General features: G+C 40.3%; 2 protein-coding genes and 1 pseudogene across 11 annotated transcripts; 1 reads left to right on the forward strand and 2 right to left on the reverse strand.

The window, feature by feature from the left end:
* Nucleotides 1-58,327: 58,327 nt before the first annotated feature.
* On the reverse strand, nucleotides 58,328-63,689 carry PHLDA1 (pleckstrin homology like domain family A member 1). Its single transcript, XM_031000936.3, has 2 exons — nucleotides 60,304-63,689; nucleotides 58,328-59,892 (listed from the first exon to the last, which is right to left on the reverse strand). Exon 1 carries the CDS (start codon nucleotides 61,518-61,520, stop codon nucleotides 60,330-60,332), a length of 1,191 nt encoding a protein of 396 aa, XP_030856796.1. The 5' UTR covers nucleotides 61,521-63,689; the 3' UTR covers nucleotides 58,328-59,892; nucleotides 60,304-60,329.
* Nucleotides 63,690-76,003: 12,314 nt separating this feature from the next.
* NAP1L1 (nucleosome assembly protein 1 like 1) lies at nucleotides 76,004-114,436 on the reverse strand. 10 transcript variants are annotated; one of them, XM_031001034.3, is made up of 17 exons: nucleotides 114,328-114,436; nucleotides 104,017-104,053; nucleotides 98,715-98,800; nucleotides 97,138-97,240; nucleotides 89,904-90,045; nucleotides 89,561-89,641; nucleotides 87,531-87,563; nucleotides 85,823-85,951; nucleotides 84,813-84,884; nucleotides 83,564-83,703; nucleotides 82,999-83,144; nucleotides 82,885-82,904; nucleotides 80,351-80,473; nucleotides 79,576-79,605; nucleotides 79,020-79,070; nucleotides 78,242-78,285; nucleotides 76,004-77,545 (listed from the first exon to the last, which is right to left on the reverse strand). In XM_031001034.3, exons 2-16 carry the CDS (start codon nucleotides 104,031-104,033, stop codon nucleotides 78,250-78,252), a joined length of 1,209 nt encoding a protein of 402 aa, XP_030856894.1. In that variant the 5' UTR covers nucleotides 104,034-104,053; nucleotides 114,328-114,436; the 3' UTR covers nucleotides 76,004-77,545; nucleotides 78,242-78,249. The 10 variants fall into 10 exon arrangements, with proteins under 10 accessions (XP_030856894.1, XP_063550237.1, XP_030856897.1 ...); XM_063694167.1 differs by having other exon boundaries at nucleotides 78,214-78,285; XM_031001037.3 differs by lacking the exon at nucleotides 87,531-87,563.
* LOC101124904 (density-regulated protein-like) lies at nucleotides 87,298-88,385 on the forward strand (annotated as a pseudogene).
* Nucleotides 114,437-144,179: the final 29,743 nt, after the last annotated feature.

Below are 144,179 nucleotides of genomic sequence, written 5' to 3' on the forward strand. Positions count from 1 at the left end.
CTTTTAAGGTTCTCCTTTCTCTGAAGAATTTGGGGAAACGCGGAGGAGATTGCCTGCTTTGAGTCAGCACAGGCTGCACCCAGCTTCCACACCGCTCTACTCATTCCCAGTTGCCTTTGAGATGCCAGGTGACAGTCCTCAATTCCTGCTGCTTTGTTATGCAAAGCCAAAAGCTTTCTCTGAATCTCCTTCTCTCCTTCCAGACCACAGGCCCAGCCACAGAGGAGGAGAGGCCGACTACTCAAAAAGAAGTAGTTCAAGTTTACTTTTTAAGTCAAAGAGCCATCACACCTGGGTAACTCATGTCAGTCTCCTAGTATGTGAAATGGTGAGAATCAGTTTTTGTTCCAATAGCAATTTTCCCTTCTTTTTGCCCTTACTTGTCCAATCCCCAGCTCTGAACCATCCATAGTTCTCTCACCCAAACTAAGCCAGGAGTGATTTGAAGGCAGGGATTGTGCCATATTCATCTCTACATCTCTAGGCACTAATAGGGTGCCTGGCACCAAAGTTAGTGAGAAGGAAGAAGCCTTGGGCACAGAGCCCTTTTCATCACCCTCCTAGCCACACCTCTTTGGCAACCTATCTCCCCAAGTGTGGGTAATTCCAGCCTGCTCAGAACTTCTACTTGCCAGGGTCTGAGGCCATCTGGGAGATGAACTGGGCCAAATGAGAGAGAAAACAGATTAAACAGGCCTTGATTTTTTAACCACGCTTGGATAATTATCTTTAGAATTTGATTTTGCCCTTTTTACTTAGTCCAAAATGCATATGTCATTAAATTCTTATGATTTGACCATACTTTACAACAGTGACATTTGCAATTATAGTTTTGAGTTCCTCTCTACCAACAATGGAGCAAGTTTTGGTACTATAACTCAGAAATAGCCTATTTGGTTGAGATAATTACGCTGCCTATTTAAAATAAATGAAGATGACTTGGGAATTAGGATCAGGAAGAAGGATTTAGTCTTTAGTTCAATTTAATCACCAAACATCATCTCTGTATATTTAAAAGAACAAGATATAAAAATACAATAATTTTCACTGAGTGTTTTTATCTCAAACATTGTTGATATTTTTAATCTGGATTTGCACTTAACTTCAAGTATCTATTAGGCAGCCTGCTCTGGCGAAGAGCTTTGCAATCAGGCAGACCTAGGTTCAAATCCTGGTCCTACCACTTCCTCCATATGCAAACTCAGACACAGGGGTCACCCAGGACAGTACAGAGTTCTGGATCATACGAACTGGCAAAATTCTGATTTAGTAAGTCTTAAATGGGGCCTGGTTCAATTTTGAAATATGTTTACACTTAAAGAAAAGTTGCACATGACAAGACCCCATCTGATATCATTTGGTTGGGTCCCCACCCAAATCTCATCTTGAATCGTAGCTACCATAATCCCCATGCATCATGGAAGGGACCAGGAGGAGATAATTGTATCATGGGGGGTGGGGGTTACCACATGATTCTTATGATAATGAGTTAGCTCTCATGATAGCTCATGGTTTTGTAAGGGGTTTCCCCCTTTGCTGAGCACTCATTCTCTCTCCTGCCACCCTGTGAAGAGGTACCTTCTGCCATGATTGTAAATTTCCTGAGGCCTCCCCGACCATGTGGAATTTGAGTCAATTAAACTTCTTTCCTTTATAAGTTACCCAGTCTCAGGTATGTCTTTATTAGCAGCATGAGAATGGACTAATACACCATCTCTACAAAAATTTTTAAAATTAGCTGAGCCTGGTGGTATGCACCTGTTCCAGCTACCCAGCTACCCAGGAGGCTGAAACAGAAGGATCACTTGAGCCCAGGAGTTTAAGGCTACAGTGAGTTATGTCACTTTACTCCAGCCTGGGTGACAGAGCAAGACCTTGTCTCAAAAACAAAACAAAACAAAACAAAAAAAAGGGAGGAAAAAAAGAAAAGAAAAATTTGTTGCAAAAACAGTACAGACAGTTTCCATATGTCCTTTACCTAGCTTCTTTTAATGTTAGCAACTTGCATAGCCATAACACAATTAGCAAAGATAAGAAATTAACATTGACACAATGCTATACCTACATGGAGTGATACTTATTCAATTTTCACCAGTTTTTCCACCAAAATCTTTTTCTCTTACAGGATTCCACATTACATTTTGTCGTCATGTCCCCTTAGTCTCCACCACACTATGACAGTTCCTTAGTCTTTCCTTGACTTTCATGACCTAGACACTTTTGAAGATGAGTGGTAAATATTTTATAGGATGTTGCTCAATTTGTGTTTGTCTGATGTTTTCTCAAGATGAGATTGATGTTTTACATTTTTAGCAAGAATGCCACCAAAGTGAAGTGCCCTTCTCAGTGTATCGTTTTGGGTTAGGAGATATCATTATACCTCACTACTGGTGAGGTTAACCTGGATCACTCAATTAAGGTGGTGTCTGCTGGAGTTTTCTGCTGTCAAGTTAGTATGTCTCCATTTGTGATTAATAATCTTGAGGGAGATACTCTGAGAGAGTAAATATTGTGTTTCTCCTCAAACTTCCACACATTGATGTCTGCAACAATTATTAATGGGGTATTCTAATGGTGAGTTTCTATTTCCTTCCTTCTACCTTTATTAGTTAGAATTTTCAAGGAAGAGTTCTGTAAGGAAAAGTTGTGCCTTCTCTTCATTTTTTCAATTACTTATCAATATCAGTATGGACTCATGGATATTTATTTTATTCTGAGTTTTAATTCAATGCTATCATTATTTTGTTCTTCAAGATAATCTAATTTTTTAAGAGATAAGGTCTTGTTCTACCACCCAGGCTGGAGTACAGTGGCACCATTGTGACTCACTGCAGGCTTGAACTCCTGAACTCAAATGATCCTCCCGTCTCAGCCTCCTGAGTAGCTGGGACCACAGGTGTGCACCCCTATGCTTGGCTAATATGGTTTTTTTGGTAGAAATGGGTCTCACTTTGTTGTCTGGGCTGGTCTTGAACTCCTGGTTTCAAGTGATCCTCCCACCTTGGCCTCCCAGTGTTTGGATTACAGGCATGAGCCACTGCACCTGGCCTTGAATAATCTGATTTTTTAAAGCTAGTTAAGGAATCGTTGACTTAGTCTCTCTGTTTTCTCATCTATAAAATGAAAACAATAACAACATTCCTCTTAAAGTGTTAGGGTGAAGATTAATAACGTCATGTGTGTAAAGCCCTCAGCTCATCACTTACTTACAGTAGACTTTCAATATATATTACTATATTGTCACGATAGGCATTATGTAAATATATGTGTTAGATACAGAGAGGAGCTGGCAGCATAGTGTAGTCTGGTCAATCATGGAATAGATCTTAGGAAAACAAATAACTCAGGAATTCCATTTTGGAGGAAGAAGAGCAGAACTAGCTCTGCTACTAACTAGCCACTAATGTTAGACAAATCACCTCTCCATCTGAAACTCAATTTCCTCATAGATAAACATTGGAGGGCCTTTCCAGTTCTAACACTGTGTGATACTATTTCAGATATATGGAAAAATTTGGTAACTTACACAAAGTGAAAAAACAGATCAATGATGCTTCTAGAATGACTTGGAGAAGAGATTAATATCCATGAAAACATAACCCAAGTTTTTGCTGCCATTGTAGAAACAGCAATGACAAGAGCAGGGAAAATGACACATGTGGTTTTATTCTTGTCAGGTTCCTGCTCCATCTCCTAGTAAAATCCACATTATTTCCCTACCATTGAGTTTTACATATGACTTTTTTTTTTAATTATTCCTATCAATGACAAACAAGCAACTTCTTTTTATAGCACTTGCAATTACATAATTGTGTTTTTAAAATTCATGCCAAAAAATGAAAATTGTTTAAAATAAAACAAACTATGATGTTCGTCTGTGTTGTTATGTACCACCAGGGTCTAAGACACTGCCTAGCATTTACTATGAGATCAAATTTTTTTTTTTTTTTTTTGAGACGGAGTCTCGCTCTGTCGCCCAGGCTGGAGTGCAGTGGTGCGATCTCTGCTCACTGCAAGCTCCGCCTCCCGGGTTCACGCCATTCTCCTGCCTCAGCCTCCCGCGTAGCTGGGACTACAGGCGCCCGCCACCACGCCTGGCTAATTTTTTGTATTTTTAGTAGAGACAGGGTTTCACCGCGTTAGCCAGGATGGTCTCGATCTCCTGACCTCGTGATCCACCCGCCTCGGCCTCCCAAAGTCCTGGGATTACAGGCATGAGCCACCGCACCCGGCCCAAAAAATATTTTTTGATTAAACAAATGAATCAAGAATGAACAAATGAATGGCCATAGATATTACAAAAGAGAGAAGTATATCATAAGAGGATAACAACAATATGATCACTGCAGTGGAGTTGTGGAGTAGTGCCGGCGTTGGGGAGAAGATGAAAAATTGTTCCTCATGTCTCACAGATTAAAAGGGCATAATCCTGGAGATGGTTGAAGTAGGAGCTGCTACCCACTACTCCCTCTCCAACTTCCCGTCTGAAAAAATGCCCTTTAACACTGACACTCAACCTCACATGGTGAGCAAAAACTGCTGGCCCAAGGTCCTGGCCTCTGCCACAGGCTATGAGCCTCATTCAGGTTCCACATTTAGTGTGACACAGATGTTACTTCCTCCTAAAGTTAAGGACATGGACTTAAACAATTCATAAGCACCTCCAAAAATAACTTCTATGCGCTCTGTAAATACCACCTCCAGACATACTCCAAAATTAAATTCCTGCCTCATTTGTTTTCCCGACACCTGCTCCTCAACTGACCAAACTGTTTCCCGTAAGCATTTAACATGCTCTCTTCTGGGGAAACACTGGCTACAGGAACCACACTGGAGAGCTGCCTTACACAAAAGACCAACACAAAACAAAGTACTTGTGCTGCTTTAGTAACATTCCCTGGATAAGGTGCAAGAGGGGTGGGCATTTCACCAAATTGTACTCCACAGTGAATAGCATTATAGCACAAGGAATGTTTCCAGGGTAATCCCCTCCATGCTGTCTTTGTTTTCTAATTAGGCTTTCTTACAGTAAGCTTATAATGTCTCCTACAGACTATGGGCACCAGATCACAGAGGCAGCCAGACCTGTGATGTAAGGAAACACAGAAAGTGGCCTTGGATCAAACATGAGCTTCAAAGATTGACGGTCCTCCTCCATCCCTTATGAAACTACCATAACCTGAAGCCTTTCATCCTGGTGGCTCCGAAGCCTAAGCCAGTGCTTTCCCTCCCCCCCCCCCCCTCCGTTGCCCAGGCTGAAGTGCAGTGGCATGATCTTGGCTCACTGCAACCTCCACCTTCCAGGTTCAAGTGATTCTACTGTCTCAACCAACCGAGTAGCTGGGATTACAGGTGTGCAACACCAGGCCCAGCTGATTTTTGTATTTTTAGTAGAGACAGGGTTTCACCATGTTGGCCAGGCTGGACTTGAACTCCTGACCTCAAATGATCCACCTGCCTTGGCCTCCCAAAGCGTTGGGATTAAAGGTGTGAGCCACCACACCCCACACCCAGCCCTAAGCCAGTGCTCTTAAGAAGAAAACTGAGGCCAGCATGGTGGTTCATACCTGTAATCTCAGCACTTTGGGAGACTGAGGTGGGACAATTGCTTCAGGCCAGCTTGGGCACATAGCAAGACCTCGTCACTACTAAAAATTATAAAAACATTAGCTGGGCGTGATCCCAGTTACTCAGGAGGCTGAAGCAGGAGGATCACTTGAGCCGAGAGGTTGGAGCTATAGTAAGCAGTGATTGCGCTACTGCACTCCAACCTGGGTGACACAACAAGACCCTGTCTCAAAAAAAAAAAAGAAAACTCTGAGACCTTGAACCCATTACTGCTAATAAACCCAATAACTTTTCATTCTGCCTCACAAAAATAGACCCTCCTTTAAAAAGTGGTTGCCAAGGGCACTCCAAGTTCATCAGGCAAGTGAAATAAGAGACAGCTTGATAGAGAAGAAAGAGAACTTGGCTTTGGAGTTAGACCGTTTAGTTCCTCATTATGGCCATTTCTAACTACATGATGATGTTTAGTTACTTAAGTGCTCTGAAATGCAGTGGCCTCCATTACAAAATGGAGCCAACAAAAAAAATAAGTATCTCCTGGTGTTGTATTTAATAAGATAATGGACTCAAAAGTGCCTGGCACAAAATAGGGGTGTAATAAACGTTAATTTCCTTTCCTTCCTCTACAAACCTGCCTGAGCCAATCAAGGAAGAGAAGGAAGGCGAGGAAGTAAAAATGGTTAAGAATTACATTTTAAGTCCCATTTCCACTCAGCTGCTTTTCCTAGCTCAGCAGAGAACATGTCAGACTAAAGAAGATCAAATAATCTTTGGGGTGAGTTGCCCTGATAAAGAAATATGCTGAAACAGCCTGTATGTTCTCAAAGTAAGAAACCAAAAGGGGAAAGTTCAGGACCTGTAAATAGATCCTTTTCATGCCCAAGTTCTGCAGATTTTACAACTTGCTGGGATATTTCCCAGGGAAATCAGAGAGAGGGGATAGTAAGAGGTGGCAGGGGGTTGGCGGGGAGGATTCCTATATTCCCATCACAGATGATTTAACTCTATTTGCAGCTCAGGAACCCCAGAGCACAGGAGACAGACCACTGAAAGTTTCATGCTTATTTTACCTCTTCACTGTCATTACTTTAAACATGTGTCTTAGCAGGAGTATTATTAGTTCATGACACAGTAGACATGGATAAGCATTTTTATGGAATTTTAGGGTGGGGAGAGAATAGATATATACCACTCTAGCCCAAAGTCATCCTGTGGTCGCTACTTAATACAAGTGAATTACATAGTGCCACCGGCAGAAGATGGAATTGATACTGCTTTACAAAATAACAACCTTGCATACATAGGTGGTAAGAAAAGCAAGGAAATGACTACCACAAAAATCAGGGTAGTGGATACCTCAAGACAGGAGAAGGGAGGTACGTCTAGAAGGTAAACAAAGGAGGGACGTCTGGGCTGGCCATGTTCCATTTCTTGATGGAGGGTATTCACTTTGTAATTATTCATTGTACTATACACTTATGCCTTCTGTTTGTATATTTTATTTCATAATTTTTAAAGGTTTAAAAAAAGAAAATAATAACCTCTCTTCATTGAGAAAATAATACTTTGCTGTAGATTTCAGCCCCAGGTATTGCAACATTATCATCATCCTCAGTTGATGTTCTTGTTCCTCCCATAGATTTTTATTCTGGAAGAAGAAGAGGAGGGTAGTATTTTTTTTTTTTTTTAAGACAGAGTCTCACTCTGTCACCCAGGCTGGAGGCCAGGGGCACGATGTTGACTCACTGCAACCTCTGCCTCCCGGGTTCAAGAGAATCTCTGCCTCAGCCTCCCGAATAGCTGGGATTACAAGTGCCCGCCACCACTCCTGGCTAATTTTTGTATTTCTAGTAGAGATGGGGTTTCACCACTCTGGCCATGCTGGTCTTGAACTCCTAACCTCAAGTGATCTGCCCACCTCGGCTTCATAAAGTGCTGGGATTTCAGGCATGAGCCACTGTGCCTGGCTAGGAGGGTGGATTTTTGAAGAGCCACAAGTAGGCTGCTGTTGATACTCCTGTATAGATAACATACCAGGGAATGTTTTAATACAGGAATATGCTTGAGATATATACACACAAACATACACACACACACACACGTAATTTTTTTTTTTTTTTTAGAGAGAGAGACAGGGTCTTACTATGTTGCCCAGGCTGGTCTCAAACTCCTGGCCTCAAGCAATCCCCCCGCCTGGCCTCCCAAAACGCTGGGATTATAGGTGTGAGCTACTGCATCCAGGCTTTTGGGGTATATTTCAAAGAGTCCAATTACTCTTGAGTCAGAACTCAGTGAAGCTCTACAAGATACCAAAATGTTCTCCAAGGGGTAGGCAGCATTCGCAAATCAGAGTCATCAGATGCAAAGAAAGGGAGTACAAATGGGCTTATGAAATCATTGGAAAAAATACACAATTTTTCAGGAAATATTAAGAACTCAGTTCCTCCTCCAATTCAGGGCATAAGCAGAGCCTCAGGGCCTCTATGTGAAGAAAATCCCTCCTGTGTTTGGCATCTGAGTGACTCACCCAGAAAACCATCCACTGCGTGCAGCAAAGAGGAAATGAATCATGGAAGCTTCTGACCTTTGCACTTGTCATCCCTGCACAGGGAAACCACCCACAGACAGTCTCAGCAGAACTGGAGTCAGGGCAGTCAAACAAGGCACACACAGAAATGATGCAAATTCACTGGCAGGGAAGAGCAAGAGAATCAGGGCAAGAGAACGCAGCTCAGGGGTTGCAAATACAGGATAAACATTGGTTTTGTGATACAGAAAACTTAGCAGTTGAAACGGCATTGAGGATGATTTGGCAGTGCCCACTGACCTGTTGTTTTAAGCAGGAATCTGAACCCTTACCCCGCTGGCTGGGGGTGGGAGTGAAGTGGAACGGCATGGAAGAGAACAATGACCTTTGAATCTCCATCTTATATTTGGTATTTGGAGAATTTGCTTGGCTTGCGTTAGAGGAAGTAGGCCAAACTAATGCCAGTATAAGAGTTGGAATGGATTTGATAGAGTCACATTTAAGAAGACGAAAGCCAATGACTGCATTTTGAAAAGGCCATGAGTTCACAATAACTGGTCCAGGAGTACTAACACAATCTGAAGAATTATCTACAGCCATAGTCCAATACTTCACGTTGTGATTTGTTTTAAACAAAATCAGAATGCCTTTAAAATGCTAATTTGGAAGATAACTATAGTTCATCCTAAAACATGTACAGAGTAGAAAGCAAACACCTAGCGAGGACAGAAGGGCAAACCTCAAACTGCCTACATTACTGAATACAAGTGCATCGGGACTGTACGCTGAGATGCGATTGCTCTCAGCTTGTCTGCTCACCCATCAATGATAAGGGGAATAGGTGACTACCTACTGAGTTGCAGAGTTCAAAGGCATTTCCCTTCACCCCAAGGTGAGTTTTAAATGCAATTTCCCTTCTCACATGGGTCTACAAAGTACAGCTTCCTAAATACCTTTTTAAAAAAAGAATATACCATCCCTCAAGAAACATCACCCAGGCCTTTGCCCTCAGGATAAACTTGGCAAGGAAACCTTGTCCTTACTAGTTAGAAGACTGGGAATTAGGCGCTTGTATGCCACACAGTGTAATACGGAGCTCTCTCCTGTGCTTGATAACTCAGGCTGATAGAAGACATTGGATATTGGATGGTGTTCTGGTCACAGCTCAAGAAGGAAGACTTGGGGCTGATCTTAGAAACTTCCCTGTCCCTTCCATCCCACTTCTCACTCTGGCTACCTTCATCTTCTCTCTTCTTACCCACTTCAACATCACTTTACTTTAGAGAAAGGAGATTAGTCATTTCCAAGTAGAGAGGCAGCATTTATTGCCCTGCACCCTGTAGTTGCCCTTAGCATTTACCAATGGAAATGGAAGTGATTCAGTCTTCTCTCACATCACAGAACTACAGTGTGATTCTTTGCACACCGTTAAGTGATTTACATACAAGTGGTACCAGGGAGTGCTAGTATTCTTTCCACTCCCTTATGAAGTTCCATCCCCACTTCTATCAGTATATGCAACTAATGAACTAGTATCTTTCTGCAATAATAATAATTTTTAAAACAGCTATCATCAATTTGATATTTACCATATGCCAGGTACACTGCTAATTTTTTTTTTTTTACAAACATTAATCCTTTTAATCTTCATAGTAACCATATTAGATTGGTGCTATTTTCATCCCCACTTCAGACGGGAAATGGTAAGTTTAGGGAGATTGTGTAACTTGCCCAAAATCAAGCCAAAAGTTAAAGGAGCCAGGATTTAAGCCCAGAGCTGTTCACCTCCAGAATCTGAGCTCTCAGCCACCACACTATAGGCCCTAGGAGGGTGAGGGCAGGAAAAGAAGCAACTGAATTCTATTTGCTGCTACAGTGATTCTGGTCACCTTTTCTTTATGTAATCATAGCAGGCAGTAGAGGGGAAACATAACGAAGTCTTATTTCCAAGAGGACATCTCAGCTGTCATCTATGAATTTTCGATATTTCTTTCTTATGTATAAGAAATGAGAAAGGAAGAAAGACAGCAGCAGAAGCCCTAGCAGTTTGTAGCCTTATTTCCCTATTCCTGGATAATGGGGAATTTGACCTTTCTGAAAAGATGGTCTTTCAAGCTTGACCAATAAAAGCCCCATCAGAAACACCTCATCAAGCACACATAGAAAGGGGCCAATTGGGTTCAACTTCTCATTGGGAATTCATTGTCTGACCTTCTGTTGGGAACAACATTTACGATAAGATAAATCACACTCTCATCTTCTCCCACCATTTTGAACCGGAACTAACCTATCAACAATTTAGTGAGCATCTGTCATGTGCATTGAGACTATCACAATTACTTTGTAGCAATCACAGAAAAATTAGACAGTCTGTCTTTAATTAGTGCATGTTCCCCATAGCTTGGCATTTAGTAGCTAGTTTACTGCAGATGTACAGTACAATTGGTTTCTGGTTCAGGACCTCATTATGTTCAAGACAATACATACATATATATACATATCTATTTTTTAAATCAGCAGCTTAGAGATTCAAGATTTCTTTACGTTAATCAAAGTTCTGACTCTGGGAATAGAAAAAGGATACTGCAGACAACCCAACTTTTAGATTTCAAATGAGTGTCACGGTTGTTAGAAATTTTCTAGGAAAACTAAAATCTTTAGGAAAAGAGAAATGAATTGTATTGATTCTCTTTTGCTGATTTAGTGGGTTTTTGTTTGTTTGTTTGTTTGTTTTTGACGGAGTCTCGCTCTGTCGCCCAGGCTGGAGTGCAGTGGCTCAATCTCTGCTCACTGCAACCTTCATCTCCTGGGTTCAAGTGATTTTCCTGCCTCAGCCTCCAGAGTAGCTGGGACTACAGGAATGTGCCACCACGCTCAGCTAATTTTTTGTATTTTTAGTAGAGACAGGGTTTCACCATGTTAGCCAGGATGGTCTTGATCTCCCGACCTCATGATCCACCCGTCTAGGCCTCCCAAAGTGCTGGGATTACAGGCATGAGCCACCACTCCTGGCCTCGCTGATTTAGTTTTAAACCCCATAGTGTAACAGGAAGAACTATCTTCAAGGATTCAGGTTTTGAAACTAGCTCTAGTTCATATCCTGGTTCCTACACTTACTAGCTAGCTATAAGTTGAGCAAGTTATTTAAGCCCTCTAAGCATCCATCTCCATCTATAAAATGGGTTGTATGAACCGAATGAATCTTCTGTCTAAAGCACTATCACAGTGCCTGGCATAGAGTAAGAGTTCCATACACGCAGCTTACAAACAACAAAAAAAAAGAGGGAAGGAAGGGAGGGAGGGAGGGAGGGAGGGATGGAGGGAAAAATCCTCATTGTATTCTTCCAGTTACCAATTTGCAAACTACAGATGCCAAAGACAGGCTGGCCTACATGAGATAAGGCCTGGCAGCACAATAAAGACTCGCCACAAAAATACTGGCTACAAAGCGGATTTTGCTATAAGGAAGGTCTATTTAGGGCCCAACCAAGGGAGCTTAGTGATTACTAAGGCACTCCTTTCCAAGGAAGTTTACCCATATCACATTCCCCATGGAAAACCTGTTGAGACACCAGTGGAAAAAGATTGAGAACCCGCCCTTAACTGAGGATTAGGTGGGAATTTGCCAAGATAATCAACGATAATTGGCATAAAAGAAAAAGGCTTTTGAAATCAGACCCAGCTAATTGGCAGAAAGAGAGGGTCAGACAAAGGGAGCACAAGAACCATGTGAACTGTAGTCTGAGTTCGAGTTAACCCAGAGTCATTAAAAAACATAAACCAAGTAGCTCTCCCACATCCCAATCTCTGCATTAAATAACTTCTTTCCAAAATAAAGCTAGCGGGAAACTTGCAGGTGGAGTTTGATCATCTTGAAACAAAATATTAAACATAATTGTTATATATCCTATCCCAGCTGTTAATCATGAACTTGGCATAGAGACTGTCGGCAAAACTTCCCCAAATTAAGTTTCATTATTAGGTATGTATAACTGATTTCTGAATGAAACTGAGAAACTCACAAGTAATATAATGAAGGCTTAAAGAAATTCTCCATTCTGAGCCTTATGGAGTAGAGGAGGGTAGAAGATAAATGCAAAACCTCAGTATATAACAAGCCGTAAAAAATAAAACGGGGGAGGGGGAGGGGGAGAATAAATGGCAAAAAAAAAAAGCCTAAGAGAAAAATTGCCAAGTTCTCACAGAATCTACAGAGAATGAGAGAAGAGAACATAGAAGCTGACAGGAAGAGTCAAGAAGAAAACCGTGGGAAAATGCGAAAGCGCCTTGAGGAGGAGCCAAATTTTAGTGGGTGGGAGAGATGAAATGATAACATCCGCAGGGACAGCTGAGAGGAAAGAGTCAGGAGTCGCCTTGGAGAAAAGAAAGGCTCCTGGAGACGTGGGAGGAGGCTGTGCTTAGTAGGAGCAGGTTCCTAGACATCACGGAGATGAACATGACTGTGGTTGTGGACAAGAGCAACAACACACATCATATAAAGGGCTTTATTGGCCAGGTGCGGTGGCTCATGCCTGTAATCCCAGCACTTTAGGAGATGAGGCAGATGGATTGCTTGAGCCCAGGAATTTGAGACTAGCCTGAGCTACGTAATGAGACCCCATCTCTATTAAATAAAATAAAAATTAAAAAGAGTTTTACCACTCCTCCAAGAAAAGATTTTATTTTTTTCCTCCTGAGGTAATTTGTACAAGAGTAATGCCTATATATGTTTTTCTTTTTCTTTGCTTTTATTTTTTGCTTTGTTTTGAGACAAGGTTTCACTCTGCTGGAGTGCAGTGGCACGAGAACCGCTCACTGAAACCTCTGCCTCCCAGGCTCAAGCGATCCTCCCAACTCAGCAAAGGTGAAGGTGAAAGGATCCTTGGCCACAGGTGCCTACCACCACATCTGGCTAATTTTTTTTTTTATTTTTGTAGAGACCAGGTCTCCCTGTGTTGCCCAGGCTGGTTCCAAACTCCTGGACTCAAGGATCCTCCTACTTTACCTCCCAAAGTGCTGAGATTACAGATGTGAGCCATGCCCAGCCATATATATTTTCTTACAGCTCCTCTGTTATGAGGGGAAGTGGCGAGAATGGGTTAACCTGGGCACACTACGAAAGGCTGTGGGAGGATAACTGGGAGGTGGTGGCATTAAGTGACTCCACCACGCCTTGGCAGCTGGAAGCATGGAGACGTGACCTTCAGCTCAGCTCTTCTACATGCCATCGGAGAGCTCTGACAGGCTGTCTTCCCTGGGATTTGAGAGATCACCAAGCATTGGCAGCTTCCCCTAGTTATCAGTTCCCAAAGACTGTCACAGTCCTCAATCAAGTCCCCCATAGCAGGGTGAAGAACACCTCTTTCTTCCAAATATTCCTCTTTCTCACCCATTCCTCACCCTTACTTTCATTTTCCTTTTCCACTTGAGTGAAACGATGCAATTCCAGATTTTGCTATTTGAAAAGACATATGGAATGCCAATTTGTTTCCACTTGGACATGATGTCAGATAGACATCTAACACTTAACACCTCACATATGAACTTATGATCTTTCCCTATCCCCACCCCTCAAAAAAACCTTGCTGCACTTAAAGTTTCCCCCTTTCACTTAATGCCAACTTCATCCCTCCTTTGACTCTTCTATTTTGCTTATGCCCCATGTCCAGTCCATCCACAAATGCTATTGGCTTACCGTCAGAATACACCAGGCCTCCAGCACTCCTCACCAGCTCCATCGCCTCTCACCTGGACTTTTGCAGTCACCTCCCAGCTGGTCTCCCTGCTTCTGCTCCTGTTCTCTGACACACAGCAAAGCCAGCCACCTGGTCCTCTTAAACTTCAAGAGCAGTCATAGCACTTCACTGCTCTGAAACTCTCCTGCGACGTCCAGTCTCAGTAGGAGTAAAAGCTAAAGGCCTCACAGTGGCCTAAAGGACCCTCCCCATTCATTCTGGTGCCCAGGAGCTCTCCCTCTTCCTCACTTCCACTCCAGCCGCTGGAGTCCTTTCACACTTTCAAACCTGCTAGGCAGGCCAGGCATGGTGGCTTACGCCTGTAATCCCAGCATTTTGGGAGGCCGAGGCAGGCAGATCACCTGAGGTCAGGAGTTTGGGACCAGCCTGGCCAACATAGCAAATCCCCGTCTCTACTAAAAATACAAAAATTAGCCAGGCATGGTGGTGGGTGCTGGTAATCCCAGCTACTGGGAGGCTGAGGCAGGAGAATCACTTTTACCCAGAAGGTGGAAGTTGCAGTGAGCCAAGATAGAGCCATTGCACTGCAGCCTGGTGGACGGAACGAGACTCCATATCAAAAAAAAAAAAAAAAACCTGGTAGGTATACCCAGTGTTACCAGATTTGGGCAATAAAAATACAAGGCACTCTGTAAGTTTTTAACATAAGTATGCCCCAAATATGGCATGGCACATATTTATATTAAAAAATAGGCTCATGCCTCTAACCCCAGCACTTTTGAAGGCCAAAGGAGGAGGATCACTTGAGGCCAGGAGTTCAAATCAGCCTGGGCAACAAAGCAAGACTCCATCTCTACAAAAAAATAATAATAAATTAGCCCAGCACAACAGCGCATGCCTATAGTCTCAACTACCTGGGAGGCTGAGGCAGGAGGATTGCTTGAGTCCAGGAGTTTGAGGCTGTGGTAAGCCATAATCGCATCACTGCACTCTAGCCTGGGTGACAGAGTGTAACTCCATCTCTAAATATATGTGTGTGTGTGTGTGTGTGCGCGCGCATGTGCACATGTGCGTGTATGTCTCTGTGTGTGTGCATGCACGTGTGTGTGCATGCATGGGTGTGTGTATGTGCAACCTGAAATGCATATTTAACTGGGCATCCTGCATTTCATCCAACCAGCTCCGGTTTCCCGCTGACCTCAGGCCTTTTGTACTGCTTGTTCCTGCTGTCTGAAACACCCTTCCTCTGATACTTGTGTGGTTTGCTCTCTTACCTACTTCAGTCCTTTGCTGAAATGTCACCTTCTGGGTGAGGCTGGCTGTAGTCACATGAACAATTATAATCTTGTGCTTCCTATCCCCTTTCTCTGCTTTATTTTTCACTCATAATTTACTAACATATTGTTGGTCTTCACCAACCACAGGTTAACTCCTGGAGAACAGGATTGGTTTTGTTGTTCTACTTTGCTCACTGCTGTATCCCCAGCACCCAGAGCAATACTGACACCTGGAAGGTGTCAATGAGTGTTTGTTGAATGAATGAATGAGCGACTGAACATCACAAAGCTCTTAATAATACGTGGCCAACAACAAATTGCTACTGATTCAAAGATTTTTATACTCTACTCGCCATCCATTTTGTGACAACCAAATAATCCCAACCCCTCCCAAAAGAGCAACCCCAGAATAAATCACCTTTCTTGGCTACCCACAAAAGAGATTTTCTCATTTGATATTGATTTTAAACAAAACCACCAACTTCACAAAATGCATATAATGAATTGGCTTACTTTACTTAGTGCTTTATAGTTTACAAAATATTTTTACCACATGAACCCCTGTCAAAGGCCTTAGATACAACAGAACTAGATTCAAGAGGAACAGTTTCACAATGGAAAAATCTGGATTCCATGATAACAACTGCATTTGCAAAAATGGTAATACCTAACCCAGAATAATTCAGTACAATGCCTACTATACTCACCCTGCCGAAAATGTCCTCTAGAATCCAGCTGAAATTGCTGATGTAATAACTTGTGAAAACATATTGGCAGAATATACTTCGATTCTGTATGTGTATATGTGTGTTTATTGTGTGTGTGGCTTTAAAAGACAAACAGCCTAGCTCACATATCCTGAATAAAATGAGCTCAAGTAATTATTGAACTTGTGTCAGTTTTATAATCATCAAAGTCTCTTCGGTGTTTATATTAGAGCGTGAGAAAAGTATACATTGTTATGTGTTTCAGAGTGAACCAATGTACTGCCCCTCTAATTTTCCATCAGAGGGAGGAAAAAAGTCGTCTAGAAACTTAACTCTTGTGCATACTGCAAGCCGGGTTCCTTGAGTGCTTCTGGGAAAAACTGGTGGACACAGGTGTTCCTTAGACTGTTAATGCAGAAGTGGTTCTCAGCCTCAGCAACTCACTGGAATCACCTGGGGGTGGTTAACAATTACTGATCCCTAGCCCTACCCCAGCGTTTCTAACATAATTGACTGGCGTGCACCCTGGACCCTGGAAGTTTTCAAACCTTCTCACCTGAGTCTAATAAACAGATGAGGTTGAGATTACTGTTTTAAAGTCTTCAAAAAAATGCACAGTGAAATAAATAAATCTTTTTTAGTTTCCTACAATAAGCCACGTTTCCAGGTCTTAAAACTCCTCTCCAGAATACAGCACAGCAGATGAGTTTGAAAGGAAAAGAAAAAAACTCTCAGATTTTATTGAAAAAATCGATCTGTACTGTTTGAGGTGGGGGGAAAATTCAGGCTTTAATATAAACAAAGGCAGTCTCAGTACAGCAGCCCTGGGAAACTCCCCAATTTAACTTAGCCTTTCAACGATTCTCATCTGCCATAACTGTGGCAGCAGGAATAATAACTGACAATGTACTCTTTATTCACACCAAACACGCCAGTGGACTTCAAAAGGAAATCAACATTTACAGTTTAATTACTGTTTATTCCCTGTATTCAAATCAGCTTTCTTTGGCTACCCCCTTCTAAATGCTCAGAAGGGGATTTAATCATCTGATCTAATTTTTCCAAAGAATAGAAAGTTATCATTACGACAGCACGCTGAAAAAATAATTAAACAAATGCAAAAGAAAGTGTAAAAAAGATAACTGCATTGGGTATTTCTGAAGACCTCTGTAAGATAAAGCAGTTCATTTTTAAGGCAATAATTTAGGGGTTAAAAAGACTGATTCCTACTTTTAACAGAGTTTAGACTTCTGTCTGTGCTAGCAGGATGAAGTGCATTAGTGAAAAATATTATTGTGCTTAAAGTCAATGTGGCACCACCTACATCAGTGCTGCCTAATAGAAAATTAGGCCAGCTGCTTATATAATTTAAATTTTCTACTAGACACATTAAATTATAAACAGAAACAGGTGAAATTAATTTTAGTTATTTAGTTTTAACCCAATATACCCAAAACATCATTTAAATATGAAATCAATATTAAAAATCATTTATAAGTTATTCTACATTCCTTTTTCTTTTTTGTACTAAGTTTTTGAAATCTGGTATGTACTTTATACTCATAGAGCATCTCAGTGCAGATTTAGTGTCATTTCAATTGCTTATTAGCCACAAATGGGTGGTAGCTACCATATTGGATAGTAGGGGTCTACACAGCAACAATAGTCTGAGAAGTAAAGAAAATATTTTCCCTTCTGGTTCTTTACTTTTTGGCAAAGCACTTTTAGCTGGGCTACACAGAAAGCTGGGCTTCCTACCCTTTGACATTTTCTGTGGCTTTGCTGGAAATGGAAACTATAGTTTGGCCCTTTTCTGCACTATCATAATTCATGTAGCTTTACATATATATATATTTTTTTAAGTTCTGGGATACATGTGCAGAACATGCAGGTTTGTTTCCTAGGTATACACGTGCCATGGTGTTTTGCTGCACCCATCAACTCATCATCTACATTAGGTATTTCTCCTAAAGCTATCCCTCCCCTAGCCTCCCACCCCATGACAGGCCCCAGTGTGTGATGTTCCCCTCCCTGTGTATCATTGTTCAACTCCCACTTATGAGTGAGAACATGCTGTGTTTGGTTTTCTGTTCCTATATTAGTTTGCTATGAATGATGGTTTCCATCTTCAGCCATGTCCCGGCAAAGGACACAAACTCATCCTTTTTTATGGCTGCATACTATTCCATGGTGTATATGTGTCACATTTTCTTTATCCAGTCTATCATTGATGGGCATTTGGGTTGGTTGCAAGTCTTTGCTATTGTGAACAGTGCTGCAATAAACATACGTATGCATGTGTCTTTATAGCAGAATGATTTATAATCCTTTGGGTATATACCCAGTAATGGGATTGCTGGGCCAAATGGTATTTCTGGTTCTAGATCCTTGAGGAATCGCCATGCTGTCTCTTCCACAATGGTTGAACTAATTTACACTCCCACAAACAGTGTTAAAGTGTTCCTGTTTCTCCACATCCTCGCCAGCATCTGTTGTTTCCTGACTTTTTAATGATCGCCATTCTAACTGGTGTGAGATGGTATCTCATTGTGGTTTTGATTTGCATTTCTCTAATGACCAGTGATGATGAGCTTTTTTCATGTGTTTGTTGCCCACATAAATTTCTTCTTTCGAGAAGTGTCTGTTCATATCCTTCGCCCACTTTTTGATGGGGTTGTTTTTTTCTTGTAAATTTGTTTAAGTTCCTTGTAGATTCTAGATATTAGCCCTTTGTCAGATGGATACATTGCAAAAATTTTCTCCCATTCTGTAGGTTGCCTGTTCATTCTGATGATAGTTTCCTTTGCTGTGCAGAAGCTCTTTAGTTTAATTAGATCCCACTTGGCAATGTTAGCTTTTGTTGCCATTGCTTTTGGTGTTTTAGTCATGAAGTCTTTGGCCATGCCTATGTCCTGAATGGTATTGCCTAGGTTTTCCTCTAGGGTTTTTATGGTTTTAGGTTTTACATTTAAGTCTTTAATCCATCTTGAGTTAATTTTTGTATAAAGTGTAAGGAAGGGCTCCAGTTTCTGTTTTCCGCATATGGCTAACCAGTTTACCCAGCACCATTTATTAAATAGGGAATCCTTTTCCCATTTCTTGTTTTTGTCAGGTTTGTCGAAGATCAGATGGTTGTAGATGTGTGGTGTTATCTCTGAGGCCAAGCAAACCTAATAGACATCTACAGAACTCTCCACCCCAAATCAACAGAATATACATTCTTCTCAGCATCACATCGCACTTATTCTAAAATTGACCACATAATTGGAAGTAAAACACTCCTCAGCAAATGCAAAAGAAAGGAAATCATAACAAACAGTCTCTCAGACCACAGTGCAATCAAATTAGAACTCAGGATTAAGAAATTCACTCAAAACCACACAACTACATGGAAACTGAACAACCTGTTCCTGAATGACTACTGGGTAAATAATGAAATTAAGGCAGAAATAAATAAGTTCTTTGAAACCAGTGAGAACAAAAACACAATGTACCAGAATCTCTGGGACACAGCTAAAGCAGTGTTTAGAGGGAAACTTATAACACTAAATGGCTATAGGAGAAAGTGGGAAAGATCTAAAATCGACACCCTAACATCACAATTAAAAGAACTAGAGAAGCAAGAGTAAATCAAAAGCTAGCAGAAGACAAAAAATAACTAAGATCAGAGCAGAACTGAAGGAGAGAGAGACACGAAAACCCTTCAAAAAATCAATAAATCTCCAGGCACAGTGGCTCACGCCTGTAATCCCAGCACTTTGGGAGGCTGAGGCAGGCAGATCACCTGAGGTTGGGAGTTCAAGATCAGCCTGACCAACATGAATAAACCCCATTTCTACTAAAAATACAAAATTAGCTGGGCATAGTGGCACATACCTGTAATCCCAGCTACTTGGGAGTCTGAGGCAGGAGAATCGCTTGAACCCAGGAGGCAGAGGATGCAGTGAGCCAAGATCGCGCCATTGCAGTCTAGCCTGGGCAATAAGAGCAAAACTCTATCTCAAAAAACAAACAAACAAACAAACAAAAACACAATGAATCCAGGAGCTGGTTTTTTGAAAAAATTAACAAAATAGACCGCTAGCCAGACTAATAAAGAAGAAAAGAAAGAAGAATCAAATAGACACAATAAAAAATGATAAAGGGGATATCACCACTGATCCCACAGAAACTACCACCAGAGAATACTATAAACACCTCTACACAAATAAACTAGAAAATCTAGAAGAAATGGATAAATTCCTGGACACATACACCCTCCCAAGACTAAATCACGTAGCTTTTTATCAGCCAAAAAGAAAGAATCTGATTGAGCCTGGTTTCAGGAATCCCTGAAAATTAATGATAATTTTATCCAACATATAACCTATCCATGTAGAACCAGTGTCTTTGACACCTTCTTTCCCTTTGTTAATAATATTTGTTGATCACACTTGAATGGATCACTCTATCTTTAATAACTGCAGTATATGAAAAATGTTTGCTCCTACTTCACAGGCATTTGAAAGAAGCTTAAGACCTTTTCATGATCCCAGGCAGCACATTCACAATATTATACAAGATCCTGACAATAGACTCAAGCCTCTTAAGCAATGCAAGGGACTACCATTGTAGACAATGTTTTTATAACACCAGAGACACTTGAGCCTATTCTTAACTTTCAATGACCTTTCCAACAGGACTTGTTCAAATTTAACCTAAGTCAACTTTCCATAGTATCTAGAAGAGATCCATGCAATCTTTATCTAGGCCTCTCTCCACACACTCTTTGAAGTTACATTATTTCTTAATCACTCTTCAGCCATTGGTAAATACACTGCCTTCTCCAAATCAAACAAAAAGTCTCCATGTTCTCCAACTAGTGGATGATGTCAGAAGAAAAATTGAAGGAAACGTTTATATTTATGCCACAAGTCAATACATTGTGACCTTCACTTTAGCTTTCAAGAAAAGCAAATCAGATAACCAGAAAAGGCGTAGTTTGTCAGAAGAATGTATTTCAAGAACTCAGTTATCAGTTTTGTCATTTTCTAATATCACAGGAGTGTAGTCATTATGTGCTCTGCAAATATAATTTGCCTTCTTTGCAATTGTTTCATTTTTCCATGCACAAAGCTTTGCATTTGAAAGTATCTTTGCACGATGTAGCAGACCCCTGTTAAAAAAGATTAGAAATTCTAAAGGCTAAAGGACATATCTTTTCCTCTTCTCTGAAAAATGCAGACTCAACATTAGAGAAGGGCCAGATGCGGTGGCTCACTTCTGTAATCCCAGCACTTTGGGAGGTTGAGGCGGGTGGATCACCTGAGGTCAAGAGTTCAAGACCAGCCTGGTCAACATGGCAAAACCTCATCTCTACTAAAAATACAAAAATTAGCCAGGTGTGGTGGCACACACCCGTAATTCCAGCTACTTGGGAGGCTGAGGCAGGAGAATTGCTTGAACCTTGGGGACAGAGGTTGCAGTGAGCCAAGATTATGTCACTTCACTTCAGCCTGGGTGACAAAGCAAAACTCCTTCCCAAAAAAAAAAAAAAAAAAAAAAATTAGAAAGGATTTGTATTTTGACATATGCAGTGCACATAAAACCAGAATAAGAACCTACCATGGATTCCTAGTACATAGTGTACCAAACCTGAACTCCCCCTGTAGTTTCACCTCACACAATCCATGATTTTATCTCACTACTTGCTGTCATGTAACCTCCCCTTTGAATGGGATGGCTTTTTCACTGTCCCTTACCCCACCTCCCTCCCTCAACTCCCTACCCTTCCCACCATATACTTATTCCTGCATGCATGCCTTTGCCCATTGTTTTCCACTCACCTAAAATACCCTCAACCCACAAGTAAATCCATAAATATATTAAATATAGGTGAAGATGCTGCACTTTCTACCTTATCTCTTCTAGATTTAGGCTTGCAAGGCTAAATTCCCCAGGCTTCTTTATCCTGAATGATAGCAACCACTGCTTTACTTGGCACTGTAATCAAATTAGCTAGGATTCGCAAATGAATGCTTGATTGAATTGGAAGAAACACTTTTTCTTCTCAGTCATGCTTTATATTGAGCTCTTTATTCAAGGGAAAAAAAATTAATTGCATAAGCATAGGTATCTTTTATGTGAAATGTCTGGGGTTTTTTATTGCAGTAAAATATATGTAATATCAAACTTACCATTTTAACCATGTCTAAGTGTCCCGTTCAGTGGCATTAAACACAATCAGGTTGTTGTGCAACCATCACCACCATCCATCTCTAGAACTTTGTCATCTTCCCAAACTGAAATTCTATACATTGAAAAGCAACTCCCCACTCTCCCCTGCCACCACGATTCTATTTCTGTCTCTAGGAATTTGACTACCGTAGGAACCTCACATAAGTGGAATCATACAATATTTGTCCTTTTGTGTCCGGCTTATTTCACTTGGCATAATGTCTTCAAGGTTCATCCCTGTTGTAGCATATGTCAGAACTTCATTTCTTCTTAAGGCTACATAATATTGTATTGTACGTATATATCACATTGTGTTCATCCATTCATCTGCTGATGGACATCTGGGTTGTTTCCACCTTTGAGCTATTGCAAATAATGCTGCTGTGAACATTGGCGTACAAATATCGATTCAAGTCCTTGCTTTCAATTCTTTTGTGTATATACCCAGAAATGGAATTGCTGGTTCATATGGTAATTTTTTTTTTTTTTTCGAGACAGAGTCTCACTCTGTCTCCCAGGCTGGAGCGCAGTGGCATGATCTTGGCTCACTACAACCTCCGCCTCCCGGGTTCGAACGATTCTCCTGCCTCAGCCTCCTTACTCACTGGGATTACAGGCGCACTCCACCACACCCAGCTAATTTTTTGTAGTTTTAGTAGAGAAGGGGTTTTTACCATGTTGGCCAGGCTGGTCTCGATCTCCTGACCTCAGGTGATCCACCCGCCTCAGCCTCCCAAAGTGCTGGCATTACAGGCATGACCCACCGCACCCAGCCTCATATGGTAATTCTATGTTTAATTTTTTGATGAACCATCATACGGTTTTTCACAGTGCTGCACTCTTACGTTCCTTCCATCGTGTGCATATAATTTTAAATTATAGCAAAAGATAAATATAAATGTAGATCCTCACTCATTGACACTTTACTGTTTTTAATCACTATTTAGGGCAGGTACAGTGGCTCACACCTGTAACCTCAGCACTTTGGGAGGCTGAGGCGGGTGGATCACCTGAGGTCAGGAGCTCGAGAGCAGCGTGGCCAATATGGTGAAACCCTGCCTCTACTAAAAGTAGAAAAATTAGCTGGGCATGGTAGCAGGCACCTGTAATCCCAGCTACTCGGGAGGGTGAGGCAGGAGAATCACTTGAACCCAGGAGGCAGAGGTTGCACTGAGCCAAGACCATGCCACTACACTCCAGCCTGGGCAACAAGAGCAGAACTCTGTGTTAAAAAAAAAAAAAAAAATTACTGTTTAGTTTCACTAGAATAGTACCAAGAGATGGTAAAAATACCACTCATCCTGAGCCTTTCCCAGAACTTTGGCGTTAAAGGGGCTCAGAGCACGTTAGCATCAAACACTTTTCTTGCATGCAGTCTTCTTTGAAGCAACTTTATCTGAGACAAAATTATCAAAGAAAAGGCTCATTTGCCCTTTGAAGATTCCTCTGAACAACTTTTGCTTCCCATCTCCCTCACAGCAAAGTAGAATTCCCATAATTTATTAAAACAAACAAAAAAATTTTCAGAAGTTTCCATAGCAGCTTGCTATTAAATGTTCATGAATAGGCTTTTTTTAAATCTGAAAGGTATTCTATTTCCCGCCTCCCACTATCTCCCACTCCAATCAATCTTGCATCTGCTAACAATTAATTGAATTTAGTTTTAAATACTAACCACATTAACTGCTTCTTATTCAGCTTTGGCACAGAAGTAGGATGTTACCAAAATCCCAGCTGGTAATCAGAAATTAACTTCTTAAACCACATGCAGCAAGACACTAAAATCATATAAAGGGAGTTTTCAAATATCTGCCTTGAGCACTTCCCATTTGTATTTCTCTCTCCTTTCACTCATATCTTGTATTATTTTAGGGCTATACCACAACATGTAGCACTTAATTCTATTCCATATTATTATTCCCTTGATTTGTGTATTGTCATTTGTCTTCCCAGCTATGGTGTAAACACTTTCAAAGCAGGTTCTGGATGTTATGTTTCTTTTTATTTCCTATCTGCATCATAACACAGCACTCACTTGTTGGTCCAAAGAACATACTTGTCTGGCTGATTGCTTGAGGTTCACAGTGGCTCACATTGTGAGTGCTCAATAAAACATTAAGCAAAATCATTCACTAACATGGCAGGAAAAAATTAAAAATTAAGAAAACGTTAAGCAACAATCTTTTTGTCCATAGGTTCAACTAAATCATCCTTGAGTTTCACACTTTATTCAAGTATCCTGACTCTCTAACTCCAGTATCTACGTGAGTGATCTAACCACACTCACAGTGACAAGGCAAGGACACAGGTGAAGCATGCTTCTTGCTCTTACACCTTAGGTGTGCTACATTTCTGAAATTATTTAAATACATTTCACCCTGTCTTGAAATCACCAGACAACAAGAAATCAACCAGCACATGGACAGCCAGGGAGATGGGAGACACTTAACAATGCAACCAGTAATTCTACAGAGGAGGCCCGGTTTTAGGTGAGGAATAAGCCATCAGCAAGTCCACTTTATAAGCAAGAAAAGCAGCGGCAAATGCCAATACACATATGACTTCAAGATCACAAAAGTGAATGGAAACTGTGTATACATTTCATGCACAATCTTTTTGCCCTCAATGTGGTGAAGCAGCTCATCATAAATGGAAAAAGAGTTCATCTTACAGCAAATAATGACAATGATAGTGACAACAGTGATCATAGCAACTACTGAACACTGAATTTGTACCAAGCAATTTGCTAAGTCACTTTCTTGCAACACCTATTTTATTGGCAGGGTTACTTAGATTAAATATCATGGCCGCTTACTTAGGAGTAGTCCTGGTATTAAATCCTAAATGTACTGGACTCCAAAGTCTGTGTCACATGTTTTATCCATTAAACTAAGCCAGAGGGTCACTGAGGATGTCCCCCAACTTTCCCTTTTCCCCCCAAAAAAGACTAGCACTTGTCTAATGCCCTTAAAAAATCTGGTTAGTGGCCTGGTATCTCGAGAATTTGTCCAAAGTACTATGAGAACATCGCCTACCCCCAAACCCCTCTTTTTTTAAAAATTTTGTTTAGATACAGGGTCTCACTCTATCACCCAGGCTGGAGGGCAGTGGTGTGATAATAGCTCACTGCAGCCTTCACCTCCTGGGCTCAAGCAATCCTCCCATATCAGCCTCCTGAGTAGCTGGGACCACAGGAGAGCACCACTGAGCCAGGCTAATTTTTAAATTTTTAGTAGAGACAAGGTCTCGCTATGTTTCCCAGACTGTCCTAATCCTACCATAACTATATAATTTACCATCTAAACTAGGTCTCTATTATGCAGGACAAATGTTAAACCAACTGAGTCAAGAGAAAAACAGGCATTAGCCACATTGTCCGAAGCAAAGTAAAATCTACCTACGTATTAGGTTTTTCCTCCTTAATCCAGCTATTTCTGATAGCAACACCATAAATTAAGTGGCCAATTATATTTGAAGTCTAAATAGCTAATGTAGTTCTTTAAAGCAAGGTCAATTGAACTATAATTTACACAATAAAAATTAACTTTATTTAAGTATACAGTTTATTAATTTGAACCATCATAAAGAGTTGTGTAACCACAACAATCAAGATATAGGATATCTCACCATAAAAGTGCCCTATATAGTTCACCCTCTCCCCACCCCATCTGTCCCTATAGTTTTGCGTTCCCCAAATGTTATATCAAAGTAATCAAATCATGTAGCTTTTGAGTTTGGTTTCTGTCAGTTAGCATAATGTGTCTGAGATGTATCCATGTGGTTGTAGTATCAGTAGTCCATTCCTTTCTATTGAGAAGTAGTGTGAATATACTACAAGTTGTTCATCTATTTCATTCACCAGTGGATAGACATTGGGCTGTCTTCCAATTTTCAGGGATTATGAATAAAGCTGATGTAAACATTCACACACAGGTTTCAGTGTGGGTATATGTCATTATTTCTCTTGTGTAAATATCTAGAAGTGGGAATTATGGGTTATATGGTAAGTGTACATTTAACGTATAAGAAACTGCCAACTATTTTTTCAAAGTGCCCTTCCTTTTTTGCATTCCACCACCAAAGTATGAGAATATCAGTAACTCCACATCCTTGCCAGCACTCCATGTTCTCAGTTTTTTTAAGCCATTCTAATAGGTATCACATCATGGTTTTAACTTTCCTTTTTTTTTTTTTTTTGAGACATAGTCTCTCTCTGTCACCCAGGTTGGAGTGCAGTGGTGCAATCTCGGCTCACTGCAACTTCCGCCTCCCAGGTTTAAGCAATTCTCCTGCCTCAGCCTCCCGAGTAGCTGGGATTACAGGCACATGCCACTGTGCCCAGCTAATTTTTTGTATTTTTAGTGGAGACAGGGTTTCACCATGCTGGCCAGGCTGGTCTCGAACTCCTGACCTCATGATCTGCCCACCTCATCCTCCCAAAGTGCTGGGATTACAGGAGTGAGCCACCATGCCCGGCCTAACTTTCTTTTTTTTAATGACTAATGATGTTGAATATCTTTTCACATGTTTGTTGGTCATCTGTGTATCTTTATTGATGAAATGTCCATTTAAATCTTTAGCCCATGTTTGGATGTTATTATTGCTTGTTCTATTTTTATTAAGTGGTTAGAGTCTGTCATATATTCTGGATAGCTAACATATTTTTTGAAGTTAAAAAATGTATGATTGCTATCTGTTTCACAATGGAAATATACTTAACACTAATGAACTTTACACTTAAAAATGGTTAAGATGGTAAATTTTATGTTATGTGTTTTTTACCCCAATTTTTTTTAAAGTGTATGATTGCTGAATTTTACTCTAGAAATCAGATTGCAACGTGTGCTTTTCCAGGAAATCATCCAAGAAGCCAACTGCTAATATTGCCTCGTACACCAGAATCCAATGTCTACAACTCTAGAAAGGCCAGAGAACCGGTCCCAGGCCCAGCCAAGATGAGTTATTCTTGGAGATCCAAGGATGATGAAGCACATGGGAAATTCTTGGTGAAAGGCATGGTGGGATATCCAAGATTATTACTGAAAGGCACTATGGGATATCCAAGATTGTTAGTGCAAGCTTGAGTGATATCCAAGATTCTTGGTGCCAGATACTGGGAGATATCCAAACATCTGTGAAATCCAGTCCTCTGCTTTCAAGAAGTTGCCTTCTAGCTGGGATAATAAGACACAGAAAATTAACAATACCAAGTTGCACAAAATTAGTGCTAAATGAATACTGCAGACATAGGAGTTCCAGACGTCCAGAGTAGCAACAAGGGCCCCAAGAGACTTTACAGAAACTCCAAAAGTGGACATGTTTGGGCAGCAGTAAATAGAAAAAAGTTTGCTGGAACTCGGGGGACTCTTACTAAGTGTCAAATAACCATATCTGAGAAAAGTATTTCCTACCTCATAAGGTTGTCATAATGACTAAATACATATAAAGTTCCTGTGGCTAGGACATAATAAATGCCCTCGGGGTTCTAGTTAGTATTTTATAATTTCTCCTGTAATGTACATATTATTATCTCAATTTAAACTTTTTATTTTGAACCAATTTTAGACTTACATAAAAGTCACAAAAATAGTATAGAGCATGTTCTTATATCCCTCACCCTGCTTCCTTTAATGTTAACATCTTACATAACCATGGTATAATGATCAAAGAGTAAATTAACATTGGTGCCAACATTATTAACTCAAAAGCAGACTGTATTAAAATTTCACCAGTTTTTCTGCTAATGTCCTTTTTCTGGTCCAAGATCCATCCAGAATCCTATATTGCATTTGTTGTTGCCTTAATTTCCTCCTGTGCCTGTTGCTCAGTCTTTCCTGTTTTTCCTGACCTTGACACTTTTTTGAAGAGTGCTGGTCAGTTATTTTGTACAATGCCCTTCCGTTTGGGCTTGTGTGATGTTTTCTCATGATTAGAATGAGCTTATACAATTTGGGCAAGCATAGAGAAACGATGCTATGTTCTTCTCAGTGCAGCATATTAAGTTATTGTGTCCATTTTCAAGATGAAGATTCTGAGGCTCAGAAAAGGATCCGCAGCTAATGAGTAGCAACACCTAGATATGGAAACAAAATTTGACTGTCACTGGCTGCCTCTGTACAGGAAATGGATGAAAAAAACATTTGGGGGCTGGACATGGTGGCTCACGCCTGTAATCCCAGCATTTTGGGAGGCCAAGGCGGGCAGATCACTGGAGGTCAGGAGTTCAAGGCCAGTGTGGCCAACATGGTGAAACCTCGTCTCTACTAAAAATAAAAAAATTAGCCAGACGTGGTTGTGCATGCCTGTAATCCCAGCTACTCGGGAGCCTGAGACAGAAGAATCGCTTGAACCCAGGAGGCAGAGGTTGCAGTGAGCCAAGATCGTGCATCACTGTACTCCAGCCTGGTTGACAGAGAAAGATTCCTTCTAAAAAAAAAAAAAAAAAAAAGTTTGGAATGAGACTTTGTAAAAGTCAGAGGGACTTTGTAAAAGTGGGAGGTGTTGGAATGCAAAACTGATGAGTTAGAGCTGTATTCAGAGATTGGGTAATTATTAAAAGAGCTTGAGCAAGGTATTAAGACATGAAAAGCAGTATTTGGAGGCAATTAACCTGAACACAGGATAGGCATATCTTTGAGATATTGCAGACCACCACAAAAAAGTAATTATCATAATAAAGCAAGTCACACAGTTTTTGATTTCCTAGTGCATGTAAAAGTTATGTTTACACTATACTGTAGTCTTTAAGTGCACAATAACATAATATTTAAAACAACAATGTACATACCTGAATTTTAAAATGCTTTATTGCTAAAAAATGTTAACAATTATCTGAGCCTTCAGTGAGTCATAATCTTTTTGCTGGTAGAGGGTCTTGCCTCGATGTTGATGGCTGCTGACTAATCAGGATGGTGATTACAGAAAGTTGGGGCAGCTGTGGCAATTTCTTAAAATTAGACAACAATGAAATTTGCCATAAGGATTTCTCTGTAGCATGCAATATGTTTTGATAGCATTTTATCCACAGTAGAACTTCTTTCATAATTGCAGTCAATCCTCTCAAACCCTGCCACTCCTTTATCATCTAAATCCTTTGTTCTTTTTTTTTTTTTTTTTTTTTTTTGAGACAGAATCTGTGTTGCCCAGGCTGGAGTGCAGTGGCAAGATCTTGGCTCACTGCAACCTCTGCCTGCCAGGTTCAAGTGATTATCCTGCCTCAGCCTCTCAAATAGCTGGGATTACAGGCATGTGCCACCATACCTGGCTAATTTTTGTATTTTTAGTAGAGATGGGGTTTCACCATGTTGGCCTGGCTGTTCTCCAACTCTTGACCTGTTAACCTCAAGTGATCTGCCTGCACTGGCCTCCCAAAATGCTGGAATTACAGGCATGAGCCACCACGCCCAGCCTAAATCCTGTGTCCTAATTTCAACAATGTTCACAGCATCTTCACCAAGAGTAGATTCCATTTTAAGAAGTCACTTTCGTTGCTCATCCATAAGAAGCAACTCCTCATCCATTCAAGTTTCAGCATGAGATTGTAGCAATTCAGTCACATCTTCAGGCTAATTCTAATTCTAGTTCTCTAACTATTTTCACCACATTTCAGTTACTCCCTCCACTGAAGTGTTGAGGCCCTCAAAGTCATCCATGAGGGTTGGAATCAACTTCTTCGAAACTCCTGACAATGTTCATATTCTGAGCTCCTCCCACGAGTCACAAATGTTCTTAATAGCATCTAGAATGGTGAATCCTTTCCAGAAGGTTTTTATTTTGCTTTGCCCAGATCCATCAGAGGAATCAGTACCTATGGCAACTATAGCCTTATGAAATGTATTTTTTAAATAGTAAAACTTGAAATTTGAAATTCCTCCTTGATCCATGGGCTGAGGAATGCATGTAGTGTTAGCAGGCACAAAAACATTAATCTCTTGGTACAACTCCATCAGAGCTCCTGGGTGATCAGATGCATTTTGTCAAAGAACAGTAATATTTTGAAAGGAATATATATATATTTTAGCAGTAGGCCTCAACAGTGGGCTTAAAATGCTCAGTAAACCATGCTATCAACAGATATGCTGTCATCTAGGCTTTGTTGTTCCATGTAGAGAGCACAGGCAGAGTAGATTTAGAATAATTCTTAAGGACCCTAGGACTTTTGGAATGGTCAATGAGCATTAGCTTCAACTTAAACTCACCCGCCATACTAGCCCCTAACAAGACAGTCAGCCTGTCCTTTGAAGCTTTGAAGCCAGGCATTGACTTCTCCTTTCAAGCTATGGAAGTCCTAGATGGCATCTTTTTCCAATATAAGGCTGTTTTGTCTACACTGAAAACCTGTTGTTTAGTGTAGCTGTCTTCACAAATTATCTTAGCTAGAACTTCAGGATAACTTGCTGTAGCTTCTAAATCAGTACTTGCTGTCTCACCTTGTACTTTGCTGTTATAAAGATGGCCTCTTTCCTTAAACCTCATGAACCAATCTCTGCTGGCTTCACACTTTTCTTCTGCATCTTCCTCACCTCTCTCAGCCTTCATGGAAAGGAAGAGAGTTAGGGCTTTGCTCTGGATTAGGCTTTGGTTTAAGGGACTATTGTGGCTGGTTTGTTCTTTCTCCATGCCAACTAGAAGGCTGTTTCCCTTTCTTATCATTTGTGCATTCTCTGGAATAGCACTTTTAATTTTCTTTAAGAACATTTCCTTTGCATTCACAACTTGGCTAACTGGTAGAAGAGGCCTAGCTTTTGACCTATGTCCGCTTTTGACATATCTTTCTTACTCAGTGTAATCATTTCCAGCTTTTGATTTAAAATGAGACATGAGACTTTTCCTTTCACTTGAACACTTAGAGGACATTGTATGTTATTAAGTGGCCTAATTTCAATATTGTAGTGTCTCGGGAATAGTAAGGCCTGAGGAGAGAGAGATGAGGCAACAGCGGGTTGGTGGAGCAGTCAGAACACACACAACATTTAACAATAAAGTTTCGGGTGTGGTTCTTGGTGCCTCAAAACAATTACAGGGGTAACATCAAAGATCAATGATCACAGATCACCATAACAGATATAATACTAATTTTTAACATTTGAAATATTGTGAAAATTACTGAAATAGAAACACGAAGTGAGCACTTGCTTATTAGAAAAATGGTACAGACTTGCTTGACACGGGATTTCCACAAACCTTCAATTTGCAAAAAATGTAATATCTGCAAAGTGTGGTAAAGTACAATAAAACGAGGTATGCCTGTACTGTATAAAAAATGGATTGGAAAAGGGAGGGAGTAGTGGCAAGGAAGTCCTAAGACTCTACTGGGACATTCCAAACACAAGGCAGGGAGGGCCCACCAGCTTTCATCCAGGTGCTACCAAAGAGCAACTGAATAAAAAACCATTATTCGGCTTTTTAAAAATGTAGATCCCTGAGTCACACACAAGACCTCTGTTGAATCAGAATCTCTGGGTGTGGGGACCAAGTATTTACATTTTCATCATTCTCTCCAGGTAATTCTTAACTCATTGACTAATTTAAATAATTACATATAGAAGAAAATAGAAGATCAACTAAGTCAGAGGTCAGCAAACTTTTTCTGTAAAGGGCCAGACAGTAAATAGATTAGGTTTTATAGGTCTACAGAATTTTAGGCTTTGCAGTCTCTGTCACCAGGACCAGTTATATAATTTGTAAGGCCCAGTGCAAAATAAAAAAGCAGAGTCCCCTTTTTAAAAATTATTAATATCTGCAAGATAGTTGCAGCTGAGCGTTAAACCAAGCAGGAGATCATTCTAAAGGCTGGGGCTTTCTATGACCATACAGGTCTCACGCCTGTGAAGCCAGCCCTGTCTATTACAACTGTTCGCCCTTGCCATTGTAGTGCAGAAGAATCCATAGACAAGTAAATGAATGGGCAGGGGACATCATGATTTGGCTCAGGGCTGTTGTCTGCCAATGCCTGAAGTAGACCATCTTTTAGCATGTCAGCATGCTCATAATATTCACAAAGTTTATGAAATGCTAACATAAAAAATAGAAAATAAGCCAGGCATGGCAGCTCACGCCTGTAATCCCAGGACTTTGGGAGGCTGAGGCGGGTAGATCACTTGAGGTCAGGAGTTTAAGACCAGCCTGGCCAACATGGCGAAACCCCAGAGACCACCCTGGCCAACATGGCAAAACCCATCACTACTAAAAAATACAAAGATTAGCTGGGTGTGATGGCATGCACCTGTAATCCCAGCTACTTGGGAGGCTGAAGAAGGAGAATTGCTTGAACGCAGGAGGCGAAGGTTGCAGTGAGCCGAGATTGTGCCACTGTACTCCAGCCTAGGCAATAGAGCTAGACTCCATCAAAAAAAAAAAAAAAAGAAAGAAAATAAAAAATAATAAAAATAAAATTGTTTATTATTTACTGAATAAATACAAATTCATACAAGGGTTAATTTAGCTAGGTAAATCTTCAAATGAATTTTATTTATATTGATATTTTTACTTAATGCAAGAGAATGAAAAAGTTGCATTGCATGGAGAAAGAAACAGGGATGCTTAGATACCAAAAGAACATCATGGTTCAGGACATCTCTGATGCAAGCCTTGTTCCGGGTTTATCTCCCATCTATACATCATAATTCAGTTCAAATTCTTCAAAGAAATATATAATCTGTTCATTCTACAAGATTATCCAAAAAGTAAAGACAGTTTTTGCATTTGACTCAGAAATCAGATTATGGCAATAAGGAATTTTCTATCAGAGTAATCTAAGAATGATTTAGAATTCAATTGAAATTGGAAAAAAAATAGCAACTTCCAACCAGCAATATCTGATCAGCTTTTTCCCTGATGTAACATTCCAGCTATAACACTGTATGTTCTACTGTGTCTGACATGGTATTACTGTCTCCTACCAAAAGGCCTTAGCTGCTCTCTCCACTAATAAAATTAAACCATTAAAAGAAAAAAAACCAAGATAGTATATTTAAATGTAATAACATTTATGAAAAGCGACTAGCTCAGACACATAGCAGGTGGTTTACTTTACTCTCTTTAATGATAAAACCATACAAAACAAGAATTAAAAGGCATTATCAGTTTATCAGAGGAAGAAAAAAATGCTTCCTAGCATTTTTTCCAGTCTTAATTATTCTGGTGCCCATGGCCATGACTGTTTTAGAAAAACATATGCTGCACAGCTGCAAATGCAAACCTGATTACCTCTAAATTAACAACCTGTAGGAGGCAACACTTGCAGCTGTGAGAGAGAACCCCAGTGCAACACAATCCCCCTAACATTTGTAACTGTTTATTTTATTATAAATATCTTTAAATAATCACAATAAAAATCCACAAAGAGAGATGAAACACAACAAAAGCAATAAAACTCACCATTGCCACTTCTTTGTTCTTGACCAACCACTTGGGGTCATTATCATGTGAGGCCAAGTTGTTTTTCTTTGTTGATCCTCTGGCACTGAAGACATGGTATCTTTCAGCAGCTGCAAGAATCACAAAGGAGAGACTGCAGAGTCTCTCCTTCAGCAGCCAGGGAGCTGGCATTTCCAGCCTATACACCTCACGTCAAACACGGGAAGTTGGAGAAGAGAAATCACAGCTGGGCATTTCTGCTTAAGTTTCCTTTTTTGACAGCCAACTAATGTGCCATGTAATGAGAGGTCAGAAATCAGTCTGGGGGGTGGGGGGTCATTTCCTTGAGAAATAGCATTTCTTTCAACATGCATCAAAAGGAAGAAAAAGAAAGAAGGTTGTAGGTGACTTAGGGTCTGAAGCATTTTTGGTTTGGCCTGAACGAAGACTAACACCTGAGTAGGGAAGAACAATTAGTAAATTCATCGATCAGAATTTTGCTGAGCTCAGCTGGGCACGGTGGCTCACACCTGTAATCCCAGCACTTTGGGAGGCCAACGCGGGTGGATCACAAGGTCAGGGGTTCGAGACCAGCCTGGCCAATATGGTGAAACCCCATATCTACTGAAAATACAAAAATTAGCTGGGCATGATGGTGGGCACCTGTAGTCCCAGCTACTCGAGGTTGAGGCAGGAGAATCGCTTGAACCTGGGAGGCAGAGGTTGCAGTGAGCCAAGATCGCGCCACTGCACTCCAGCCTGGGCGACAGAGCAAGACTCCGTCTCAGAAAAAAAAAAAAAAAAGAATTTTGCTGAGCTCATGTTCAGTGAATCTTATATATCAATGGTGTCCTCCACACCATGTGAGAATCTTCAAGAGACCCAAAAAACTACAGCCATGAACCGAATAACAGACATTTTGGTCAATGCAGAAAGATGATAATACCATGTTTTTATTATACCTTGTTTTTTCTTTAGTACACCAGTACATACCATTGTGTTTCAATTGCCTATAATATTCAGCACAGTAACGTGCTGTACATGTTTGTAGCCTAAGAGCAATAGGCTGTACCATATGGCCTAAGTGTGTAGTAGGCCGTGCCATCTAGGTTTGTGTAAGTACATTCTGTGATGTTCATATGATGAAATCTCCTAATGGAGCATTTCTCAGAACATATCTGCATCATTAAGTGATGCATGACTCTCTATATAAATGCTCTATGCTTGACCTAGAAGCTTTAACTCTATCGTTGTTGAGGAGGTAGAACATATTCTTATGAAACCATGGAGGACTGAGTACTAACTGATTTGGTAAAGATCCTAAATGCTGTGGAATTGGAAGAAAGAGGAGAGTAGCGAGCAAGTTATGACTGTAAGTAAATTCCTTAACCTCTCTGAGTTCAGATTCCTCATCCATAAGATGAGTATTATGATGCGCACCTCATAGATTGTTGTGAAGATGACATGGGATTATAGACTGGCACATAGTAGGCCTGCAAATTTTAGCTGAATCTCAATCTGAAGCAAATGTCTGGAGAACCCAGTAGGGGAAAATATGAGTGTGTGAACATGGCATTTTTATTTGGCAGCAAGGAGACTGGGCCAGTAAGAGCAAAGGATTTGTGTCAGCCTGTACCATGAGGTCCAAGGGCAGCAGCGATTGTAGAGCCAGGTATAGTGATAGACTGTTGTTCATGAAGGCAGGAGAACTAACTGCTGGTGTGTGACTTAATAAGACAGAGGCTGCCAGCTTTTCTCCAAACTTCATGGTCTTGTCGTGTACCTGGGCATGGGTGGATCATGTGCTGAGACTCCCTTGCAGCTAAACGTGGTCATGTGATTGTGAACCAGGCAACAAACATGGGTAGAAATAATGTATTCCAGCCAGGCATGGTGGCTCACGCCTGTAATCCCAGCAATTTGGGAGGCCAAGGTGGGCAGATCACCTGAGGTCAGGAGTTCGAGACCAGCCTGGCCAACACGGTGAGACCCCCCCATCTCTACTAAAAATACAAAATTAGCTGGCATTGGTGGTGCATGCTGGTAATCCCAGCTACTCAGGAAACTGAGGCAGGAGAATTGCTTGAACCCAGGAGGCAGAGGTTGCAGTGAGCCAAGATCATGCCATTGCACTCCAGCCTGGGCAAAAAGAGTGAGACTCTGTCTCAAAAAAAAAAAAAAAAAAAAAGAGAAAGAAAGAAATAATGTGTTCTGCTTCAGGACTAAGCCCATAATAGCCTCTTCTACAGGTTCTCCCTCCCTCTTTTCCTCTTCCAGCTGACATGGACAGAACTTCCAGCAGGACTTTGAATGTTAATGCATTACAGATGCCAGAACCTCTGTCTACCTAAGGCCCTCAGTGACTTTGTGAAGCAGAGTCTCACCTCCAGGCTGGAAACATCCTGGACTATTACATGAACAAGAAATAAACTTCATTGTGCTGCTACTTTTAGTAGGTCTTTTTGTTACTGCGATGTAAAATAACAATTCTAGCTGATGGAGCTAGGGATCTGCATGACGGAAACAGTGTTTAACAAAATGGCATACCTGGGATTAAAGAAGGAATAATAAAATCACTAGCATTTATTGAGTGCCTATTGAATGCTTTAAATAATAACTTACATAATTCTTACTAGATGCCAGGAACTGTTGCATGCACTTTATGAATATTAACTAATGTTAGTTCTCTGAACTCTATTAGGTGGGTACTATCATTGTTCGCATTTCACAGATGGATAAACAGAGGTATAAAGTGTTGAAATAACTTGCCCAAGATCACATAGCCATATATAAAACCTCATTTGGGTCTTCCAACAACTAACTCTATGAAGTAGGTGTTACCATCCCTGTTCTGAAGATGAGAAAACCAAGACTAAGAAGCCTTGAGTACATTTAAGGACATACCGCAAGGAAGTTGCAGCCACTGTGCTTGGGTCCCGGGAACTCCAGAGCCTGTGTCCTCTCACCCTGCCACACTGCCTGGGGGTCCGCAAGTCAGGAGCTCAACCTGGAGGCTTCTTGGGAACTAAACAGACAGAGGGAAAATGTTATTTACCCTTTACTGGCAGAGCTAATTATTCAGCTAATTATTCCACCTCCCCATCTTTCATTAGATTTATTGCTGCTTTCCAGCAGAATAAATAACAGGCTTGAATTTCACCAATCTGTGAGAACCTCTTACATTTCCTGGGGGGATTCAAGGCTTTTTTTCAGCGTTATCCTATGAGAGTGGCTCAAACTGAGACAGGGGGCCTCCTAAGGCATTGAATTAATAGAGCGATGGGTTCATTAACAAATCTTTAAGAAGCTACTTTATAATAAATTGCCTTTTCTTCTATTTTAAAGAAAATCAGCAGCAACAACACAAAAAGACATTGCAGGCAGGCCCCCAACAGCTGTCCTTTGTTGAGTACTGGGCGCAGCTGGCAGGCTTGTCTTCTGCTCTGGCCTCGTTTCTACACCTGTGCCTCCTCCCCGGCAGCTGTCACTGTCCACCTGGTCCCCACCCGTTGTCCCATCCAAATCAGGATGGATTTAAATAAGAAATTTTCAGCCACACTGTTTGATTATACAGTAACATGAATGCATTTTAATTCATTACTTCAACAGTATTTGTATTTTAAGGCTTTTATCTATGTCTGATTTGGGAGCAAAATCCATAATTCCCTATTAACTGAGATTTATGTAGTCCCCTGACAGGTAGAGAGCTAATTATCTGAAAAGCCTCTACTAGACCCCTCAAATCACATTGATTGATTGATTGATTGATTGGCTGGTAATTTCATTCAGAGCAGAGATTGTATCTTACTCAAGTTTTATCACAGACCTTATCAAAGTTCCTGGCAAGCAGGAAATACGCAATAAATGTTTATTAAAGGAAATTAATAAATGAAACAGTGATGATGAACTAGAATGACAAAACAGTGGTTTCCTGCCCCTCAGATACGCTCTCACACACACATGCACACACACACAAGTACATGCACATACAGGCATTACACATACACACACATACATATCACACACAACACACACAAACACACAAGTGCATACATACACACAGATACCATACACATCACACCATCGACATACAAGTGCATGCATATACAGACACCACACATACACACATACACATCACAAACACACAAGTGCATACATACAGGCATCACACACACAAACACACATGCACACACATGTGAACACACATACAAGTACATGCATACACACAGACACTACATTTACATAGACATCAGACAGACATCACACACATGCCATAAATGCATGCTACACACAGACACCACACACATCACATACACATATACAGAACACACACATCACCAAGACACACATATGCACACACACACGTGCATGCATACACAGACATCACACACATACATATCACCCACACACAAACACACATGCACACACCACACACACACGGTTTTCTAAGGACTGGCTCACGAATAGCTGCAAGGGACCCCTGCTTGGAATAGGAGATAACAAATGATGCTAGCCCTTGTCACCAAATTCCTTCAGAACAGGAATTCTCTGCTCTCCTCCCCTTCACTGGCAGGAATACGGCAGGGCTCCTTCCTACATCTCCCCGAACCACAGGTCAGTCCAACCCTCCTGTCGCTCAAGACACTCAGGCATATATTTTGTGCTTCTACAGCACATAAATTCCCTACAGTCAGTACTGAGTGTTTTGCTAGCCCTTACTCTGTCATTCTCAATTAAACACTTACCTCTTCTCTTCTCTTCACCTCTGGTAATGCAGTCTCTAACAAGATGTTGTGAAAAATCACTGTGTAATTAACAGAGGCATTATGGTATCCTTGACCTTAAATCTAGTGATGTACCAGGTAAATAAAAGTAAAATAGCAACAGCTGATGTATTTTAAGCCTTTACTATGCCATTGCTCTATACTCACTTCCTTGTTTAATCCTCCCAACAAATCATTAAGGTATGTGTTAGTATTCTTGTTCTTTTTTATACATGAGAAACTGAGTCTTGGAGGCATTAAATTGCCCGCACTCACACAACGGGCAAGCTGGAACTAAAATTCATAAAACCTGACAACAAAGTAAATGTTCTTACTATCAGTACACCAACTATTCTGAATGCACCAGTTATTATCTGGTATAGCGGAGAGAATATTGGCTTGGAGTCCAAAGACCATGGTTTAAATCCTGATTTTGCCACAGGCTATTTTGGGCAAGTTCCTTAACCTCTTTATTTCCTCATCTATAAAGTTCAGATAACAATAATTAATTTATAGGTTTATTGTAGGCATTACAAGAGGTAACACATGAGCTGGGTGTGGTGGCGTGCACCTATAGTCAGCTTCCTGGGAGGCTGAGGTGGGAAGATCACTTGAGCCCAGGAGTTCAAGTCAAGCCTGGGCAACCCAGCAACACCCTGTCTCTTAAAACAAAACAAAACAAAAAAGAGATTCAAGCACTTTGGGAGGCTGAGGTGGGCGGATCACTTGAGGTTAGGAGTCTGAGTCCACCCTGGTCAACGTGGCAAAACCCCGTCTCTACTAAAAATACAAAAAAAGTAGCCAGGCATTGTGGCATATGCCTATAATCCCAGCTGCTTGGGAGGCTGAGGCACAAGAATCACTTGAATCCAGGAGGTGGAGATTGCAGTGAGCCGAAATTGTGCCATTGCACTCCAGCCTGGGTAACAGAGTGAGGCACTGTCTCAAAAAAAAAAAAAAAAAAAAAAGAGAGATAACATACACAAAGCACTTATTACCATAGTGTCTGACACCAGGAAGGGGTCAGTTACAGTTAAAGTCTCCTTCATTTTTCCCACCCCACTGTTTGTAGCCCTCATCCATTGACCAGATGTCAGAGAAAAATATATGAAGTTTTCTGTGTCCCCAAAAAACTAGATCACCTCAACCTGTTGACCAAGTTGAACCATTTTAAAACAAAAACAATATTTCTATCCCATAGGAAACACAGGGCAGATAGTCTTCACCAGACACTGCAGGAAAGCAGGGATAGAGAGGTGGTATTTGTCCTGCACAGACCTACCCCTCCTGACTGGTTGGTGACACCTCATCTAGAGAATTTTATGCAGCCAGTCACTCTTCCTCTTCTCTCTTAGATTTGAGGCACTCTTCATGAGAATCATCAAAGCTACTAATTCCTCCAGTTATTGGCACGTGATGTATTGAAAGCTAATGATTCTTGACTTCTTACAGATACGGTCAAGAACAGCGAATGCTTCCTTTCTGCTTATTAAGAGCACAGAAATTTTGGATAAATGTAAAGCAGCATAAGAAAGTTGCATCTATATAGAAGCAGAGTCAAGAGTGATTGTATCATATGGTAAAATAATTAAAACAGTTGATACCTATACATGGGTTTCAATTACCTGAGTGTTTACTTAAAAGAAGGTTTTACATCTAGCTGATAGAGCTAACTGTCCCAATTCTTAATATTCATTTAGAATTTAGACACAGTCAGGATTAACACCTGCTGAAATATGATATTGTATCTTGGCTCAAGAATAGATTGCTTGTGAAATATAATGACTGAATTTCAGGTAAGCAAATGCAAACAGAAATGTCGGTCTATTCACACTTCCTTTCCCTGGCTTGAGATTTGTTAATTTAATTGATATAAAGCAATACTCTATTGTACTAAAAATCATGGATTTTTTTTAAAAACAAAATAGTTTTATAATAGAAGTAGAGACCATAAAATGTGTTTATGCACAGTATTTTACCCAATACCCAGCATACGGTAAGCAGTCACTAGCCAGAAGCTACTTACAATACTTGCAGAAGTACTAGAAATGATAATAGTTGTATCTATCACTTATGTGCCAGGCACTAAATATATTTATTTATATACATTTATAATTTCAAAACAAGGCCTATCCACAGATCAAGATTATCATTACCATTTTACAAACGAGAAAACAGGTTTAATAAAATATTAAGTCCACTAAGCAGTAGAGCTGAGATGTGGAGTCTAGAACTAATTCCACAGCTTGCCTAGGCCTTGCTCTGCAACACCAGGCTGTGCTGAGCAGGATTAACTGGTCAATGAGCAAGGTTCTCTCAGGACCTTACCCACTGGAAAGCCAACCTGTTTGGACATCAAAGGAGACCCAATACCCTGGCCATCTTGGCCTCTGCATCCCCTTTCCTCACATCCCTGCCACCTCCCTTCTTTTCCACCCTGGGAAAATCTGGCTGAGAGATGGAGAGCACTGGGGCTGAGGAGAGGGCTTGGGAGGCTGGAGGTGGGTTCGGACATGGCTCTGGGTAATAGCACATGTGTGTTTCTTGATTAATGTCAGAATGCTCTGGCAGAAGGGGTGCTGTGAGTTGCCAAAAGCCAGGAGGGCATTTTCCTCTTTGCTGAGTGGCTGATGCTCAGAGACACATCGCTATTCTTTGAAGCTGGTCTGCTTTGTTTACAATTATGCCCTAGTCATTAGCCAACGGGGACTTTGGGAGTAGCTTGTTCTGGGAATACTTCCTGTCAGGTTTTTCCCAGCCTGTCTTTGGAATGCCTCTCCAATCCACTTCATGACTCCAGGGGTGGTCCAATGTGCCCAAAGGGACTCTGCCTTTGTGCTCAAAATGATTCCCAGGACTCAACTTCAAAAATAGCTTGGGGCTTACTAAAACCTCATTGAAAGAGTCCCTGTTTTTGCTTAAAAACACAAGTCTGGCCTGGTCTTTACAAGTGACTCATAAAGAATTATTTTGCTACTTGCTTTTTAAATTATATGTCACTGTCAGGTACTAATCTGTACGCTTATTTTGGAAACCCTGAGAAATGGCTACTAGAGTTTCTCTATCTGTGTGAGGAATCTTCAAGCCTCCAAGTAGAAACAGCAACGGGACTTTGGTCTTGACAGTCAGACACCCAGGAGACTGGACTTAGCACTCCTGAGCTAAGAGGAGACTCAAGGCTGTCCTGCTATCCTGGAAGAGCAGAGGAGGAGGAAAGAAAGAAGACACATTGGTTATCAGGAACCACCCTGAGGGAAAGGCAGCCAAGGACAGGGCCCGTAGGGGGATCCAAACTGATGGACACTTGTGAATAAATATCACACACGATGGAGTCTCAAATGGCACCTGGTCCAGGCCCAGGGAAGCCTTTCTAAGTTCCTCAGGGGATGACACTGTAAACTGGAAAAGCCAGACTCACTTACGATGGAGGCCACAGCAGCAGCCATGGTTGATAGTAGCTTTGTCCATTAAGGGTTAACACCAGGTATTCAATGAGCTGCCTAGACCCTGTGGGGAAGGAGATGAGGAGACGGACAATGAGAGGGTGGGGAGATCAAACCAAATACTATTGTCACTGTTGCCCAAGTCACAGTGATTTCCATGGTCAGGGGCTGGGATCTGGGACATTCCGATTTCTTACTATGCTATCAGTGAGGACTAGGTCAGCTCCTTTCCCCTTCCTGCCACCTGTGCTTACCCCTACAGAGCTCCCCACGAGGCCTCTGTGTTTTCTTAGCCATGAGTCTGACTCTCCACTGAACTCCATTTTCATCTCCAGGTTCATTCCTTTGCTGGTGATGTGCCATCACATGCTCCAACTGTACTTGCCACCAGGGAAATTGGAACTGCCCCATTCCTGGAGTTCTAGTGCTCTTGAGCCCCAGGCATTCCATGAGAGAAGCCTCCTTCTGGAAAGTCCCATGAGCACCTCATGCCGGGTGGTCAGACGTGCACCAAGGGCTGATAGTGTGAAGTGGTGTGGGCAGGGGGAGGCACAGACCCTGGGCAGGAATCAAAGATAAAGCTTCTATCTACATAACAGGCAGATTGTCCAGATGTCCCACGCAAGGGCCTGGAAGAGATGAGGTTGCAGGCAGACCAAGGAGAAGGTGGAGGAGGGGAGGGGAGGAAGTACTGAAACAGAGCTCTTAGAAAGATGTTTACTGCTGGGCAACACCATCACCTCCTCTAGAAGGCATGGATAGCACCAAGTAAGTGTGAGAGCTTTGCCGTTACCCTTCCAGGCAATTTGCTTTTAGTGTCTTTGTAACACTTGGAGTTTGCATCTTACTCAAAATCTCTCCCCTGTCTGCTTCCCTGGCAAAGTCTGTCTTGCTTTTTGCATCTTTGCCCCCTCTATAACTCCTACATCCCTTAGGAACCTGGTCTTCCTGGGAAAGCGTCTTCCACACATACCCTACCTCCACCTTCCATCTCACCCGCTACACACACTCAAAAATTCCCCAGCCCCCCAAACAGAGGGTAAGAGGAATCCCTTAGGACAAAAAGGTGCATCTCCTACCTGAAGAGCAACCTGGATTCTGCAGACTGAGGGAGGCGGCTCTGCTTCAGGGCTCTGCAGTCTCTGAAGTAAAATGAGATGCAAAGCTGGGAGGAGAAGGGTCATGGTCAGCTGCCCCTTCCACACTCCCACGCTGAGCCTCAGCATCTCTCCTGCCTGAGTGGTAGCCCTGTCCAAATGCCTAGGGCCTGGGCCCTTGAGGATTAGGCCTGAACCCAATAATCCCCAAGGAGCTGCAGAAAGCCGACTTGATGGGTCTCCTGGTGATATCATTGCAGCCAGAGAGCGCACACAGGGTGCAAGCAGTCAGATGAGACAGCCAGGACAGGAGGGGCTGCAGCCCTTCTACAACACCACAAAGACCCTCACATGCTCATTTTGGCAGGGCGCAGTGGCTCACACATGTAATCCCAACACTTTGGGTGGCTGAGGTGGAGGATCACTTGAGCCCGGGAGTTTGAGACCACCCTGGGCAACATAGGGAGACCCCATCTCTACAAAACATAAAGTTAAAAACATTAGCTGGGCATGGTGGCATTGCTCCAGTAGTTCCAGCTACTTGAGAGGCTAAGGTGGGAGAATCGTTTGAGCCCAGGAGTTTGAGGCTGCAGTGAGCTATGATCTCGCCACTGCACCACTCCAGCCTGAGCAACGAGTGAGATCTTGTCTAAAAACAAAACAAAACAAAAAGCTCATTTTTAAATGTTTATTATTTTTGTTTTTTGTTTTAAATAGCGATGAGTTGCCCATGCTGGCCTCAAACTCCTGAGCGAGAGTGATCCTCCTGCCCTGGCCTCCCAAAGTGCTGGGATTACAGGTGTGAGCCACCACACCCAGCCAGAAAGTTCTTTTTAAAAGGGGAGAAACAACAGCTCCAGAAGGGGCTTTGATAAATTATTTAATTAAAAAAAATCAAATTAAAGCAAAGAGGGTAAAGAGCTGGGTGAAAGCGAGCTAGGTGAAGAGCTTGCGTGTCCATCCTCCTGCCGAGATGTGGTGAGCTTGCCCTCATCCCATCAGCTGGACAGCTCTCCACTGAGCCTACCCATTCACCATGATTCTTGCTTTTCCTCAGCTAAGGCCCTGGGTGCAGGCTTAGCACTGTGGGGGGCCTCTGGGATGATGAGATGTTCTCATTAATTCCTCAGGCAGCAGTGTTTGCAGTTGGGAGACATGACTTCCATCCCGCTCCTTATAAAGTCATATGTTTTTCTTGAATAAATGCTAAATCAAACTAGTCTTTCTGTTTTTTCCCCTCAATTCATAACCTCATCATTCCACAAATAAAATGATGCCTTCAAAACCCACAGACTGTTTTGCAGGGTGGTCTGGGAGAGATGCCGCCTGAGCCGGCCTGTAGCTCCAAACTCATCGCTGGAAAATCACAGCTGCCCTCTCCCTGGCCACTCTCTTCTCATGAGGAAAGGTGAGCCCGGCTGCCCTTGGTCTTCCCCAGGCCTGCTTACATTAAAGGGTTGGGAGTTAGCCTCCTGCCGTGAAAGGAATAGGGGTTCTGGAGTATCTCAGATCCGTATCAAATTACACTTTGCCGCATAATTGCCCTCTGCTCTTGGGAACTTTCTCAACTTCTGTAAGCTTCTGTTTTCTTATCAGTAAAAGGGAGATAACAATACCTATCTCGAGGCACTGTTATGAAAAAAGACCTGTCATAAAATAAATGCTCAGAAAATGGGAACTATTATTGTTCAAGTTTTATTATATTTCCTCAATCGTTATTCTCTCCGTTTACATAATTGAAGTAAAACACTGCTCATTAGAGTGTGCAGGTAATAGAGGACTTGGCTTAAATAAATTTTCTGCCTAAATTAAGTCTTCTAGAACCACCCATTTTCACTTTTAGGTCATGGTGTAGAAAATAATTCTAGATCAAGTTAGAATATGTTCCGACCTCAGCAAGCAACCATGTACTTTGATTATGTAGCATCCTTCATTATTCTAAGGAGTTCTCATTATACAGGTGGGTTGAAGACACACTGTGTGTCAAAAGAACCAAACCAAAACAAAATCCTGTAAAATAGCAGGTCTTATAGTTTCCTTCTTTTTCCTACAGGAAGGAAGGGGAAAATCACAGAGTAAAACCAGATGCTTTTGTAAATTGATGAAGATGTTTGCTGCATGTGGCTCCAAGAGATTGAAATTAAAAGGGCAGGCTGGGTGCAGTGGCTCACGCCTGTAATCCCCACTTTGGGAGTCTGAGGCAGGTGGATCACGAGGTCAGGAGCTCGAGACCAGCCTGGCCAATATGGTAAAACCCCATCTCTACTAAAAATATTTTTAAAATTAGCCGGGCATGTTGGCAAGCACCTGTATTCCCAGCTACTCGGGAGGCTGAAGCAGAGAATTGCTTGAACCCGGGAGGCGGAGTTTGCAGTGAGCCGAGATCACGCCATTGCACTCCAGCCTGTGCGACAGAGCGAGACCCCATCTCAAAAAAAACAAAAAACAAAAAACAAAACAAAACAAAAAAACAAAGAAAGAAAAAGAAATTAATAGAGCAGGGTGAGGGTGTCTTATGTCTGTAATCCCAGCACTTTGGATAGCCAAAGGAAGATGATTGCTTGAGCCCAAGAATTTGAGAATAGCCTAGGTAACATAGACCCCATCTCTACAAAACATTTAAACAATTAGCTGGGCATGTTAGTACATGCCTGTTGTGCCAGCTACTAGGGAGGCTGAGGCAGGAGAATCATTTGAGCCCAGGAAGTCAAGGTTGCAGTGAGCCATGTTCGTGCCACTGTACCCCAGTAAGAACCTGAAGAAGAAAGAAAGAAAGGAAGAAAGAGAGAGAGAAAGAAAGAAAGAAAAAGAAAGAAAGAAAAAGAAAGAAAGAAAGAAAAAGAAAGAAAGAAAGAAAGAAGGAAAGAAAGAAAGAAGGAAAGAAAGAAAGAAAAGGGAAGGGAAGGAGGAAGGAAAGAAGGAAGGAAGGAAAGAAGGAAGGAAGGGTCATGAAATGGGGATGCTCTTTAGCAGACAGTGGAGACAAGCACTTTCTAGATGTTTTGCCTGAATGGAGACAAAGTTCTCTCACATCTCATTATTTATTTTAATCGTCACACTAGCTCCATGAGACAGGATTTATTATACCTATTTTACAGGTAAGAAAACTAAGATTCAAAAATGTTAGGTGACTTGTGCAAAGTTACACAGCTTAAGAGAGTCAGCACTGAGTCATATCCAGGTCCTTCAAATTCAAAGTTGTAGTCTTTCCAAAGAAAGGCAAATGAGTACAGAAATCACTACTTGTAAACTATTACAACTGAAACAGGGCAATTGAAGAATATCTTTACTCTAAAGACAAAGAAACTAAAGTCCAGAGACGCAAAATCATGTGCTCAGGGTCACACAACTTGTTAACGGCAAAGCCAAGTCTAGAATCTAGGATTCTTTCTACTACTCTTTGCTGACCCTTGAGGAATCTCCCGGGATAGTGTAAAAGCATGCTCCTCTTGTTGAGCATGAATGAAAAGCCTGAGATTCTTCTCCTGTTTTCTTGATTTGGATCTTTTGATAGACTCTGTGATTGGTGCTGGACATGACATCTCTAAGGGAGCTAGCTTCTGTAAAACCAGCAAGCACCACTGATGGTGTCTCTGGCTTTATTGCTCCAGTTTCCGCTAAGAACCTTCGATCTTTCTTATATCTTTACCATGTCAATATGACTCTGACAGGAAGGCACTGAAAGCAACTACGTATTTCTGTTTTGAAATTTAGTTTTGTTCTATTTAAATTGTTAAGATGTAACGAAGGACCAACTGAAAATCATTACAACAGTACCATATGAGAAAGGAAAGTGTAAACCTTAGTAAGAATTATAAGAATACTTAAAATAGCCGGGTGTGGTGGCTCACGCCTGTAATCCCAGCACTTGGGGAGGCCGAGGCGGGCGGATCACGAAGTCAGGAGATCGAGACCATCCTGGTTAACATGGTGAAACCCCGTCTCTACTAAAAATACAAAAAAAATTAGCTGGGTGTGGTGGTGGGCGCCTGTAGTCCCAGCTACTCGGGAGGCTGAGGCAGGAGAATGGCGTGAACCCGGGAGGCAGAGCTTGCAGTGAGCTGAGATCACGCCACTGCACTCCAGCCTGGGTGAGAGTGCAAGACTCGGTTTCAAAAAAAAAAAAAAAAAAAAGAATACCTAAAATACTCTACATTAATCTCTTTAAGAGCATTCCCATCTCTGAGAGAGGTCTGCATCGTATTTTAGTGCTAGCACACAGCCACAGTTTGCATAGCGTTTAAGCGCAAAGGCAGTGGAGTTAAATACCCAGATAACAATTCTCATCCTGCCGTTTGTTTGGCAAGTTTCTTCAGTTCCCCAATCGTCAATTTCTTATCTATTAAGTAGAGGCTAATAAGACCTATAATAGAGGCTGCTAGTTTCCTTTCCAATAACCATTCTCCCCTCCTTCTTTGCTAACAGAACCCTAATTTTATTTGGGATGGCAATTTGGCCAGTACATTTCTAGCCCTCCTTTGCAACCCTGGATAGCAAATGTGGTGTTAAGTGGAAGTCACCATATTGGGATTCCAAAATTTTTCTAGGCTGGATATGGTAGCTCAAACCTGTAATCCCAGCACTATGGGAGGCCAAGTTGAGAGAATCACTTAAGTCCAGGAGTTCGAGACAAGTCTGGGCACCATAGGGAGACCCTGTCTCTACAAATAATTTAAAAATTAGTTGAGTGTGGTGGTGCGTGCCTGTGATCCCAGCTTCTCGGGAGGCTGAGGCAGGGGGATCACCTGAGCCCAGGAGGTTGAGGCTGCAGTGAGCTGCTGTTTCCCTAATTTTCTTTCTTCCTGTTCTAGAACTCGAATATGGTAGATGGAACTCCAGCAGCCATCTTGAATCATGAGGCTAGAAGTCCTGTACCAAGGGTGGTAGAAGAGAAAAGAAAGAAGGAACCCGGATCTGTGACAAACTAAAGTCACCTTACCCACCCTGGGCCACCCACATCTAGATTACTTTTACATAAAAGAGAAGTAAATCTTTATCTTAATACACTTATTTTGATTTATCTGTAACAACAGGGTGTTTTTTTTTTTGAGACGGAGTTTCACTCTTGTTGCCCAGGCTAGAGTGCGATGGCGTGATCTTGGCTCACCGCAATCTCCGCCTCCTGGGTTCAAGCAATTCTCCTGTCTCAGCCTCCCGAGTAGCTGGGATTACAGGCGTCTGCCACCAAGCCCAGCTAATTTTTTGTATTTTTAGTAGAGAAGGGGTTTCACCATGTTGGCCAGGCTGGTCTTGAACTCCTCACCTCAGGTGATCCGCCCACCTTGGCATCCCAAAGTGCTGGGATTACAGGCATGAGCCACCGCTCCTGGCCTGCCCTGTGGTCCTATTTTACACAGTCATTTGGTTCAACTGAATATCATTTTTTAAAGCCACATTGAAATCAAAGTGTTTTCCCAGGCTCTTAGAGTGCCCGGGTCAAGAATGCTGACAATCTGCTGTCAGAGAGAGAGGCTGTCTGCGTTACCCCCTATCAGCCCTCCCAGTCATCACTTGCATAAGAACCAGCAGGCAATCCGCTGCCTTGTGACAAGCACTGTGACTCCGGGAGGGAGCCAAGTGCTATGAATGAAACCCCGTAAAAGGTCACTTTATGTAAGAGGAAATGTTGGCATCACCCAGAGCACATACACAATTTTGAATTAAAAGCCGGATTGCTGGATGCAGAAGTACATCTACTTATTAAAGATCCTGCTCCTTTTTTCTCCCTATCCTTTCATGAAAAGTTATTACAAACTCTAAAATCTTCTCCAAGTTAAATCCTTAAGTAAAAGAAGCACACAAGAAAACATTGTGTGGTTTGAAGTTCTTAATATCCTAGGTAGGTCAAAAACTGTTATTTATGGTTTAATTTGGAGCTATGTGAATTGCATTCACCTAGTTGCCCAGAAGGGCAGCAACAAATTTTTATCACTCCACGTATTAGGATCTCACCAGCGCCCATAGATCCACTACCCTCAACCAACCTTTTCAGAAAATATTTCTCCCAACACCTACACAGACTACAAAGCTAGGCAGCTACCTCCTCAGGTAACTGTATAAACATTCAAATCACTTCAACATTTTTCAACTCCACAGGTAATTTCAAGACCTGAGGGTGACTAGCAACAGGAAACATTCCACAAATATTTTAGGAGTCATAAGATAAAATCAATTTCAAATGGCTTTTTTAAAAGAATATATTCTAACAACCACATTTTAAAATAAGTCCATTTCAAAATATACTTCTGGAGGAGAAGGAGGGAGAAGGGGGAAAAAAAAGAAAAAAGAAAATGTGTATGTGTGTATATATATATGCGTGTGTGTGTGTGTATTTCTGCAGTATTTCTGCAGGTAGGAGAGAGATTATTGCCTAACATTTTATAAAAAGCAATATATATATATATTTGTACACACACACACAGACACACACACACACTCTGGTTTCTTTTGTGAATTTGCCTGTTTCCTGAAGTTTTGTTAATCCATGTGGATCATATTTGAAAAGGGTAAAACATGATTAACTTTTTTTTTTTTTTTTTTTTTGAGACAAGGTCTCACTCTGTTTTCCAGGCTGGAGTGCAGTGGTGCAATTAGAGCTCACTGTGTCCTCGAACTCCTGGACTCAAGTGGTCTTCCTGCCTCAGCCTCCCAGGTAGCTGGGACCATAGGTGTGTGCCATCACATCAGGCTGTGTTTTTTATTTTTTGTAGAGGCAGGTTCTCACTTTGTTGCCCAGGCTGGTCTTGAACTCTGACCTCAAGTGATCCTCCCGCCTCTGTCTCCCAAAGGGCTGATATTACGGGCATGAGCCACTGAGCCTGGCCATGATTCCATTTTTAAAACTATGGAATTAAACAGTTTACTTTCCATCTCAATTTATACTTTTTGGGGAAAAGATGTGATGAATCTTTTCATCTAAATGCTGAAAAGACTATAAATGATGTCTGAATGCTTCGAGTGATTATTTGCAAGAATAACAACACCTTGGATTTATGGAAATTGTCTTTCAGGCTTTACAAAGCAGTGGTGCAGTATCGAAAGAGCATTAATTAAGAAGCATGGTAACTGGAATTTGGTTCTAATCATGTCTTTAACTTTAACTGCCTGTGTGACCTTGGGTGGCTAACTGACACCTCCTCACTTCATTTTTTTTCACTGTAAAATGGGGAAGGATGGATGCTACATCATCTAAACTTCCAAAATGCCATGATCAACTCTGATTTCAAACTCAGTATTTCTGCAGGTAGGAGAGAGATTATTGCCTAACATTTGTTAGAAAGCAAACTCAAACCAGGGTCCACCAGCTGTTAAGACAGCCATGAAGCTCAGGTCTTCCGGCAGCTACCTGGCACTACTTATAGGCATCAGGGATTTCATGTGAACCCCTGGCAATAATTACAATTATTCCATAGTGAGCCAGCACATTGTGGCAAGGATTAAATGCTTTCTCACGCCTGCAAATGCAACCCATATACAAATGCAATCCACCTGAGGAGTCTCCTTTTCTGTCAGAAACTAAAAAAGTAAGTCACTGAATTGTTCTCCCACTGAGACCACAGTCATCCCCTCCAGCGGTGGTGTTGAAATGTGGCAACAGGAAGTTACAAAGGGACCTGGCACCACCACAGACCACTGCTTTGCCATAGGTGTTCGGGCAGGATAGGCCTCACCCTCAAAGCAAGACGCTCAAAGCTCTAAGGAAGCCACTCTGCCCAGGGCTGCTTCAAACTCTTAGAGATCAGGTTCTGCACCAAAAAACTGACAAGCCCGCCTTCATATGCCATGAAAAGTTACTAGCAAGAAGAGTAAAAACAGTAATTATAATACACACACATACACACACACAATGTATATATTTGGGGGTTCCTTGGAAGGATCATTAAAGGCAGGTGTTTACCAACTACAGCCAACCAACTACAGCCAAGCTTTGTAGAAATGAACATTTCTTTAACAACTAAAAACCAAAAAAAAGAACTGTTACAAGTTTGGCTTCTTTGGCTGTGATTAGTCACAAAGCTGGTCTGCAGTTTTGAGGTCATGAGTCAGCTCTGATGGGGTAAGCCACACCACTGGTTACAATTTGCTATGGCAAAGTTCAAAATACTTGCAAAATAAGTCAACTGTATGAACTATCAGCTTCTGGAGAAAGCCAGTGGAGGATAGTAACATAATTAAAACTTTGAAACTCCCCAAGGGTCATTTCCTGTTTCTTTCTCCCCAGTGCTTGAATACTCATTTATCAGTTGCTTTGGAAGCACAGGATGTCTGGTCTTAAAACACGGCAGTACGTGTTTGCTCACTCCATTATAAACGACTTTGGCAATCCTTAAGAGTATACAACATAACCGCGTTGACTATTTTTTCAAGTTTTCATTTCCGGAGCCTGACTAAATATCAAATGCTTCAGGTGAATGCTCTGGCAAAAAGCAAGCCGTTCTCACATCGACTCTATCTCAGAAGCAGCTAATTCTGACTCTGTGTCTAGGAGTAACGAAGGGGACCTCTTTATCCCTAGGTCCTGACAATCCCTTCAAGATAAAATCAGATTCTGAACAATCCTCAAACCAATTAAATTTGCCTATAGCAACAGTCTATCCCAGATCATCTAAATTTCCACAGTGTTGTGGCCTCCACTGGTGCCGTCTTTGATAAACAGACTTACTTTGTAGGCAAGTAAGGGTAGAGCTCTAGAACACTCGCACCATGACGTTTATTTGATTATGGCCTTTCTATGTAGCTGGTGAGGGCTTCCCACCAGGTCTTTGATAAAAAAAGCAAGTAAGGATATTTTGCTGAATAAATTCGTATGGCCAATGAGTTCATTATTCAAGTTTTCCTCTGTCAATAATTCTGGATAGTTGGAATGTTGTGTTGACATGATTCCTTCTACTTTAACGTAAGTATAAATTTGGGTCAAATTTTACAAAAAACTAGGAATTTCTTGATACCTTTTTTTTTTAAGTTACAGTAACATCCTATTTCCTTTTCTTTTTTAAAATTTTTATTTGTCTTTTTTTAATAAGCCTTTGTCAGAATCTTAAAAAAAAAAATAGAGATGGGCTTCTTGCTATGCTGCCCAGGCTGGTCTTGAACTCCTGGCCTCAAGTGATCCTCTTGCCTTGGCCTCCCAAAGTGCTGGGATTACAGTCATGAGCCACCATGCCCAGCCCATCCTAGTTCGTAAAACCAGATTATTTGGATTGAAATATACATATGTATATGAATATATAATATCTAATTCCTCTTAAAATGGAATCCAGATAATAATGTTTGCATTTTCATGATGCTTTACTGTAAGTAAAGTGGCTAAGTGGTGCCTCTGGGACTTGAACTCATGCAGATTTTACTGCCACTTCATAGTATGTTCATAATAGCTTCTCTCAGGCAGGGCTATTATTCCCACTTACAAATGAACAGACTAAGGCTCATAGAGATTTAATGAGCTGCTAATGTCAGAAGACTAAGAGTCAGAACTAGAATCCCAGTTCATGCTTTTTATTCAATATAATCTATGCATGATGATGTTTATTGCAGCTGTATTGTTAACAGCATAACAACAGAAAATCACCAGATGGCAACAGGCAAATAAGTGAAATAATACACCAACTAAATGGCATATTATGCTGTCATTAACATTATGACTTTAAACAATAATAATCAGGATGATAGCTACCACTTATTGAATGCTTACTTTGCGACAGGAACAGCCACAGTCCTTTATGTGAACTAATTTTGGTTTCACAACTCCATGAGACAGGTACTATCATTGTCTGCATTGCACACGCTGAAAACTGAGGCTAAAATAAATTAAATTACTTGCCCAGAGCAACTCAGCTAATAAGAATGAGACTATCTGATTCCAAAGCAGGGTTTCTCAACCTTGGTATGATTGACGTTTTGGGTGGGGTACTTCTTTGTTGTAGGTGGGGCTCTCCTGTGCATAGTAGAATATTCAGCAGCATCCTTGGCCTCTACTCACCACTTGTGATAACCAAAAATGTCTCCAAATGTTGCTAAATGTCTTCTGGGGGACAAAATTGCTCTAGGTTGAGAGCCACTACCCTAAAGCCTATGCTTCACCATTATGCTGTTTACTCCCCTCCCAACACCACCAGCCTTCCTACAGAACCTGGTCGTGGGAACATACATATATTCACATACAGAAACAGATATGGTCATAGATAGGATTCCCTGAGATACAGGTTCTGAGACTCTGAGATTTGACGGCAGGAGGTTAAGGGGAGAGCGAGGGTTCCCATCCCAAGTAGTGTTTTTGGGAACCTCACCTGTGAGGAAGCAAGGGAAACAGAATTGAGCAGAGTGAGAGTTGGACTACAATGCCCACTGGTTGTGATAGGCCTCTGCCAATTCCACAGGCAGCTCTGCAGCTGGGATGATCCTTTACCGTTGGCCTGGCCTTCATCTACTCCCCATAGACCCATCACTGGATGCAGGTTACCCCCAAGGAGGGGGTGTGTTCTAGGACAAGGTGGGTCCCCAGGGAAAGGAGTTGCTGAGAACATGATAGCCACCAACACTTCCACATATGGTGACTGAATGCCCTCTCTGTCCTGAAGTGGCAATCTGGGCAGAACACCACACCTACATATAGACTATTTTGATAGAATAATTTATAAATAACTTAAAATACATGAGCATGTGGACCGAGACTAGAAAGTAATAAGCAAATGAAAATTGTCATTAAAATGGTAGTGCTTGCAGGCATGGTGGCTGATCCCTGTAATCCTGGGACTTTGGGAGGCTAAGGTGGGAGGATGCTTGAGCCCAGGAGTTCCAGGCTGCAGTGAGCTATGATCACACCACTGAACTCCAGTCTGGGCAACAGAGCAAGACCATGTCTCTAAAAAATAATAAAAATTGGCCAGGTGCGGTGGTTCATGCTTGTGATCCCAGCACTTTGGGAGGCTGAGGCAGGCAGATCACCTGAGGTCGGGAGTTCAAGACCAGCCTGGCCAACATGCTGAAACCCCGTCTCTACTAAAAATACAAAAATACAGGCGTGGTGGTGTGGGCCTGTAATCCCAGCTACTCGGGAAGCTGAAGCAGGAGAATAGCTTGAACCCAGGAGGCGGAGGTTGCAGTGAGTCGAGATTGTGCCACTGCATCTCAGAGTCTGGGTGACAGAGTAAAACTCCGTCTCCAAAGAAATAATGATAATAATAAAATTTTAAATAGTATTTCTATAATGTATTTTTCTCTTTTTTCAAAGTTGAATACAAGGATGTGGTCAACCATACTGTTCTTACCATTGAAAAAGAAGTGCTGAGGCCAGGCATGGTGGCTCACGCCTGTAATCCCAGCACTTTGGGATGCCGAGGCAGCTGGATCACTTGTGGTCAGGAGTTCAAGACCAGATTGGGAGACATGGTGAAACCCCGTCTCTACTACAAATATGAAAATTAGCCATTGTGGTGGCACACGCCTGTAATCCCAGCTACTCAGGAGGCTGATGTGGGAGAACTGAACCCCGGAGGTGGAGATTGCAGTGAGCCAAGATGGCGCTACTGTGCTCCAGCCTGGGCAACAAAGCAAGACTATGTTTTAAATAAATAAGTAAGTGCTGAGATCTCAGAAAATACAATGCCTAGCTTCAGAATACCATATATTATATATTCATATGGCTATAATGATTCCCCACCTGTTTATCTGTCCTAATGCAAGGAGCTTCCTTTCATAGTGATGCCAGGCACTGCTCTAAGTAATTTTATGTATCCTAACTTATTAAATCTCCTCAACCACCCTAAAATAAGTACCTTTATAAACTCCATTTTACAGAAAAGGAAACTGAGTTTCCAAGAGTTTAAGTAATTCAAGATCTACACAGCTAATAATTGTGAAACTGGGACTTGAACCCGTGTACTATGACTCTCAAATCCTGGCTCTTACCAATCCTGGGCTACCACCTACTATACACATTTATTTCACACCGTGTCCCTGAAGTCCCCTCAGCATGATAGTAATTTGTCTTCTCACATTTTTTCTTTTAAAAAAAAAACAAAACAAAAACCTAGAGTGGTAAAGCTGTCAATGCATGACTATGCTAAGGGATAAGGGATACAAAAAAATGCCTTCAAGTTTCCTATTTTAAAGTCTTTTGAGATTTAAAGGCTTTTAGATGCCAGTGGAGATTGTAAGAATAAAGTTATGCTATTTTTCTTTAAAGAATCAAGTCCCTCTTCTGCTTTCAACACAAAATAGGAAGGTCTATGAATACCTGTTTGAAGGATGACTCAGAGACAAAGCTTTACCCTCCCAAGAGACATAAGAGAACTAGACTACCTCTGGGACTCAAGAGGGTATTGCTGTTGAGCTGATTCACTAGGAACTGTTTCTGGTCCTCTGGGAAACTATGGAAAATTCAATTAAAGTTCATTAGCATTCTGAAAGCTAATTTTTTCACCAACATACCTGAGCGAATTTTCATATTCCAAATTCCCAGTGAATTTTTTAAAAAATGAATTCCCAACCTCAAAAATGGTCTTTTTTTCCCAGAATGCCCAAGCAATTCAGAATCTCTGTTTCACAGGAACACACAATGCATGTGCCAGTTGAACAAGGCCTTCAAAAGGTCCACAGGTAGGTTGTCTCAATAGATAACTTTATTTGAAATGGAATGCATTTTGAAAATATGAAAAATAAATCACATCTCCCCAAAATCATCTAAGAGACATATTTACACAAGTTCTGACCATGCTAAAAAATTCATGAATGTGATGGTGTATAAAGCATTTGGTACATGATGATACTTGCTTTCCTGAAGCTGGCATTTGTATATTATAAAACGTTAAGAAGAAGGCTGACCTCGGAATGTAACAGACAATAGTTTTATGTTTCTTCTCAATATACAGTGACCTGGAAGGACTCCCTGTTGTTAAAACCTGCTTCCCCACTGCTGAGCCTGCCATCAGCCGTCCAGCTGCAGAGCAGTGGAGAGTAGGTCTCACCAGTTTTTGTGCAGATGCTTCTAACCCAGAGTCCTTCTGCTTACTTCATTGGACAATATTGCCCTTTCTAAGAAAACCCTTTTAGATCCTGTACTCCACTTAGCAAATGCCCTGCCAGCAAAGTCACAGATGACTTTTTTACCCAATCTTAGGTAAATCTGGATTATCTGCCCAACCGTGCAAGTCAATAAGCCACCCTTGAAAACTGTGTCAAGATTTGAGGAAACAGGTCTTAAGAACCTATCCAACACATGATTCCATAACTAATACATCTTAGGTTGTTTTAGGCAAATAGGTGTATCTCTTGAATCACTGATGGATTCAATATCAAGATCTATAATTTTCACGTTTAAAATTTATTCTGCCAAGGACATTTATTGGTAAAGCAAAAACCAATTAGTTTGACACACACGAAAAAGAAAACAAATGTTCACAGTCCTATCTTCTAGGATTCTGTGCTATAAAATTGCCCCAGGTTCAAGTCTTAGACCACTCTTCTAAGGCTGCTACTGAATATAATATTAACACTGGAGCCAAGCTAAAACTACATGACTTTTCCCCTAGGGACAGAAAACAAGCGATGTGTTTGAACTCATACACTTGCAGCAAACTTTACTGTCAGATTTAAAATTAGGGCTTTCTCTTAAAGGGCTTCTTTAAGAGAAATACAGAGTGTTTGGTATATGAGAGAAAAAAGAGTTAAAACAGGACTTTCAACTTAATCCAGACCTCCTAACAGTGTTTACATGTGAGGGAAACTACTTTAAGTAATGTGTATTTTTTATTTTTACCATCATTGGAGACAAAAAAAAAAAAACATAAACATCTGAAGTGAAATTATAAAGATGGCTTGATTTCCACATTAGAGAATCCCAGCTTGCTCAATGAGGAAAATGTTCATTTTAAAAGGGCCCCTTATAGACATTTGCTCTCTGACGTCAGCACTCCCCATAGAGCACACCCAGATCTAAATGGATTTCCACTAAGAAAGTCTGTCTAAGAAGCTTCATCATGATGTTTAGCCTGTCCCAGAATTCACTGTTCTCAGGGAATGACATGAGAGCAAAGCAAAGGAACACTCAGTGAGGCAAGAGACAGCATCTCCCAGATGCTGGGAAGTTACACATTTTGTCCTTCCTTCCTTTGTCCCAACAGTTATTGAGCTGTGTATGAGGCTTGGTGCCAACACAAGTTCAAGGACAAAAGTTCAGTTTCCAGATGGAACATTACTCTTAATTTTCCAACTTTTTACATTTTATGTTTATTTAAGGAGTGGGTCTTCTATTGGATCTGCCCTTTCGGTTGAAAAATGCATTTTTTACCTTTTTCCATGAAGCTGATTTGTCAGGCTTCAAAATACCTTAGGTGGTTTTGTATCATTTTCTTACAGGTAGAATAGAGCCACTGAGACATTAAATGATGTATGTTTATATTTTGTTTTGTTTAGTCTTATTGAGCGTGTTTGCTTTTTTGCTCTGGAAAAATTATTAATAATAATTTCAAAGGTGTCAAAACAATAAAAGCCATTCTACTTCTAATTTCTTAGATTTCACATTAAATGCTAAGAGGGGTTCAGAATAGAAAATGATAAAGGTCAACATAAATATCACATCAGACTAAGGAACAAGGGCTATGGAAAGTCAAGAAACCATTATTCTGGGGCCGGGTGTGGTGGCTCACACCTGTAATCCTAGCACTTTGGGAGGCCAAGGCAGGTGGATCACCTGAGGTCAGGAGTTCGAGAACAGCCTGACCAATATGGTGAAACCTCATCTCTACTAAAAATACAAAAATTAGCCAGGCGTGGTGGCATTCACCTGTAGTCCCAGCTACTCAGGAGGCTAAGACAGGAGAATGGCGTGAACCCAGGAGGCGGAGGTTGCAGTGAGCTGAGATCGTGCCACTGCACTCCAGCCTGGGTCACAGGGAGAGACTCCATCTCAAAAAAAAAAAAAAAAAAAGAAACCATGATTCTGGTGGCCCTATTAAGAACCATGGGCACCACGGGGGAAAAAAAAGAAATCCAGCCACCAAGAGGGAGCCTGGGCATATCTTTTTAAGCAATGAAATTACCTAGCCCCATATGTAAGCTAACAACATACAAATGCCTTTTTTAAAACCTACATCAATCTTAATTTGTAAAAATATTTGGTATGGATTTTTTTTTTAGTACAAGAATTTAAAAAAAAATCCTCCATTGGGAAAAAACTGTGTTTCATTTGGAGTTACTATGATTTGCATGCACTAAAAATATAGTACTATGAGGTACTCCTCAAAAAGTACAGCCATAGTTCTAAGGAAGCTGAACCAAACTTGATTTAAGAAATCTTTAGATGTGGCTCTCATTTCATATACATATATACATACATACACATATATACATATTCATATATGTGCATATATGTGTACACACATGTTCTCATATATGTATATATACATACATATTCATATATGTGTATACATATATACATATGAAACAAGTTTTTAAATGTTGGCAGCATATTTTCTTAACTGCAACCTAAACAACCACTGGAAGTGGGGGTCCACTTAAGTTTTGTTTGCCATTAGCTTAATAGGGGAAAGCTATTTTAATTTTCCCTGCAACTTTTTGGATATGAGTTATGATCTCAAAATGTCATTTAACTATTGCACTAAAAAGTAATTTGACCTTGGAACTCCTTTCTAGATGGAAGGAGAATAAAGACATCTGTAGCATGTAATTCTATTTTTATTTCTTGACTACATAACCTAGCAGTGGTCTAATACTGACCGTTTCAATTTAAATGCTGGAAAAATACTGACCAAGACTTTCTGTGAAAAAGATAATGGAAAACAGAAACCAGTTAGTAAAGCCATGCAGATAGGAAGTGATTTTCGGCCCCAAGAGGACTTTGTATCATCTATGGCTCCATTTAAACTTGAGTAGCATCTGTCCTGGTGGATTTTGAACATCCTTTTGATTTAACACAGAAGAAGGTTTGTTCTACCTTTAAAAGCATATCCTCTTTTTTTCCCCAACAGACTCCTCAACAAGTGGCTTCTAAGACAAGACTGGGGTTGTTTTCTTACTGAAAATCCTGTGTTTATCCAGTCTTTTCCTTTACAATTTCTGAGTTTAGCTTACCTAACAGCAAAACAGAATCCTCAAATTTCTCACAGAGCAATGAAAAGCAAAACAGTTGGTTTCTCTGATCAACATCATTTTCAGTATGAAAACAAAAAGTTATGACTCCTAGACCTTTGAAATATTTACAAATTGTACTTTAAACAATGAGATTTTTCAGTGTGCTTCTAAAACAAAGTGAAGGGATCAGAAAATGTGGTCAAGTCAAGTGTGCAAAGCTCTCGAAGAAAGGTCCTGCAGCCTGGACAGGAGTACAAATATTCTCTTATACAAGTTAAATGTACTCTTTTCCTCCACAACATTTCAGAAATGAAACAGCAAATGCATTTATACTCACAAATCAGTCAAAAGGCCTCTTCTCCTTATTAAGCCCTTTACACACAGATGATAAAAGCAAGGTTTTCCTACAGTAGATGTGGCCCTACCACATATTCAAGATACAATCATCCTACCATCAGTTAGGTTATGTTTTAAATATTTTGAAATCAGGTATCCTTACTACTGATTTCCTTTTAGAAACTATCTTGTTAGATTTTCATAATTACACCATTTTTAACTTTTAGCTTTTTAAACTTCTAGACAAACTATATGTCTAAGCAAAAACAAAAATAAAAATCCTCAAAAAAAGTAACATCAGAGTTTTAATTTCAACCAGCTGGCACAACAATGAAAGTGTCAGACCTTCTGAAAGTACTCGAGGAATAATGAATAAATTCTTAATGTTTTCCCCTCCACCGCCCTTTTTTATTCTCCAAGATTAGGAATTACTATGGATTAGGTTTTTGAAAATAAAGTTTCCTTTTTGGAAAATGGCCTACATTCAGAAATGTCTTAGAACAAGCATTTAAAAAAACTAATAAATAATCATAAATCAAAATACATTAAAATAAAATTACAGTACATCATCGCTCCTAGAAAATTCACCATACAAGACGATGCTTTCGAAGGTTCATAAATAAAAGTCTTCTTGACTCGAAATCGTTTCCTGCATCGTGATGAAAAGTATGCAGAAAACTAAGAAGAATCGCAAGTTTTCAGTAGGGTGATGTCCAAACTACTTGATCTGGTGCGGGGCGGAGAGACTGTGTTGCTTTTGATCCAAGTGAAGACAATAGGAATGTGCTCGTCCCACTTCCTCAAGTCCTCAAAACCTGGAAAGAAATGACACCCAGTGAAGTAGGTGGCTAAGAACCCTCCGAGACCAGTTCTGTTCGGGCCGGTCCGCCTGACAAAGCGGGCTCAGAAAGACACCGCGGTGTTTCCCTCAACTGCCCAAATATATAGTCAAGTGGGGCTGGGGGACGCACCACGGGACAAGGACGGTCGTGATGGGCGCGGGCGCGGTCCGCGAGGCCCCTTGCCTGGCCCGGATCTCCCCAGCCTCCCCTCTCTGCCCAGCTCTCCTGGCCCCAGCTTGTTTCTGTTCCTTCCATCGCCCCAGAAACTTGGAATGAGTTTTGATTTCTCCATACAGGAGCCGAACCTGTGAACAAGCTTCCTACTCCTCCCAACTCACTACCCCCGAGACCCACTCCTCGGGAGCGCGAGTGCCGGGACCTTACCTTGTCTTGCCCAGGAGCTGCCCCCTTCAGGCAGAGTTGGAGGTGCTGCGGAGAAGCCGGTGTCCGTGCGGCTGCGAGTGCGGCTGTGGGTGTGGGTGCGGTATTTGGTGCGGATGCGGGTGCGGGTGAGGGTGTGGGTGCGAGTGAGGATGAGAGTGTGGATGTGGATGTGGATGCGGATACGGGTGGAGCTGCTGGGGCTGAGGCTTGGGTTGGGGCTGAGGCTGGGGTTGTGATTGGGGCTGGGGTTGCGGCTGAGGCTGAGGCTGGGGTTGGGGCTGGAGCTGCGGCTGCGGCTGCGAGGGGGGCTGCTGCTGGACCAGGTGCTGCTGCTTCTGCCGCGTGGATTTGACCGCCAGGATGGCCTGACGATTCTTGTACTGCACCATCTGCAGCGTGATCTCGGCGTTCCAGCCCTGGTCTTGCGGGCACCGAAAGTCGATCTCCTTGCCCTCTGCCATCACCACAGTGAAGTACATGTACTTGCCCTTGCGCTCCACACAGTCCACGGTCTTCATGTTGGAGAAGTGCAGTTCCTTGAGCTTGACCGGCGGCTCGAGGCTGGCGACAGCGGGGCCACTGGGTTGGGACGGCTCGGCCGGCCCCTGCCCGGGCTGTTGTTGCTGCTGCTGCTGTTGCTGCTGCTGCTGCTGTTGCAGCTGCTTGGGCGGGATAAGCAGCAGCCCTTCCTCGGTGAGGATGCAACACTTTTTCTTCCAGAGCTGCAACAACCCGTCGCTGCGCTTCTCCAGCACGCCCTCCTTCAGCGCTTTGCAGCCGCTACTCTCCAGCATCCTCCCAGCATAAGAGGGGCCGCCGCTTGGCTCGGCCTCTCCGTTTCCAGCCGCGCGGGCCGGGGGCAGCAGCAGCAGCCTCGCGCCGTCCTCGCCCCAGCGGCTCCCACGGCCGCCTGCCCGGAGCGCGCAGAGGAGGCTAACACGCAGAAGGCAGAGCGGCGGCAGCGGCTCTGGGTCCCGGCAGAGGGACAGCCGCGTCCTGATGCGCCACAAGGTCCCGGAGCTCCGAGCTGCCGGGCCTCTGCCGTCCTCTTGCGAGCGCTCACTGAAGGGCACTTGCCGGGCCCCCTCGCGGCGCTTTTGAATGGGCCATCTTCCCCACCCCCGAGTGACACCCAGCGGAAAAGGCGGCTCCTGGCGCCCGCACCGCGGGGGAAAGCCCAGCTCCAAGAGGCGCTCGGCAGCCGGCGCACGCCTCATTAACTTGGGGCCTTTCCAAAGCCGGCTGCGTCCACGCCCTCCAGCGTCTCTTGCTCCGCCTCTCGCCGCCCACTTGCTTCCGCGCTTGTTCCCCTGGAAGGCGACCTGGACCCGAGCCCCGGAAACTCCTCTCCTCTACCCAGGGCGATCGCCCAAGGAGCCCTGGCTGCCTGACTACTGCCGACGCTCACAGGGCGCTGCGAGGCCATACCCCGCGTCCCGCTTCTCCCCGGCCCGCGGGACTCTCTGCTAACAGCCTCAGAAAGTGAGGACGGGGGCGCGGAGGCGGGGGCAGCCTCCAGGCAGTGCTGCCTCTCGGTTCTTGGGAATTAGCCCGGGGGATTCGCGCTGGGCTCCGAAAGCCCGCAGAACCAGCGTCGTGCCCTGGGCGAGCTGGGAGGCCGGGGCCGAGTCCCGCGAGTCCCGCGAGTGTGCCTTCCCCGGACGCCTAGTTAAACAACTGAGCGCACAGAGGCCGAGAGGACATCGTGTCTTCCCACGCATATTCGCTCACGGTCACTAAGTAGCTCTTCTTGGAAAGAGGGCGATTGTTAAAGCAATAGTGCGACTGTCGGGCTTGCCACGGGTGGAGAGAGGTGGACCCACGTCAGGTCGCATCTCGCCTGCTTTTTCTCGACCCCGACCGCAGGCGCTAACCCGTCTTCGGCTTTCTTCTTGACCCGTACGGTGTGCAACGTCTCTTAAAACAGTAATTCAACTCTCTACAAACCGGGGTAATATCCGGTGCTGAGATCCCACACTGCAAGGCGCAGTTCCAAACGTCTGGTCGGCCTCGCTGGTCCCTCTTTCTAAGGCCTAGCCAGATCTTGGTTTTGGAATCTCATTTATCTGTGACCTGGGGAATGCAATACCTCCAGCTCCCTCCTACTCCTACATTTAAACAATGCCTATAGAAGCCGCTTCCTGGGAAGTAAGGCATAACCCAGACCTAGCCTCCCGGTAGGGAAGTTCATCCGTTTAGTAAACAGCCCCAACTACGTGCGGACCCTCACGAGGATACGAAGAATTAAACCAGGGCTAGACAAGTCAGAGTGGGCCAAGGTAAGAGTTAGGGCTGCTACTGTGCCCACGTTGGAACAGATAGATTAGTTCATCTGCTAGTTGTGTGGCAAGAGCAAAGAATTCAAGAGGGGAAGAGAAAGTGAGAGGAGCTTAGAGAGCTAAGCAAGAATCGAATCCTTTGTGTGTCATGGTAAGAAATTCGAACTTAATACCAAGGTAATCAGAACAAAGGACAACTTTTATACACGAGGGCGTCCTGAATATTCATCTAAGAAACAATGTCTGATCAAACGGGACAATCCAGCCAGCAATCCTGAGTCCCACCGGATTATGCTTGGCCAGCTTTCTAGCCTTCACATTGTTAATTTATTAGCAATCTTTTCAGGAGAAAGGCAATTATTAAAATTATGTGGACTTCTAGTAAAATTATCTCAAAGATTTACAATTATGTATACCAATAACAAAAAAACTACATGTTTTCTGCTCCCCTGCCTTTGTAGGACAAGTGAGCATTCCAGAGAATTTCTACATGACCAGCTGTTCATTCTTTTAAGAGGATGACATTCTTCAGCTCATCTGGAAAGGATACTTCCTTTAAGTCTGTTATTCACAGTCTCCAAGGGCAGGTGTAGTTGGGAAAAACATTTCATATGGAAAAACAAACTTGATAGGGTAAAAAAAAAAAAATGAGATGTAATCTGGAGGCCCAAGTCATTTTCTTAGGAGAAACTCAAATGTGTTTGGTGTTATCTAACCTTCTGCAGTTTATCAGTCTGAAACAAATGCATTCTATTCTCATTTGAAAATGTCTGAACAGCCACCAATTTTCAAAATCACCCATTTAACTAGAGACTTTAAAGCCCAGAATTTGCAGTTACGTATTTCAGAATGATTTAGTAATTTTGTGAGCAGCTCAGAGGTTAAGTCTACAATGTCTGACTACGGTGCATTATTGAAAATATCAGTAGTGTAAGGATCCCATAGATTGGTGATAACTTTGCTCTTAATTTGTTATTTCAACAGTTACCACCAACAGTTGGTGACTTAACAAATTAAGAGCATAGTTGCCATATGCTCATATTTGGCAAATATGTCAAAGTGGCCATATTTGCCAATTTTTTAAGACAATAAATTCACAGAAAATGCATTACAGAAAATAACTTAAAAAAAAAAAAAAAACTTTTGGGCCAGGCATGGTGGTTCACACCTGTAATACCAACACTCTAGGAGGCTGAGGTGAGAGGATCCCTTGAGCCCAGGAGTTTGAAACCAACCTGGGCTACATGGCAAGGCCTCCCTCTACAAATGTAAAAAAAAAAATTAGCCAGGTGTGGTGGCATGCGCCATGTAGCCCCAGCTACTTGGGAGGCTGAGGTGGAGGACTGTTTGAGCCCAGAAGTTCAAGGTTGCAGGAGCTAGGATCGCACCACTATACAAGCCTGGGTGGCAGCAAGACCCTGTTTAAAAAAAAAAAAAAAAATTCAGCTGTATATGCAATGAAAACCTACAAGTCACTGAAAAGTTACTGAAGTTTAGAAAACTAGCCAACAAAATCATTGCTTTGGTAAACAAATTTGAAATGGCTAATTGAAAGTACATTTTACAGCTGGCAATATAAAGTTATCTATCAGCAGCACTGGACAGTTCATTTTCTTCTCTTGGATAAAGTTTATCACTTGGCTTCAAGGACATCACTCAGTTTTCCTTTACATCTCCAGTGTCTCCATTATGAGGTTCTTTCTCTTCTCTTCAAACTTTTAATGTTGGAATGCCCCAAGTCTTTGTCTTTGGCTCTCTTCTTTATCTACACTCATTCCCTTGTTGATATCCAATCTCATCACTTTTAATAACATCTATATGCCAGAGTCCCAAATTTATACCCCCAACTTATATCCAACTGCTTACTGCGGAAGAATAAAACACTGAAGTTAAAAAATAATAAACATACCAGGCAAGGGAACACTTACTAGTAAAGCCATTTACTGAGTAGTTCACTAGAGGTTTAAGTCTGAGGGGATTTTAGGTCATAGGAAAAAAAAAAAAACTGAAAAAGAACACTCGGATGGTCAGAGGAGTCTGTAATTCATACACAATAGGTTTTAACAAATTCCTACATGGAACTGCTCCAGTTTATAGGTTAGAATTAACTATAGTGAAAAACAGCCTTCAGTTTTTATCAATTCCAGGCCAGTGAGTGCTACTATAAGTTGAAAATTCTCCATTTACACTTCTCTACAGTATGGCTTGTGTAGTCTAAGAGAAATCAAACATGTGAATGAGCTCCCAAACTATTTTCCTCACTCTAACCTACTCTACCTGCAGCCCCCTTTCTCAGTTGACAGCAATCCTCTGTACAGATGCTCAAACTAAAAACCGTAGATCAGTACTGCCCTTACACCAGGCCAGGAAAGGCCCTTATCCAAGGCCCTGAGCTTTAGGATTGAGTGCTTTAGAGTCAAGATGACATGTCAATCTAGAGAGCATACTCATTCTGCACTACACTCTAGGTACTCAAGACGCCAAATACCCTGCCCAGAATAGCCCCAGCTGTTCCAGGAAATGCATTACATCATCATTGCATGCACTGATGTGTTAGGGGGATGGGGCAGTTCGAATATACTGGTTATGGCATCCAAGTAAATGTGCAGGAGGCCCCTTGCCATACAGTTCAGAGCCGGGGTGGGAAGAAAAGGAAGGTGGCTCATGGGCTGAGGGTCAGCTCTGCCCACAAGTTATATTCTGGCATAAATACAAACCTGGCTTCCCAGTTCTAATGAAAGTTTGTCAAGACAGGCACATTGGGCATATTTTCATTAAACAGTACTTTTAAATATTTAAACATACGGTATCTCCATTGTACTCTTGCCCCAGGCCTTCAAGTGTGTAGAATCATGCCTGCCTTGTAGTAATTTTTTCTCCCCCAATATTTAATCTACACATTTAGTCAGGAAATCCTACTGGTTATGCCTTCAACTAAATCTGGATTCTGTCCACTTCCTTCATTACCACCCTGATCCAAAGCACCATCATATACCCCCACTGGATTACTATGATGGCCTCCTAACTTGTCTCCCTGATTCTATCCTTGTTATCTATTTTCAGCATAGCACTCAAAGTTATCTCCATCACTTTCTTCAAGTCTTGGCTCAACAGGCCTATCCTGATCACTCTCAAATGGTAGCCACTCAATTCCCCTTAATTTTTCCCATAGCATATATTATCTTCTAACATGCTACTCAATAATTTATTGTACCTATTGCTTATTTCTGTTCCCCTTCCCACTAGAACAGTATGCAAGCTATTCAAGAGGGCAAGGACCATTGTTTCTGATGTGTCCCAATCACCTAGAAAAAGTCTTGATACCAAGTAGATGCTCAACATAGGTAGAAATCTTGAATTGAATTAGAAGTCCATACCCATCATAAAAAGAATATCAATTTTTTCAAATGCTTTTGACAGATTTTTCATGATGCATCCTACTTTTTAAAACTTGAAATGTAAGGACTTGAAATTTGCCCTACAAACATATCTCTGGTATACTTTTTAAATGGATAACTACATGCTAGGCCTCTCTGAATCTTAAATGCTTTTATAGTCAGACATCATCTAAAATAAATCCCACAAACCTTTTCCCAAGCAACATGCAATTTAATATCATGAGAGGTGTTTATATAAACTAGTATCCTACTGTTTTCTAGTAAGAGTATTTAGAAGCATGAGAAACACAGTAATGGAACTGAGTTGGTAAGTTTCTTACTTGGCAGTTACATAGTCAAACACTTGATTAAAAGTCCATTAATCAATATTGGCTTAAAGACATGTAACAGAACTTGGAAAGTTATTAAGTGTTTAATTCATAATCATTACAAAATTCTGATCTGTAAACCAATTTGCAATATACAGTAGAAACTCATGACAATGATCATTATTAAAGATTTGGATAGACCAAAGGTCAAACATCTTTCAAGAAAAAGTTAAAACCCAGTAAATTATGAACATGTCACATTACCCTCATCGGGGTATAAAAGATAACCAAGGCTGGGCGTGGTGGCTCACGCCTGTAATCCCAACACTTTGGGAGGCTGAGGCAGGCGGATTGCCTGAGGTCAGGAGCTCGAGACAAGTCTGGCCAACATGGTGAAACCCCGTCTCTACTAAAAATACAAAAAAAAACCCACCGCACCTGTAATCCCAGCTACTCGGGAGGCTGAGGCAGGGGAATTGCTTGAGCCAGGGAGGTGAAGGTTACAGTGAGCCAGGATCACGCCACTGCACTCCAGCCTGGGTGACAGAACGAGAATCTGTCTCAAAATAAATAAATAAATAAATAACCAAATAGTCTTACATTCAGAGTGCAGTATAGACTTCTTAGCCTTATTTCATCTTTGAAGTACTATTCAGAAGAAATATTCTAGATTCTAGTTTCCAAAAGTCCTTGAGTTGAAAACGTTAAGTATTAACACAGAACTATCCAGACTTCTTAGGTGGGTGTCCAGAGCTGCCTTCCTTTTTGCCTTACTAGTTGATCAACTGATGCCTCCTAGTGATCAATCTGTGTAACAGCTTAAAGCAAGTGCTTTATGAGTGCTTAGCGCTATTTTTTTAACTGTAGTACAAACACAATTGTGGATCCAAGCACCGTCCATCAGCTGTCTCCGTCCTTTCTGTTCTGCCAGCAGCCTAATCCAGTTCTCATTTCTCTCATCTAAGTTCTTGGGTGGCCCAATCACCTGATCCATACTCTCATACACATGGCCTTCAGTTTTACTCTTAAAACATGACAGAAAACTTCTATTCGCCTCCCATTGTATACATTCCAATTCCTTACCCTTGCATGACAAGCCCTCCACAGAATGGGTCCTACTTATTTTGACTCTCGTTCCACTCAACCTTGAGCGAGTGCCAGTCATACATCTCCTTGTCCTCGCAGCCTCCAATTTACCTTCCCAAATCCTCTGTAAACCTTTCATTCTTCAAAGCCCTATTCAAATCCCAGATTTCCTCTGGCTGAGTTAATTCCTTCCTAATCACTTCAAACTCTGATGAGTAGTTATCCAATTTTCACGTCTACTTCACTAAATATCCAAGATCCTGGATGAGTGTTTTTGCCATTGTACCTAACGGAGAGCTGATTGACAGGACTTAAACTGAGGGGAAATGACTAACGTTTTGTCTGGAAATGTACTGATATTATTCAAAATGGGCAAGCAGGCTATCTTATTAACAAGTAACCAGGAAGTCTGATTATTTGTAAACTTGTTATGGTAATATTAGCTTTGAAGTGACAAACGAAAATATGGAACTGGATGAAATGGAGCAGAGAGGAAGGTAATCCAATGAAGGAGGCTGAGAGAACCAGTATTATATTGTCACAAAACTGCAATCACTCACAAGTGTTGATATTCTGGCTCTGGGTCTTTGGGGTGACAAGATACCCCAGTAACTAAGAGTGGAAGCAATCCTCTGTCCCCGCTTAAAAGCCCAAGAACACCTACCACCTTTCCTAAGTATGCTTCTACTCTGAAACCCGGTAAATGCAACCCGTTGTTTGCAACTCAGATATGTAACTGACAGTCACTTGGGTAAATACCTCCATTTAGGGAACTAAATTCCAAGGATATTTCCCTCTTTTGCTGTCATTTTTTCATTGCCACAAAACACACAGCCTGAGGACATAGGCTGTTCAATTTGATCACTATTGATCTCTGTAAGAAAAAAAAAATCCAGTAATGGGCAAATACCTTTCTTAGGTGATAGAGGACATATAGCAGTGAGTGTAGACAATTCCTCCCAAAAACATGAGAATAAAGAAGGTGGTAGTGGTGTTACTTTAGAAGAGGAACTCAGGCTTCAGAGAGAGTAAGTTTCATTACAGACAAGGTAATCTAAGAGTAAAAGGGATAAAAGAATTCTGTGGGGTAGCCAGACTCAGAAAGGTGGAATAACACTTTTACAAGAAGATAAAACCCAGGAAATGTTTATGGCAAGCTTGTATGTTGCCACTAAACCTACCAGAAAAAGAAATCCCATTAGAACCGCCCCCATCACAATAACTACCTAAGTAAATCATTGTTAACAATGAGCACCCCTTAAACATGTCAGAAACCAGAAAGTTTTTGTTTCTAATGAGATTTCACTTACACTTTTAAGTCATTGTCTCAACCTCATTTGTGCATGCATGGTTCTGAGAAAGGTTATCATGCAAAATGAAATAAAAAGCCTTGGGCAAAGCAGGACTCCAATCATAATTAATCCTTTTGGGCAGTATTTAAAGAAAATTACTTTTCTTAGCCCTGTTCACTTATTTCTGAAATGTAGTTATTTGCTTTATGTTCCAGGATATCCTTGATCAAATAATCCTTTTCTAAATCAACTTATTTCGACATATGTGGCCAATGTGGCTGTCATCCTAACCTCCCTTGGCATTCACACCCAGCTCTATTTTATTTACTATCCTACTTTTAGCACTGTGAGCATAAACCATAGGTTCTTCTTTTTACAGGAGAGGTTGGATGCCAGTAGCCTTTAGCCTCCTTCAGCCCATCCTGTACCTTGAACCTGGACATGATGTATAGAGCCCCAGCAGCCACTTGATAACAAACCAACTTGCCAAAGACAAAAAGTAGAATGAAAGTCTGCCTGAGAACCATGAAGCTCCCATATCAGTCCCAGAGTCTATGTCTAAGCCTAAGAGAAAAACCTATATAAGCCACACTGTATTGGGGCTGTGTTATACAACATTATAAATACAAACTCTTCAGGGCAGGGGAGAGAAAAAGGAAAGATTATCTGAATATTGTTTAAAATGAAATCTAGATTAACTCTGGTCTCTAAAATATTTCATCTCTGAAAGCTCTAGCCTAAAGAACATGCTTATTTAACCACTAGTTGTGTGACAGAAATATCTACAAGGCAGTGCAAAGTGTAGGGCCATCCAAATGCTGGATCCAACACAAATCAACTGTGTCATTGTTAAAGTTACTTAACTTCTATCCTTACGCATAAAAAGGGAATTAATATTCTCAATCAAGTATGATTAAGGCATTATTTTTATTATCTTAATGTTAAACGAACACTAAGTTCTCCCCAAATTACTGATTAATACTGTAAACTGAAATCCCACTAGTTTAAAACTATACATGGAATAGCAATGAAGTTTTTCTCGAAACCTCTCAGTCTAGTTACATTATACCCAACTTTTGAAAACACGTGTACTTAATGGTCACCTTATACATACCACTTGAGGTTCCTTTACCAATCAAGCTTGACATTTTTGTCTGAGGGAGTTCACTACGTATTTATCTGGAAATCAATTGTCCAGCTATAATTCAAGTAAAAGATTCCAAAATGATGGGGAAAAGCATACGTTTTTCTCCCTGAACAGGCATACAATATGTAATTTAAGCTTTGATGTCTTTGGTCATTTTGGAAAACGACTGCAACAAACTAAGCCCAGTCAGAAAAATTTTGCTTGTTTTAAGCCATTAAGTTTTGGAGGTTGTTTTGTTATGCAGTACTAGGTAACTGCAACTATTGATATGCCTTCCCTTGACTTTAAAAAACAACTAAGTTGACTCTTGAATATCAAATTTGAACTAAGAGGGTCCACTTCCAGGTTTACTTCTGTCTCTACTACCCCTGTGACTGCAAGACCCCCCTCCTCCTCAGCTATTCATGAAGGCAGTGAGGATTGAGACTGTTATAATCCAGTTCCACCTGAGTAAATACACATACACATACATACACACACACACACACACACACACACACACACACACACACACACACACACACACACACACACACACACACACGACACAGTTTCATTCTATTGCCCAGGTTGGAATGCAGTGGCACTATCTCGGCTCACTGCAACCTCCACCTCCCGAGTTCAGTCAATTCTTGTGGGCTCACGGCAACCTCCCCCTCCAGAGTTCAATCAATTCTTGTGCCTCAGCCTCCTGAGTAGCTTGGACTACAGGCACACACCACTACCACGTACAGCTAAGTTTTGTATTTTTAGTAGAGGCAGGGTTTCTCCATATTAGCCAGGCTGGTCTCGAACTTCTAACCTCAAGTCACTGGCCCGCCTCAGCCTCCCGAAGTGTTGGGATTACAGGCATGAGCCACCACACCTGGCCATAATATATTTCCGATTCCTTAACATTTCCTCTAGCTTACTTTTTACAGTATATAATACACATAACATACAAAGTGTGTGTTAAATGACTTATTGGTAAAGTTTCCACAGTGGGCTGTCAAGTTTTGGGGGAATCAGCTTATACATAGATTTGACTGAAGGAAGCTGGGGCCCCTAGCCCCTGCATTATGAAAGAGCTAACTGTATACACAATCCAGCTTTGTTTCATTGGTTTTCTCAATCTACAGGAATATGACAACTACAAAAGACCTTAGAGACTGAACTACTGAGAATCAATCATTCGACTTGCTACACAATCCCACATAGGATTATGGTTGGTACATTGAATGGGTCTAGATAAATCCTAACTGACCTATACATCCAAAAGTTTACTGTACACTTACCAAGTTCCAAGCCCAGTGCTGGAAATTAGGAAACTCATTAATAAGCAAGTGTTTCTAGAGTATTTTGAACTGGTTCAAAACCAGTTCAGATTTATAGAACCAAAGAGTAGGTACTGATGAAAAGGAGATCCTATGTTGAACTAGTAAAACACATGCACAAAAGCCCACTGGCAGAAGTAAAAGAAAAGGCAGCCAAGCAGAGCTGAAATAGTGCAAATGCAGGTTAAATACACTGGGCTATTCATCTCCAAGTTGCCGTGAAGTGGCTAAGTCCACTCACCAAGCCAAATGAATAGCAAAGACAACAGGTCCAGCCTCCAGTTTTGAAATCCGTAGTTAAGTGCGGCAGCTCCCACTTGTAATCATAGCACCTCAGGAGGTTGAGGTGAGACAACCACTTGAGCCCAGGAGTTAGACACTAGTCCAGGCAACATAGTGAGAATCATCTCAAAAATAATAAAAATAAAACTTTGTTGACTGGCCTAATCCAAGTCTAAAATCACATCTGATCTCAAGACAGACACCCATGTCACATCCACACCAGTGTCAAGGCTCCAGGTAAATGTTGGAGATAGAAGGGATAACCTGAATAATGACAATTTGGGTATTCTGAAGCATGAGAAATCCAAATATATAGCGATACTTCATTTCGTTTTACCCTAGATCATTTCTGGGTTCTGCCAAAGGCCAAAGAAAGTAAACAGCATATGAAAACACATGTATTAAAATAAAACAAGAAAGGAATGAGATGAGATTTTCAAACCTAGCTCACTTTAGGTTAAGGTCAATTTTTTTTTGTTTTTTACATGTAAAATCTTCAAAACGAGGCATATGTTTAATTTTATTATCCAGTCTTAGTCTCAGTGTTCTTATGTACACTGAATAATGCATCCCTTATACCTAGGAGGAATTTTGCCTTTGAACTAAGAAAACCCCAACTAGTTCAGAAATAAAGTTCTAAAACCAATTTAAAAAGTAATCCCAATCACAAACTTTAGGTTTTCTTATGTTTAGGAAGTGCTCATAGGCTCTAAGTACTTTTGTTTCCTTATTAATGCTCACCACGATCTTTCGCAATACAGATGAAAACACTGATGCTGAACCAACTGGTGGTAGACAGACTCTAAAGCCTGTTTAAAGACATTACTACCCAAAGACACTACTTGTATTCTCACACATATCCATTAAAATTTGATAGCAGAGACATTTGTTTAGGGGCTGAAAGGTTTTAGTCTAAAATTAGATCTCCATTTTTATTCATGGATTCTTATTCCTATAGAGCAACCTCATCTACTTTCCTAGTTGGATCAACTGATTCCACTTATTTGAAGATAATTACAAATATGGACAGTAGTAGCAGTAGGAAAAATAACATTGTTTGATTCAACTTCAAAGTATCCACTGTGCGTTCAGTTTTTATGATACATGTACAAATTTTCTTTCACCTGAAAAGCCCTAGAAATACCCTGTAAAGAGCATATCCAGCAACTGGACTTAAGTTTCTAATACTCCCTATTCTAAGAAGCCAGCAATCCTTGGAGAAATGGCCCATTCCAGGGCTGAAATAGAAAACGCCTATAAGACTAGAAAACTTTTTGAGCCAAAAAGTATGTTGATCAGAGTAAAGAATATACTGGAATTCTTTCAACTATTTTCAGAGTTGAAGGAAAGCTGTAATACTGACAAGTTACCCCAAAACACCAATCTGGAGTTTGACTAAGGGGATTCACTGCAGATAAAACTTTATTCAGCAATTTTTTTAAATAAAGCTTTTGTTCTTGGCTAAGTAAATTATCTTAACAGCTCTCTAACAGCGTCTTGTTCACTGCTGCTGCCACGTCATTTAACCTACTTTTTCAGTTGCATACATATGACCCTGAGGCCTTTACTGGCCCCTGGGGCCCACCTACCTCAAATGTTCTGACCTTCAAATGGCTGACCTGGTCTATCAATCATGTCTTCCTTTAAAAATTATCTTTCAGCCAGGTGCAGTGGGTAACGTCTGTAATCCCAGCACTTTGGGAGACCAAGATGGGTGGATCACCTGAGTCCAGGAGTTCGAAACCAGCCTGGCCAACATGGTGAAACACCTCTCAACAAATGTAAAAATTAGCTGGGCGTGGTGGCACGTGCCTGTGATACCAGCTACTCGAGAGGCTGATGGCAGCAGTACACTCCAACCTGGGCAAATGGAGTAAGACCCTGTCTCAGGAAAAAAAAAAAAAAAAAAAAAAAATTTCTACATGGAATGGTCATCCTCATTCTCACTTGAAATACTTTTGTAACAGGTGGTTCCAGTGTTTTAAACCCATTAAGAGGACTTCCACAGCTAAACTTTCTATGGACTGGCCACTTGTATTTCTACGTGTATTTCCAGTTATTTCAATTCCTTGAATGTAGCCTCAATTGTTCTGTTCTGGGACCTTCGCCTGTATTTCCTCCTGTTCCTCCACCTGAACTGCTCACCGTTCAGAGGTTCTTCCTCTCACTTCACAAATTCCTACAGATTCTCGAAATCTCAGCTAAAAGCTCTCATACAAATTTTGAGCCTTCTGGTAGCAACTATTTTACAACCTCATGAAATTTACCAGAGCCGCAATTGCCTAATACATTATGAATGATAAAATTATGAATAAGACCTTCAACTCTGGATATGAGATCTGTCGACTTCTGGCACTCACGTTTAATCACACATTCCTAGTTCCTTCTTTTTGGCTTTAAGTTTAAAACATGTAAGAAACTGGCTGGGAGTGGTGGCTCATGCTTGTAATCCCAGCACTTTTGAGAGGCCAGCACTTTGAGAGGCTGAGGTGGGAGGATCACTGGAGGTCAGGAGGTCGAGACCAGCCTGGCCAACATGGTGAAAACCCATCTCTACTAAAAGTACAAAAATCAGCTGGGCTCAGTGGCACACACCTGTAATCTCGACTACTTGGAATGCTGAGGCACGAGAATCGCTTGAACCCGGGAGATGGCAGCTGTAGTGAGCCGAGATCATGCCACTGCACTCCAGCCTGGGCAACAGAGCAAGACTCTATCTCAAAAATAAAAATAAATGAATAAAACATGTAAGAAACTAAAAAGCAATGCTTTTATGTAGTATTTTATCCTGGGTTTCAAAATAATAAAACTCAGTTTGTTCTAGGATCCACAAAACTTAAAATGCCCAATTTCCCATAGGAAAATTAAACAACCAGACTGACTTATTTCCCGCCAGTAATCTATTATTTCTAAATACCCCATTTCTTCTTTTATTCAGACTCTTGGCTTGAGAATGACATGGTCGGGCCTCAATAAGCCCACTGTAAGTCAAAAATATCATAAGTAGAAGATGTGTTTAATACCCCAATAAACTCATAAAGTTGAAGTCTTAAGTCAAACCATTATAAGTCAGGGACTGTCTGTACTAAGATTTTAGTGAATAACTTAATTTTTGTAAACTGGAAAACCTGACAATATGATGTCAAAAGGAAGAAACACAAGATACAAAGCATACTGTATTTTTGAAAATATACATCAATCAAAATTTCTTATGAATACTTATCCTTGAGTAAAATAATTTCATATACCAACAAGGATGTTTCCATTTCTGTAAAGTCATGTAAGTGATCCTCAATCAGTCCAAGAACTTGGCTTTTTATCCAGGTTATATTTTAATATCTGGAGTTTTAATCCAGCATACAAAAATCACCAGTATACATCTATTAAGTTAACTGCAGTATTATTTCACCATCACCATTTACATGTACTTTTCAGGTATCAGAGACTTAGTGCTTTAAGTAGCAAATTACCTAAATTATGAACACATTTTTCCAAAAACAAAATCAAGCTCATAATTACCAAGTATATATGTACAGTGCAGATTAAAAAAAACTGAATTAGCATATATTTCTCTTTTCTAAAGCTCCTATGAAGAACTTACGCTCTTCTGCACTACCAATCTATGCTGTACATTTAAAATAACATTTGTTTTGATTTAAAGTCAAAAATATAAAGGCTTAAATTTTTGTAAGACTAACCCATAAAAAAGGCCTCCAATTTTAAACCAATCCCTGAAACCAAAGCATTCAAATATTTGAATATTAGTTCAATATTTCTACATAGCACGATAAGATTTTCAGTTACTCCAAGTTTTGTCTTTATTTTTAATAATGGGAATGGCCTACAATTACAATAAACAATTAATTCAGTTATTTTAGGGGCCTTACCATATCATTAACCTATTCACACAACAAAAATATTTTTATGAAAGTTAATATATCCTTTCCTGATTAAGTGTGCTAAAACAGAAATAGAGGTAGAATCCCATTTTTCTTAAGTACCACTCTATAAGCCAGTTCCACACAATTAAGGTATTTTTGCAATCTAAAATAGTGATGCTAATACTGCTTCAGTAAGCTAGATTTACTAATTTAAGAATCCTAAGAAATTATATATGTGGCTTTCAGACATCCATGTTAAACTATCAACTTGTGGAATTTGTGGAACACTTACCCTACTTCAGTGACCATAAAGCAAACAACACTAAAATTTTTTCATATCAGTTTTCTTTATAAGTGATTATATGATATTTCACCATTTCTAACAGGAAAAAATGAGACTTACTTGGCAGTGTGCGTGGGCTGCTGGAAACTACAATCAGAGTGTAAAGACAAATCTCAAAAATGTTTGTAGATAACTCAGAATAATAACTCAGAATATAATCTATCAGGAACTATGGAATTCCATTTTAGTCTTCAAATAATAAACTCCACTTAGCAGGGATTGTGAGGTTGCTCTTAAAATTATATATTTACAGAACATAGTGGCCTCAGCACAAAATAGCTCCCTCTAGACATCACTACTCTCCACTCTTCAAAAAAAAAGTATATACATTCATTTAAAAAAAAAAAAACACCCAAAATATCACCAGTACATTTTATAAAATTAAATCCAAATTTTATTAAGGATTTCAGGTTACATACTTCAAATTTCTAGAATGGAATGGAATCATTTTGGAACTGGAAAAATGGCATTAACACTGACGTCCCTTAAAACTTCAATTTTATAAAGAAAATTCTTCTGCAAACCACATCCCCTTTATGTAACAAGACTAGGTATTATCTACACCTTCACTTTGGCAATAGCTATTTCCTAAAGAATGAAAAAGATGATTTTGCTACTTCAGTTCATTAAAAATGGGATTCTATCTTTGAAGTTCAGAAAAAGCTGCATTTCGATGAACTATGGTTAAAAAAAAGCACATAGTGTCTAATCAAAGCAAAGGAAATCATTTTGAAAATAAAGAAAAAAGCTATTATAATTGGTTAAGGATTTCCAGTAGTAAGTTAAAATCTCAGGAGAGGAATGGATAGCACTACAAACAATGTGTTCACATTCCAAGACCTTAACACTAACTTCTCAGAAAGGAAGTTTTCATTACCTCTAAAAATCAATTCAATGTAATTTTATTAAGAGCAGGAAATCTAGACCTTCCTCTAATGACAATCCAATAATCCACCCTCACTGTCGTCAAAAAAAAAAGTTCAACCCCAAAATTAACAGTAATTAGCCTGAGGTATTGTAAATGTGGCTCTACAGTCTGAAATTTAATGGCATCTTTTGTCAAAAATAGTCTTATTTCCACTTTAAGTCTCATGACTACAATACTATAGTGCTATCCCTGTAGTATTTACAATACAGTCATCAAAAATATCTGAAAACAAATCTTGGACCTTGTGAAACAGTGCATCCATCCACTTCTATAAAAATAGGAGCCACACAAAGATCTAAAAAGAGTGCTGACTGCCCAGATCCAGAACAGAGGTACTTAACACCTTTGTTTTCCAGTTTAGTTATCAAAGCGTGGTGTGAACAAAATGCTGAGTGTCACACTGGCATTACAAATAGGCCCAAAATTGAGCTTTTAACAAGATTGAGAAACATTATATGAGATTTAACTCAATATGCCTTAACACATCCATGAGGTAGTTAGGTAAACAGTACTACCCATTTTAATTACACAGTAAACAGAAGCACGGGTAAGTGACATACTCATACTTTAAGCAGTAAGAATTAGAAGAAACCATAGAAGCTTGGGGCCTTCTCTCTAGCTCTAACCCAAAGAAAATGAACTTTAACTTTTTTTTTTTAAAAGAAAACAGCATCAATCACTTAAGATTTTCTTCCTTTTTTTTTTTTTTTACACTTGCTTATTAGTATAGCATCTCGTTCCAAAGCTGGTACCTTTTCTTCAACAATGTGGTAAAAACTGAGTATAACCCTTAATTCAAGGTAGGCCTCTGCTTCTACCTGAATTGGTACAAAATTAAGACATTATCTTGTAAGAACTAAAATTGTATTTGAAATTTTTATTTTAGCTGCAAAAACAAAAACAAGCAAACAAACAACAAATAACTTGAAAATAGGCTTGTCAAATGATGTAAATTCATCCTTTCCAGGGAAGCAGAAGGTAGACCCTACCACAAAGAAAAGATGCTTAGTTAATGGAGGTTAAATTTAAAAATACAGTTAAATTCAGGCTAACTTCTGAAAATCCCGTTTTATTCACCTCACTGTGGTACCAGTAACTATACTGAGTCAGGTTACTTTACAGTTAACTATGTCACCTAAAACACAATAATCCATTAACACTCTAATACAGTTATTGGGTGTGGTCATACTGGAAATTCTTAACCATATAGTTGTCTTGCCAATTTTTTTTAAACCATAAATTGTCTTAGTATAAGTCACTGCATTTCTGTAACAAAGTAATGAAAGGCACAGCTAATCCAAGCGGACTTAACCCTATTCAACAACCAGCTGAAAAAATACTTTGGTTCTTCAAGGAAAAAATTACGACAAAAAAAAGGTATTTCCTTTAACAGTTGTTAATTTTCATAGCTGTACTCCAAGAGCTACATAAAAATATTCCAGAAGAACCAAATTATGTAGCAATGAATGAACATGCGTGACAGAATTTGTGCATTCAACATATCTGGCAGAAAAACTAGTTAAAATGCTAGGTAGAACAAATTGGTCTTTAAAATATCAGTTTCCTGTCCTTCAAAAAAAAATTACCTAGTCTACCAAGAAAATACAAAAACATAAGGCTGTAAGTAAATAAGAGTTGTGTTTAGGCTATTACAGTGCAGGTTATCCTCAAGGCCACATACATCCTGCTTCACTGCTGCTTGCACTCTGCTGGGTTTTGATCCTTCTGTTAAAGGAAAACAACAAGTCAATCTATCTTCTTCTGCCTGCTTCAGTGAATTTCTCAATAGTAATTACTGCCTTAATTATAACAGTAGCTCACTGTTGTCAAAAGAAATGGTATAGGACAATGGTGGTAAATTATTTATTTTATTAGGAAGTCACTGAAATGCTAAAATCAAGCTCAAACTTTACACTGTAGAATTAACTCCATAAAATATGACACACGCTAAACCATAATCTTAAAAAAATAAAGTTACCAAGCAATTTATGTTAGTTATATTACCAATCAGCTTTGTTTTTGCTAATCCTAATATAACAAATTCTCAGGAATAATAGACTAGGACTCTCAGGGACTGAGTAAGAGTAGTTGGAAGGATCTAACAAACTGCACTGCTCCCCAGTTCCCGAACACTCCTACAACCAGATCTTTTAAAAACCTTTATTTTCTAATGCTTAAAAACTGTTACAATTCGTCCCATTAAAATAGAATCCTAGGGTTCACTGTACCTGAAACTATAAAAAGCACAAAGTCCAAACAAAAAACAATGTTTTTTAGAAAAAGGTCCACTGAAATTATGTGTACTTTCAAAATGCCAGTGGGACTGAAAAAACAAAGTTATCCAGTCAATAGGCTTTATTTATTAAAGACTTTAACGGAGAGAAACTTGATATTCAGAAACACCAACTCTTACTTTAGCTATCTTAAATTTAATAGAAAGCAGCACTAATTTTGCTCACCTTTGGGTCATAGTCTGGATCATTTTCCTCATCTCCTTCTTCTTCCCCTTCCTATATTAAAGTTCAAAATGCATCCATGAAGTATGTACATAGTAGGTAAATTGGCTCATAATGTAGGGAAAATTTAATACAAGTTACTCTACGGATCAACAGATTTTCATGATTACAGAGTTTGATGATAATACAATTTAATTTGAAAGCTTCTAATATGAAAAATTTCCCAACACAACTTGAGACATCCAGACAGCTTTTATTGAAAATAGTTACTGCAGCCAACGTTGGAAAAGTTTACTGCAGCTTTTGACTTCTTCAAAGAGCTGATAACCCTGCAGCAGAACAAAATTATTTGAAATAAAAAAATGTTGCTGAGTTTTGCAATTTATTTATTGAAACCTTATACATACATTGTTTGGCTGTAGAATTCTAAAATCATGTTTTCCAAAATGTTTTTATCCCAAATCACAGAATGATTATAGCAAAGGAATACATAAGTCATTCAATTTGCTTCTCAATGTGTTAACCACAGAGAATTATTTGCTCATTTGGTAAACATTACCTCATCCGCTTCTTCACCTTCTTCATCATACTGAAAAGGAAAAACAGCGTTAAGTGTTGAGTGAATGTAACACACATTTCAGAGTAGCATCAGTAACATTTATCACTGTATAAACTAGTGTCTAAAAAGAGAAAACCTACTTTCCTATCAAGGGGCTGATTATAAATTAAAACACATAGTAGCTGCAAGAATCACTCTGCTCACTGCCAATTCATAAAATTAAAGAACAGAGTACAATCATGTGGATAAAGTGGATGATCAGACAAGTATTACTGTAAATATTACTCATCTACACTTAAGTGTGGAATGCACTGTACGAAAAGGACCTAAAGCCTACTCTAACAATTGCCGTTGAGCAATAAACATATTCAAAACATCTATATGCAACCTAATCTTAACCTAACCATCATTCAATACTACCTTGAATAGAAATTCTATGCCTCCCAGTAAATGTTTTCTTGTGCACTAAAAAAAGTCCTAGTTCTGTGAAGTCAAGGCAAGGGCGTAACAGATCTATAGCACTAACCAAACATAAAAAAGTTTCATAAACTCAGAACAATCTTATTAGCAGAAAATTAAAAGCTAAGATAAATGAATCCAAAAATCCTAAGGAGACATACTTAAAACCCAGAAAAGCTATATACAGAACATCAGTAATTAGCCTAATTTTGAATTATATTATGTCCTGCTTCTTAAAAACTAAACTAATCTATTACCAATTCTGATCACTATACCCTCAACCAATTATTTCTTTGCAGGATTCAAATTCACTTACATCATCATCATCATCTTCAATAGCTTCTCCAGTAAAATATAACACTGATCTTGGGATTATACGCTCACGTAAAAAGTGACCAATTTCAAAGTCTGCAGCAAGGATAGCTTCAGCATCATCATCCTATTTTTAAAGGAAAACAAAAGCAGAAAATTTAGGAATAACTGTGTTACTTAATTTGGCACATGTAAGACTCTTAGAGGCTGGGTGTGATGGCTCACACCTGTAGTCCCAACACTTCAGGAGGCCAAAGTAGGAGGATCACTTGAGCCCAGAAGTTCAAGAGCAACCTAAGCAACATAGTGAGACCTCCCCTGCGTTTGTACAAAAAATAAACAATTAACTGGGCAGGGTGGCACACGCCTGTAGTCTCAGCTACTTGAGAGGCTGAGGTGGGAAGATTGCTGGAGCCCAGCAGCTTGAGGCTGAAATGAGCTGTGATCACACCAGTGTACTCTAGCCTGGGCAACCGAAAAAAAAAAAAAAAAAAGACAGACTCTTCAGTTTAAATTATATGATGAAGGGAAGAAATGCTCAACTTTACTTTTTACTTTCCATGATTTTTCTCACCATGTTAACAAATTTATTTGTCATTTTTAAATTTCCTTAATAACTTTTCCAAGTTTTTAACAAAAAGAAAATAAGCTAGCAGGCCAGTATGCATACTAAGATAAATTGTGAAGAATAAAAATGAGAACTGCTTAGTTTTTGCTGGTTTAAACATAAATACATAAAAGCAACTGTTACATGTCCGCAATTTTCCTTTTAAAATATTATTGAAAACACCAAATAGAAAAATAAAAAAAAAACCCTTGGGTTATTGTTAATATGTAGTTATTGTTAATATTGTTAAGTATATAGCAAATAGAAGAACATAATAAACAACCACAGAGGATCACTTTATAGTTCCTAAAAGGCAGTACCCAACCAGCTGTACAGTTTTAAGTCTACTAATCCCAAATGAGACAGTCCTAGTTCAGAAAGACAATATACTAACTAAATCAGGTGCCCCTAGCACTTTTCTTTTTCAGAGACAGGGTCTCGCTATGTTGCCCAGGCTGGCCTCAAGTGATCCTTCCACCTCCGCCACCAGAGCAGCTGGGACTACAGGTGCCTGAAGCTATACCTTGCTTAGGAGTTCTATTTAATAGAAAAGCACAGGGCAAAAGTGGGTCTGACATTATTCACAATTAAAATAATCCCACTTTGGCCTGGCTCACGCCTGTAATCCCAGCACTTTGGGAGGCCAAGGCAGGCAGATTACCTGAGGTCAGGAGTTCAAGACTAGCCTGGCCAACATGGTGAAACCCCGTCTCTACTAAAAATACAAAAATTAGTGAGTTCAATGGCGCGTGCCTGTAATCCCAGCTACTCGGGAGGCTGAGGCAGGAGAATTGCTTGAACCCGGGAGGCAGAGGTTGTGGTGAGTGGAGATCGTGCCACTGCACTCCAGCCTGGACAACAGAGCAATACTTCATCTCAAAAAAAAAAAATTAATAATAAAATAAAATAATCCCACTTTAAGTTCTATGATACTAAACAATGAGCACACCCTCTGTGAATTCCATAAATGTTTAGTCAACAACATAATCTAATAAATAAAAAAATCCAAAAGGGGGTGGGGAGGAATTCAAACCACAGGTGGAGGTTTTCTATCCTTAACTAGACTGTTTTGTCATCATCAATATTTAGTAACAAAAAACAAAACAAAACAAAAAAAACCCCGAACTTGAACACAAACTCCAACCCAGCCACTGATATGAAAATAGTGTGATGCTCTATCTTAATACTTAAAGTAGTTTTTCTCACCTGAAATTCACACTGCTTTATGTTCTCTTTTTTTGTCCTATAAAGCCAAGCCAGAAATACTTACTTTTGCCTTTTACAGATTTGTTCTAAGTCTTAGCCAAGAGTATTCCAATTCAAAAGTATTCAGTTTAGGTTAATTTCTAATTCCATATATGTATAAACTATTTAAACTATCTCAGTTAATTTAAATTCAAAAACATGCCCAAAAGAAAACCAAATTCAAAACATACCTGCCCTACCTTGCGTGTATAGACTTTCTTTAAGGTTGTTCCTCAGTTCAGTCTATATGGCAGGAACATTTCATGTTCTTTGCCATATGCCATATATGTGAACATACTTAGTCACAATATGAAACCATATTTACATTGGAGTAACAAATTCAGGAATGAATTCGAACCATAATGTAGTTAGGAATGTAAAAGTATAAGTGACTTAATATATTCTGGTTTTACTAAGGAAGACAATAGTTTTGAAAAGTTAAATCCCTCACAGCAATATGTGAAGTTTCAAAAGAAAAGAAAACCTTAAGCTTTTTATCTCAGTGTTTCCCAGTAGAAGCACTGATATAATTTTGAATGGAATTATTTTTCATATCCAAAAAGTTTGCCCCATGCATTGTAGGCCTCAGAACTCAATGTAACAACCATCCCACTCTCCACTTTTGAAATTCAGTGCTTTAATTTCAAATATACTTAATTCAATAAATATATAACAATTCAACTTACCAGATCTCCACTCTCAGGAACTGCAAAATCGAGAAAAGAAATTACAATGAATAAGAAGTTAAGCAATGCTTTTTATAAAACAACCGTTAATACTCAAGCTAAAACATTATTTACCTTCAGGAGGGGCAAAAAAGTTAAAGAAAGAGTCATTGGAAACTGTTTTAGTCACAGTACGAACTGTCCCACGTCCCTTGTGTTTCTGCTTCTTCTTAATAGTTTTCAAAGTGACATTCTTTCCTTTTTTCCAATCTATCTGGCACCTTGCAAAACAAAGAAGAAAAATCTATTACAATTGACAATCTTTCAACTGCTAAACTTTTAGAAGTAAATGTTCTATTTAGATTTCAAATTTTAGAAGGGTGAATTGCTTCAAATGTTTTCTATAGCAGTATAAAGGGAAAAATTTTATTTCTAAGCGAATATTTAAAATAAACACATTTACAATTAGCACAAACACACAGTATAATTTAAAGAAGCATTCCTCTGCAAAAATATATGTGAGACAGTCATGGGTCCAAGGAGAATTACAGGAAACTTGATAAGCACTTTTCAGAAAACATATTACCAAAATGTTCAGAGACAGACTATGTACATATGTAACTGAAAATAACCGAGTATATAAATCAAGTATAACAAAAACAGAAAAAACATTTTGTTAAGGTAGTGAAATTAAACTCACCCTGTACAACCCATAATTTCTGGTCCATCAAAAGAAAAAGGATCAGAATCATCTGGTTCTGACCTCATCCTGTATGTCTTTGTCAGCACTTCATTTGTAAAATATTCATTGGGTTCAAAGTGAAATTCTAAGACAAAACTCTGGGGAGAGGAAGCATAAAAATCAGTTAAATACCTACCTCATATATTTCAGTACTTTAGTAAATACAGCTTCATCTGTTTTTATAAATATTCTAAATGATAATTTTTTTTCTACTCTGAAATACAATCTTCTTTTTGAGACTGAGTCTTGCGTTGTTGCCCAGGCCGGAGTGCAGGGGCACAATTTCAGCTCACTGCAACCTTTGCCTCCCAGATTCAAGTGATTCTGGTGCCCCAGCCTGCCAATTATCTGGGATTATAGGTGTGTGCCACCACACCCAGTTAATTTTTGTATTTTTAGTACAGACAGCATTTCACCATGTTGGACAGGCTGGTATTGACCTCCGGACCTCAAGTGATCCACCCACCTCGGCCTCCCAAAGTGCTGGGATTACAGGTGTGAGCCACTGCACCCAGCCATGAAATATTTAAGAATGGGACAGACTGTCAGATGAGCCCCAAATTATGTTAAAATCAAAAAAATTACGTTAAAATAATAATGAGGTACAAATTGAACTGAATAAAACTTAGTTTCAATTTACAACTATTAAATAACTAACATGCTTATACAACAGGCTAGGCATACCTGAATAAAGTGACCATGTTGTCTCCCTTACTCCCCAACTACTGGAGGAATCAGGCTTTTAAATAATAGACTAAACGTGAACTTGACACAGAAAAAGCCCAACCTTAAGCATCTACAGCCTATATTCTTAGCAGTTTTGCCCCTTAGTTGACATTAATTCTGGCGGTTTGGTGGACAGCTTGTTGGCTGATCTTTCCTCATTAGGGAGTGGGCATCCTCTAACATCAGTTTTGTGTAATTCCCAAGCTCATGCCTTTTAATGCAGAAAAAGTACTTATTCATGTTCCCTTGGCATTATTTTTATCCACTTATCCAGGAACAAGGATTGTCTGTGTTTCAAACACAATTTATGATCAGAAGGAGGAAAAGGAATAAATACTGCCTCACAATTAGCAGCATCCAAGTATTTATTCACTATAACAAAGAGCACCAACCTTACCCTTGAATGGTATCTTTTTAAAAGCTTCTCTTTATCTACCTGTAAGCATGTTACAAAATTATAAATATTTCAAAATTCTTTTACCATAGGCTGGCCAGCATCTGAGAACTTCACTTTAATATCTTTCAAGTGCTTCAGAATAGGTTCATCGTGTTCCTTCAAATTAAAAAAATAATAAAAATGAATAACATGGCATTCGAGGACTGTGTTCTGTACAAACACCAGCTGACTGAGACATAATATATTTTAAAGTAGTTTTGTATAGCAATTATGAACCTTAAGACTTACTCTTCAGGTTATGGCTTATACTAAAGCTAATTTATACTGTAGTTCTACTGCCACTGGTAGAGAGAAAGTGTCCAAATAGACAACTAAATTATTATATAGGTTGAAAAATTCAAAATCAAGTCTAAATAAGGCATATCTACTTTTAAAATGTTTCCTGATTGTAATTGCTGCCTTTTCCAGCTGCTTGTCCCCTTCCTCCCGGTCGTTCCTTTTCCACTTTGCTAAAGTAGAATTGTAATAAGCAGTAATTGTGTGAAGATCGTTTCTTTTTCTCCATGTAACTTCCAACAATGACAAGACAGGGCAACATGTACTACTACAATGTAGACGGTAGGGGCTCACTCAAGAAATGCTTGAGGCAGTTTCCCAAAGGTGACAACAGTTATGGTTTGCCAGAGAATGTAACCATTGTGAATGAGTTTAACATCTTTATGGTATTCTTTTAAAATGCAAATTTCTCCTGGAAGAGTTAAGGGAATTGCATAATTGCAGCTATAAGATTAACTTTCCCATCATACTTCCATACTAAGTATGTAAAGACAAAAGGCACAAGGTTATAAGAAAACACCAGTCGATAATGAGCAATTATCAATGGGACCATTTCATTATCTCATTTTTTAAAATAAACTGTAATTTATTTGATTACATTAATCAAACCTGTAATTTCTCTTCTACAGATATTAGCTATTTCAAAAGTAAGCAATCATTCTAGAAAGATCAACACTGAAGAGAACAGTGATCACAGCCATTTAAACTTCAAAGATTTACCCTTCGAAGTAAACTGGTACATTTATGAATGAAATTACCTGAACCATATCACTGAGCAAGTCAACATTCTTAAAAACAGTTAACCAAAATTCAGGAATTCCTTTGGGGTCTTCTTTTTCTTCATCCTTTTTCTCATCTTCAATCTTGGCCTTTTCTTTCAATTCCTCCTTGATTAAGTGACAGCAAACATTATTTAATACATAGATTAGACCTCATGATAAAGTAGCAAAGGTATAAAAACCAAAAAGCACAGTCACCAGATATTACCTTCAAAGTTCTAGTCTATCTGTATAAACACCGCCGTTGCCCATAACAAACCTTAATCCCATCAAAATTACTGCTACCACACCCCTCCAAAGAGAACCACTAAGGTGACCAAGATGTGTAGGAAAAACCATTTTAGTAAAAAAAAAAAAAAATGTAAAAACTAATTAAAAATGAAGACTTAAGCATAATAAACAAGAAAAGCAACAGAAATACTAATTTGGTCCAATGCCTCACCCCATGGTGTTCTTAATCAAAACATTATATTCTCTTTACCAAACAACATAAAATAGCAATGCTAGAGAGGTGGATCACTTAACACAGCACTGAATGTGTGTCACAGCTCTGCCATTATTCATTGTGGGCAAGTCACTTAGAAGCCTCCATGTCTTCACTTGAAAATGGCAACAATCCTCAGCCTACCATGAAGTTAAAAAAAAAAAAAGAATATAATGAATCTACAAACTAAAAACTGTAAGCCAGGCGCACTGGCTCACGCTTGTAATCCCAGCACTTTGGGAAGTGAGGTGGGTGGATCACTTAAGGTCAGGAGTTGGAGACCAGCCTGGCCAACATGGCGAAACCCCATCTTTACTAAAAGTACAAAAAATTAGTCAGGCATGGTGGCGCACGCCTGTTACTGGGAGGAGGAGGCAGAAGAATTGCTTGAATCCAGGAGGTGGAGGTTGCAATGAGCCGAGACTGCACTCCAGCCTGGGCAACAGAGACTCAAAAAAACTATAAAAATAGGCTGGGCACAGTGGCTCAATGGTTCAAGCCCATAATCCCAACAGTTTGGGAGGCTGAGGTGCGAAGATTGCTTGAAGCCAGGAGTCTAAGACCAGCCTAGGCAAGAAGACTCTGCCTCTACCAAAAAAAGTAGATTAAGCTGGGCATAGTAGCTTCAGATAGTCCTAGCAACTTCAGAGGCTGAGATGGGAGAATAGCTTGGGCCCAGGAATGAGCTGCAGTGAGCCAAGATCATGCCAGTGTACTCCAGCCTGGGCAACACAGCAAGTCCCTGTCTCTTCAACAAAAAAACTATAAAATGTAAGGAAATAATGACTTTTTGAGTACAGATGGTGGTGCCAGGTTGAATAACAGTTCATCTGCATTATCATTCTTACAAAAAGGAAAAATATTTCCTAGGTATAAAAATACAACTGATGCTCTAGGGAGGCCCTGGCCGGGGAAACGAGTTGCATTTGTCAGTTCAGCTGGCAACAGTGGCAGGAGCAGAGCTGGCGGGGCCTGTGCAACTGCCTGGGTTTGTGAAATGGCTGCTGACGTTTCCGATTCCAATGGGGCTGACTGCAAAGGAGACCCAAGGAACAGAGCCAAGTTAGATGCTGATTACCTACTTTGAGTCCTTTATTGTGGAGTCTGTTCATTACCAATAGAGTACTGTGAATATATGCCTGATGTTGCTAAATGTAGACAATGATTAGAGAAGAATTTTCCAAATGAATATGCAAAACTTACTGTGGAAAATTCACCCAAACAAGAAGCTGGAATCTGTCAAGGTCAAGGAACAGCAGGGGAAGAAGAGGAGAAGAAAAAACAGAAGAAAGGTGGAAGGGGTCAAATAAAACAAAAAAACAAAGACGGTACCACAAAAGGTTACTATAGCCAAAATTCCCAGAGCAAAGAAGAAATATGTGACAAGGGTTGTGGCCTTGTAACTTTTGAAATTGATCTTAAATCACACAAAGATTTTTTGCTCAAAAATTCTCCTGTGGTGCCTCAGTAACAGAGGAGAATGAAATTATCATTCAAGGAGACTTTACAGATGACATAATTGAGGTCATTCAGGAAAAACAGACAGAAGTAGATGATGACAGCATCAAAGATCTTGAAGAAGTGAATTTGAAAATTTGTCTGTAGTTAATGGCCTGAACTGACAGTTGATATGGCCAAAGGGAGAGAGGCCTTCATATATATATATATATTCTACAGTAAAACTGTAGACTGCCTTCGTTCTTGGCATTTTCCCTGTTCTGTACAAGGCTGCTTATTTTTTTATTGCCAAAGTCAAATAAACAGGAGAGACTGTCATGCTCATACATGAATAGAATTTAGTCAAATAAAAAATTTTGGTTATTTGGTACCTTTTTTTTTTTGAGACGGAGTCTCACACTGTCGCCTGGGCTGGAGCGCAGTGGCGCGATCTCGGCTCACTGCAACCTCAACTTCCGAGTTCAAGTGATTCTCCTGCCTCAGCCTCCCGAGTAGGTGGGATTAGAGGCACCCGCCTCCACGCCCAGCTAATATTTTGTATTTTTAGTAGAGATGGGATTTCACCATGTTGGCCAGGCTGGTCTCGAACTCCTGACCTAGTGATTGGCCCACCTAGGCCTCCCAAAGTGCTGGGATTACAGGCATGAGCCACTGTGCCTGGCCTTTCTCTTTCTCTCTTTTTATTTTTTGAAAAACCCGGTAGACTTTGTGGTGACCATTTTTGTTGATTATTTTACTGATCTAAAGCTGAGTGATTTTTTAAAAGAATTTGAATTTGGCTTCCTCACCAATAATATGTCTCCTTGCTTCTTTGATGTGATAGTTTTGAGATGGGTGAGAATCTAACAGATCTGTGGTTGAATTTGCTTTGCTGTTATCAAGTCCACCCTATGGGCACAATAACATACTGTTGGTAGGAGTTGTTGGAGCTATTCTGGAGATTATTTGGTAAAGTATACTAGAAGCCTTAAAACCATGTATGTGCACTGTTTGAACCAGTAAGCCACTTCTTTGAAATTAGAAGACATTAGAAGAAACAATAAGCCTTGCAATAAAACTTATGGATGAAAGTATTCATCACAATATGATTTATAATAAAAATTGCAAATGTTATAAGTGAACAATTGCAAAATGGTTAAGGAAGTGATGGTGCACTGTGTGGTATGTTTATGTTTAAAGATGTGGTATGCATATGTTTAAAGAATCATATTTTCTAAGATTATTTACATGTTTGGTAATGTCAAGTGGGGGCACCCCAGATACATTTTAGACATTTAATCATCATCGTTCTGAGTGGAAGGCCATTCAGAGATGCTAGAGGTTCTTATTCTGGATATAAATTACATGAGTAAAATTCTACTAACCAATTAAAAATAATGTACACCCATGTTCAATATACAGTCCTGGAAATAGCAATTGAAATATGTCTTTTCACAAGAGAAAATGACAGTTTTAATGCTCCATCAGATGAATTCGAACTTTAAGTCAGGTGCTGCAAATTGGAAATAAGACTTGTGGTGTTTTAAACTGCTGCGGACACTTAAGAAACTTAGAACCCATGAAACCACTATTTATTGCCATGCAAATGACAATCTTGAATGACTGTTTTTTAAAAATAAAGTATTAGAAAAACATGTAATAAAGAGGTAAAATTAAAAAATGAAAAAATACAACTGGTTATATAATATTGTACTCCATCATTAAATGCTAACATTTCTGACAAGTCCTAAGATTTTATCATCTAAAAAACATACTAAAATAAAGTTGGTACTAACCGAAATCTCATCTTCTTCATCTGGTTTCCATTCACACTCTTCTTCCGTAGGTTCATAAATTGCATTAATAATTTCAAATCGCTAAAATGATTTAAAAAAAAAAAAAGGCTGTATAAAAACACTGGCATCCAAGCTAAAACCAGTGGTTTCTCACTAAGAAGTCTTACAAATTTAACAAATGCATACCACAACTTTAACTGCTATTATTGATAGTTCCTCCAAGTGCTGCCTCTAATAACAATTTCAATGAGAGTTCTAAAGACTAACCTCTTCCAAGTCTGCTTATATTTCCAGAATTCGTCTTCTAGAATGTTAAATTAAACAAAGTAGGAGAAAGCATTACCTTATCAAATAGAGGCTGATAGAGAACAGCATACTTCCTTTCAAGATCGTGAACTTCCTCATAGAATTTGGCTTCTATCTGTGCACATTTAACTTGCAGGTTTTTGAGAGCATTCACTCGTCTTTTAACTACCCTAGGCAGGCTGAAAGGTTAGAAATCAGTTATATAGCATCAGAGTAAAATGGAAGTCACACTTTTTTTGTCATACTGAAACTGAAGCATTGGAGTTAGTGAATGACAGGTTTTTTATCTGAAGCAAAAAGGTAGATTCAAAGTAAATAAAAATCAAATAGATATAAATATATTGATCCACTGGCTATATTTCAAAAGTAGAAATGTAACTGGGTAAATTGATAAACAAAATGTAAATCATATTGTCAACCCTAAATCTTTACCCAAGTTAAGTGTTGGACTTGTCATTGCTGAAGTCATGGACAGACCATCTTAATTCTGAGAACAATGATTACTTGGATTTTTCTTTTACATATATCTCACCCATACAAGTTATTAGGAAAAAGGAGGGGAGCATAGGCATATCAGGAAAAAGGACAAGATTCCACACACCATTGTTTTTTTAGTCTCCATATTTAATTAGGAATTAGTAATTACATTATTAAATACAAGTGTAACATACTATAAAGAGGAGACATGTATTTTTAAAATAACAGCTTTAGGGCCAGGTGCTACGGCTCACAATTGTAGTCCCAGCACCTTGGGAAGCCGAGGCAGGTGGATTCCTTTAGCCCAAAAGCTCAAGACCACCCTGGGCAACATGACAAAACCCTGTCCTTACAAAAAATACAAAAATTAGCTGGGTGTGGTGGTGCATGCCTGTGGTCCCAGCCACTTGGAAGGCTAAGATGAGAGCATCGCCTGAGCCTGGGATGTCGAGGCTGAATTGAGCAAGATTGCACCACCACTGCACTCCAGCCTGGCTGACAGAATGAGACCCTGTCTCAAAAATAAATAACAGCTTTGATGAGATAAAATTCATACACCATACAATGAACTGTGAAGCACTATTTTGTTAAAATTTTATTTTAGGTTTAGGGGTGTATGTGAAGGTTTGCTATACAGATTATTTTATCACCCAAGTATTAAGCCCAGTACCCAATACTTAATTTTCTGCTCCTCTCCCTCCTCCCACACTCCACCCTCAAGTAACCCCAGTGTCTGTTGTTTCCTTCTTTGTGTTCATGAGTTCTCATCATTTAGCTCCTACTGGTAAGTAAGAATGTACGATATTTGGTTCTCTGTTCATGTGTTAGTTTGTTAAGGATAATAGCCTCTAGCTCCGTCCACGTTCCTACAAAAGACATGATCTCGTTCTTTGTATGGCTGCAAGTATTACGTGGTGTATACATTTTCTGTATCAGATCTGTCATTGATGGGCATTTAGGTTGATTCCATGTCTGCTAATGTGAACAGGGGGCACTGATTTTTAAAAGGTTATACACACTAGGTTATGAGTCTCCTAAAGAATGATTAAACCTCTCTAACAATAAATGTTCACACTTAAAATTTAAATAACTTCAGAGAATCTGTGCAACAGATACAAAATCCAGGTTAAACTTTCCTGCCACAAACTTTTGTAAATCAAATAATTCACTTACTTAGCCACCAGTTTACTTAGGATTATTAGAAATAAAAAACAACCACTTGAAGATATCAACTTTCTATTTCTGTTAATTTTAAGTAAAAAGCACTATTCTGCCAAGGTGGTGAACTAGCATGGGCTTCTGGCTTTTCTTGCTCCCCCAAAAAGCTAATCCCAGAAACTTTAGAACAAGAATGAAGCAACTACTGAGGCACACACACACCATAAGCAATTTCAGGTAAGACTGGAGGTTGTGTTTAACTGTACAGGGTAACCAACAACTTAGGGAGGGAATGGCCACAGTAGGTAGCAGTGCGGACAAACTGGAAGATAGCAGTTCCGCAAGAAAGCTTTTTAAGTTCTGCTCCTGCCTTGCAACAATCGTTGTCTGTCATCTTCACCCTTCACAAGAGCCCAATGCGAGGGTTGATGAAAGCTGCACTGGTTCAAAGCCTTCAAACATGTATTTGATCCAATCTAGGAATGATGAATTGACAACCAAAGGAGACTAGTCCCCCACCCTACAAAGCACACCATAAAAATTGCCTGAACTGGCAGCAAACTTTCAGTCTAAGGCAACTAGTGCTCTACTACTTAGGCTCACCCTGCGCCCTTCTCCTTGTCACAGACCTTCATTTCTCCCCAAATATTCATTATTAGGGTAACTGGTATTGCCTAATGTACTGGAGCTCAAAGAATAACTAGAAACTTCAAGGGTACAATTTCTATGAAAGAGTGAAATGATTATCATCTGAAGCAGCATAACTAGAGAATTTAAACAAGAATATTAATATACTTAGAGATGAGGAAGATTGACATGCAACAAGACCAAGAAATCTACAACAGAGTGGGAATGTTAAGTATGAAAAATACAATAACTAAAATAGGCAACAAATAAGAGAAACAGGATAGATTCGACTGAAGATAAAGTCCATGATGTTGAAAAGTTCTACCAGAAGGCAGCATGAAAGACAGATGGAAAATAGAAAAGCTCTGAGATATGGACGACAAAAGTAGCAATAGCTGACAGAGAAGGGGTACGATCTCTTCACATATGAGAATGATACATTTCTCAGCATTAAAGCAATATAAAAATCCTTACTCTGCTTCCTAGACATGTTAATGAGATTTATGAATATCACAGACAAAAGAAAATTCTAAAGGTGTCCAGTGAGAAAGAATAACCTACAAAGAAAAAGGAATCAGACTAACAACAGGCATTAAAAGAAACACTGAAATAAAGAAAAAAAATAAATTGTAGTTTTTAAGAACTCTGAATTTACTATTTCATAGCCAAACTATTATTCAGATATAAAAGCAGGACAAAAATTATATCAGGTATACCAGGCTTCAGGTTTGCCACAGATACTCACTATATATTACTAAAAGCAACTTTTGAGGAAATTTTTTTAAAAATCCAGCAGATTCTATTTAAGGTATGGGTGTGGTCAAATATCTTGGTAAATTTCTTGCCTTGAAGGGAAAAATAGAGGGCCAGAGAAAGCACATTTATAAACAATATAAATATTGGTAAATTTAAGAAATCAACAGGGGTAAATAAACTTAGATATTTGGTTATAAGCCACTACCATAGTAACAAAAATCAATGCCATTAACTTTGGAACCAGAAGGCGACTTGATCTATCCAATAGGAAGCAGAAAAGAAGGAAGAAAGACCCAAAGTAAAATAAATTAAAAAATAGAGAAAGATGGCAGCAATAAATCCAAAAACAATACAACTTCTAAGAAATGCAAAGTTAGACTTACTAATAATAAAGAAGCAAACATTGAGGCCGAGTGTGGTGGCTCATGCCTGTAATCCCAGCACTCTGGGGAGCCCAGGCAGGTGAATTGCTTTAACTCGGGAGTTCGAGACTAGCCCAGGCAACATGGCAAAACCCCATCTCTACAAGAATACAAAAATTAGCCAGGCATGGCTGTGCGTGCCTATAGTCCCAGCTACTTGGGAGGCTGAGGCAGGAGAATCGCTTGAGCCGAAGGATGAGGCTGCAGTGAGCCATCATTGTGCCATGGTACTCCAGCCTGGATGACAAAGCGAGACACTGTATCCAAAAAATAAAAGCAGCAAACACTGATACTAGAGGAAGACACAAAGATGAAAAGATGGAAAAAAAAGACATACTAGGTTAAAAGTTTGAAAAAAAAAAAGAAAAAAAAGAGGCTGGGGGTGATGGCTTATGCCTGTATTCCCAGCGCTTTGGAAGACCAAGGTGGGCCCAAGAGTTCGAGACCAGTCTGGGCAACATAGGGAGACCCCCATCTCTACAAAAATAACAGCCAGGCATGATGATATGTACCTGTGGCTCCCAGCTACTTGGGAGGCTGAGGTGGGAGGATCACAGTGAGCCATGAGTGTGCCACTGTACTCCAGAGTGGATCACAGAGTGAGGCCTTGTCATAAAAGCTGGGGGTTGTTATTGTAATATCAGACAAATAAAAATTATGACCCCACCCAAAAAACATTATAAAACACAAAGGAAGACACATATCAGTAAAATGAAACAAGAGAACAAGAAATGTTCATCACAAATATCATACACCTAATATGGCTTCAAAATATTTCAATCTACAAATGACAGAAAAAACTGTCAGGTCAAACAGACAACCAATAAGCAGAAATAAAGAGAAGTTGAACAATACAATAAGCTTGAGCTATTAATTTCAGCATACAGATCTTCACACTCAACATTTACAAAAGTAAGAGTATTAAGGCCATAAAAAACACAAATTAAAAAATAAAAATAAAATGAATTAAGCATTCAATTTAAAAAACTGGAAAGAGTAACACAGAGCAATCCTAAAAAAGAGATAACAGCAGCAGTAACAAAAGACAGTATGGAAAAGGAAAACCAAAAGCAAAATTAATATTCTAAAAACATTTAATAAGATCAAGACAACCAGCAGAATTAAGATGCAAAATACAGAATATGAAAACCAGATTTTTAAAACTATTGTAAACTATGTACTAATCAATTTTAAACCTAAATATGTACATGTTTAAAATATGAAACTCCAAAACTGATGAGAGAACTTGAATAAATTAGTATGTTTAAAAAAAAAAAATTCTCCAAAACTCCCCTGGACCTCTACTTCCAACTCCAAAGGCCCAAAGTAAATTTTTAGAAGAGTTCTACCCTAAGAACTGCTAATTGCTATCTTATACAAGTTGTTTCAGGAAACAGGAAAAATTTAAAAAGCTGCTCCATTCCTTAGGCAATTGAAATCTTGACTCCAAAAACCAGTTAAATATTACCACTTCCTGAAACTTTCTTTATGCACCATACATACATGCATGCACACAACACAAGCTCATTTCACTAACAAGTAAGAACTGTAAAATTCAATTACTCAACAATGTAACAACACATCATGATTCAATTTACTACAGGAATGCAAGGCTAGTTTGATATCCAAAATAAGTATTTCCAAAACATGTATTTACTATTTACTTAATATACTGAAGAGAAAAGTTCAATAGAGCATCTTAATTGATACAGTTAAAAAAAAAACCAAAGGTCAGATTAAAAAACAGTAAATAGGCACTGAATTTAATGGAGATTTTATATTCATTCCCAGTATGAATAGAAATAAGACAAAGAATACTAATGTTTAACACAGTAGTGAAAGTCCTGGTAATGTTGTAAAGAAAAGTATGTGGTATAATGTAATGTGGAAGAACAGAGCTAAAACTGCCATTATTTGCAGATAAAATCTTGTGACTAGGGGGGCAAAACAGAACACATTACTACAATAAATTTAGCAAAGTTACTGGATACAAGAGCAACTTAAAAAAAAAAAAAAAACAGCAATCCTCTGTAAATCAAGAACAGCCAAACAGAAAATACAAAAAAAGATGCTATTCACAACAGCCACACAAAATATACAGAAATTAACTTTACCAACAGACTCTATGAGGATAACTTTGAAACTAAAGACACAGAATGTGACCTGAATAATTAGAAGTATGTGGATGAGACAATATTAAAATATATAATTCTGTAAACCTACAAATGCAATATAATTCCTATCAACGTTTTAAGGTTTTTTTGCTTGTTGACAACCCTGGTAAACTTAACTGTCAAAAATGTGGATGATTGGGGGAGAAGTATGAAAGGATGCAACCTGCCCTGCCAAATATTAAGACAACTATAAAGTCATAGTAATTAAGTGTGACAATGACAAGAGACAAAGACCAATAAAACATAAGAGTGCTGCTCAAAGACAAACATAGGTGTTTACAACTTGATATGCAATGAAGGTAGGTGGTACACCTAAATGGGGGAACAATGGATTGATTAGTGAATAGTGTTAAAAAAAAAAAAAAACAAAAAACAAAAAACTAGCTCATGTCACTGGAGGAGGACCCAAAATAAATAAATAAATAAATAAATAAATAAATAAACCTAGCTCAAAAAATGAGGCAGAAAAAAAAGGAACTGGAAGCCTACGTACAACAAATACAAAGGTAGACTCTAAAGGGATTTAAGACCTAAATGTAAAAGGTGAAACTATTCAATACGAAATGTAGCAGAAACCAGGAGGGACTTCTTAAAAAGTTTCAAAAGCACAAGCCCTAGGGCAAAATATTTTACTAAAATAAAACTTAACTGTTTACCAGAGGACTCCCTGGATAAATCAGTAGAAATGACACATTATTTAGAATGTCTAAAAACTGACAAGGGAATAACATTTGGAATACAAAGACTTTTGCAAAGCATTAAAAAAAAATTGCAATCTCAACAAGAAAGTGGAAAAAAGGTACCAATGGGCAACGAAAAAGGTTCAAGCATTATGAAGAAAAGCTAAAAACTCATTAGAAATCATAAAATACAAATAAGACAAAATGAGTCCACACCTCTTAGACTGATTTAAAAATAAAAACAAAAACACTATGAAGCTGGATGGTGCCAATTGTTGGCAGACATGAAGATGAATCTATCTTCTTGCATTGAGTACAGTATTTCTGGAAATCATGCTAGAAGTTTAATACTTAAAGGCTTCCATACTCTATGTAGGTGGCAATCCCACTGCTGAGCACACATCTCAAAGAAATTCTCACACAGTTCCTTTACAGGACATGTACAAAGATGTCTATAACAATAGAATTTGTGTTGATAAATAAGTCCATCATAGGAAAAGCAGATAATAAAACACAGCGAACACATACCACAGAGAACTAGGCAACATTTAGAAGCTACTAACTATAATTAACATATAGACAGTAACTGAATGGATCTTAAAATCACAAAAAAGTTTTTTAAATGTGTAAGCTGAGTAAGATATTCATGCTATTAATAATGATTTATGTCATCAGTGAAATAAGAAATCTGTATTTCTTCTAATTCTGTGCATTTCTAACATACCTCTAAACAAATCTCTGAAATGCTCAAGATCAGTATACTTCCTATAAACTTGAACCAAAATAAATAAACTTTAAAAGACCAATGCAAACAGGTGGTACTAAGCACAATTTTAAACTTCCAATAATCCTATACTGGATACTAACAGACAATAGGTTTCCACTATTGCATATCTAAATCCTAGATGGTCTTAAAAATAGATACGCCTGCAACGTTGATTACAGAAAGAAAAATAAGGACTATGGAAAAGTTGTACCTTTCAATGTATCCTGTTGGTGTTTCTACCAGACCATCAAGTCTTTCTTGAAGGGCTGCAAGAATCTGAGGATTTTGCATCATCTGAACAGTTAGCTGACGTGCTTTAAAAAAAAAAGGGCATCGAAAGAAGGATTTTATGAAAATGTATTATGCTTTTTTAATAGGACAATCCAATCTCATGAAGTTTTCCTAACTGGCCCATAAATTGCTGGTATATCTAATGAGTAGAGACGGGCAGGGAAAGCTAAAGAGAATACACTCTAGGAAAACCCAATGTTCAGGAATAATTCAGATTCCTAATCTATCTCTAGTCAAGACAGTTCTCAAGGCCACTGCCACAACTATATGAACAATATCCTTTCTCTTCCTGGTATGCTGTGTTCCACCCACCTTGCATTTTAGGAAGCTCAAAGCTTCATTCAGATGCCTATCTATGACTCTTGACAGTCCTCTGAATGCAGACAACACATATCAGAAAACTGCAAATATACTGACAGTTTTAGGCCCAGGAGAAAGGTGAAGTGAGTGATCTGAATGTTTATGTTTGATGCTTGTGTAATGTATTTCTATGTGTATGAATAAAGTTAATAAAGTTAATAGTTGGGACAGTCAAAGACTGTAACTAAAGCCAAACAAAATGTGGTTTTCAATGGCTGTTTAAAAACATACTCAATCCAAATATGCACTAGACTTATACAAAACAAATTACATTACTAACCTTCTCTTCATCATCAATACAGTTATTACACAAAGTGCCATAAACTTAATTTTCCCAATTACTTTTTTTGAGGTCAATTTACTTCTGATAATAATTCAATTACTGGATGATGTACACACAGCCAGGATAACCAATACAGATTTTTAAATATCAATATTGGTCACTGAGGATACAGTTCTGTATCTGTTAAGAAAATGTTACTAAACAAAAGCTGAAGCTATTAATACAAGTTCTGAAGTCTTTTCACAATTAACTTCCATCCGGCTTAAAAATGAAAAGCTGAGTCATCTGGTACCTTAATATTCTTGGCCCAGATCTACAAGACATACCCTAAGCAGTACAATCCCCCACCACCACTCCTTTTAAAAAGTATCTGCTAAAATAAATTGTGAATATTACCTACATTTAATAAATGGCTCTTCTGCTTGAAGGAGTGGATTTTTAAAAAGACACACACTACATGTTCTCCATATATTAAACACTAAACATACTGTTATAAGCACCACATCACAACCTGTAACATTTCTAAATTCAGACAGAACTCATGGGCAGCTGTTTGACACAAGTACACCAAGTCACTCCAACAATGCAGGATGCAAACAATGACTTCTAATTGAGTTGCTGTATCTATACCTACCCGCCCCTTTCTCTCCCTCTCTCTCAAACACACACACACACACACACACACACACACACACACACACACACACACACACACACACACTTACTAGAAGTATGGACCAGTAGATAAATGGGACAATGAGCAAGGGTCCAAAAAAATACACTGGTACTTATAACTACCCTCTAGTAGACATGTGCCAGCAATCACTGGCTCCTGAAGTAATTTAAAGTAATACCTTTGATTTTTGTTTCTTCACCAGTTTCCTCTTCTTCTACTTCTTCAACATCATCCAAATCTTGATCAAGTTCAGACTGTTCTTTGCTATAATATCATAGTATCACACCAAGGTTCAAATGTACCAATTACCAAAAAAAGTTACAGAAAAACTTAAAATTCATTTTCAAAATTAGTATCTCTTTCAAAGACATGAAATAGGAAATTCAAAAGGTAATTCCGTTTTCTAACTTCATATGTAAACAAGTACACACTGGAAGTGCTTAAACTTTCATTAAAAGCATCTGGTCAAATGTAAAGTTTATACTTTTGAAGCTTTATAAAATTGGTTTTGCAGGTTTTTGGGGAATGTGATGTCAACAAGTACGTGCATTCAACCGAATATCTACTGATTTTATTTTTCCTTCTGAGTAACAACATTCTCATTTTATATGAGATGGCAACACACCAAGCTAAAAGTCTACATTTCCTAGCCTACCTTTAGCTAGACTATTTTGACAGCAAGATAAAAAAGCAGAAATGCTGTATTTCTTTGAGGAAGTATCCTTAACAGGATGGTAGATAGCTGGGAAGCCTTTATCTTAATCCCTCTCCCCCTCCCACTTAGAATATGAATGTGATGGCTCAAGCTCCAGCAGCCACACTGGACCAGGAGGCATCCTAGAGAATGAAAGGCACCAGCTAAAGAAAAAGGAGTTAGGAAAACAGAAGAGTCCTGGATCCCTCATGGCTGTGGAGCAACAATACTAGCCTATACTATCTTTGGAGTTTCCTTTTCTTTACTTCATAGTGGAGGTCAGAAAGAATAAAGTGAAGACTTCTGAGTCTAGCTCTTGTTTAGAACAAAGCCAAGATGATAGCACCATTCAAAGAGAAGGTTAAAAAGTAATAAGATAGCATCCTTCCCATTTCATCTTAAAAAAAAAAAAATCACCAAAAATCTAATTTTTGAACATGAGATTACATCTAGCATTAGAAAGGAAAATAAGGATTCCTAAGTCAATATAAAACGTCATTGTATAATTCCTGTGTAAATTTTTTATTTTAACATTTGGATTAGAAATGTAGTTGCTTTTGTGTCTAAACAGCATTTGAAAAATTAATTTTCCATAGGGACAAATAATGACTTAATTTTCATACAAGTACAGAAAAAAATCAACTGTACTCTGGCAGCATAATTCAGTCTTCAGAAATGATACATATAATTTCTGAAAGCTTTTTTTTTTTTTTTTGGGAGACAGTGTCTTGCTCTGTCACCCAGGCTGCCTGTAGTGCAATGGCACAATCTCAGCTCACTGCAACCTCTGCCCCCCAAGCTCAAGCAATTCTCATGCCTCAGCCTCCTGAATAGCTGGGACTACAGGAGTGCGCCACTGCACCTGGCTAATTTTTGTATTTTTAGTAGAGACAGGCTGGGCTGGTCTCAAACTCCTGGCCTCAGGTGATCCTCCCACATCCGCCTTCCAAAATCCTGGGATTACAGGCATAAGCCACCATGCCCAGCCTATTTCTGGAAGAACTTTGATTTAGTATAAACTTTAAGTGTTTGATAAGTGTACACGCTTAAGGGTCACTGGTTACAGATAACTGGAGCATCTCCTCCTCTCGTGTCTTTAATCAACTGAACATCTATATCCAAAGGCTTTAAAACAGCTGTCCACAAAGTACGCCCATGTGGCCAAATCCAGCCCACCCTATTATTGTAAATAAAATTTTATTGGAACACAGATGCACTACACATTTATGTATTGTCTGCTTTCACACTACATCAGCAGAGTTGAGTACAGTCATCCCTCAGAGTCTATGATGGACTGGTTCCAGGAAACCTCCCTACCAAAATCCTGGGATGTTCAAGTCCCTTATATAAAATGGCACAGTAATTACAACTAACCTATGCACATCCTCCTGCATACTTTAAATCACCTCTAGATTACTTATAATAATACTATATACCATGTAAACGTTATGTAAATAGTTGTATTATGCTGGGCCAGACAAAGTGGCTCATGCCTACAATCCCAACATTCTGGTAGCCAAGGCAAGAGGATCACTGGAGGCCAGGAGTTCAAGACCAGCCTGATCAACACAGTAAGAATTCTCTATTAAAAACAAAACAAACAAACAATAGTTGTTATGTTCTATTGCTTATTTGTATTTATTATTGTGCTGTTATATTTTATTGTTTTTTACCCTAATATTTTCCATCTGCAGTTGGTTGAATTCATAGATGCAAACTCATGGGTGCTGAACCCACAGACACAGAGGGCCAACTGCAGTTAGAGAATCGTATGTGGCCCAAAATGCTGAAAATGTTTACCACCAAGCCTTTTACAGAGAAAGGTTTACTGACTCTGGTTTTCAAGCACAAGAATCCCCTCTGACTTCCACCCTCCCAGGGCTAACAGGCATCCAAAATTAAATAATAAGGAAGGGGGAAATCAAGCTGTCACAACCAATTTACTCTTTTTAAAGTTTAAAATGAGAGTTTCAAAGTTAAGATGGCAGATGCCACAAACTCATCTGATCTTAATCCTTCTAAAATCTCCACTAAAATTATGATAAAGGGTTTTTTTGTTTTGTTTTGTTAGCAGGCTAACACTGAAATCAAAGAAAACAAGGGCAGCAACATTTTGGAAGCTGGAAACCAGACAAGTGATAATTTCATTGAGAGAACTGAAATCTAAGATTAGCAGTGGGGAAAGCTGAGAAGCAGCCCAATCACAGTCTTCAAAAGGATAAGAACTGGTAGTACCAGGTACATTTCTAGAACTAGGGCAAGAGGTGGGACAGGAGAGAAGGTTGCTAAAACAAGAAAGTAAAAACTGATAAGCAGTTAAATCATTAGATCTTCTCCACACTAGCAGAAATATTCAGTTTCCTCTCAGGAAAGGGTAAAATTCAGAACTTGGACTGCAAGACAACAGACACAGTCAACAGTATCAAAGATATAGGACTATGTACACATTAGAATGCTAAATGTAGAGCCTCCTCTACATTTAAAGGAACACCAGAAGCCAGATCTTTACCCAGACACTGTTCAACGATGAATCTGACTAGCCCAAAAAAAAAAAAATGACCATTCTAACACTGGGGTTTCTAACGAATGCCCACTCTGGTGACCCTACACTGAAATCCCAAATTAACAAGCCTCCCCACTCCAACGCTCAAATTTTCCAATCAATTTTCTTTTTTAAACATGTCTGAATTGTCCCTACACCCCACCCAATCCAATCTTAATGAGCAGCCAACCAAGTATTGATTTATATTTGAGGAAACCATCCTAGATTGAGACCAAAACAAATGAGGGAAAGAAAATGTAAGAGCAAATGGACTATAAAGATGGAAGAAACATCCAGAGAAAAGACATTATCATCTATGAAACAAGAAGAGGATGCTATTTAAAAAAAAAAACAAAAAACAAAAAAAACAGGAAGAACGAAGCAGGTCTTTGAAACTAAAACAACAGAAATTTTAAAACTCAACACAAGCTGAGTCTTCAGTTCTGTCCAGAAAGAAGAGCAAAGAGACAGAGATGGAAAATAGGACAAAAGATCATGAGAGCAATCCAACACACAACATCTAATAGTAGCTCCAGAAAGAGAAAACAAATGAGGCAATCACAAACTTCAATCAAGAATATCCCTGAACTAAAAGCCACTGAATTGCTGCACTGAAAGGGTCCACCACTGAATATGTAACATTAAGAGAAAAAAAAAAAATGTGAAAATTTCAGAACTCTGAAGCCAGAGTAGCTTCCAGAAATGTATATATAGTGTAAATGTACATATTTCTTAATTATCACACACAAATGGTTAATTACAATGACTCTGAACTTCAACACAGCAACCCTGGAAGCAAGGTGACAATGAAGCAATGCCTTCAAAATTCTGAAGAAAAATGATCCCATCTTACTATCCTACACCCAAACTATCCGGCATAAAGGTAGAATAGTCGTTTTCAGTCATGACATGTCTTAAAATAATTTAGCTCCCTTGTACTCTTCCAAGAAGGTACTAACAAACTGAGAAAGCAATGTGAGATATGGCAAACAACAAACCCAAGAGGAGAAACAAGGTGAAACCTCGGGAAGATAGTAAAATAGATCCAATGACAGCCATGTCACCAAGGTTAAGCAATCCAAATTAGAGGTGTGACACAGGAGACAATCACTTTGGGAACCATTATTATTAAAAATGCCGTTTCCACTCTTCTGGTTTTTTTTTAATGCTGAAGACAGAATGCATAAGTCACTCATCTGTTTTTTTTTAATGCTGAAGATAAAATGCGTAAGAGTGGCCCAAATTCTTATTTGTACTTCTATGTGTTGATCTCGTACTGAAGTTTCCAGCCCTCCCACTATCATTCGCTGATGCCTACAACAGCTATGGAAAATAATTTAGCATCCCCTCACTCCCAAGTGCTCTATTTTAACCCAGGCTACTGTAAAATTACACGCGACAAACACTGTGTACCTCATCCCATTCTTCCTGACCCTGTTTCTATAAAACATCCATCCACATTAGAATCCTGCCACGTGCCAACTTGATTAAACCTATACTTCCCAGGACACATGACCTTGCCCAATACTTCTCCACAATAAGTCTTTATAAAGCCTCAGGAAACTTGAGGCCAGACTATGACCCAGATAGTCTTTCTTCCTTGTTATCCTATCTTATAGCCTTCAATTAACAGTGGCAAAGTGGCAATGTTGCTTTACATAGCTAACTTTGTGATCACTATTCAGATTTTCTAAATTAAACACTGATTATTTATAGGTGGTAAAGCTCTGAAGGAAAGCAAAGAAAGGAATTAGCAAAAGCCAGGATAGCACTTATAAGCCTGCAAGGAAAAGGTGCAATTGAGAAGGGGCACACAAGGCTTCTGATAGTAATGTTCTATTTTTAACTTGTCTGAATATTCCTTGAGCTCTATATATAAATACATTTTATACACATTTTGGGTGTTTGGTACATTACAATGCAAGCAGTAAATCTTTGGGAAATATATACAATAAAAATGAATTCTGCAAGTATTTATAATCCATTATCATGCTCAGCACTTTCTTAAAAACGGTGACAAATGGTTTAGTATATATGATGGTTTCGAATATACGATCATAAATATGCTAATGATCATATATTCTATATTTTACCTTGAATACAATGCACTAGACTTTTGTAAAAGTAGGTACTAAGCATTACTAACTACATTTTCATAATATATAATTCATACTACTTGCTGTTAAGAACAGAGTACAAAGTGATGCCAAATCTCTGAAAAAGAACCAACTCTCTGCCACTTACTTGTCAATGTCTGCCATGTTGTAAGAACTCCAAATATCTATGGAGAGAAACATCAATGTTAAAAAAAAGTATATGATTAAAAAAAAATAAGAAACCAAAACCCTTTAAATCAATACCATGCTGAAAACTATCCCAAGAAATGTCTACTTCCTTTAAAATACTATCAGTGTTAAGAAGAAAAAACTCATGGAACATGCAAATTCTTCCTTACTAGTACCAAAAATAATTTTTCAGAGGATATTACTTAAAACAAAAAAGTTACCACTAAGCTTTCAGAATCGGTTGTATAAAGACTATGATAATAGCACCATTGGTTAAAAACAAAACTAACATTTGCTAGAATCATAGGAAAGGAACAGTACAAAAGGATCTTCATTCAAATTCTTTCAACAATCAAGAAAGGTCAATTTCTGCTTAAATTTTTAGACTACTTAGCATCTTAAATCCATTTCGTATTTAGCAATATTCATTTTATGTAATTCATGTTTAAGAAAACCAAAATCTGATGCCTACTGTACTCACTATGCCCTCTGGATATCTTTTTAAAAGACTTAATCCCTGGATCAAATAGCCATTTAGACTACTTCAAAAGCTCTAGGTCCCAACCTTAATGTCAGGTAAGCCTTCCCTATCTCTCCAAATGTACATGTACCTCATGTTAGATAACTGACAACCACCAACCTCCAGCTTCCCCTAGATATGCTGGGGACATTGTCAAGACTTGTGGTTACCAGACCTGAGTAAGTTTACTGTTAAGACTGACCAGAGGATATCCTAAGTTCCTTCTCACTAAAAGATTAGTATGAACCTGGAGAATACTGCTTTTGGAAAAACAAATCTTAAAGCAGATGTGTTATATTCAGGCAGAAAAAAATGGTAGAATGCCACAGGTAATCTACAGATTACCAAAAAAAACTAAACCAAGTTTAGATAGAATCCATGTTAAAATCAAGTTTATCTTAGCCAGGCACAGTGGCACGAGCCTGTAATCCCAGCTGCCCAAGAGACAGGAAGATCTTTTGAGCACAGGAGTTCAAGGCCTGCCTGGGAAATACAGCAAGACCCTATCTCTAAAAAAATAATGAATAAATAGAATCAAGTTATCTGGTAAAAATTAAAAGCTTAATACATATTTAATTCACAAAATCCTGCATGTGTTTACTTTCATAGCAACGTATTATGCCTATGAACAAAGAGTTAAAAATGGAAAACATCCTGATTTTAGCAGTTAAGTGCTAATATTTGGGGGAAACATTATTACTGACCTAGTATCTATCCTTTAGAGTAATTATAAAGAAAATTATTCTTCCTAATGTATCTAACTCTGTAAATATTTTGTATTTGTTATAAATAATTCCTAATAGTACTGATGAATTTTTCTAGTGATGCTGGGTAATGAGTCAGCATTTACAAAGTGTTTAGCAATTATGAATATTAATCAAAAATAAGAAAAATACTGAACTCTGACATCAAAGAAATCCAAGCAGGATTCCAGTTTGTCTATCACATCATCAATAACTTCCTTTTAATACAGGGAAACCTGTGGTGCACATGCATCCTTATTTCCGGCTAGTGTTCCTGTATCTTTTCTGGAGAGCAACCTGACAATAGGAGTATCAAAAGCCTTAAACATGTCCATCTCAGCCAGGCACTATGGCTCACACCTGCAATCCCAGCACTTTGGGAGGCCGAAGCAGAAGGACCGCTTGAGGCCAGGAGTTTAAGACAAGCCTTGGCAACACAATGAGACACTGTCTCTTAAAAACATAAAAATTAAAAAAACAAAATATGTCCATCTCCAGATTTATTCACTTATGAGCTCTACCATGAAAAAATTATAAAGAATCTAATGCCTTTGCTTTCCATGTTCACCTAGAAGATTCTTCCACAGCTCTGAACAAGTCCTGCACATCCTTTGGCTCTCAGTTCAAAGTTTCACTCCCCAGAGATGCTTTCTCCAACCTGCACATTCCGGTTAAGTAAGATTTCTTGGTTGTACACACACTCCTATAAAGCTTTCTTTTCTTTCCACCATAAGATGTCTCAGTCTGTAATTATAAATTAGTTTGACCTATGGTCTGTCTCTCCCAACTGACAAGATTCATGATTACAGGAATTATATCTGATCTTGACAATCATAGCGTTGTCTTCTTTGGGGTAGCACACAAAGCTTATTATAAACTTAGTACTATAATGGAATATGCAAAAATGGAATGCTTTGCAGTCACAAATGAAACAGATATGAGTTGATATGAAGGAACACCAAAGCAAGGTATAGGATGTATGCCGAAATCCCCTTTGGATATGGAAAAAAGAAAAAAAAAAAAAAAATATATATATATATATATATATATCTCCACTCATATATGCACATACTTTAATACAAATAAACCCTTTCTGAAAACATACACCAAAAACCTAACCAGAGTAACCTAATGAGAAAGAAGGGACTGGGGATAATGAGAACTAATTTCCCATTCACCATTACTGTCATGTGTGGATTATATGTTCTGAGAAATGTGTCTCTGGGTGATTGTATTGTTGTTCAAACATCAAAGTATACTTACACAAACCTAGATGGTATAGCCTACTACGCACCTAGGCTATGATACAGACTATTGCTCCCAGGCTACACACCTATACAGCATGTGACTGTATTGAATACCATAGGCAACTTTAATATAATGGCTAAGTATTTATGTGGTGCATGACTGCATTTGGTTTTCCAACACACAGATTTATATAATAATTTCCAATACACAAATTTATTCTGAGATTTGGCAGGTTTAATATATAGTGTCTACTAAACCCAGCAATTGTCAAAAACAGAAACAAAACCTAAAACTTCCAAATTTAAATTTTTATAACATTTTAATGTGTTCACAGAATGGCTACACTGCTAACCTCAATGTCCATTTGCAGCATTACATTTACAGTTTAAATTCTTAAAATGAAACTTTAGTAAAGAGGATCCAAGACAGAACATTAACAGGAGGCATTTACTCCTCCAGACAAGGCTGCTCTAACCTGCTCATTCTGGCTACATTGTATTTCTTGGTTGTAAGATAGACCTAATTTTCTAGTCCGTTGTAGTCAGATCATTTGGGCTGACATCAACTTTGTAGCAATCTACAAACTAAGACAAACAACTTCTGGCTCTATTTCATCATCTATATAAAGCAGAAAAACATCTGAGGAAGTGGGACCCAAAAATCCGCATTCTAAACAAGAAACTCAGCTTCTGAGAGGTGGTTCTCAGGTAGACCACATTGAGAAACACAAGTTTAGGTTAATACCTCTATTAATTTTTTACTGCAGTTGACATTAAATAAAATCAGTGAGAATCTTATTTGTTATACATTAAATTGCATTCCAAGATCTCTGTGAAAAACTTTCATTCCTGAAAGCGACAAACTAGATTATGCAGATCAATTCTACCAATGAAAAACATGGCCAGACGCAGTGGCTCACGCCTGTAATCCTAGCACTTTGAAAGTCCAAGGCAGGCGAATTGCCTGAGCTTAGGAGTTCGAGACCAGCCTGGGCAACATAGTGAAACCCAGTCTCTACTAAAATACAAAAAATTAGCCGGGCGTGGTTGCACACACCTGTAGTCCCAGCTACTCAGGAGGCTGAGGCAGGAGAACTGCTTGAACCCAGAGGAGGAGGCTGCAGTGAGCCGAGATCACACCGCTGCACTCCAGCTTGGGTGAGAGCAAGACCGTCTCACAAAAAAAAAAAAAAGAAAAAGAAAAAGAATTAAAAGTACAGATGTTTCTTAACAAAAACATTTTGTTAAAAATCTTAAAAGCACTGAAATGCTAACAAGATAGTAAGGAATTACCAGCCCAAAACTGAGGGCAAAACAGGAAGCAGAAGGAAGGCATTTTTGCACTGAGGTCAACTGCCAATTATCAGAAACGTGAACTTTGGTTTTAACCAAAGTTAAAATTCTGGGCCTGTCCACGGTGGCTATCTTTATGGTAACCCTCCCAAATTAAGCAGGAACCCCAAAATGCTATATCCTCAATAATAAATTCATTCTCCTGGACAAACAGCCCAAATTTACCTCATCTGTATTGCCCTCCAAACCCCAAGCTATGTACTTAAAATGATCTGTCCCTGGTATATTCAGACACCTGTATATCAAAATTAAATGAAAGCTTCCTTCTAGACCTTAAAAAATTCATACAAGTAATTTTCACAGCCAACAGGAGAAACAGAAAATGTAACAGAAATCAATCCTACACAAAGACTTAAAAATTGTCAGACTATAAACAAATACATACCTACAGACATAGTAAGCCTGGTTGTCTTTGATCTAAGTTTGAAAACACACTGTCTGCAAGGAAGTCATCTATTAAAGGTGATATAACAAAATTTGGAAAACTAGAACTTCTAGAAATAAAAATAACAAATCAAACTAAATGGGCTGGCTTAAGAGTAAGATACACAGCTGAAGAGAGAATTAAGTGAGCTGAAATGAAGCCTAGAAGAAAACTTTGAAAATATGGCAGAGCCACAGAATCTAAAGGACTGAAAATACTGAAATGAAAAGACACGTTAGGATCCAATGAAGCCTAATAAAGACTTCATACAAGTTCTAGGAGCAGGAGGACAGAATATTTGAAGAAGTTAATACGCAGTAATTTTCCATTTCCTTAAGTGATGAAAGACACCAATCCACAGATTCAAGTAGCCCTACAAATCAAAACCATAAAATAAAGAATCCATATATATATATTTATCCAGCTCCGGATACGTCAGTAAAAAGGCAAGATAGCAAAAACAAATTCATCTCAAAAGCACACACAGAAAAGGTAGATTAACTTCAAAGGCACAAAAAGACTGACAGCTGTCTTCTCTTCAATAAGACACTAAAAGACAACAGAATCCTCAATATGTTGAAAATAACTAAGGCTCTTAAAATACTATCCCCAACCAAAACATCTTTTAAGAATGAAGGTGAGGCCATGTGCAGTAGCTCACATCTATAGTCTCAGCACTTTGGAAGGCTGGGGCAGGAGGATCGCTTGAGGCCAGGAGTTCAAGGCCAGCCTGGGCAACACAGATCATCTCTACAAAAAATTAACATGCCTGCTGTAGTCCTAGCTACTCGGGAGACTGAGGCAGGAAGAGCACTTGAACCCAGGAGTTTGAGGTTACAGTGAGCTATGATCATGCCACTGCACTTCAACATACCTCCTTAAAAAAAAAAAATCTGTAATGTAAAAGACAGTTTCAGAATAAAACACTAACCAGAGTTGGTATCACGTATTAATGTCAGGAAAAAACAGACTTCAAGGAAAAACATTAAGATAAAAAGGTCACTTTATAATAAAAGGTTCATACATATATGGTGTGTATAAGATCTCAAAAGACATAACTGACCCTAAAAACATGCTTGAAGGCATTTTTTTTTTTTTTGGAGACAAGGCTTTGCTCTGTTGCCCAGGCTATAGTGCAGTGGCGTGATCACAGCTCACTGCAGCCTTGACCTCACAGGCTCAAGTGATCCTCTCACCTCAGCCTCCTGAGTAGCTGGGACTACAGGTATGCATTCTCCACCACACTCAGCTATATTGTTTTAATTTTTTTTGTAAAGACAGGGTGTCTCACTATGTCGCCTAGACTGGTCTGGAAATTCTGGGCTCCCGCCTTGGCCTCCCAAAGTGCTGTGATTGATTACAGGTGTGAGCCACCACACCTGGCCTCCTGAAAGCAAATCTTCCTTCCTAAACTGAACTAAAAACAAAATCTTCCACTGAAGAGGGGAGGCAACTGACTGAACTAATTGGATACATAGAGCTGACATAAGGCTAAGAAACCATTACCCAACTGCAGTCACATAACGTTTCAGTCAACATAGGACTGCATATACAACGGTGATCCCACAAGATTATAATGGAGCTGAAACATTCCTATTGCCTAGTAATGTCACAGCTCAATTCATTATTCATGTTTGTGGCGATGCTGGTATAAACAAACCTACTGCAGAGTCATATAAAAGTATGGCACTTACAATTATTTACAGTACATAATACTTGATAAGGACAATAAATGACTTATTGGTTTATGTATTTACTATACTATGCTTTTTGTGGTTAGAGTACACTCCAACTTATTTTTTAAAAAGTTAAAACTGCCTACAGTATTCAACATAGCAACATGCTATACAGGTTTGTAGCCTAGGAACAACAAACAGGCTATACCACATAACCCAGGTATGTACTAGGCCGTACCATCTAGGTTTGTGTAAATACATTCTATGACATTCACAAAAGGATGAAATGGCTTAATGATGCATTTCTCCAGAACACATCCCCATCATTAACCATGCATGACTGTGTATGTAAACAAATTCTATGTTGGAAGAAGACTTCATGACCATAACTGCTATATAGCTTTTCCCTAGAGCACAGTGGGATACAAGGTGGAGTGCTTTTGAATTTCATGCTGCTATGGTTTGAGTATTTGTCCCCTCTAAAACTCATGTTGAAATTTAATCCCCTATGTGGCAGCACTGGGAGATGGGGGTCTTTAAGAAGTGATTGGATCATGAGGGCTCCACCCTCACAAACGAATTAATCCATTCATGGATTAATGTATTTCTTTATAAATTACCCAGTTTCCCACCAGGGGAGCTGGAGATCCAAGCTACCCAGTTAGCACACTCAGCCCCCTCCCCATGTGATACCCTGCACTGCCTTGGGAACCTTCAGAGTCTCCACAAGTAAGGTTCTCACCACATGGGGCCCCTCGATCTTGGATTTCTCAGCCTCTATAACTGCAAGAAATAAATTCTTTTTTTTTTTAATAAATTACTCAGTTTCAGGTATTCTAAGCAACAGAAAATGAATATTCATGCTGATTTATAGCAGAACAATGTAAGTCAACATTCTTTCAAAACCAGGATAAAAATTATCTCATCATAAGTTATCACCGCTCATGTACGTAACCATGGATGGGTTATCTAACCACTCCATACCTATTTTTTTTCCTTGTTAAAATGTTGATGCTACCTGTCTCTGAGTAAATTAAATGAGCTAATAATACACACAGAATTTAAAACAATGCCTGAATAATCAATCAGTGTTGCCTATTATATTATTTATCCCTGTTATGCTCTTCTGTACCCTCTTTAGAAAATAATTCCAAGACCGAAATTATAACTCTAGACAGGTGTGGTGGCTCACACCCATAAACTCAGCACTTTGGGAGGCCAAGGCAAGATCGCTTGAGGTGAGGCATTTAAGACCAGCCAGGGCAACACAGCAAGAGCCTGTCTCCACAAGGAAAAAATATATATAACCCTGTTTCCCAATAAAAATCAAAATGTACAAAACTTCTGAATAAGTAAAAATATATACAAATATGCAGGAAGTAAAAGGCAGAGTTGGTAACCAAAGGTATAGAAGCCAATTTCTATGGCAAGCCCAGTAATGTACTCTAATGTTCTGCAATCATTGTGCTAAACGACTTACATATGGATAGGTGTAAAGTAACAACTCTCTCCTTCTAACCCCTATTCTGCCCAAAAACTTATTTAGATGAAACTAGTTTGAAATGGAACTTAAAATCATCAATTATAACAGGTTCCTTTGTGTAAACGCTGTATTACTCTATGACCCCTTTACCCTTTCCTTCCTTTACAGCTCTCATCACAATTTAACATTCTACATCTAAGCAACCAATTTGCCTCTTTTGCTTATGACATAAGATACATGTCCATACAGGTCTAGATAGTTACCCAAAGAATAAACTGAGAACACAAGTAATTACAGGTTTGATTAAACTTGAAGATCTGAATACACTGATCATTAATATTTTGATATTGATGAGGAGTCATTCTCTCTAATCCTTTGTTTCAAATTTACAACCAAGAAGTGAATAAAATATTGTATTTTGACATCTTCAGACCTTTGAAGTCCAACAGATACTGCTTCTTTAGCCCCTTCTACAAAAAGACCCTTAGTTTTGAACATATTTTGAGAATTTAGAATCAACTCAGTTTTACCAGGAGCCAACAGGAGCAAGCTGAATAAAATGAGATGGCATTTTGGATTACATTAGTTATGGTACAGGTATTCGTTTCAAAAATTTCATTAAAGGCCAAGTGCAGTAATTTACCATATTCAGTATTAGCTTTATAATTCTGCAAATCAATGGGTCTAATATAAAAATAGGCACTTTGTAGCAGATAAAATTTAGAAAGATATTCAAATTGGTATAGTGAAAACTTTCAAATTTCTATTTACTAACATAATGTTGACTTGGAGGGAGAATCTATGAAAGTCGGGTTTTATGACAGAAGATGTCCAAGTCCACCTACCAGGGTTTAGTTCCATACATTCTCCAAAGGACAGTATTCTTAGAACTAAACTATAGATTTAGGCCATTTATTTAAACTTGGGCAACTTCAAACAAGCTTGAAACACAAGAGTGCCTTGAAAATAACTGTAAAAGTCATTTATTTCCCTTCGATTTTTAAATGGCACCCTATACATAAAAGGTTTTTCCCGTATTCAGTCAAAGGTAATGTATATTACTTCCAAAGTAAGTATAGGAGTATTAATTTAAGCTGACCAAAAAAAGAGGACCCAGATACTCGTTTCCAAAGATGTTTTGAATCCACCTATTTTCAAAAGGCCAAATTTCATTTTACAGCTCTTGTGAAACCAGGCAAGCAGTGTAAATTTTAAAATGCAGCAGTGGGATATCTTCAAATGTAGCAAATGTAGCAGATTTTTTAAATGTAGTTGTTTCAAAACTGATCAGTGACCGTCTAAAATACGGGCTCCTTGAGGACATCCTGCGCCTGGTTCATCCTTTTTGTACTCTCAAAGTCTAGCCTTCCCAGATAGGACCTCAGTCCCAGCCTCCCTACACTGCCATCCCCCAGATCTTTAGGGCAGTGGGGTTCATTGACAAGGTTGCAGGCTACAAACTTGGCTAAGTTTATACTAACACCTCATTCCATCCCACCTCCCATCTTAAAAAGGAAACCGTTAAGTATCTTATTCTAGTGACTTCAATAAAGGAACTAATTTATAAGACAGCCAAGAACAATTAAAGTCATAAAGGGCCAAACATTTTATTTTCATCTAAGAACCGTTTGCAGGGGTGGTCCGATCTTTTGGCTTCCCTGGGCCACACTAGAACTGTCTTGGGCCACACGTAAAATACATTAACTAGCTGATGAGCTTTTTTTTTTTTTTTTCCAAAAAAGAAAAAAAAAAAACCTCAGGAATTTGTGTTGGGCCACATTTAAAGCCGTCCTGGGCCCGCGGGTTGGACAAGCTTGGTTTAGGGGTTTAGATCGATTAGGATCAATACTCCCCAAATAAAAAACCCTGATCAAGACACCCATCTAACTGTACCTGGGAAACACAATAACAACCTTTTGCTAATAAGTTAATATAAGGGCTATATACGCGTTAACTTTTTAAAATACTAGCAGTGGAGGCCCTTCCTTATCATCAGCTAACATCCACAATCTCTGGTACCAATAAAAAGATTAAGACCAAAGAGAAGCAGGGAAGAGTTTGAAACCCAGGGACAGGGCTTACTCGCTTACTCTTCCTTTTCACATTCCACCGTCTCTACAACTTTCAAAGTAAGCATAGCCCGAGGGCAAGGGTCTCCAACCAGGCCCAGCCAGTGGCCATAAAGCCCATTACCACGTGTGGAGCGAAGCCGCCGGGGGTTTCCCCTCCCCGCGCGGCCGCCCCCAATGGGCGGAGAGCCCGGGAGCGTCGCAGCCTCCCCCGCCCCCTCCCCGCCTCGGGGCCTCATCCCTCCACAGCCCCTCCCTCCCGTCGGAATTCGGAGCCTCCGCCGTTCTTTTCATCTCCCAGCGGCCTCCCTCCTGGTATTATTTTTGAGGGAAAAGCAGGGGGGTGTCCAAGAGGCGGCCGGCTCTGCACTCGGCCCGGCCTGTACGCCGGGGGCCTCCCGGTCCTCGCGGCGCAGCCGAGTCTCAGGGCACCCGGGCGTCACCGCGGCCTCGCTCCGGTCCACGCGGAAAAGACGGTGGAGCTCAGAGAACCTTAGGCCTCCAGGCCGCGCCAACCCCTACGTCGCCTCAGCCGTCCCCCATAAAAGCGCTGGTCGGCCCCGGGGCCCGTCTCAGGCTCCGGGGTCCGGACTCCGCGGTCCTGTCCGACCTCACAGGACGACCCCGGAGGCCACGGGCGGCCAGCGGCCCCGACTCCTGGCTCCCAGTCCCTCCGTCCCTCCGGCCCTCCCATCTGCGCAGGCCGCCCAGCCAACACCACGTTCCCCCTTCCCTTCCAGGCCCCCATCCGTTACCGGCGACTAGTATGGGGAGCCAGGCGGCCGGAGCTGCGCAGGCAGTGACTCAGGGCGGCAGCGGCAGCGGGAGGAGCAGGAGGCGGCGCCGCGAGCAGATGGCGCTAAAAAAGACCCAAGAGCCCGCCGCTCGCGCTCATATACAATTAGCGTCAGCACGTAGGGCCCTTTCGCCGCCCTCCTCCCGGCCTTGTAGTCTCCCAGCAACGCGAGCGAGAGGCGGGTCCAGGCCGGGTTGCCTAGCAACTGAACCGTCCTCCTTCCCCGGCGACCTCCATACCCGCACCGAGGATTCCTGCAACCCCGAGACCCAGACGCCGCGCTTGGGCTCCTCTGGTTCCCGCCGGTGTCTAACCTACTCTGTTAAGCACCCAACCATATCTTTTCTCCCTGCTGAGCCGGAAAGGAAATTTCAACCCCATCAGTTGTGGGGAAGGCCTGGCTCGCGTGCCCGGCGCCCGGCCCGCCCCGCCCCCTTCGGCGTTGTGCTGGGAACGCTCAGGGCTGGCGCCAGTCGCCTGGTCCCTCGCTCGCCGCAGCCTAGACGGCGGACGCTCCCTGTCAAGGCCTAATTCCTGCAACTCGCCGGCCCCTGGTAACCATTTTCCCTCCCCGCCTAAGAAAAACAGTTTTTTCCTCTAGACCACTTCGGCGGCCTCTTCTGACAGTTTTGCTTCTCCTATGCCAGCGGGTCTCCGCGCCTTTAGGGGGTGCTCGTCATCCTTTGCCCCCCAACCCCCCGCCACATCCTCGTAACTGATGTACAGTCCGTCAGTTCGGCTTCAGTTCTTTTGACGGATGAAAATGGCATATTTGTGCATTCTCTGGATGCGTTATAATGAGGACACTCAGTACATCCGTTGTTTCATCTTTCTGAAAAAGTAAATCACATTAAATCCTCAGGCTTGTAAAACCTCATAGCTAATTTTCAAGTGATGATGAATTGACTAATACTAACTCAAAAAGTTGTTCTCAGAGTATGGTCTGAGGGTCCCCAGACCCTTTCATGGGGAAGGCCAAAACTATTTCCATATTAATGTCAAGACTGCCTTTTGCATTCTCATTCTCTCACAAGTGTACAGTGGGGTTTTCCGGAGGCTACGTGACATGTGATAAGGAAACAGACTGAAAATAGAAGCAGATAGGAGAATCCAGTCATCTGCAGTTAAACCAGACGTTAAAGAGATTTGCAAAAACTCGATTTGGGGGCAAGGGGGAGTAGTTATTTTTCATATAAAAAATTATTTTTTGTTAATATTTGATTGCTTTATTGTTTTTAAATGAAATACTCTTAGAATTTCTCACTTTTAATTTCTGATATAAATATCAGTATCAGTAATGCACATAAAAGTTCTTTGGGGTCCTCAACTTTTAAAGGAGTGTAAAGGAATCCTAAGACCACAAAGTTTGAGAACCTCTTCTCTAAATCTTGCATTTATTGAAACTTCAAACTGCCTAGAATCTCCTATTGTAATCCACACATTTAGCAACTATATCTTCCATTTTAGGGGATACAATGTTTTCCTTGGCCCTCCAGAACCTCATTGAAATTATTTGCCTTTCCCACTCTATACTGCAGATGACTCTGTTTATTCATTCATTTTAGTTTTTCATATACGATTCCTTTGTTGTTCTCATAGCCTATTCCTGTACACCCTTCTCAACACTGATGTAATTCTACAAGGAGCATAATAGCATCAATAATGGATCTTCAGGAAGAACCCACTATACATAAACAAGGTAGACCAGTGCTCAGTTTGAACATAAATTTGACACATTAATTTCAATAAGAACTTCAGGAATGTTGCATTTTAATCAAAGCTGTGCACGATGCAAGGTAATTAGCATATTAAAATGAACTAAATAACTTTCACTTTCTTTCCATAAATCTTTATAGTAGCAGAATTTCTGAGACAAAATTGAGAAGTTAGCTTTTGTGATGGTTTTTATCCTACACCAGAGAGCCTCATCAATTTTCGGCACTTCGCTCATGAAGGCTCTGGATTTTTTAGGTTTCACCACCCCCCCACCAACCCCTATAACTTAGGTGTTATCATTACCAGTACATATGCTCTTTCCCCCTTTTCTCCAGCTTCCTCTTCTTTTTTCCGTGTATCCTAGCCAATCTAAGAAACTAAACAATAAAATATTTCTAATAATGCATGCCTTTGTAATATAGTCTTTTGAACCAGTTTGTAAATCTAAGTCTTTGCCATTAAAGTTCAGGGAAGGGCAGACATTTATGCATTCATTCAACAAATATTTATGTCAGGCACAACTTCGGACTCTGGAAATACAGCATTTAGTAAGAAAGACACGGTTCTTGATTTTTTTGAAGTTATGGTCTAGTGAGGTGAGGCAAATGATTAGAGATAAAATAATTTTACTAATAAAATATTAGTAATAAAACAATTTCACTTATCAATAATAAATAATTGATAAGTGAATGCTATAAAGAAAATAAAATGAGAAAAGGGGTAGGAGGTGACTGACCTGAAGATACCTTTGAGCTTTTTTTTTTTTTTTCGACGGAGTCTCACTCTGTTGCCCAGGCTGGAGTGCAGTGGCGCGATCTCGGCTCACTGCAACTTCTGCCTCCCGGTTTCAAGCAATTGTCCTTCCTCAGCCTCCCGATTAGCTGTGACTACAGGCATGCGCAACCACGCCCAGCTAGTTTTTTTGTGTTTTTAGTAGAGATGGGGTTTCACCATGCTGGTCAGTCTGGTCTCGAGCTCCTGACCTCAAATGATCTGCCTGCCTCAGCCTCCCAAAGTGCTGGGGTTACAGGTGTGAGCCTCTGCATCCGGCCACCTTTGAACTTTTTACATTGGCCCCTCTTATACCCCCAAATCACACAATGTAGTTAACTCATCTAACTTAATTGCAATAAATGGTGACCCTGGTCACTGATCTTGGGCCATGCCAAATTTTCTGTTGCAGTTCCTTTTCTTATGCTCTCTTTGGAAGCATATATACTAAAATTAAAGGTCCTTTTTTCTCTATCTCCCATGATTTTCATTTGGTAGACTTTTATAGCATTGTAGCCTGGAGGCTTAGAGGGGTGGCTTTGGAGTCAAACAGCCTATTTTGTCCCCATTTTTCTACCACTTAATAGCTGTGTAACTTTGGATAAGTCAGTTAGCCATCCCAGGTTTCATTTTCCACATCTGTAAAATGGGGAAAATAAGCATGCATTTCTCATAGGGCTGTTGTGAAACTTAAAAAAAAATTTTTTTTTTTTTAGTCAAGAGGGATCTTGGTATATTACCCAGGCTGGTCTTGAACTCCTGGACTCAAGAGATCCTCCCACTTCAGCCTCCCAAAGTGTTGGGATTACAGGCATGAGCCACCTTGCCCAGCTGTGAAACTTTTGGAGACAGAGTCTCACTCTGTCACCCAGGCTGAGGTGCAGTGGCGCAATCTCAGCTTCCTGCAACCTCTGCCTCCCATGTTCAAGCAATTCTTGTGCCTCAGCCTCCCAAGTAGCTGAGACTGCAGGTGCGCGTCACCACATCCCACTAATTTTTTTGTATTTTAGTAGAGATGGGGTTGCACAATGCCCAGGCTGGTCTCAAACTCCTGAGCTCAGACAACCCACCCGCCTCGGCCTCCCAAAGTGCTAGGATTACAGGTGTAAGCCACTGTGCCTGGCTCAGCTGTGAAATTTTAAATAACACATTTAAGTTGCTTAACATAATGCCTGACATATATAGTGAACGCTCAATAAAAGGTAACCATTTTTAACCTCTTACTGAAGTTTTGTTTTTATTTTTGTTTTATTTAAAGGTTTAAGGAACTACCCCGAAGTCTTCTGATAGTGTCTGACACTTTTTGTGACATATTTTATTAAAAGCTATCTAGTCACAACTTTTAAAAGACATTTTCCTGAGCTGAAATAATCCACACCAATTACCACAAAAATATTATAGTCAACATTTCTCAATATTGGATAAGAACTATGAAGATCAACAAGAAATTTGATGACAAAGATGGTATTTTACCTGTGCTTGTATCTGTGTTTCAGCCCCTATGTAGTAGAAAAAAAGCATAGGCTTTAACATCAGACAGGTATAGGCTCCTTCAACACTGTGACCTTGCAAAAGTACTTATCCACTCTGATCTTCAAGCTTCCCTATATGAAAAATGCATTAATAATTATAATAAAATCTGTGTCTTTATTAGCATGAAATAGAGAAATGTATGTAAGTTCCCAGAGCAATGACTTGCCCTTTAAGTACTCAGTATTTATTTTCTTCCCTCTGAATTAATCTGTAGGTAAAACATCCAAGGGAACTAATAATAATTATCATCTAAAAACTGCACAAGATACATTTAAATAACAGTTACGTTAGTTTCAGATCTGGATTTTTTTTTTCTACTTTTCCCCAAATTAATTTATAGCTGCAGTGTAATCAAATTCCAAGTGGAAAATTATGGATAAGATGCCTTAAATTTTTCTCTCTACATTCAAAAAAAAAAGGATTAATAGTTTTTTTGTTTAAAAAAAAAATCTTTTTTTTTTTTTGAGACGTAGTTTTGCTCTTGCTGACCAGGCTGGAGTGCAATGGTGCGATCTCGGCTCACTGCAACCTCTACCTCCCGGGTTCAAGCGATTCTCCTGCCTCAGCCTCCCAAGTAGTAGCTGGGATTACAGGCATGCACCACCACGCCTGGCTAATTTTGTATTTTTAGTAGAGAAGGGGTTTCTCCACGTTGGTCAGGCTAGTCTCAAACTCCCGACCTCAGGTGATCCGCCCTCCTTGGCTTCCCAAAGTGCTGGGATTACAGGAGTGAGCCATTGTGCCTGGCTTTTTTTTTTTTTTTTTTTTTTTTTTTTTTTTTTTTTGAGATAAGGTCTCACTCTGTCACCTAGGCTGGAGTGCAGTGGTACAACCACAGCTTGACCTCCCTGGCTCAAGTAATCCTCCCACTTCAGCCTCCCACGTAGCTGGGACTACAGATGTACACCACCGTGCCTGGCTAATTTTTTTATTTTGGGGATCTCACTATGTTGCCCAGGCTGGTCTCCAACTCCTGTGCTCAAGAGGGCCTCCCACCTCAGCCTCCCAAAATGCTGGGATTACAGGCATGAGCCACTATGCCTGCCTTGTTTAAGAATATTTTTATTTTCCTGTCATTACTTAACTGAATTTTTTATTGAAATGATTATAGATTCACATGAAGTTTTGAGCAATAACACAGAGAGATCCATGAAAACTTTCCCCAGTTTACCATAATGGTAACAATCCATGATCTTATTCAGATTTTCCCAGTCTCACTTGGATCCATTTGTGTGTTTATGGATTTAGTTCTATACAATATTACCATTTGTGGCTTTGTGTATCTGTCACCAAGAAGATACAGATCAGCTATATCGCCCAAGGATCCCTTATGTTGCCCTTTCATTCATTTATTTTTAAATTTTAATTCTTTTTTTTCCTGGACAGGATTATTGCAGTGTACGTTGACCTTTTATTATGGTCAGGGTTTTTTGTTTTTTTGTTTTTTTATATGCCAAATAATGTTCTACATTCCTAGATTTTATTTTATTTTGTTTCTCACACATAGACCACTTAGGTAGAAAATATGCCATTGTTAGGCTGGGCACGGTGGCTCACGCCTGTAATCCCAGCACGTTGGGAGGCCGAGGCACATAGATCACCTGTGGTTGGGAATTCAAGACCAGCCTGACCAACATGGAGAAACCCTGTCTCTACTAAAAATACAAAATTAGCCGGGCATGGTGGTACATGCCTGTAATCCCAGCTACTCGGGAAGCTGAGGCAGGAGAATTGCTTGAACCTGGGAGGCGGAGGTTGCGGTGAGCCAAGATCGTGCCATTGCACTCCAGCCTGGGCAACAACAGCGAAACTCCATCTCAAAAAAAAAGAAAATATGCCATTGTTTTGTGCTGGCCTTCAATATTTCTTACCTAAACCATTTGCAATAGCCTCACAGTTGGTCTCCCTAATACCAATCTCTTATTCCACTTCAATCTACCAAAGTTATTGCTCTAAAATATAAGTCTAATCAAGTCAGAGAAAGTTCTCTGACTCATCAAGACAAAGCTGGCTGCAAACCCTTCTCTGTTTGCGGACAACACTTGTATGTGGGTATTTATGTAGATATGTATTTATTAATTCATTCATTCATTCTTTCATTCATGAGCCCATGTTTCCTTCTCCCATAACACACACCACACTAGCCTGTTAACTGCTGCAGGGCAGTGTTATTGTTTTTTACATACCCTTGGTTTAAACAGTGACTGGCCGTGAACGGCTTTCAGTAAATATTTATTTGCTTGAAAGAATGAAATGAAAGGAAGGATGCAAGGAAGAAAGGAAGGGAAGGATGGAGAAAGGAAATAAAGAGGTTATTGAAAATGAACAGGAAGTCACAATACTTCATGTAAATAATCCTTTTTTGAAGTCTATTACATCAATTCTACATTTATCATAGAGTCTATATTGGACAAATTTGACAATCTAATCTGCACAAGAAGATTTTGAATATGGTTTGGACATTGTTTGGGTTTTCGTTTGAATATTATTTGGGTATTTGTTTGGATATTATTTTCCCTCATCCATGAAACAACTTGCTGGTAAAAAGAAAGTAAAGAAATGTTGATATATTTTAGATCATAATGAATAAAGAAAACAAATTACACAGTATAATTTGGAGACGATCAGAGTGCCCATTACTGGGACAATTGAGAGTGAAATGTCGTATATGCACGACATGGAGTATTATGTAGCAGAACATTGAATGTAATATGGCAATATTGAATCTTTAAAATGTAGTGGTTGCAAAATAAAGCCACAGTGAGGTACCCTTACACACCTATTAGAATTGCTCAAATTTTAAAAAATACATTATTACAAAATGCTGACAAAGACATAAAAGAACAGGAACTCTTAACTCTGCTGGTGGGAATGCAAAATGGTCCAATCACTTCAGAAGACTGTTTGGCAGTTTCTTCAGTGGCTCACGCCTGTAATCCTAGCACTGTGGGAGGCTGAGGTGGGAGTTTTGCTTGAGCTCAGAAGTTTCAGACCAGCCTGGGCAACACAGCAACATCTTGTCTCTACAAAAAATTTAAAAATTAGCCAGGCATGGTGGTGCATGCCTGTAGTCCCAGCTACTCAGGAGACTGAAGTGGGATGTTCACTTGAGCCGGGGGGAGTGGAGGGGTGTATGTGGGGGGGTCGAGGCTGCAGTGAGCAGTCGTGTCACTGTTCTACAGCCTGGGTGACAGAGCATGACCCTGTCTCAAAAAAATTTAAAAATAGGCCGGCAGGCACAGTGGCTCACGCCTGTAATCCCAGCACTTTGGGAGGCTGAGGCAGGTGGATCACCTGAGGTCAGGAGTTCCAGACCAGCTTAGCCAACATGGCAAAACCCCATCTCTACTAAAAAGAGAAAATTAGCCTGGCGTGGTGACCGGCACCTGTAATCCCAGCTACTCAGGAGGCTGAGAGGCAAGAAAGCCACTTGAACCTGGGAGGTGGAAGTTGCACTGAGCTGAGATCATGCCATTGCACTCCAGCCTGGGTGACAGAGTGAGACTCCATCTCAAAAAAAAACAACAACAACAACAACAAAAAATGAACAACAAAAAAATTTTAATAATAAATGAAATAAAGTTTAATATACATTTACTATATGACACAGTAATCCTTCTACTGAGTAGTTACCCAAGTGAATTGAAAACTTATGTACACACACAAACACACACACGTATACAACTTTATTTCTAACTGGCAAAACCAGGAAACAGTCAAGATCTCTCTCTGCAGGTGAGTGGATAAACAAACAGTGGCACATTTATACGATGGAAATAAAAAGAAAGGAGCTACTGATTCTGAGGTAGGAGGCAGGACTTGGCTCCAGAGGTGGGGTTTGGACATCAGGATCAAATTGAGGACCAGCTAAAACAGGTCTAGGGTGGAAGCGCCTCTCCATAAGACACACCCACCAGTGTGCTTGTCAGTTTACCATTGCCATGGCAACACCTGAAAGTTACCACCCCTTTCCATGGCAATGACCTGGAAGTTACTACCCTTATTCTAGAAACTTCTGCATAACCACCTCTTAATTTACATATAATTAAAAGTGGGTATAAATAGGACTGCAGAAGTGCCTCTGAGCTGCTACTCTGGGCACACTGCCTGTAGGGTAACTCTGCTCTGGCAGGAGGAGTACCTTTGCTGCTGCTGTACCCTGCCACTTCAATAAAAGTTGCTATTTAACACTGCCACTCACCCTTGAATTCTTTCCTGGGCAAAGCCAAGAACGCTCCAGGACTAAGCCTCAATTCTGGGGCTCACCTGTCCTGCATCAATTCACTCAACAACATGGATGAAACTCAAATGTATTTTTGCTAAGTGAAAGAAGTCAGATTCAAAACTCTATATATTACAATTCCATTTCTACAGCATATGTAAAAGGCAAAACTATGAAAATAGAAAGCATCAGTGATTGCCAGGGGTTGGAGGAGAGGTGCAGAGTTGACTCCAAAGGGGTTGTAGAGGGGATTTTTTAAAGATAATGGAATTGTTCTATATTCTATAGGTAGTGGATATATGACTATATACATTGAGCAAAATCCATTTGCTATATTCAATTTTTCAGAAAATCAACCAGATGTTGGGGGATCCTAGGATGAGATGCAGACTGTGACAAATTAATCTAACTGAATTATAAACATATAATTTCACTGAGGGGGTGAGTAAAAAAGGAGTTGACTTTCGAAAACAGTATTTTGACTGGACACTATAAGGCTAAAGGCAAAAAGAGCTACACATAAACATTGCACTATAGTTGATAAATTTATTTATCAAAGAGATAATAAGCATTAGCAATTTGGAAACTAATTTCCCTGTATACTAGGAAATCTGTATTCATTTGCTAGGGCTACCATAACAAACTGGGTGGCTTAAGCAATATGATGTATTTTCTCATAGTCCTGGAGGATGGAAATCCCAAATCAAGTTGTTAGCAGAGTTGGTCCCTTCTGAGGGCTGTGGGTGAAGGATCTGTTCCAGATCTCTCTCACTGGCTTGTAAATAGCTGTCCTTTCCCTGTGCCTCCCTCTATGTGTGTGTCTGTTTGAATTTCCCTTTTGTATAATGACATCGGTCAGATTAGAACCCACCCTAATGACCTCATTTTAACTTGATTATCTCTGTAAAGATGCTATCTCCAAGTAAGGTCACATTATGAGGTACTGGGGTTTAGGACTTCAACATATGAATTTTAGGATAACACAATTCAACTCCTAACACTAGGGTTTGGCAAATAACTAAATAATTGTAGATAATGGGAGCCAGGTCTCTTGCTACCAGGAAAAAGTCACAAATAAGCAAGGAGAGAAGGCTAGAATGAACCATGGGGTGCTGGATTAGGGTCAGAGATAGAAGTATGAATGAATTCATGCTTATAGATAGATGATAGATGGATGATAAATAGATGGACAATAAAGATGTACATATACATAGGCTAATATATTTCCTAGCTTTGCCCACTGAGGAAGCCTAGAAGCAATGTGATATAGTTTGGATATTTGTCCCTGCTCAAATCTCATGTTGAAATATAATTCCCAATGTTGGAGGCGGGGCCTGGTGGGAGATGTTTGGGTCATGGGACAGAATCCTTCATGGCTTGAGGCTGTCCTCACCATAGTGAGTGAGGAATGAGTTCTCATGAGATCTGGTTGTTGTAAAGTGTGGTACCTCCCCCACTCCACTCTGCCAATGTTATGCTTCCTGTACAGGCTGCAGAACCATGTGGCAATTAAACCTCTTTTCTTTATAAATTACCCAGTCCCAAGTGTTTCTTTTTCTTTCTTTTTCCTTTTTTTTTTTTTTTTTTTGAGATGGAGTCTTGCTCTGTCACCAGGCTGTAGTGCAGTGGCATGATCTCAGCTCACTGGAACCTCTGCCTCCGGGATTCAAGCAATTCTCCTGCCTCAGCCTCCCGAGTAGCTAGGACTACAGGCGCGCACCACCATGCCTGGCTAATTTTTGTATTTTTGTATTTTTAGTAGAGTCAGGGTTTCACCATGTTGGCCAGCATGATCTCGATCTCTTGACCTCATGATCCACCTGCCTCGGCCTCCCAAAGTGCTGGGATTACAGGCATGAGCCACGGCACCTGGCCAGGTGTTTCTTTACAGCAATACAAGAACAGCCTAACACATAGTGACACCACAGTAACAAGAAGCATGACCAGTTCACAAATCTTAGTTTCTAAATACCATTTCCAATTAAAGGAGGGAAAACACAAGACGAGCCTGGAACATCTTATAGTGCTAAAAAAAAAAAAAAAAGAAAATTATAAAAGTAGGAGAGAGGTCAAAAGGACACCAGAGGCAATTGGAAAGAGCTCCCCAATGGCCAAAGCTGGAACAATTTCAGCAAAAAAACAAAAACAAAAACAAACAAAAAAACCCAACAAAACAATGATAGTATTGGATTATAATTCAGAGAGTAAAATAAATATCCATGAGTCCATAATGATATAAGTATTATTGAATAAATACTTAAGTGATAAAGGGAGAAATTTATCTTATAGAAGAATTCTAGGCTTGGCGCAGTGGTTCACACCTGTAATCCCAGCAACCTGGGATGCCAAGGCAGGTGGATCACCTGAGGTCAGGAGTTCGAAACCAGCCTGGCCAACATGATGAAACCCTGTCTCTACTAAAAGTACAAAAATTAGCTGGGCACTGTGGCAGGTGCCTGTAATCCTAGCTGCTCAGGAGGCTGAGGCATGGAGGATCGCTTGAACCCGGGAGGTGGAGGTTGCAGTGAGCCGAGATCGCGCCATTGCACTCCAGCCTGGGTGACAGAGCAAGACTCCATCTCAAAAAAAAAAAAAAAAAAAGAATTCTAAAGAATATATGTAGACACTCCTCTCTAGGGGATGGAGATTAATCCTGTCCTTTTGGTTGTGGTATGGAATTACAATGACTCACTTTCAAAGAAAATAGTATGGAAATGGAAAAATATTAACTTTATAGTGAAGAAACCTGGCAAACACTACCTTAACTAAATGATCAAGGTTAACATTATGAGTTATAAGCCATGTTGGCATCAAGTACATCATGATATAATGGGGTGAGATGAACATCTTTACTAATTAAATACAAACACATATTATACACATTATAATTGGAATAGAAGATAATGGGAGTGAACTACAGAAATAAAAGGGAATCGATTTATTGATCAAGGGGGGACTTATCGGAATGGGAAGAATTATAGAATAAGTTAAAAAAAAGTGGAAGGTAGCTATGCACCTTTCGCCAATAACAGAAGTTCAATACTTCATTTCTCAATATTCCATCTCTGCAGGATCAAATTGTGATTCTCTTATATTTCAAAAGATTAGTTCTTGAAGCTAGAAGGAACAAAAAGCAGTAAAATTAGATTTGTCATTAATCGTAATGCTAAGTAAATTTGAGCAATTAGAGGAAACTAGAAATAAAATCTGGAAATAAAGAAAAATCAAGTCAATGGCAACAGTAATAACCACTGACACCACTTCTCTGTGCCAGACACTATTCTAAAGAGTTTTGCAAATACTAACTGATAGAATCCTCACAACAACCCTATGATATACTGTTATTATCTTTGTATCATAGATGAGGTAGTTGAGACTCGAAGAGATCCAGCACCTGTCTCCACACCATATTAGCCACTAGTGGCAGAGTTAGGATCAGAATACAGGCAGCTTAGCATCAAATCAGACCCTGAGCCTGTGACTCCATCCTTTCCAGTTAAAGGCATAAGAGGGAGTCCCAGAATTCAAGGAAATCACTGCAATATAAACAGACAAGTAAACAAACTGTTACCACTCAATGTAAGTGTAACAACAGAGGAGAGGACAGCAGAGCCAACTTCACAGAAGTGACAGTGAAAACAAATCTTGACAGGGAAGTAAGAACTTGCTTTGTGACAGGATAGGATTTCTGGCAAGAGAATAGCTGTATGAAAGAAGTTTTGGACTGATTGTTCAAGGCTGTGTGGAAAATACATTGCAGAATACACTACTCAAATGATAACTTCCACCTTTGGCTGGGAGTGTATTTCACATACAGAAAAACTCTAGCAAAGCCATCATTAAATGTATTGGTATCAAATGTTTGTCAGTTTCATTTGGGCCTATTCATTCTCACTACCTTCAGGAGTTAAAACTGAACCTCTATTAGAAATATCACTTCTAGGCCACACGGGGTGGCTTACACCTGTAATCCCAGCAGTTTGGGAGGCTGAGGCAGGTGGATCACATGAGGTCAGGAGTTTGAGACCAGCCTGGCCAACATGGTGAAATCCTACCTCTACCAAAAATACAAAAATTAGCCGGGTGTGGTGGTGCACATCTGTGGTCCCAGCTACTCGGGAGGTTGAGGCAGCAGAGTCACTTGAACCCGGGAGGCAGAGGTTGCAGTCAGTGGAGATCATGCCGCTACACTCCAGCCTGGGAGACAGAGCAAGACTCTGTCTTAAAAAAAACCAAAAAACAAACAAACAAAAAACACACACACACAAAAAGGAAAAAAAAAAAAAAAAAGAAATACCACTTTTTAGTCATGAAAAAAATACAATACATAGTTTCCCACAATCAGGGTGGTATTATGTATACAGGTCATGAGCCAGATTAAACCTATTCTAAAATCATATGAAAAAATTTTTTGGGGCTGGGAGCAGTGGTTCATGCCTGTAATCCCAGCACTTTGGGAGACTGAGGTGGGCAGATCACTTGAGCCTAGGAGTTCAAGACCTGCCTGGGCAATATTGTGAAACCTCATCTGTACTAAAAATACAAAAACTAGTTGGGCATGGTGGTGCATGCCTGTGGTCCTAGCTACTCGGGAGGCTGAGGTGGGAGGATCACCTGAGCCTAGGAGGTCGAGGCTGTAGTGAGCTGTGAGTGAGCCATTGCACTCCAGCCTGGGCAACACAGTGAGACCCTGTCAAAAACAAAACAAAACAAAACTTAAAATAAATAAATAAAAAATATTTTAGAAACATTTTTGAAAAATATGTTACAAAAATCCAGGAGAGAGTAACTGTAACAGTAGGAGTTGAGGCAGCAAATGCTACCATTAACTATGTGTTGAGTATTGTTCTAAATTGCCTGTATGCTTTATCTCATTTAACTCTCATAACAACCCTGTGAAGTAACTACTACAGTAGTCCCCCCCTTGTCTGCGGAGGAAATCTTCCAAGACCTTCAGTGAATGCCTAAAACCAATGAATAGTACCGAACCCTATATATACTATGTTTTTTCCTATGTGTACGTACCTGTGATAAAGTTTAATTTATACATTAGAGTAAGGGATTAACAATGATAACTAACGGCCAGGTGCGGTGGCTCACACCTGTAATCCCAGCACTTTGGGAGACCAAGGCGGGCAGATCACAAGGTCAGGAGTTCAAGATGAGCCTGACCAACATGATGAAACCCCGTCTCGACTAAAAATACTAAAATTAGCCAGGTGTGGTGGTGCGCGCCTATAATCCCAGCTACTCAGAAGTCTGAGGCAGGAGAATTGCTTGAACCCAGGAGGCGGAGGTTGCAGTAAGCCAAGATAGCACCACTGCACTCCAGCCTGGGCGACAGAGCAAGACTGTCTTAAAACAAACAAAAAAAACACTATGTATTACTTATAGTAAGTGGCTAAATGTCACTTGTTTCAGGAGATCCCATGCTGAAGTCTTTATACAGCCTCAAAGCTTTCTGGCACAACATGTTTTCTGCCCATGTCTTCCACCCATACATGTAATGCCTTCTCCATCTTAACTAAGCAGTTATGCACTGTAATAAACTTTTGTAGTTTGAGGTGCGACAGCAAAACAAGCACAAATTCTTTTTTCCTTCTTCGGAATTTCACGTTTAGATTCATTCTTACCATAACAAACACTTTTTTAACCTACGATTCTTTTACTCATTAATTTGAAAACTTTTACCTTTTCATTTTACAACTTCCCTTTGGCATATCTGAATTGCATCACTATTCTTGCACTTTGGGGCCATATTTAAGCCAAATAGGGATACTAGAAAAAAAGCACTTCAATACCACAACAATCTGCTACAATTAAGCTACAGCCTAGTGGGGAGAGCAGACTCCACAGTGTGGATATGCTGGACAAAGGGGTGATTTACATCTTGGGTGGGACAGGGTGGGGAAGCATGAGATTTCATCATCCTATTCAGAATGATGCACAATTTGAAATTTTTGAGTTGTTTCTTTCTGGAATTTTCTTTTCTTTTCTTTTCTTTTTGAGACTGAGTCTCGCCCCGTTGCCCAGGTGCAATCTTGGCTCACTGCAACCTCAGCCTCCCAGGTTCAAGCAATTCTCCTGCCTCAGCCTCCTGAGTAGCTGGGATTACAGGCATGCGCCAACTACGCCCGGCTAATTTTGTATTTTTAGTAGAGACGGGGTTTCACCACATTGGTCAGGCTGGTCTCAAGCTCCTGACCTCGTGATCTGTCCGCCTCAGCCTCCCAAAGTGCTGGGATTACAGGCATGAGCCACCGCACCTGGCCAGGAATTTTCTATTTAATATTTTCAGACTGCGGTTGACCACAGGTAACTGAAATCACAGATAAAGGGAGACTACTGTATTGTTCTCACTGTTTTATAGATGAGGCAACTGAGGTACAGAGAGGTTGAGTAATTTACACAAAGTTGCAATCAGTTTAGTAACTGTCGGATCCAGGGTTCAATGACATCAGGTAATTCCAGTTTTCTTCTTTGTTGTCTTTGATACAGAGTCTCACTCTGTCACCCAGGGTGGAGTGCAGTGACATGATCTCAGCTCATTGCAACCTCTGCCTCCTGAGTTCAAGCAATTCTCCTGCCTCAGCCTCCCCAGCAGATGGAAAACAGGCACCCACCACCGTGCCTAGCTAATTTTGTATTTTTAGTAGAGATGGGGTTTCACCATATTGGCCAGGCTGGTCCTCGAACTCCTGACCTCAGGTGATCTGCCCGCCTTGGCCTACCAAAGTGTTGGGATTACAGGTATGAGCCACCGTGCCCGGCCAAATTCCAGATTTCACAGAAAAGAGTGATGCTATTTGTACTTCAATTAATTTATTAATTCAACAGATGGCCTAGTATGGCCTAGATTGGTGATTACAGATGCATATACCTACAGGGGCCATTCCAGAAACATATCGTGTGAAGTCAGCCAAGTGTAAGACAGTGGGGAGCAATAAGAATTATGAATAACAGGAGACCATAAGCTTTATTTAAAGGGGGAAGCTGGGCAGGGCACAGTGATGGACACCTATAATCCTAGCTATGATCTCACCACTGTACTCTAGCCTGAGAGAGCAAGACCCTGGCTCTAAAAAATAATAAATAAACAAATAAATAAATAAAGTAGGGGCAGCTACTAGCCTCAGTTGTTGTTACATGGGGACAGTATTCTCACATTTTCCAATTTTTCAAGAGATACTGGAAAAACATATTTTTATATGAATATATAATCTTCCATATGAATATATATGAACACATAAAATCTTCCAATTTGAGAGACACAGTGTATAAAATGAGTTCTGTTCTGGACATGCCACATTTTCACTAGCTGTAGATTGTCCAGCAGTTAGAAATTTGACTGTACAGTTCAGGAAAATTACTTGTGGGGCAAGCACAGATTCAGAAATATTTAGTGTGCATGCAGAAAGGAGAGCTATTCATGGAAAAGGTGTAAATTAAGAAGAAAATAAGAGGGTCGGGCGTGGCGGCTCACGCCTGTAATCCCAGCACTTTGGGAGGCCGAGACAGACGGATCACCTGAGGTTGGGAGCTCAAGACCAGCCTGGTCAACATGGTGAAACCCCGTCTCTACTAAAAGTACAAAAAATTAGCCAGGTGTGGCGGTGGGCCCCTGTAATCCCAGCTATTCGGGAGGCTGAGGCAGGAGAATCGCTTGTGGAGGTTGCAGTGAGCCGAGATCACACCACTGCACTCCAGCCTAGGCTACAGAGCAAGACTTTGTTTCAAAAACAAACAAACAAAAGGAAGTGTTTTAATTCCATTTTTCCAACTTCAGTGGTATTTTATTATCATTAAAATTATTATTTTATCTCTTCAGGTGTTCTTTTTTGGTATTGTTTGCTCTTAGGACATTTTGAAACTTCTGAGATAGTTAACAAATTTCCTCAGAATCACCAATAACAAAAACTATAATTTTTGTGGGAAAGCAATACCTGTTTAGGCTTATAATTATATACAAAGCAGAATTCTTCATATCTACAAGTTAAAACTTGGTTCACATATCAAAAATTATTTAGGTAGCATGTACCTATAGTTCCAGCTTCTCAGGAGGCTGAGGCACGAGGATCCCTTAAGCCCAAGAGTTAAAAGAGCAGCCACGGCAACATAGTCAGACCCCATCTCAAATAATAATAATAACTTATAGCTTAGCTCAGACACAATTTGTTTTTCTTTTTTCTTTTCTTTTCTTTCTTTTTTTTTTTTTTTTTTTGATACCAAGCCTCACTGTCACCCAGGCTGCAGTGCAGTGGCACAATCTTGGCTCACTGCAACCTCCGCCTCCCGGGTTCAAACATTCCTCCTGCCCCAGCCTCCCGAGTAGCTGGGATTACAGGCACCTGCCACCATGCCCAGCTAATTTTTGTATTTTTAGTAGAGATGGGGTTTCACCATGTTGGCCAGGCTGGTCTTGGACCTCAGGTGATCCACCCACCTCGGCCTCCCAAAGTGCTGGGATGACAGGTGTGAGCCACCGGACCCTGCCTTGTTTTTCTTTTTTTGAGCAGAGTCTCACTCTGTCACCTAGGCTTCAGTGCAATGGCATGATCAGGGCTCACTGCATCCTGGACCCCTAGGATCAAGCGATCCTTCCACCTCAGCCTCCCAAATAGCTGGGACTACAGGCTTGAGCCACCAAGCCTGGCTAATATTTTAAATTTTTTGTAGAAATGGATTTTGCCATGTTGCCTAGGCTAGTCTCAAACTCCCAGCCTCAAGCGACCCTCACATGTCGGCTTCTCAAAATGCAGGGATTGTCGGCATGAGCCACCTCACCTGGTTCAGACACAATTTTACAATGAGTATAGGATACTTTCATGAGCAAGGAAGATAAAGGATCCTATCTACTTGTTGGGTTCCAGGGAACTGATAAGTAAAACCTATTTTTCCTGCCTGAGTTTGAAACCAATTGGAGAAGAGATTCAGGGGACAGACATATGGAAATCAAAATATCACCTTTCTTACAGATAAGAAAGGTTGGAGAACTTGGCTTTGTATCTGCAGTGGACTTCACCTCTGACTAACAAAAGCCCTCTTGGGCAGGCACATGCCTCCCCCTCCCCTACAGCAAAGCAGAATGCAGACCTGGACAGGCAAGTTTGAAGAAAAGGGAATCCAAGAAGCGACTGGGCTTTCTTGCCCATTTTTCCCTCCAAACTCCCCAGGCAGATACATCATTCCTTCTGCCCTAGGGATAAAGCCCAATCAGTCCAGGAAGGAGAATACCCCTTGGCAGAGACTATTATTTACCCACCAGAATTCATTCTCTTCTCCTTCTGGGTACATGGCTGCCTTCCTGCAATACAGTCCCCAGTCTTCTGAACATTGAGCTGTGGCTGTATTACTAACCTCTTGCCATCAGAGCATGAGTAGAAATGATGTGTATGCTCCTCAGCTTGGGTTTTAACACAGTTGATAACGCCTTCTCCATGTCCTCACTGCTTTTCCCACTGTATAGCCTGGCTTTGTGGCTAGCAGTCTTCAAAAGTGCCGATGAGGACATGCCCCAGGGAGTGATGTAATCCCAGCACTTTGGGAGGTCGAGGCGGGAGGATTGGCTGAGCTCAGGAGTCCAAGACCAGCCTGGGCAACATGATGAGACCCTGTGTATTTTTAAAAACAAGAAAAAGAAAAAGAATGTTTAAAAAAGAAAAAAATAAGTAAAAATAAATTCAATGAGGTTGTGTAATAATAAATGGTTCCTTTACTCTTGGCTGATGTTTTTGATCCTGTCTTCCTGTCCTCCTGCCTGTGACGTCTGGATCTGCAGAAGGAATGGAATAATGAGAACTAGCCCTCCATGAAAATGAAATGTTACTTTAGATTTGCCAAAAGATTCCAACTTTCTGAAATTATCCTCTCCACTAATGGTCTGCTGTGATAGGCTATTCCTTTTCTGATGGGTCTGAGACCTGTCCCTCATCCCACCCCCATTCGAATTATTCTGAGAGGCCAGGCACAGTGGCTCACGCCTGTAATCCCAGCACTTCGGGAGGCCGAGGAGGAAGGATGATTTGAGGTCCGGAGTTTGAGACCAGCCTGGCCAACATAGTGAAACCCCATCTCCACTAAAAATACAAAAATTAGCCAGGCATGGTGGCAGGCACCTGTAATCCCACCTACCCAGGAGGCTGAGGCAGAAGAATCACTTGAACCCAGGAGGCAGAGGTTGCAGTGAGCCAAGATCATGCCACTGTCCTCCAGACTGGGCGATACAGCAAGACTCAGTCTCAAAAAAAAAAAAAAAAGAATTATTCTGAGAGTGGGACAATATAATTGACTCCAGAAGGTCTCTGCTACAATACATCTAAAGAGAAGGGAAGAAGAAGGCCCGGATATTTATTCTGTTGGGTGTCTTTTGGGGTTTTTTGGTGGCTGTTTTCCTGCTATTGGAACTTGATATGCTTCCCATTTCTAGTTAAATGGCTAAGAGCTCTATTCCCTGAGGCTTGGGCTATTGCTATTGTCTGTGTATGTGGAGTGTGTGTGTGTGTGTGTGTGTGTGTGTGTGTGTGTATGTGTACAAGGTCATCACTGCTAGAATGGTGCATTAGCATAGTTTGCTTTAACATTTTTTTCTAGGGATAAAATGCAGGGTCCCAAGTGGTAAAGGGGTGCCCAGCTTTAATAATCTGTTTTCTGCCCCAGCTTATAAAAAATATTGCACCAGAAACACAAGTTCCCAACACTTATGGATTGCCTATGTCGCAGGGGCCAGTGGTAAAGGATCTCTGAGCAACTACTGAGAATCAGAATTGCAAAATTGGTGACCAATAAGTAAGGTATGCATTTGACAGCAGCCTTCACTTGGCCCCTTATCTGATAACATTCTCTCCATCCAAAGTGCCCAATCTTCTATCCTTCTTATGCATTGTCAAAAAAAAAAAAAAAAAAAAAGATTCCATGAGGAAAGATGGCCTCTTCAACGTCTGATAAACCTCCTGAGCTCTGAGGATTTTCTGTCATACTCAGACTTTACCGAGAAGTTTCCCCTTCTATGACACTTCAGTAGATTGGCTGATGCCAGTCTTGTCAACCTTTTGGGAATGGAGATGAGGGTAGGCCTGGTCAGCCACTATTGTTTCATATCTTTGAAAACAAATAGATACAATTTCAGAAGAATTTTCCAGACCAAGTTACAATTAGCAATTGAGACTACCAAAAGCTATTTTGTTAATCTATTTTTAAAACACTGAATTAGATCAAAATAGCAAACATTTACTGAGCTCTTACCATGTGCCAGGCACTGCTCCAAATGTTACATATATGCCTCACTTAAGTTTTACAACCCCTTGAGGTAGCTGCTATTGTTATCATTCCCATTTTAGAGATGAGGAAGCTGAGGTTAAATTGTTTGCCCAAGGTTGCACAGCTACTAAATACTAGCTCAAGATATCTAAAAGTGGCTCATATGCGGGAAGCACTATTATTATTATTTTCTCTAGTGGAAAGACTGTAGAGTATGGTGAACAGTATGCAGGGCTTTGGAATTAGATATAACAGGGTTTAAATACCTATTATCCCCAGACCAGCCAAATCGTTTGAAACAAGTTAATTCATCACTGTGAACTTTACTTTCCTCATCTGCATTTTGAAAATAATAATGACTCCCTCATGAAACTATTGTATAGATTTAATAAGACAATCTATAAAATACTTCATAGACAGTCTGGTAACATAGCACTATTTATTGATTGATTGATTGAAACATGTTCTTGCTGTGTTGCCCAGGCTGGTCTTGAATTCCCGGGCTCAGGTGATGCTCCCACCTCAGGCTCCCAGAGTGTTGGGACTACAGGATTATAGGTGTAAGCCATCATGCCTGGCCTTTTTTTTTTTTTTTCTTTTGCAGTGATACTGTCACAGCTGACTGCAGCCCTTGACTTCCCAGGCTCAAGTGACCCTCCTACCTCAGCCTCCCAAGTAGCTGGGACTACAGGCAAGCACCACCACATCTGGTAATTTTTTTTCTTTTAGTAGAGATGAGATTTCGCTATGCTGCACAGGCTGGTCTCGAACTTCTGAGTTCAAACGATCCTCCCGCCTCCTCCCACAGTGCTAGGATTACAGGTGTAAGCCACTGTCCAAGCCTCTCTGGTTTCTTATAACAAAAGTTGTCCTAAGAAACAATCAGACCTATTGAGGAGTGGCTGACAAATGTCTTGCTGGTCATTGCTCCCAAACTTGAAGAGTGGTACTCTGTAGGTAGTTTGCAACTTTTTTTTTTTTTTTTTTCCTGAGACTGTTTCGCTCCTGTTGCCCAGGCTGGAGTACAGTGGCATGAACTCAGCTCACTGTAACCTCTGCCTCCCGGGTTCAGGCGATTCTCCTGCCTCAGCCTCTTGAGTAGCTGGGTCTACAGGTATGCACAACCATGCCTGGCTAATTTTGTATTTTTAGTAGAGATGGGGTTTCACCATGTTGGCCACGTTGGTCTGGAACTCCTGACCTCAGGTGATCTGCCCACCTCAGCCTCCCAAAGTGCTGGGATTATAGGCGTGAGCTACCACGCACACCTGGCCTTTCTTTTTTTTTTTTTTTTTGAGATGGAGTTTTGCTCTTGTTGCCCAGGCTGGAGTGCAATGGAGCAATCTCAGCTCACTGCAACCCCCACCTCCAGGGTTCAAGCGATTCTCCTGCCTCAGCCTCCCAAATAGCTGGGATTACAGGCACGCACGACCACACCCAGCTAATTTTGTGTTTTTAGTAGAGACAGGGTTTCACCATGTTGGTCAGGCTGGTCTCGAACTCCTAACTTCAGGTGATTCACCCACCTTGGCTTCCGAAAGTGCTGGGATTACAGGCGTGAGCCACTGTGTCTAGCCAAGTTTGCAACATTTTAACAGAGCCCTTAAGCAGATCTAAAAGGTATCTCAATTTATTCACCACCTTGGGAGGTGCATTTTCTTTACTTGACTCATCTGGCAGTCCATCAAGATGACATAGTTTTCTGCTGCTCTTTCTTGTTAGGTGGCACTTGGAACCTCAATCAAGTACTTATTTAAGCTTTTTTTTTTTTTTTTTTTTCTGAGATGGAGTCCTTTTTTTTAATTATTTTTATTTTTTCGAGATGGAGTTTCTCACTCTCGCCCAGGCTGGAGTACAGTGGCCTGATCTCAGCTCACTGCAAGCTCCACCTCCTGGGTTCACGCCATTCTCCTGCCTCAGCCTCCTGAGTAGCTGGGACTACAGGCACCCGCCACCATGCTTGGCTAATTTTTTGTATTTTTAGTAGAGATGAGGTTTCACCATGTTATCCAGGATGGTTTTGATCTCCTGACCTTGTGAACCGCCTGCCTTGGCCTCCCAAAGTGCTGGGATTACAAGCATGAGCCACCGCGCCCGGCCTGTTTTAAGTTTTGATAAAAGAGTTTGACTATATCCCCAAGCACTCTTGCTGTCTGTACTTCTGATTAATTGAATGAAAATACTGTTTGGATAAAAAGTCTGGATGTTTTTCTTTCCTAGTAGAACAAATTTGCTCCCTACTACCTGGTATCTAAAACATACTCTCCCCTTAGCTATCAACATAACATTTCTCCATTTCCCATACTGACCCGAAACATTTAGTTAAGAATTGACTGAGAGATGCCACTTGCATAATGCTTACTTAAGGTCTTGAGGTTGGGAAAAAACTGATTTATCATTATGGTTATTATTGATTCTTTCAAATCCCTCTAGTTTTGCTTCAATATTGCTGGTGAATAATACTTGAGCATTTACTTATTGTTAGGAGGATAACACAAATTATCTCATTAATTCGAACATTTATGATTAGGGATTAGTGTCACAGTTGACAGACATGGAAACAGGCTCAGAGGGAGTAAGTAAATTGCCAAGATCACACAGCTTCTAAATGGTGCAGCCAGGATGCAAACCCAGATCTCTCTGACTCAAAGCTTAAGCAATTAACACTAAATGGTCTTGGTTAACTGCTATCAATGCACCTGGGCCATATAATTTGTTATCTGCGACAACATTCTTATTAGTTAAATGTAATATAAACTTTTACAGAGGGTCTATAAAATAATTCATTTGAATAGCCATTTGGTTGTCCTGTGAAACCACGGATGTGGTCATTTCTGTTACTCAATGTCTTTGAGTTTAGTTCAAGAAAAACTGTCTCTACGTGCATGCTTTTTTAGTTAGAAGAAAAGTTACATAGACCAATATGGTTTTCCTTAATCCTTAACTGCCTAGAAACCTTGCCAAATTCATTGTTCAGCTATCGCAATGAACTTATCTCAGGTGCTTAGCGATATCATTTGTTTACTCAACATACGATTATTATATTTATGAGGTCTATTTTATGCCAGGGGTATAAACACTCTGGGGATATAGAATAAGGTGAACATAACAGAAATTTCCTCAGGTAGCCCATAGTCTAACAGGACAGAGAAAAAGTACATAAATAACAACAGAAATGATTGATCCTAATATGACAAGAGCCACAGATAGTAAATAAATGTTAGCATGATCTGTGCAGGCAATAGGCTTGCTTTAATGAACTGGTTAATAAAAAGAATCTCTGGAAGCAAACTTTGTGATTCACGTGGCAATTCTATTATACGCTTATATCTCATTGTATATAATTTCATAGTAAGTACATTAGAAAAAAACATTAAAATAAATATGAGGCATAAATATCCCTTTTACTTGTAAGGGAGCACCTAATAAGTATTCTTGCACTCATTTTTTTCTTTCAGTATAACTATAATTTTAAAAATTCATCTCTTAAATATATAAAGCAGTTTTGCTATAATAAAAATGAAAATTGAGTTGAAAAGATGTCATTTCTTTTGGCATCTGCATTATTAATTTGGAAAAGATAAAGACTAATAGAGTCTTGACCTGTGTAGAAGACTGACAAGCAAAGATTTGTGAAATAATTAATTCTTACATCAGAAAGTTATCCTCAAAAGATGATGAAGATAAACCAGCAGTTCCTGCCTTTGAAAGCTTTAGTCCATTGTCATCATTAAAAGCTGATATAAAAAAATACCATCAGGGGCTAAGGATTTGTTGAAATTAATTTTAAGACTTTCTTTTCCGGCTGGGCGTGGTGGCTCGTGCCTGTAATCCTAGCACTTTGGGAGGCTGAGGCCGGTGCATCACTTGAGGCCAGGAGTTTGAGACCAGCCTAGCCAACATGGTGAAACCCCGTATCTATTAAAAATCAAAAATTAGCTGGGTGTGGTGGCACATGCCTATAATCCCAGCTACTCAGGAGGTTGAGGCAGGAGAGTCGCTTGAACCCAGGAGGCAGAGGTTGCAGTGAACCGACATCATACCATTGTACTCCAGCCTGGGTGACACAGTGAGACCCTGTCTCAAAAAAAAAAAAAAAAAAAAGACTTTCTTTATGATAGGTCCCCCGAAGTTGGGTAAATATGAATTAATTTTCATATGGGTCAGTCAGTAGTCAGCAGATACAGTTGTTAGCACATTAGCAACAAGAATAGGAAACTGGTCACAAAGATGACTCCATCTCCTTCACAACTGTCTTCACTGCCCCTGCCTTGCTGTGTTCTACAGAATTTAGGAGAAGCTGAGGGTGCTAATTTACCTTAGCTGGTACTTTCCCCCTGTGCTTCCTTTATGTTCAGAAGTGGAGAAGGGAAGAGGCTATAAAAATAGAAATGGCTCTGAGGTGTGGCCTCCAAGGACTGACTTTTTTTACAGACAAGGTCTTGCTCTGTCACCCAGGCTGGAATGCAGTGGTGCAATCATAGCTCACTGCAGCCGGGACCTCCCAGGCTCAAGCAATCCTCCCATCTCAGCCTCCTGAGTAGCTGGAATTACAGGTGCACATCACCACACCTGGCCAGGACTGACTCTTAAGAAGGACCAACACTTCTACCCAGTAACCAGGACCCCCTTGCCAGCCCTTCACTGCCAGATCCATCTGCCTGAATGCCACCAGAAATGCATTTGATGCTGGGCACGGTGGCTCTTGCCTATAATCCCAATACTGTGGGAGGCTGATGTGGGAGGATTGCTTGAGGTCAGGAGTTCAATATCAACCTGGGCAACATAGCGAGATCCTGTCTCTACAAAAAATTTTAAAAATAAAATTTAGCTGGACCTGGTGGTACATGCTTGTAGCCCGAGCTACTCGGGAGGCTGAGGCGAGAGTATTGCTTGAGCTTAGGAGTTCAAGGCTATAGTGAGCTGTGATTGTGTCACTGCACTATGCAGAGTGAGACCCTGTCTCAAAAAAAAAAAAAAAAAAAAAAAGAAATGCATTTGATTTCTGAGGTATCCTCTTTAAAAATAAAAGCATCTCAGCTGGGCACAGTGCCTCATACCTGTAATCCCAGCACTTTGGAAGGCCAAGGCAGATGGATCACCTGAGGTCAGGAGCTCAAGACCAGCCCGACCAACATGATGAAACTCCGTCTCTACTAAAAAAAATACAAAAAAATTAGCCAGGCATGGTGGCGGGTGCCTGTAATCCCAGCTACTCTGGAGGCTGAGGCAAGAGAATTACTTGAACCCAGGAGGCGGAGGTTGCAGTGAGCCGAGACTGCGCCATTGCACTCCAGCCTGGGCGACAGAGTGAGACTCCATCTCCAAATCAATCAATCAATCAATCAATCAATCTCTGGAAAGTTTCTTCCTAGCACCTGAGATTAGCTACACTGAGAAAATGGGGATTTTGATGAGTAGAGGTTGGAGAATAGGACATTGAGAGCATGGAACACTTTGGTGGGTAGAATTGGCCAGGGCAAGAGGCAGAGGGAGTGCCCAGGTCCACAGCTATACCCTGCACCACAGAGAGAGGCTCTCAAAGTGTAGAGAAGGGGTACAGAAGGAAGATGAATGACAACACAAACCAAAACATGTTTTGGTTTAAACAGCTGCTTATGTAAAGCATTTAGAATAGCACCTAGACTCAAATAAGTATTTACTAATCATTGGTCCTAGGGCTAGTCAGTTGCCACAACAGGGAGAGAAAGTTCATTCTTTCTCCTTCTCCCTCCTTTCTTATCACATGGTCTGCTGTTTCCAAGACTCAAAGATATTACTTGCCACCGGGGGTGGGGGGCAGTGTTGTCATGGACGTTGGTGGTAGTGTGGTAGAAGCTCACACCTGTATTCCCAGCTACTCTGGAGGCTGAGGTATGAGGACGACATGAGCCCTGGAGGTTGATGCTGCAGTTAACTGTGATAGCACCACTGCATTCCAGACTGGGCAATAGAACGAGACCTTGCCTCAAAAAAAAAAAAAAAAAAAAAGACTTGCGCAATTTGTGGTATAGTTTAATTCCACATTAGGTAAAAAGGCTTTAATGAGCTGGCCCTGGAACCGAAATAATACTCATTCTATTGTTTTCATGGAAAAAGTGACTAGCACACATTAGGCTCTCAATAAATCTTTGTTTAAACAAAAACATGTTTAGCATTCTAAACAACCAATGTATACTTGGGAATGGATCCTATTTATAGGTGGAGTGCTCCTTATGTACTGAAGGCATTTTTATTTAGCTCTTCAGAATTGAACAAGGAAGATTTGTAAGCCCTTGCAAGTGATAATTGTGTTAAAGTTTGTGATTTTATCTGACTTAATACTTTCTATTGAAAGTTAAAGAATTGGACATCCTCACCTTGGACAGGCTGGAGGAAAATATCCCTTGTATAAAAACTGAATTAGACGGACTTTTAGAGGCCTCACTGGGGTCCTGGAGCTGAATCTGGGAGCAGACTTGGAGACCTGAATGAGCTCAATGTTTCAGTGGAGGAAAATGAAAAAGTACCTATAGGTTTTATTGTTACTACTTTTGAGGGAGCAGAGAAGAGAGGGGTTGAATAGGAAAGTATGATCTGAGCAACAAGACTTGACTTCAAACTATAAAAAGGCCCTAACACTTTTTGTGATCCACCTAGGCAGAAAACAGGTGGTGTCGTGAAGACTTACGGTAATGAACAGGTTGAGCGTGGTACGTGAGGTACAAATGACCAACACCTAGAGAGCCAGGGACAATTAAAAATCTCACTGGGCATGCCAGGCACAGTGGTTCATGCCTGTAATCCCAGCACTTTGGGGGGCCGAGGCGGGCGGATCATGAGGTCAGGAGTTCAAGACCTGCCTGACCAACATGATAAAGCCCCGTCTCTATTAAAAACACAAAAATTAGTGGCCCATGCCTATAATCCCAGCTACTCAGGAGGCTGAGGCAGGAGAATCACTTAAATTGGGGAGGCAAAGGTTGCAGTTAGCTGAGATTGCACCACTGCACTCCAGCCTTGGCAACAGATGGAGACTCCATCTCAAAAAAAAAAAAAAAAACTCACTGGGCAGGGTGGCTTGTGCCTGTAATCCCAGCACTTTGGGAGGCCAAAGCTGGCAGATCACTTGAGGCCAGGAGCTCAAGACCAGCCTGGGCAACATGGCAAAACCCCATCTCTACAAAAAAAAAAAAAAAAAAAAAAATACACAAAAGAGTTAATCAAGTGTGGTGGCATAAGCATGTAGTCCCTGTAGTCCCAGCTACTTGGGAGGCTGAGGTGGGAGGATTGCTTGAGCCTGGGAGGTTGAGTGTGCAGTGAGCTGTGTTTGTGCCGTTACACTCAGCCTGGGCAACACAGTGAGACCCTGTCTCAAAAGAAAAGAAAGGAAGGAAGGGAAAGAAGGGAAAGGAAGGGGAAGGAAGGGAGGGAGGGAGGGAGGGAGCGAGGGAAGAAAGAGAGAAAGAGAGAGAGAGACAAAGAAAGAAAGAAAAAGAAAGACAGAAAGGAAGGAAGGGAGGAAGGGGAAAAGAGGAGAGGAGAGGAGAAAAGAAAGAGAGAGAGAGAGAAAGAGAAATCTCATAGATGGAACATGTTCTTGGCTTTGTAATTGGTCACTGAGCCAAGATCATCAGAATGTGGTGAAAGTTGAGTGTCAGAAACAAAGGTAAAATCAGTCTCCTCTAAGAAAAATTCAGGAAGTCTTATAATCTAATAATCACTAATTGATTAAACTGGAGGAGAATTAGATGCCTAGGAAGGTTAACCAGTGAGTGCTTTTTTTTTTTTTTTTTTTTTTTTGCGACAGAGTCTCACTCTGTCACCCAGCCTGGAGTACAGTGGTGGGATCTCAGCTCACTGCAGCCTCCACCTCCCAGATTCTAGTGATTCTCCTGCCGCAGCCTCCCAAGTAGCTGAGATTACAGGCACGTGGCACCACGCCCAGCTAATTTTTCACCATGACAAAGTTTCACCATGTTGGCCAGGCTGGTCTCGAACTCCTGACCTCAGGTGACCCACCCGCCTCAGCCTCCCAAAGTGCTGGGATTACAGGCGTGAGCCATCACGCCCAGCAGAGTGCTTTTATAATCCAAAATTAAGTGAGAGAAATGTGTTTTCAAGAATACTAGAAGCAAAAGTATGGAACCAACTGTTAAAAACATTTTATTTATTTATTCTTTCCTATTTTCAAGATAGCCAAAACTCTGTCATTAATCTGTGTTCTCAAGGCAAAAAGACTTCCAGCCATTATTTTCAAAGCAGCCTGAATTAGTTGCTGCTTTTCTCACAAGGTCAATTAATAACTCCTCACAGCATGCCTATGGAGCATTCACATTAAAGTAACTCCTGGTTGGGCACAGTGGCTCATGCCTGTAATCACAGCACTTTGGGAAGCTGAAGTGCGCAGATCACTTGAGCCCAGGAGTTCGAGACTAGCCTGGGCAACATGGGGAAATCCCAACTCTATAAAAATCAGCTGGTCATGGTGGTATGCACCTGTAGCCCCAGCTACTTGGGAGGTTGAGATAGGAGGATCATTCGAACCTGAGAAGTGGAGGTTACAGTGAACTGAGATTGCATCATTGCACTTTAGCCTGGGTGACAGAGCAAGACTTGTTTCAAAAAAAAAAAAAAAAAGATCAAGTACCTCCTGTGCCATTTAAGCATGTCTACCAGAACCACTTCTCAACAGTTTCTCCTCTGTCTTCTTGAGAGGTGAGTCTATCCAGTCATTCCCATTGCACTTATTTGCACATATGTTTTTGGCTCATGTCTTTGTTTTTCTCATCAGCAACTCCCCCAGCCCCTACCTCCCAAGCTAGTTAAAAGAAAATGCCCTCAAAATGTGTAAATTCTGCGAAGAGCAACCAACTATGGCAAAAAAACATCCAAGGAGCCTTAGACTTGGATGATAGACTGTTTACAGTGATTAATATATTGGTATCACCTCAATGATAAAATTTACTGCTTACGACTGGTGTTTAATGTTTCTCTGTCTCTGAAAGAATTCCTTCCTTATGCTTAGCCCAATAATTCAAGTCCTGCTCCTGCCAGAATTAGGGTCTTGTTCTCCTCTCTTCCTTACTGTCCTTTCACTTGAAAAAAAAATCATTTTATTTAATGCTAACAAGATTCCACACAAGAAAGAAAAAAGAAATGATGCTATGCAAAGAACGAATAATTTGGAAACTTGGCTGCCATGAATTGCAGGTTCCCATGAAATGCAATTGAACAACTCTTTTTTTTTTTTTTAAGACAGAGTCTTGCCCTGTCACCCAGGCTGGAGTGCAGTGGAAAAATCTTGACTCACTGCAACCTCCGCCTCCCAGGTTCAAGCGATTCTCCTGCCTCAGCCTCCCGAGTAGCTGGGACTATGGGCACCCACCACCAAGCCAGGCTAATTTTTGTATTTTTAGTAAAGACGAGGTTTCACCATGTTGGCCAGGCTTGTCTCCAACTCCTGACCTCAGGTGATCCACCCGCCTCAGCCTCCCAAAGTACTGGGATTACAGGCATGAGCCACTGCGTCTGGCCTGAACAACTCTTTAATAAGGGCACCAGCACTTAGACCAAGAATTAGAGATTGCATATCTAAATAGGAACAGCTGTATCCAGCAGTGAAAACATCACCACCTAAAAAGGTTTTCAGGCAGAGAATCAACACTTAACAATTTACGTTCCCCAAAAAATTCATCACCGCTACAAAGAGTTTTCCCTTCAGATTCTGAATGGAACCAAAGAGAAATGATGACTCTGGCTACAAAATAAAAGCACAAGGCCCAACTAAAACATTTGTGTTGGTGGCTGCTAGTTTGGTTCATGACACAGTTGATTCAACTGCAGCAACTGCCTTCAACCCTAAAGAGAGCAGAAATGAAGAGACCAATCATGCCCTAGGCTAGTGTGCTAGCCACAGGACTCTAAAAATAAATGTGTCCCTGTGGACAGCCTTAGAAATGTTATCTGCTGAAAAGGATACATTAGCCTGTGTGTTTTTCCAAAGTCATTACTGAGTGACTAGGGCAATTCATATATCTCAAAACTGAACTATTTGTATTTTGAGCGCTCAGTGATATTTGGGTTTAGTATTTTTTCTTAGAAGGGAGGGATAGGGGTATGAGGTGGCGGCTCACTCTTGTAATCTCAACACTTCGGGAGGCTGAGACCAGAGGATCACTTGAGTCCAGGAATTCAAGACCAGCTTGAGCAATATAAGGAGACTCCGTCTCCACAAAAAAATTTTTTTAAATAGCCAAGTGTGGTGCACACCTGTACTCCTAGCTGCTCGGGAGACTAAGGTTGTGGGGAATCCCTTGAGCCTGGAAGTTCAA

This window comes from Gorilla gorilla, chromosome 10 (assembly GCF_029281585.2).
Source record: "Gorilla gorilla gorilla isolate KB3781 chromosome 10, NHGRI_mGorGor1-v2.1_pri, whole genome shotgun sequence".
NCBI classification, from domain to species: domain Eukaryota; kingdom Metazoa; phylum Chordata; class Mammalia; order Primates; family Hominidae; genus Gorilla; species Gorilla gorilla.

What these genes read in the sequence shown, in the direction of transcription:
- PHLDA1 (XM_031000936.3), bottom strand. Translation starts at nt 61,520, where the DNA reads ATGAGGCGTGCGCCGGCTGCCGAGCGCCTCTTGGAGCTGGGCTTTCCC.
- NAP1L1 (XM_031001034.3), bottom strand. An exon ending in TGAAGAAACAAAAATCAAAG is followed by an intron (nt 97,241 to 98,714) that starts GTATTACTTTAA and finishes TTTTTTTTAAAG; the next exon opens with CACGTCAGCTAACTGTTCAG. An exon ending in TGCTCAGTGATATGGTTCAG is followed by an intron (nt 84,885 to 85,822) that starts GTAATTTCATTC and finishes TTTAATTTGAAG; the next exon opens with GAACACGATGAACCTATTCT.